General features: G+C 43.1%; 1 protein-coding gene across 2 annotated transcripts; it reads right to left on the reverse strand.

Moving 5' to 3' along the window:
* Positions 1 to 22,554: 22,554 nt before the first annotated feature.
* Positions 22,555 to 117,859, reverse strand: CNTN3 (contactin 3). Of its 2 annotated transcripts, none has more exons than XM_039695319.1 (21): positions 117,671 to 117,859; positions 94,741 to 94,877; positions 72,361 to 72,456; positions 59,626 to 59,829; positions 58,555 to 58,657; positions 57,396 to 57,580; positions 49,577 to 49,713; positions 47,324 to 47,453; positions 46,095 to 46,245; positions 38,451 to 38,578; positions 36,642 to 36,817; positions 34,847 to 34,964; positions 33,574 to 33,732; positions 33,340 to 33,489; positions 32,469 to 32,539; positions 30,987 to 31,221; positions 30,336 to 30,451; positions 29,510 to 29,696; positions 26,225 to 26,337; positions 25,029 to 25,197; positions 22,555 to 24,482 (listed from the first exon to the last, which is right to left on the reverse strand). In XM_039695319.1, exons 2-21 carry the CDS (start codon positions 94,796 to 94,798, stop codon positions 24,379 to 24,381), a joined length of 2,790 nt encoding a protein of 929 aa, XP_039551253.1. In that variant the 5' UTR covers positions 94,799 to 94,877; positions 117,671 to 117,859; the 3' UTR covers positions 22,555 to 24,378. The 2 variants fall into 2 exon arrangements, with proteins under 2 accessions (XP_039551253.1, XP_039551254.1); XM_039695320.1 differs by lacking the exon at positions 117,671 to 117,859 and adding an exon at positions 112,937 to 112,995.
* Between the last annotated feature and the right edge of the window lie 26,320 nt (positions 117,860 to 144,179).

A 144,179-nucleotide genomic window follows, 5' to 3' on the forward strand; every position in this document is an offset into this window, starting at 1 on the left:
GTGTGATTGGTGTTGAAAGCAGTGTCAGTCAAAATGGGTGGTTTCTGCAATATTGTGATCTGCTTGGAAATAACCCGCTCCTAACTCAGAATGGAGCAAAAGAAGGGACAGAAAATTGCCTTTGTGCTGGATTTAATATTTACATCTCAGGCTTTGCCAAATAGGTTTGTTATTTATAGCAGGAGCAGCAGGAATATTCATCAGTTGCCATGGACATATTAAGCTCACCAAGTACAAGAGTGAAGCACAATCTGCACTGGAGTAATTTTAAAATGCTTTCATGCCGAGAGAAATAGTTTGTATTAAATTTAAGAGTTAAATGCTGGGTTCCTCCAGTGCTGTTTCTGGGGTTTCAGATATAAAAATGGAAATGCTTTATTGGAAATTTAATGGGAAGAGCAGTGCTGTACACAGGAACCCTAAAGAACTCCCTGTCACCAGGCAGCGTTCAGGATGGCAATTTACGGGGCTTAAAAAGCAGAATATGCAATGAGGGCACCCAGAATCCCATTAACAGGGATATATTTTTGATGAGTTGAAATACTAAATGTAAAATAACATTTTGTAATTTAAATGGAAGCATATTTAGGGGCTGGGTACTGCCTTGTTGCTGTTGGCATCTGTATTTAAAATGTTTGGTGTGTCTGACCTGGGGCAGTAATCTCACATGACCAAATCCTCCTGCTCGGCTTTTGGGCAAGCAATCCTCATTTCTGAAATGCCAGGCTTCCAAAATATTGCTGGAGATGCAAGTTTCTATTTCTTGGGCTAATTTAGGGAAAGAAAAGACAGAGAAATTATCCAAGGCTTTGTAGTCAGAGCCTGTGCAAGGGGTTAAATCTCAGCAGGTATTTGCTGGTTCTGCACTGAACCTACCCTTCCCCTTCCCCAGCCCAAAGAACAAATCCAGCAGTAAAAGAACAGCTGAAAGCTGTCAGGCTTTAATACCCATAGATAAGGTCATTCCTTAGGGGAGACCTGCTCAAATGCATAATAATATAACCAGGAACTGTAAAAGACACCGAGATATATTAAAAGATAAAATAAAGCAGACTGAAGTTCAAACGTAGAGAAATCTAAGCTTTATGTGGTGAAAGGTAAAATATTCTCACAGATAAGTGGAGGCTCTTGAGAGAGGAAGTGTTTGAAAGGCCTGGGAGGCTGGAGGAATCCTTGGGGATGAGAATTTGAGGGCTTACATGATCCAGATAATGCAGGAGGCGGGTTGGGAGGGGGCCTGTGGGAGGCTGAGCCCACCTGCCACAGTGGTCAGGGGGTCTGGAAGCACAGCAGGGCCTGGAGCATCAACCTGGCCAACTGGGGAGAACACCCAGTTACAGAATAATAACCCTAAACCCCAAGAAGTGGAGCCTCACTCGTGGTGTGGCACAAGCACTGGAGGCCCAAGCTGTCTCCTGGGCTCTGGGATTTTCTTCTCCACTGTAGTCTGCAATTTTTTGTGTTAAAACTGAGAGAGTCTGAATTGGATTGTGGGTATCTGTTTTGAAGGGATTCCTTTGCTAAGCCTGTTTGGATTAATGTTGGCACTTTTTTGTTGTTGCTTTTTGTCTCTAACTTGCAGTTTTTACAAAGCAGCATCATCCTGTAAATCCTCTCAGTGGGGCTCTGGGCTGGTCTGGAAGCTCCAGCTCAGAGCACATGTTTGATGAGGTGTCAATATTCCATCTGCCCTGGAAAGGAGCCTGCTGCTCCCTGGTTTTAAACCCCTTCCCACCACACATCTGGGGGCAGCCCAGGGCTGGATTCTCCTGCCTTCAGTGCAAGGTGTGCTCTTGGACGGCATTTTCCTCCTGGTATTTGTGCAGAGACCAAGAATCTGGTCTGGGAGTGATGGATTTTGGGGGATGGTGCCTTGGGGGTGGTGAGGGGCAGTGCCAGCAGTTTGGGGGGAATCCTCCGATTTCTGAGAGAGCTGAAGGCTGCCAGGATGCCTCAGCACCAGGGTTGGGGCAGGTTATGCTTTGGGAGTGCTTCACAGGAAGGAGTCAAGGATCAGTTTTGCCAGTGAAATTACCTGCATTTGTTCCAACACTGTGGAATTTTAATAGTTCTGTGGTTGAAGGGACAAAAGTGATTATGAGCTGGACTGGGGGAAAACGAGCTTCTTGAAAGTGATATTGCAAATGGAATTGCAGAGTTGGGAGTGTTACACCTTGTTAATTAAATTTTTGGTGCTTGTTGATTAAACTTTTGGTCGTGTTAATTAAACTTTTGGTCCTGGCTAAGTGGTGCCCTTGTCTTTGCAGGGTGCAGGTTGTTCATATTCCTCTCCAAACCCTTCCCTGCTGCCAGAACAGCCTGGAACCCTCCCTAACAGGTTTCCCTTTTCTTTCTCAAACAGACCAAGACATACTGCAGACATTTTACAGTTTTAGCATGGATTGTTGTGCTCAGAATGCAGTTGTTATTTCTTTGCCAGCAATACACTGGGAGGAGCAGCCCTCCACTGCTGCTGGGTTCCTTTCCCTCCCATACAATGTGTGTGGGAGGGATTACTTCCCTGAGATAGACAAGAAATCCCACACTGAGCTCTTCAATGTGTTTTTCTTACAAAGAAAACAAATATGAAGAAGAATGTGGAAAAACAAAATCAATGTTTCAGTTGTTCAGTTTTGTATTTTCTCGGTGAGTTTTTCATCTCCCATCTTTCAAGAGTGCAAAATGAAAGTAGAGGGAGAACTGCTTAAAAAACCTACTCATAAAATTCAGCATGTCTTGATCCTTCAAACACTATTCCTCCTCCCTGAAGTGCAGGGCAAAGGGGCTGAATTAACTCTCCAGATTATTAGGAAAAAATGATAAAACACAGTGCAAATGATCCCTCCTAGGTGTGCTCACTGCATTTCCTGAGCAGCTTCTGCTGCCCTTCAGGGCCTCTTCATGCAGCAGAGAACTCCAGCAGGACCAGTTTTCCCCCCTGCATTCTGTCTTTAGCTATTCTCCCCAAATATGAGTACATTTTGTCTAGACAGCTCACTTTTGACTCTAATTTTAGAGTTCACCCGATTTCAGCTATCCTGCAATATTGAGCATTTCTTTCTGAAGGCTGGGAAATCCCAGCTGTGTGTGATTTAGTTAAAATGGCTCTTGTTTAAGCAGGAATGATCTGAATTGGAAAAAAAAATAAATTATAAGATCTCTCTGGAAGTAGGGAAGTCATCAATGAGGTTTGTGTGTGTTCACTGTTTCCGTTTTGTATTCAATAGGCTTAGCCCCAGCTACTGCAGAAAAGTTGGGGAATTACCACTTGCAGATGAATCTTGTGTCTAAATTGTACTTCTTGGTTGCTAATTTTGCTAATTAAAATATCTATCACCCATGCACGGCCTCAGACGGATTTAAGATAGGAGCATCACTGTCTGTAATTTAATGAGGAGCTGCACATGATCCTCGGGTTCTTGCCTGTGCTGGATTTTATCCCTGTGCTGAGGATGTGCTGGGTGGATTTGGACAATAATCCACATTTTTGTGGGAGGGTTTGGTGATGCCATCCCTGAGCCACAGGGAGCAGAGACAACAGGGCAAGGTTAATGGTTTTAAATGAGAAGAGGGTAGATTTAAACTGGGTTTAAGGAAGAATTGTTTTACAGTTGTGAGGCACTGGAGCAGTTCCCAGGATGGTGGTGGATGCCCCATCCCTGGAAATGTGGAAGATGAGGTTGGACAGCACAGCCTGGTCTGGCTGAAGCTGTCCCTGCCCATGGCACTGGAGTTGGACTCAATGGCCATTAAAGTTCCTTCCCAACCCAAACCAGTCTAAGGTTCTCTGGTTCTGGTTCAGCTTTGGAGCTGCCAACAGTGAAACACCAAAATGTACAGAGCTCTGCTTGCCCACAGCCTGGAGCCTCAGCAGAATGGTTTTGTGGAAGTTCTCATCAGATTCCTGTTGGCTTGTCTCCTGAGGGAGGAGGGCTGGACCCTGTGCAGGACCTGTTCATCTCAGGGACACTCTGGGACACCTATTCTCCCAGTGGGAGGAGGTAGAAAAGTGTTTTGTCTACTTTTATCTACCTTTATCTACATCTATCTATCTATCTATCTATCTATCTATCTATCTATCTATCTATCTATCTTTTTTCTACCTCCATTGTAGCTATGATATTTTATGAAAAATCCTTTTATAGGATTTTTCCCTGCTGAGGAGCCTCAGAAGAGAAATGTAAACAATAACTATCTGCTGCTGTGGAATGCAACAGGTGAATCTTCCATTGGTCCATGTGGATTGTTTTCACTTGATAACCAGTTACAACCACCTGTGTCGAGGCTGTGAGCAGTCACAGGATTTTGTTATGCATTCAATCTTTGTTCTTTCAAGCCTTCTGATAATCTTTTTCTCTCTATTCTTTTAGTATAGTTTTAATGTAGTATCTTAATATAATATATATCATGATATAATAAACCAACCTTCTAAAAACATGGAGTCAAACCTCGTGTCTCCACACTTGGGGTGTTCCCAACACTCCATGGAGGTAGAAAAGTGTTTTATCTGCTTTGTCTCCTGGACCCCCACCCTCTCACCCTCCTTGGCCTGAGGCACCAGGAAATGTTTTTGCTCTGCGTCCAAATGGGAACCAGCATTCCCTGTGCACTAATGTGCATCATCAGTCTTTCAGAGATGCTTGATTTCTGTTTGATTCTTAATTATTATAATAGTTAAGGCACTTAACATGCTTTAGTGATTTACTTCATTTAATTGGATGTAGTGATTAGAATATCTTTTATATTGCCCTCGCTGCGGTTTTAATTTAAGATTATAATCTCATGGTTCTTTTCAGCTCCTCTGGCTTTCATTTAGATACTGCTTTTCTTTTCTGATTTCATTTTGTTTATTCGTTTTTCCTGCTGATTCAGTAAACATGCTGCTAGGATGATTTCTTGGGAAACCTGAGTGTGGTTATAAATACTTTCATTCAGCACAGACATTAATTAATTAAAAAAAGATATGAAAATGATGCATGAGCCTGTGCTCAGCCTCTGGAGTTGTCTGTTGCTTTTTGCAGTAATTTGCTAGAATTAAAAAAGAAAAAAAAGAGAAAAGAAATTATTCTCTTGATGGGGCATATGAAATGAGGAGCTGGAAAGGGGTAATGTGAGACACAGACTCTGTGTGTGCCAGTGAGGATGCCCTGCCTCAGCAGGTTGTGACCCAGTGTCTGAGATTTGCTCCCCAGAGGAGGAACTGCTCTGGTGAAGGGAATTCAAATCTGAGGCTGTAGGATCAGTCACCAGTGCCCTGTGCTGAGGACACCAGCACAGGCACTGGGGAGGAGGGAGGAGAGGAGAGCAGGGAGTGCTGAACAAGCTCATTCCGTGTGATTTGAGGAGCAAACAAGCATTTCTCTGCAGGGACAGTGGCAGATTCTCCAAATTAGTCTGACACGTACAAAAGCATGTTCTTTTTTCCTCTTGGTGCTGCACAAAATCACACAGATAATCCAGTTGGTTTGTCACTGTACAAATATATAGTATCTGCATTTTTTTTTCCCTGCCCCAATGCCAGATTCCAGGAGTCCTCCATGGCTGTAGTGCTCCTGTCAGGAGGGAAGGGCCAACACAGATTCAGGCATGCACAGAAACTTGGAGACCAGCAGGAGAGGAGTGGCTGCTTTGTGAGAAATTCCCACTTGCAATTAGGCTGAGAAAGCTCAGACATCCATTTTAAGGGCTGCTCAGTGCTTGGGGCTTTGTCCAGCTGAAATCCACGGAGGTAGCAAAGTGTTTTATCTGCTTTCTCTCCTGGCAGCACAGCTACTGCAGCAGGAGCAACAGGGTTGGCTTGAATTCCAATACAGAACTAAAATTACAAAACCCCCAATCCTCATCTTTAAAATGTACCAGGGATCTTGTTCAAAGAGAATAAGGGATGGGGTGCCCTGTGCAGGGCTCCTGCTCCTGCCCAGCAGTGGCCACTCCAGGAAGGGAAGATCCTCATCCCTCATGTCCCTCTGGTCACCCAGGGCTGGGGAGCAGCTGGAAACACACAGAAAAAGGGCTCCTTTTTCTGCCAGGGCACCTGATGAGGTGAGAGGCAGTGGTGCATGCAGGGCCTGAGAAGCAGCCTTTGATGAATTAGTGATTTAGCCTGGCTCATCCCTCTCGTGTGCCCCTGCACGGAATCCCCTCCCGGGCTGTGGGACTGCCCCTTTCATCCCTGAGAGCTGAGCTTTGTTCTGGGAAGGTTCCCAGTGAAATCAATTAGGTTTTGTGCAGATCAAGGTGCACCTCAATGTGATTTCGGGTACCAGGGCCTGGCCCTGGGCTACCACAGCATCTGCTCTGACCGTGCTGGAGCATCCCAGGCACTGCCTTGCCATGAGACATCAAAGTAGCTCCAGTGCTTGGAGCTGCCAGCTGTCAGGGCTATGATACACATCCTAGAGCACTAAAAGTGTTGTTATGAGTGCAAAAATAATAACAAATCGTCGGTTATTTAAAGGGAATCATTTAGGGCTCATCTGGCTAATGAGGAAGAAAAAACAGAGCTGAGCACTTGCTCTGAGTTGTAGGGAGACGCCTGAGATCAGCTGTGGTAGGAAACTATCAGGGAGCACACCTCGTTAGCTCCCTTGTGGAAAACTCCTTATCTGCCTCTTATTAGTCTTCCATTAATTAAAGTTCCAGAATTCAGTATTTTTTGTTAGCTGTTCTCTCAGCATGAAATTCGGCTAATTCTTCTACTATTGGAAACAAAGCTCCCAGAATGAAGTTTATTCCTACAGTGTTCTTGCAGTTATTTATTTCATAGTGCTGTCATGCATGGATGAATTTATATGATGCTCTGATGACCTTTAGAAATTCTTCTGATTAAATGCTGTTCTACTTCATTATGACATTTCTGTACTTGTAGTACCCGATTTGATGTGTACAGCTTAATAACACAACTAGACATGAATGCTAATAACTTTACAATTCATTGCATTGCTATTTTTTAATGTAGATGAATTTTAAAACAAGTTTCTCTTGCTGCGGGCTTACATGAATCATATAAATTAGAAGGTAACAAAAGAACATATTAGCATTTGTTAGCCTGGATGCACAAATTTTGTAGTAACCATTTTAATATGTACTACAACTTTTTCAGCCTCAAGTTTAATATGTACTACAACTTTTCACCCTCGATTTTTCAACCAACATCATAATTGAATTGGTTTCCTTCTTGCCCAAGGATAATGATTTTACACTGATGGAATCATTATTAGATTCTAAGGATTATACTGATGATGCCTGTTTTACATAGAGCTAAAAAAAATTAAAATTATTCAACCGCAAAACACTTTTCTACACAAAGGCTACTGTAAGTTGGAGATAAATGAATTAATTATTGTGTTTAGAGTTGTTGTTAATATCCAGCATCCATAACTGCAGCTAACTCCTTGCTGCAGCTCCGTGTGGAGGACTTTTGAAAGCCTCATCCCAGGGCGTGCCCTTGAAGTGCTGCAGGTGGGAGGTGGCAGTGCTGGAGCTGCTGCTGGGCAGGCATGTGTTCATCGAGGCAGGAGAGGGCTCCTGCAGACCTGCAGGGCAGGCAGGAACTCCTCATCCACAGCAACAGCCTCCAGCAGCGGGAGGAGAAGCAGAGGAGAGATGGGAGAGGGGGAGGAGGAGGCTTTGCCGAGGTTTTTTACTGGGGGAGCTGGGTCTTGGTTCTGTTGGGGTTTGGAAGAGCTGCCCGTGCTCCACCTCAGCTTGCTGAGGGGCAAAATGGCCTGAATTGGTCCAGAGTGGGTGAGACCCAACTCAGCTGCATCCATCACTTCTCCCTGAACATCCAAGCACTGCTTCTGGGATGGAGGGAGGGGAAAACAAGCCAGGTTAAGCATAAATGATGAATTTCTGCTATCCTGAAACCCATCAACATTTCATGGGTAATTACACTTCAGGCTGCAGAAATAGCTGTTGAATTAATTGATTTTGCAGTTACATCCTGATGTGCTGAGTGGGTGTTGGTCTGCGTGGACGTGTCAAAATAACATCTTCAAAAGTCTCTGGGGTGAAAGACATTTACCTCTGTCTGTTGAGTAATCAGCAATTAGAATACAATATAAATATCTGAACATGAGGAAGAAAAGCCTTTAAATGCATGAAATATTTTTTTGCAATTTTTACCTGTCAAATATAAAAGTGCCTGGAACTGAGAGTCAGCAAGTAGTCCTCTTCCTCTGGCTTTTTAAAGCTGGAGGTTAACCTCAATTAAAAAAAATATTTTAAAATCAGGTTTTTTTAAGCATCTCTTTAAAATAATTTTCAATCACTGATAAGAGAGAAGTCAGCATAACTCCAAGGGGCTGAGCTTCTGCATGGTTTTAAAAAGCCTTTGTGCTTCATGCCTGCTGCTGGGTGTCACTGCTGAGGTCAGGGAACATGATTGCTTCCCCTCACTTCAGCTTCAGTCAGTTTTATTCACTCCAGAAACAAGAGCAAGGAGCTGCACCAGCTGTAAACTTGCACTTACTCCCCTAATTGTGTACAGAGTGATCAATATATAAATCAAATGCTATGTCCTTGCTGCATTAAAACATTATCAAAGTCCTGTTCTCCCCAGCTCCTGTAACGGGGCTCCAGGAGCAGCACGGAGCTCCTGTTGTGCCTGGTTCAATAGTTTCCCTAAGCTGAGATGTAAACTTGTCTCTAAAAGAAAAAACAAGCTGACCTACAGGTAATAGAGCTGCATTGAATTCATCTCGAGCACATGTTAAATTTTCTTGACACCATTACCCTTTTCCTTAGGAAACTTCAGAGTGGTTTTGATTAATAATGAAAATAAGGAAAAACAACCTGTAAAAGCAAACCAGGAGAACTCAGTGGCCCATCTACTTTCAACCTTTTGCTCTTTGTATTCTTAGCAAAAGAAACAAAATCTCATCAAGCTTTCTTTTCAGCATTGCACAGGGCTTTAGACTATTTCCTATGCTCAGCTCTTTGGAACAACAAAACAAAATAATTAAGGTGTTTCCAGCAATGTTAAATCAAGTCGATAACAGGAGACAAGATCTCCAGATCCCAACCCAGGCTCTGCAAAGCACTTATTGAACAACCTGGGCTAAATTGTTTAACCTATTTGTTGCTGCTCCCCTGTCTTTAAAGTGAAGGCACACAAAACTTTCCCTGCCCTGGCATCCATCACTGTGGTGTTGGTTTTTGTTTTGGGGGCTTTTGGAAGAAACATCCCTAGAAAATCCTGGGCCTATTTCTAGCTGGTTGAGGTTTTGATAGGGACCAGGTTCTGTGGCTCCAAGGCACAGGTGAGACACCCCTGAGCCTCACCTGGGGGTGATTTCACCCCTTTTAGCTCCAGAGTAAATCCCCACGTGCCTGGCTGCTGGGAGCAGAGCAGCTGGGAGGGCACAGCCCCACAGCTCTGAGTCTCTGCTCCTTCATCACCTTCATCATCAGCATCAACTTTGGGGTTTTCGTGCTCCCCAGAGCTTGAATTAGTCTAAAAATTGGCCAGATTTCTGTAGATCACTAGAGGAAGAGTAAAATCTGTTGTTGCAGTAAAGGCTCATTATAGACGTGGTGTTATGTTTCATAAGGGATCAGTTTGGGAACATCTGTCATTGCTCTGTCACAGAAGGTGAAGAGTGGAGCTGCTGAGAAGCTTCAAGTTGAGTTTGGGGGATTGGGAATGATCAGGGATTTGCTGAAAACTTGCTGTAATTAAAGGGTTGCTGTCAGAGGCCAAGGAGGCAGGAAAATGTTCCTTCCTCAGCTGCTGTGCCCTCTGCTGAGTTCATCCTGACTTCCAGCCTTTGATGGAGTGTTAAATTTGGAGGTGGAAAAGGGGATGTCTTGTCTGAGGGATGCTGTGGTGACTCGTGAGGGTGTCCAGTGTGCACAGGCATGGATGAAAGGAGCTGGCTCCCTGATCTCCCACCCAATCCCCCAGATTACCCCAAAGGCTCTGCAGGGAGTGTGCTGTACCCCAGCTGCCTGACTGGAACAACCAAATCTGCTGCACCACTAAAGAAACCTGGCCTACAGCCTTGGAGAAAACCTTTTCCTTGGCGCAGGTGATCCCAGTGGGGTCTGTATGAGGAATGCCCAAAGGCAGGAGGAGTTCCTGAGCACTTTGGGCAGAGCAGCTCCCCTGGTCTGTGTCCTCATGGAGTGACCACAGGACAGAGATCTCCTGTCCCTCTCAGACCATGCCTTGAACAATTTGGGTGCATTCTGCCGGGTTTGTGGCCTCCCTCTTTGCAAAGAATAAGATTCTGCATTTTTAGGAGAAAAGATTCATTCTTCTGTTGTTTCTTTTCCAATCATTTCCTTTGGTGCAAGTGTGAATGTTACCAAGTGTGTCTCAGAGTGAGGGAGCTCACGTTAGGCTGAGATGGTGCCTTTAATGTACAGTGCTCATAGGTTGGATGGGTGCATTAATCATATTCCTATTGCCTTTGTTATGGAAATGGCAGAAACAGGCTCTTGGGGTTTTTTTAAATTAAAAAAAAAGGAAAATGGGTTAGGTTTTTTTTTTTAAAGATGTGTTATATTTCAGCATCTAATGAAGAGGAAATAATGATGACTGTGCACTGTAATGTGTATTAGAGCACTAATTAGACTATAGCAGAACTGCTTACAGATATCTTTTAAACACCTGCTTGGTAATTTTCAGCCCCACGTGCTCCTCCATTCACCAGAGCAGGCGTGGTGGGAGGACTGAGGTAACACTGAATCATGAAACAGAGCACACAGCAGCCTCCAGTTCTGTCTTTTGTTTGCCCTGCTGTAAGAAAAGGATCAGGTGGATGGTTCTTGAGGGGCCCTTTGCATGGGCTGGATCTCTATTGCCTGTGGCAGGTTTTGGGAAAGGAGTCAGATACATTTTTTGGCTTCCTTGTGAGCATCCAAAGGCAATTGGTGTCAGGACAAAAACTCCCAGTTCAGACTCTGATCCTGCTTGTCTGTTAGACCAGAATGTTCTGCATTGTGCCTCCAACATTCACTTATCATTGATTTAGTTGTGAGTGTGTGTTTTTGAGGCCATTAAAAGCTCTAAATCTGGAAATAATGTTGGCCTTCATTTTTAAAGCTGTTTTGAAGTTGTCTTTCACTGCCATAAGAAACACAAATATTGTCACTCTGTTTCTCATTTGCTTTTACATTTCTGTCAATTATTTAAATAATTGAATTCTAAATATCAATTACAAATGAGCCCAAAATCAAGCAGACATCAGAGTTCCTAACTCAGCCATACCTGTGATTGTTGTTTCTCTCAACCCTTCCCAAAGGAAACCTTCATGACCCCATGTTCAGGTGTTGGAGGATGTGGAGCTGTTGGTGCCTGAGATCTGAGCACAGCCCAATGAGGGTGCTACAGGTGAGCAGCTCTGATTCAAAGCCTTTAAGTGTTTTTTATCTTTGCAATGAAAATTTTCAGCAGATGCACTAAATCCTGAGATGGTCACGTGTTTAAATGGAGTATGACCACGTTTGTCATGGGATAATGCATTTAAATGCAACCAGCAATATTTTCATTCATAGGTATATCAAACTTATTTTCTGTATTTTGAAACTTTTGGTAACTCCCTGCAATTTCATAAAAGCCCATTTCAGGTGGTCATTGAGAGCTACAACTGATCTCATCCCCTCTGAGGGATCAGTTCTCCCTCGCAGAGGTGCTGCTGCTTTATGTAACTTCTGCTCTGAGCCCTGAATGCAGCAGTAAAATTTGGGTAACTTAATGCAGCCCCCACAGACAGGACAGAGCTGAGGAGGAGGAGAGTTCTGGGGAGTTCAGCTGTCCTTGGTAGGACTGGAGTCCCAGAAAAGGAAAAGATAAAGGACCAGGTAAGAGGTGAATGCAAGTAGCATCAGATGCCACAGGCAGGTGTGAAGGCAGAGAGAGAAAAGGAAAATCTCCTTTCCTCTTCCTCCCTCTTCAGCAGGGCCTGTCCAGGCTATGTGGCAGAGGTACACATTCATACCTGCTGCAGTGGCACTCTGGGAGGCAGACATGTGGAATTTCTCAGATGCTTTGGGGCTGGTGGCAGAGAAAATCCCTGAGATTTCACAGTGTCCAATATCGAGTCGACTGTCCTGAAGCCCTAGGGACTGCAGTAATGGAAGTGCTGCCCTTGGGATGGGAGGTTTGCAGGCAGAAGGTAACAAAAAATTTACTCCAAAAATAAGACAAGGGACTTATTTGGATACAGCAATTAGCTAAAAATTGTTCCCAGCAATTTTTGTCATGTTCCTCACAGGGATAAGTGATGCTCTCAGCACCAGCAGTGCTTGTGGAGGCAGCAGAGCAAAGCACAAATGCATTCATGCAAGGGACCTGGGAGGCCAGGAGCCGAGTCTGGCAGAGCCCCAGGTGGCTGCTCTGCCTTGCTGAGCCAGCCTGGTGGCTCGGTGACGCCAGCTGCCTGTCCCCTGTCCCCCAGGTGTGGCACGGGTGGCACCCGGGAGCCGCGGCCGTCGGAGCCGAGCTCACCAGGGAGGAGCTGAGCAGGGACCTCCAGGGCTTCTGAGAAAGGCAAGCTCATCTCTCAAGTGATGCTGCTGGGCCTTCCCTTCAGTTCTGTGGGAAACCATCTCTCTACCAGGAGGGGAAGGTGAGGGGACTTGGAATGGGCCTTTGAAATTCCACTGAGTGCAGCTGTGCTGGGAAGTCTGAGGGGGTTTTGCCTCCACTCTCAGTGCTGGGGTGTCATTCCCTGGTCTGTGCCCACCTCTCCCTCCCTTTTGGCTTCAGAAGTGGTGTCCCCTCTCCAGAGGAGATGGAGCCATGTGCCACTTCACCAGCATGAGGTAAATGGCCAGTCCAGAAGAGCTGAAATAAAAACCCTCTGGAGGGTGTGCACTGCTGCCTGGGGTCAGATCAGTCCCTCCAGGGGCCCTTCCCTAGCAGGTCCCCAGTGCATGTCAGGTGAATCCAAGGATCTTGGCTTGTGTTGCTGTTTAATTGCTCACCTATTCTAAGACACGAGCCATACCAATCTAATCACAAACCCAAACAAAGCAGCAGTCACTCCAGTCCTTTATCTCTTGGCAGGCAACAGCAAGCCCTCATCTCTTATCCACTCTGCATACACACAATTTTTCTGCAGCCTTCATCAGCACCAGGAATTCAACAGCTGAGGCCAACATTTATCTCAGTAAATCCAGCATGTGTGTCTGCCCCTGCCCTGCCTATTCAAACACGCAGCCACATCAGAGCTGCTCGTTTGGAAGGCGATGACAAGGGTCATCATTTTATTCTTTATCTCCCGCTCCTGGATGCCAAGGCAAGGCAGGAAACAGCATCCTGGGGAGCTCGGGGGTGTGGATGACAACCCTGCCGTGCCTGGCTGTTCATCAGGGTGTCACAGGAGGATGAAGAGCAGCGGGAGGCAGAGCTGAACATCCGTGCCCGCAGCCCTGGTGCCAGCCCCTCCAGTTGCATGGGGAGAAGCCAAAGAGCAGAATTGCCATGTCAGGTAGGAAAGCTTCAGCCTGGTCCAAAATCAGCTTAATTTCTGAAGATGAGACAGGTTTAAATTGAGTTTGAATGTCTCATACTTCCCTCAGGGCTGTGTTTTTGGGAAAAATGTTTCGTTCGGCTGCTTTCCGCTCACGCGGCATTTACGTGCCTAAAAGGATTCAGCTGTCAGAGCCTGACAAGCGCTGAAAAGCTCTTGTTAAGGTCACTGGTATCAGAGAAATGTCTCTCCTACAACATCCCAGTGAATCAGGGCCACTGGCACTGGGAGACAGGGACTGCTGTCAAGGCACTGTGCTGCAGACAGGACCGTGCCCTGCTGTCCTGGCACGGCGTCTCCTCCCGAGGAGAGCCGTGCAACTCTGCTCCAGCTAAGTGCAAAAAAACCCCAGCTCTAAACATCCCTGACCTTTCAATTCAGGCTGTGGCGAACAGATCTGCTGCTAACCAAAAATCCAGGCTTGCTTTCATGTGCCTGAGCGTTAGGGGAATAGATGTAGTTTAACATGCAAATGCTGGGCTTCCTGCAGCACGCCGCTGCTTTTCAAGCTCTCTCATTTCATGCTGTTACCTCCATCCCTGCTGTGTCTGTGAAAAGAGCCTCTCTGAGGAAAAGTTTCCCACAGACACAAAACCTGACTGATGCTGTAAAAAAAACCCCAACAGCCAGTGACTTACGGTTTAATTTCTAAATGCAGTGTCCATCTGCAGCCTGGCAATCAGCAGCATCTCTGCTGCTGGTGTGTGGAGAAGCCAGCCCCTCACTCCCTCAGGTTTCTGGGTGTGTGTTTTATATATTTGTCCTCATGTTTAAGTGAAGAAGTCCTGAATTTGTGAGCTGGGAGTCCTGTCCTGCCATAGGTGCACAGGGGAAGGTTTTCTCTCTGGAGCAGTGATGCTCCAGTGCCCTTTGATCATCTGAGCATCTCTGTGTCTGAGTTCCCATGCTCACAAAATTCAGTGTTCTACACAAAGTGGGAAATAGATATCTCTTGTCCCAGGTAACGAGCCATAAGAGAGGGAAAATGGCCTCAAGTTGTGCCAGGGGAGGTTTAGATTGGATATTACGGAGAATTTCTTCCCTGAAAGGGTTGTTAAGCCCTGGAACAGACTGCCCAGGGCAGTGGTGGGGTCACCAACCCTGGAGGGATTTAACAGAGGGTAGATGTGGTGCCTGGGGATGTGGTTTAGTGGTGACCTTGGCAGTGCTGGGTTAATGGTTGGACTTGATGATCTTAAAAGTCTTTTCTTCCCTAAATGATTCTGTGGTTCTCTGTTCAAACGCTTCTTTCCTTATCACCACTGAAAAATGTCCTTTAAGCCCATGTACAGGAGCTGCTGGGCAGGTGGGGCTCACCAACAAACAATGTTTTCTTGGCACTTGAAACATCTCCCTTGAACCTCTCTTGAATCCTTAAAGCAACACATGATGCATTATTGACAGGTGAAATAGACAAAATGTTCAATATTTCTTTAATTCTCTTCTTATTCTCTTCTAACTTCAATTTTTTCCCATTCTATGCCACTACCATATAATCCAACATTTTAAGCATATTGTCCCTCATAGTGTCTTAAATTTATAAGCTTTTCTGGTTATTTTGGCCACAGGAGACATCATGAATTCCATCAGCAATTGCTCTGCTTGGGAGCTGGTCCCAGCCCTGTGCTGCCCCAGTAGGAGCAGTGAGTCAGGAGCTGCTTTGGGAATGGCAGGACTCATGTGGCTGCACCTCAGCTGGGCTGGGCCTGGAGAAAAGAGCACGTGGAATATTGGAAATTCATTGAAACTTCATAGAAATGGGGTAAAGAATGAGATTTAAACCTGATTTTCAGCAATTCAGGCTTGAAGTTGTGGCTGTGTGTAAGGGAGCCCATGAGCAGATGATCCAGGCCTAGAAATCAAACCATGGTCTCTGAAATCTGGGCTTTCATCCCAAACATGCAGCTGGGTGTTCATGCTCCCCAGGTGTGAGGGAGAATTCTGACCCACGAGGCTTCAACAAAATCGAGAGATATTTGGTTAAAAGCCCCTGAGGAGGGGCCTGAGCCCATCCCACACTTTCTAGCACAAACTCCAGTTATCAGGGAAGTGGCCCCAGCTGCAGAACCTCCTCTTGGACTCCAAGAGCAGGAGTGACTTTCTCAAGGAAAAGGAGGTGCTGGGAGCAATGCCTGGCTCTCAGGGGGGCTCTTTCTCACGGTGTTCGTGCCCACATGGCAGCACTGTGACCCCTCAGTCACCTTTTCCATCCGAGCAATCACCCAGCACATTTTTTCTCACAGTGTTTGTGCCCACATGCAGCACTGTGACCCCTCAGTCACCTTTTCCATCCGAGCAATCACCCAGCACAGATGGGCTCTGCCTCTGGCAGCTCCAGAACATCACAGGGCTCTCACCCTCTGAGCAAAGCCTTCCCCAAGTGGCTCTCATTTAAAGCATGGCCTTTCTCCTTTCTTCCCAGAGGACAGCTAATTAAGTGCAGAAGGGACAGCTCTGCTCCTCCCAGGGCAGGCACAAGTGGGTGTTTGATATCAAAACATTGATGGTTTGGTTTGGTTCCAGCACATCAGAGAGGAGAGATGATGAACTCAGTAGAATAAATATCAACAAATGTTTTGAGCTCCCCACTTTGTCTGAGTTTACCAGAGCTGGACAGAAAGAGGTGAATTCTTGAGAAATATCTTGGGGAATAAATGTCTCTAATTTTTTACTGCAGTGGCCAGCCCCAGTTCAATCTGTGTTATCTCTCATGAGTTCTATTAATAGTCTGCTGCCAAAATTGGTGGTTGCAGCTGAGGAGCTCAGTGGAGGTTGAACCAAAGCTCTTGTCTTGCTTCCCAAGCTCTGCCTGTCCCATCCAGTTGTTTCTGGCTGCCATTTCCCAGTCAGTTTCTGTGGTGGGAAGCTTTATTCTTTTTTTCTCTTGTGCATCAAAATGGCTCCAAGAGATTCTTCTCCTCCAGGCAGGAAACCCTGGAAACTCTGGATCTTTTCAATTAGCTGCATCACAAACTGATTTCTAGCCTTGTCTCCCTCCTCTTACATGAGCTATAAAATCCCTTTTCTCCTTCCCAGCTGAACTAAAAATGGCCAATTTTTTTAACCTGCTTTTTACAAGCATGTCTGCATGGTAGAAATGAGGAGTTCTGGATTATCTTGTGTTATGTAAATATTCTTGTGCTTCCCAAACAAAGTTTTTCTTTCCCTTTGATCTGGTTCTCTTGCAGCCAGTTTAACCTCCAGAAAGAGTCAGGAGATTCACAGAGATTGCCACTGGCATTAGTCCTGAGGAAAACTGGAGAGAGAAAAGAAAACTCCAAATTATGCTGTAAACAGCTCGTTTAGAAGTGGATGCTCACCAAAGGAAAAGGTTGTCTTTCAGTGTCCTTTTTAAACAATTTTTTTCCTTAAAATAGCTGGGACCAGTATAAAAATAGCATTTGCTTAGTGTGATACAAGATGAAAGTGGCTTTTCCAGGGAGGTGGCTGGGCCCCAGACTTGTCCTGCGGGCAAGATCTCAGAATTTCTGGAGTTATTTTTATCCTCCCATACTATTTGTGCCTAAATTTTTCACTGATTGCTTTGGGCTGTGCTGCCAGGGGGTGGAGCATTCCCAAAAGAAACTTTTATGGCAACTTCAACCTCCTACAAGAAGAGGCAGATTCCAGTTTCACTGATTTATTTATTATTAGAGTTATTTCACAGAGTTATCATATAGAGTTATATTTCCTAATTATAAACTTAGCACCAAAGCACCAGTACTAGAGGGAGAATAAACAGCACGTGCAGTCTGTAGATAAAAAATGATTAATTCAACTTAAAAGTTATTATACAAAAGATGTAACAGTAAAGATTTTGGCAGTATTTTGGGTAGAATGACAGCAGAAGGTGTGGCTGAACTCCTTGTTCTGTGCTAGGGGCCAGGACTACCAAAACAGTTTTCATCTGGAGAAAATACATATAAATAAATAAATGAAATCATATATTTACATAATATAATAAATTTAATATGTATTACTAATAATATATTATATAATATAGTATATAGTATATACTATATATATAATATATAATAGATAATAGATAGTAATAGATAATATATAATAATATATAATATACTATAATATATAATATAAAAATTAAAAATAATAAATAAGTAAATAAATATAAAATAAATAAAGATATAGTTATATATATCTATACACACACACACACACACACACATATATATTTATATATGGGGTTTATATAGGGCTTTCATATGCGTTTTCCTGGCTGTTTATCAGGCCTGATAGTACCTCCTTGAAGAAAAATTGCTTTTATTATAAAAACCAAGCAGCTGAAGTTGTTATTGAGGTCGTGGATGTGAAGGCAAGAGGAAGCACTGCCCTGGGAGCTCCTGGTGCCTCTCTGGAATCGCAGCCAGCAGGAAAACTTGGCAGAGCTTTGCTGTGCCTCAGCCCTGCCCGGGTTCAGCAGGGCTGATTGATCAGCCCAAGGCTGCAGAAATTGGGGTGAGGGATTCATTAGCCTGGGATCAGCCCTCAGCCCTGGATGCACTGCTTGCTTCAAAATAGGTAATTAATGGTGCTTTATTTTTCACGTTTCCAAGGCAACACAAACCCCCAGGACATTGTTTTCCAGACCATGAACTGATGCTTTTGGCTGCTGCAGAAGCTCCCCATCTCTTCTGAAGCTGCTGAAAAGGTACCAAAGCCATATTTTTTGTCATTATAGTCTATTTACATCCTATATCCAAAAAGTAATGATGATCAGATGCCGCTGCTGAAATGATCTGCTCTCACTGCAGAACTCATTCAATCAGCAGAGAGCTCTGCTATTCAAATAGATAATTAGTGTTGTGACAAGGGTGACTGTAAATGCCTCAGTTTGGTGGCAATGTTAGGAAGTGTGACAAAAATTAAATTATTTGTCTGCCTTAAGCATGGCCCTCCTTGGATTGCTAATGAGGGAAATTCTTGTTAAACACGTGTCCCGTTCAGAATCCTTTACAGGTGCTGGGAAAATGATTTATTCTTTGTATCATCAGGGGCAGGAAAGGCAGGGCTTTCCCCTGTTTTCTCTGACTCTTTTTTGTGCTTTTACCTGAGGTAAGAGATCATTGCTTGTGCTCCAGCACAAAAGAGAGATCCCCCAGGGACAGCAATCCCAATGGACACCTTTCCAGGGCCCATCTTGAGAAGGAATTGGCTCAGGGAGAGCCTTTGAGTGCTCCAGGCTCAGGGGAACAGTCCCAGCAAACAAAACCCAGCTTGTGCTGCTGGAAGTCCCATCCTCCCTTTGCAGCATCAGGAGGCTCCCAAGGCCCTGAGCAGGAGGATGCAGTGGAAGCAGGGAGCCCCTCTGGAGCTGCCCATTGTTACTCTGATTTTATAAGTTTTTCTAAGCCTTCTGGTGTTAATATTTTTGTAACGAGCTTTCTTTCACACACTTTATGTAAAGAACTTATTGTTTTTCATTCCTTTATGGAGGAGGAGAATTTTAATAGACTGTTGGTTTGTCCAGTGTCATTGGAGAGGTGGCACTTTCACCCTCCAATCCACTGCCACTTTTGGAAATCTATGAATGTTGGAGTCAGAAAATCAAAGGTCTCTTTTTTGCCTTGGGAAGAGCAGTGAGTCCACGTTGGGTTGTTTCATGTCCTGTAGTGACAGCCCATGGCTTTTGTGCAAAGGAATCACTTTTACTGTGCTTTTGAATCCATGGCCACGTGCTTTGGCAGCTGGGTTCAGGTCCCACCTTTGCCCAAGGGGATGCAAACCCTCCCTGTGTGTGGGACAGCCCAGTCCTGCACCCCTGGCTCATGATGGAGCAGATCCCTGTCCCCCCTCCTGCAGTTCTGCATCCCCAGGAGTGCAGGATTTGGGATGGTCAGGGCTGAGCAGGCAGCAAGGAGCTGGGCTCCCCCAGGAATTTCTCTTTCCTGATGGACATTTTTGGCTGTCCCACTGTCCTATGAGCTGTTTTGAGTTTAAATTGTCACAGGCTGAGGCAATGAACATCCTGAAGTTGCATCCTTTCACAGGCTCCAACGGGATGCTTTTGATTCTTCCTTTTTCAGCCTCTGCCAGTGCCTTGATGCTCTCCCCACAAGGGAATTAATCACTGGGAAGGAATGGAGAGCACAGCACAAAGAGCAGGCATGGTCCAGGCCTCGCAGGACTAATTATGCTCTTAAAGGGTAAGAAAATAATCTTGGGTACATTGGGAAGAAAGTGTCTCAGTAATGCTGCATGGGGTTACAGGCTTGTCTCCTATATTTGTGCATTTGAAAAAAAAAAAAGAGTTTCAAAGACACTTTTTGACCTCAAAAAGATCAGTGAGGAGTTCAAGAAAAGAAATTTAATTCCAAGTTGAGTTTATCATGTTTGCTTGACCCTTAAGGATGGAAAAAGCAAAGGAAGGATGCACATGAAGGTCCTGTGAAATTCTAATACTAAAACACTCTGATGCACAAACTGTGAAGTCTGAAAGCAGAGTTCAGACCCAAAGCAAGCGAGGAGCAGGGTATGAATTCCAACGAGGGCACTGCAGACACTGCAACCTGGCAGCTCAGGCTCTGCAAGAGCAGCCAAAGGAAAGGTGAGAGTGTTTATTGAAACACCAAACTTCTGGGGGCAGCTCTGGGGTGCATCTGAGAGCCAGGAGAGAGGACTGGCACCCACAGCCACTGGCACAAAAACAGGGAAATGGACCCCAAATTGGTGTAGGGTTATTTGAGAGGGACAGTGGGCTGTGTTTGTGGCACATATTTGTGCACAGACACACTGGTGCCCTCTGAGGGCACCTCCTGGGGACAGTCTCCTGCCTCTGGCACCAGCTGCCAGCACGAGAAGTGGCAGAGCTGGCACAGGACTGTCCTGGAGGGGATGCCCAGGGGTGCCAGTGGGTGTCCCACCCTCAGCCACCTCGGGAAACACTTCCAAGCCAAAGGTAAGGCTTTAATAACTGCAACAGAGCTTGCTGAGGCTGCTGAGCAGGAGTTCACAGAATTCACAGAAGGACGAGGCTGGAAGAGACCTTCAGCATCATCGAGTCAAACCCAGCCCCAACACCTCAGCTAAAAGCTGCCTGTGCTCAGCTGGGGCTGGGCTCTTTCTCCAGGCAGCACTGACAGAAACAGAGCACACAGCCTCAAGCTGCACCAAGGATATCAGGAAAAAGTTATTTACAGAAAGGGTGATAAAGTTCTGGAATGGCTGCCCAGAGAGGTGGTGCAGTCACCATCCCTGGGTGTGTTTAACAAAGCCTGGATGTGGCACTGGGGGCCAGGGTTTAGCTGAGGTGTTGGGGCTGGGCTGCACTCTATGCTTTTGAAGATCTCTTCCAACCTGGTCATTCTGTGATTCTGTGGCTCAGCCTGGAAAATGAGACACTGTCCTCTTTCCTGGGCTGCTCCCTCCTCCTCAGAGCCCCAAGCTCTGGGATTGTCAGGAAATCCTTTTCCCAGAGGACCAGGCTGCTCCCAGAGCTGCTGAAGGCTCCACATCCCCCATCCCTGGCAGCTCCCAGGCTCCAAGTGCCTCTCCCCATCCATCAGCCCTGATAAAGCTGCAGAAGGTGCACTCAGGTCTGTCTGAGCTGAACACATCCCTTTTATTGATTTGCAGTTCACAGCATTAGCATAAAACAATCAAGGTGGTTGTTTCCCCTAAGAGAGCCAGGGCCTGTTTACAAACCCATTTTATTTTCACAATTTTCCATTGTTATTTATTTCAGACAGAGCTGTCAGATGAATGCACTCCCTTATGCTGGACAGCTTGCTTTATTGCCTGTTATTAAGACATAACAGATATAACCTGACAGGCACTGCCCACATCTGCCTGCCACCACTGAAAGGCAAATTAAGTAGAAAATAGAGATCTCCAATATTTCTTTGGCCTGAAGTGATATTAGTTCTTAACTCATTTGGTATTCATAGAGGATCCTGCATGTTTGTAACATATCCCACAGTAAACTGTTCAAAGGAAAAGTTGGCTTTTAAAAAAATTCTTACTCCAAGTACCTCTGAGAAATCCAGGCTTTAGAATACAGCTCTGATGTTGGATGAGGAATTGAAAAGAATGCAATTTTTAAAACTGTGACTGAAGCCTACCATTGTTCCTTATGAGATTTCAAATATTAGATGTGACAAAGTGCTGGTTATTTGGGGAGGCCCAAGTCCAATGGAATGGCAGAACCACCATCCCCACCACCTGCAGTTCCTGCTGTATAATTCTAGTCACATTTTTTATTAGAATTTTTCTTCCTTTTACTTTTTTTTTCACCCCAGGACTGAGTTGCTAATTCAGGACGGTCACAGGAGCTGCTCTGGAAATGCCTGCAAGAGGTAGGATTATCCCGTACTGCCTCTCCACCTTCTCCTCCTGCACCTTCCCAATGCCAGCTTGTTTTTTATCAACTCACTGGAGAACCAAGACACTTCTCTTAATGCAAATAACCCTGAGCTGCATTTACATGATAGGAGGAATAAAGAGAGATCAGTTTAAAGAAAGATTAATCTGGACACTGGGGGAGGCAGAGCAAGGCAGGAGTGTCCACCTACAACCATCTGACAGGAAAAACCTGATTTATCCCAGAAAAATGACTCCACTCTTGTGTGTAAGTACACACTTGTGATTTGTTGGGATCATTATTAACCCTTACTGCAGCTGGATCAGCTCCCTATAATGCAGGTAGAACCCACACTTCAAAAGCTTAAAGTAAATAGTTGTGAAGTGCCTGTGTTCCCAAGAAAAAGGTTTTTAGTGCTGGAAAATCTCAGGTTTTATGGGAAGCTGCAGTGTGTAAGCAACAGGCAACTGCAGCAACAAACAGGAGCTGCAATTTAATGCTAAATAGTGATACACTGAATACATTATTATAAAAAACTGACTCTTCTTCAGTGTAATTACAGTGGGGTTTTTTACATTATAGGGAAGAGGAAACAGCCTGATTGGGAAATGAAGGTGGATTTTTGCTCATCCTGCTGCAAACCTGTAGGCAGAGGTGAAGCTCAGAAACTTGAGCACAAGCACTTTTAGATTTATTAAACCCCCAACATGTGCAAATATGTAATAGGAACAAGTAATAACACTTTGAGATATTCTATTATCCCTCTATGTAATAAATATTTTATTAGAGCAATAGAAAAGAATGCATACAGATAACCATAGGATACACACACACCTGGAAGTTCAAGGATAAATTTCAACCTTTTCAATATGAAACAAGGTACTGGGTACATATCTCATGGAGATATAGAACTAGAAATCAAGCAATAATACAATGTAAGTGCATGAAAAATGGGCAGTACAGGAACCTGGACTAGAATTTTCTGAAACAAGAGAAAGAGTCACCCTTTGTTGCATGAAATAGAACTATTTACTCACTAGGAACACCTGGATTTCCATGTCCCACCCACCCCCGTGTTTGCAAGTGTCTGAAAACAACACTGGTAAGCCACATGGAAAAGCAACTAATTTTAAACTCAATTGTAGCTCTCTATTTACAGTATATACAGCTCCTGCTTTCCTCAGCAGCACTTTGTCTCATCTGGAGCTCATCTGCCAGCTGAATGCATATCAAGGTATTTTTTCTACAGTGCTACCATAGTTTCATTAATCCTGGTTCTCCCTTTGTAGGTCTGCGTGTTGTAATAGAATTGTGGAATTTAAAATCCCCAGTCTTTAAGAGGAAATGATTTATCTCATGTGAACATGTGCTGGAGCAGGGATGCTGTGTCCTCTCTAAAAGTTGTCTGAAAGGCTGATTTGACTGAAGCCACAACTCCTGAAGTCAAATGGACCAGGCTGAATGTATCTTTAATTTACTGCCATGAAAGAAAGCACAGATTTCTCTTCAACAGCAAATGGTGTTGTATCATTTTTTTATATCCTAATATTGCCATGAACTTCCCAGACTCATGTGACAGCAGTGGGGTGCAGCTGAGAGCCAGAGCAGGTGGAACAGTTCAGAACTGGTTCCAGAGCAGCAGGAAGGAGAGGTCTGGCTGTAACTCTGAATTCAGGGTGTTTGCAGTGCAGTGTGGCAGAGAAATGAGCAGGAGAATTTGGGGTGCAGGTCCGGGAGCACCAGGTCACAAGGAAGGGAGGGAAGGGTGGCTGTCCCTCTTCACAAGGCCATGGTGCCCCTGCAGCTCTCCAGGGCTGCCAGCTGGGCACCTCAGCTCCTGCAACATTGGCAGCAGGGCAAGCACATCACCCTCAGGGTGGGGGAGTTTGGTTATGAACAGAGAACCTGGTTAGGAAAGGCAACGTGGGGAGATGAGGACATGAATTTCAGAATTTACTGAGAAGGTGCACGAAAACATCCTCAAATCACAGCTGGGAGATCATTTCTTAGGAGCAGCAGTGGAGGCCCTGCCTTTGCCCTGCTCCAGATGGGATTTCTTTGAAGGAGATTTCTTTTGGGATTTCTTTCCATTTAGAGCAACTCCCACAAAGGGCAGCAGGAAAATGATCCCAGCTCCTGGGTGATGGCACTGCCTCGGTGGTCGTGTCACCCCCCAGCTGGTAACAGCCACAGCTCTGATTTCATCTTTTCCACGTCAAATGTTATTTTAGCAATGCAGAACAGACCCACAACAATTCAGGGCTGCTGCAGAAATGTTGTTTCTCACTCTCCCACCTCACCCTGACCTCACAGTGCCATCCCTCCCCCTCTCTCTTAACACTGCATCTGAAGTATGTAACATGTAAACTCCTTTGGTTCAAGTATTAAGGCATTTTAGATTCCTTTTTAAAGGATTTGCTAAACTTTACATGGTATTTTTTACTTCAACTTACAGTGAAATATAAAGAATTTAAAAACACGTCAGGATAGAAGAAAAAAACCATGCATTAACCACTGCAGTTTTTTTAAAAAAAGCACTTTAGTAACCAATTTTTTTTTTCCCCAGCAAATGCAAATGTATCAGCACAACACAGAATTAAGGGTCAAGGAAAATATTGTTGCTAAGAAGCTGGAGACACTGAAGATACTCAAGACTGATGGGCCAGAACCTCTTGCATCCATACCTGTGACAAAGGAAAGAATGAATTCAGCATTAAATGAAAGCGTAAGTATGTACTGTGCCACATTATTACTCTTCCTGGATGCCAAGCAAAAATTACTGTAATTTTTTTCTTACAAGCACTACAGATTTTCTGTATAAAAATACAGGAAATATTTAAAAATTACAGAGATGCTGTGATCATGAAGGGTTTTGGTGCTCTGGTTTAGCTGACAGGGTGGTGTTTGGTCAAAGGTTGGACTCAATGATCTTGGAAGTTTTTTCCAACCTTAATGATTCTGTGAGTCTGCTTTCAAGGTAATAGTTTGGGTTTTTTTTTTAAAAAAAGGAGAAAAAGTAAAAAAGGTAACATTTTCAATACCAATTTACATGGCAATTTACCAGTTCAGCAGAATGCAGTTTGCCATGCATAAGGGCATGAAGATTTTAATTGCTTTCCTTTTATTACCTTATTACCACACAACGTCTACACATTAATTTTAGGTTTTTTCCCCCCCATGACCAAAGGAAGCACAGACAAGCTGGGACAAAGGAAAGTGGTTCAACCTACTGGCCAGCCTGGGGATGAGGATCTGCTCGCTGCTGCTGCCATCTCCCCCCTCGGTGGTGGCTCTGACCTCGATGAGATAATCGTCCTTGAGCTGCAGCCACAGCTCGGCCGTGGTGCTGGCCGTGGTCAGCACCTGCACCCCGCTCTGGCTGCTGCTCCTGTACAGCACCTGCAGCACAGCACAGCCTCAGCACTGCCCTGCCTCCAACAACAGGGCTTCAGCTCTCAAAAGGGATGGCATGAAGGAAAAGGTCGGATTTTTGGTTAATATTCCAGGGCGGAATTTTATTTAAGGCAAGAAGGGAATGTCAATCAGTGTTCTCTTTTAAACGTTGACTCAAAACGTTCAAAAACATTTTTTTGAATGTTTTTCATTCAAAAAAAGAATGAATTCTTCATTCATTTTCAAACATTTTTCACCTTTTATTCCAAATTTAATTCAAATGGCACAATGGATGCTAATACATTTCTGTATTATTTTTATTACAATACTATGAAATAATGGGGCACTGGAACAAACTGTAAACTTGTTTTGTACATCTTGCCAAATACTTCTTGCCAATACAACTTGATGGGTGATCAGATCTTCAGCCTAAACCTTTTATTCAGGATTATATCATGTGGGATCCAGCTGTACAGAGTTTAGCAGGAGCATCCTCAGCTGTTCATTTACACACACTTTACATGACATTTTTAAACACTTCTACATTTGTGCACTGATTAGATTTAGAGCAGGTGGAACAGGATAATTTGTATCAGGGAAATGAGCATGGCCCCCAGCAGGTAAGAGGAGAAAGATTTAGAAATATCAATTTAATGTGTGTGATAATATATAATAAATACACCTGGCCAGCAATGGAAGCTACATCCATCAGGCTAAATGCTTTTGATTTCTTTCAAAGTTTTATCCATTTGGGTAAGTGTTATACATTTAAAATAAGAGTTATGGATGTTTAAATGTTCTCAGATCCAGGTGTGGGTGGGATCCCAGGAGCTGAGCAATGCCAGCATGGGAAGGAAAGGGGACTGGGGGACATTAATGGTGAGACACTGTTAGAACACATATTTAAAATATTTAAAATCCCTAAAAAGGAGACCCCAGTGAAATGCTTTAGCGTGGGATTGTGCATGCTCTGACCATGCAAACAGACAAGGAAACACCAGCCCTGGGCTGTTCCCAGCTCTTCCCCACTGACCTTGTAGCCCGTGACCTCGGACTCGTTGTCCATGGCTCTGACCTCCTCCCAGCTCAGGACAACCCTGGAGTCTGTCACATTCCACACCACGTTTCCTGGAGGCTGGCTGGGTGCTTCAAACACACAACAAAAGCACGACTTTAATTTAATTGGCATTGGTGATTGATTCACCAGCTCAGGTAATTGGCTGTCATTGCATTTGGGATGCAAAGTCAGCTCCAGTGCAGGCTCCTCTCTGTGCACGTTATGGTTCAGAGGCTGAATTCCAAAAACAGAAGGAAGGAAAAAGCCAGAATGGCACGTAAACGTTGTTTCTGAAGCTGAAATATCTGTTGCTGGTCCTTCACTCAATACAGCCAGACAGAAGCATGTACCCTAGGACATGGGTGATTAATTAGAAAACTCCAATGAGATGGTATCAGACAATTCCTATGTTTAGTACAGTGCCAAGAATAAGAAAATTCTTCACAATAGATGTTTAGACAAATTTAGTCTCAGTGACTATTCAAATTTGCCCACTATATTGATTTTACTTTAAGATGTTATAGAAAATATTTGCAGGCAGATGTTTAGACAAATTTAGTCTCAGTGAATATCCATATTTACCCACTATATTGATTTACTTTAAGATGTTATAGAAAATATTTGCAGGGGGTTTTTTTGTCTCTTGGCTCTTCCAGCTCGAGCTGCGGTTCTGAACTGAGCCTGTGCCAAAAGTGGGCTTTGGCCACAGAAATCTGCTGGCATTTTTGGTTCATTAGCAACCCAAGGCTGTTATTTGCAAAGCAGCTGCATGCTTTGGGCTCTGCCCCTTTCATGTACCTTGGAGCTGCCAAGCTTTCAGGGAAGTACAAACCTCCTCAAATACCTCAGGTTGGTTTCCCAGAAAATAGGTCCTGCAGTGACACAAATCAATGATTAAAATCTTTTCTAAATGTGTTAAGGAAAACAATTTACTGTTGCTGTCACCTAGTGGAGGCAACTGCTGCTTAGGTGGGCTGAGCTGTGCTTTGAGACTGGAAGTTCCAGCTTTAAGCACTGGCAGTGGTTTTGAACACTTATATCCATGTGCTTATGGGTTTTTCCTCTTTTTATCCCCCTCCTCTTTTCAATTCTCTCACACAGGAAGTTCCCTGCCTTCTTTCCATAAGCAGTCAAATCAAAACCCACCTGATTATACTCAAAAAAACCAGAAAAAAACCCCTGAGACTTAAAAGAATTATTTCAAAGTCAACCAACCACCCACAGCTATTTTCTTTTACTATTTGTCTTGTTCTGTGTACTGAGGAAGGTTTAACCTGATGTTCTAATAATAACCACTCCTTGTAAATGTAAGAGGAGATTGTTTCACTCCTGAGAATGAAGTGTTACAGCATGTATGAATCGTTTTCACACTGAGATATTACAGCTGAATTTCAAAGGAAATGAGTCATCCTTGAAATCCACAACAAAATATTAAGATGACACGTGGAAAAAAAATGAAGAGTAATTATCTATAAAAACTGTAAGCCTCTGTCTGAGGGATTCAGAAGCTCCATTTGCTGCAGACACCAAAATCCCCAGCAACCACCAGAGTTCAGAACTTGGCTTGTGGCAGGTCCTGGTCCATCAAGTCACGTCAGGACACGCCCAAGGAGCTGCAGGGAATTCTGAGCTGCTCAGGGGCTAAGGCTGAAATCAGGCAGGAGCATTTCTCACAATTAAGAGCTGATGGACAGAATATTGGGTTTTATTTTAAGGCTTTCAAATATGAAATAACTGTCACAACTTAGGCAAGTCTTCCCCACCCACTTGGCATTTTACATAGCAGTATTTTAAACCTCCACTTGTTATTCTGGGCTGTAAACGTGCATATTTCAAATTTTAAAGCAAAGATATTTTAATTGTCAAAGGCTCACTTTCAATTTTGAAATACACACTGCCAGTAGAACTGAACTATTTGTATTCCTTGATATGGCAAAGCGTTTCTGAGATGTACCTGTCAGGTCCTGTGGGGGAATGCAAACCCTACTCAGTGAAAACCACACCAATCACAAATATTCAAATTAAATTACAAAGCAGGATTGATTAAAAATTACACATTTGAATGAAAAATCAGTTTTTACTGCAGTAGCACGGAGAATTATTTCTCTCAGCAATTCAACTAATTTATCAAAATTTTCACACTGACATGACATGGCTTTGCTCTCCTTATTCACCAGAAAGATCCAGGGACATAATGCAATTAATTTTCTTTTTTAATTATTCCAAACAGCAGCGTCTTGCCCAAGGATCCTGTCCACGCCAGTGAGATCAGGGGCTTGTCCAGTTCTCAGTCACACACCCCAAAAGCAGGGGTCACATTAAAAAAGGACTGAAAATCCCTGAGCTGACCAGCCTGGCACCACCTCTACTGAGCAGCCACAAAGATGATTAATTAGAAAAAAATTCCTTTCCCCATGTCCTGTCCAGGCTGCAGGCAGTGAGTCACTTCAGACCAGCCAGTTCATGGTAATTGTGCATATAATATATTTAAACTCTGGCAAATCTGAGTTGGTTTAGTCCTCAGTGACAGACTGACACTCATTTTTGCACAGAATAATTTCTGATAAACTAGCTTATTTCATAATATTAATGCTACAACTCTGTCTGCTCGGGGGATGTTAATGACTATTGCAGGGAATTTGACCCTTCAGACAGATTTAATTGTCTGTTCTTGTGCCTCTGACAGAAACACTTCAAGACTGATGACCCTGATTCTGAGCTGTATTACAACAGAGGAGCACACTAAAAATATTTCCACTTGTAGAAAAATTAGTGCAGCCTTTGACAATCTGTTCTCCAGCTTAATTTTGCCTTTGCAGCAGCAGAGTGGCCTCTTGTGCAATTTGTTCAAGGGGAAATAGTGGACATGAAGGATTGCTTTGCATGAACTCCAGGAGGTTCATTGCATTTCAAAACCCATGCCCCTAGAGAACTTATAAATATGTTATAGAACACTGAAAAATTCAACAAGTCTCTTTTTTTTTCCCCCTCCTAAATAACTGAGATTTTTCTTTTCAATTTCTTCCAGTCATTAACAGCATAACAGAGGTTCAGTGCAGAAATTAGAGATATTCCTTGGGCTCCTCTGGCTTCCATCCACCCTGCTGAAGAGGAGGTGGAAGCTCTGTGCTTGACTCACGTGACTACATGGAAATCCAGGTCACTCATACTGTCATTCCCAGGAATTCCACTGCTCTTCTTTCCCCTCCCCGTGCTGCCACACCATTTGTGCCCCTGCCCACCCCAAACTGAGGTACTCACGTGGCTTTTTGGTGGTGGCATTGACGGTGGCACTGAAGGGCCCTGCCCCAGCGCTGTTGTAGGCACGCACAGCTGTGTAATAAGCCAAGTTGCTCCTCAACCCTGTGATTTTTATTGATGTTTCATTCCCTGCTGCTTTTACTCTGTTGGAAGATTCTTCTTTTTGGCCTTTATTCCAGTACCTAACCTAGGAGATAAAAACCAAAACCATTTAAATCTTGCATGGAATGGGCTGTTCACCCACAGCGTTGTACTCGACTCTTTTAAGTGCTTTTTTTTTTCCCCTTCAGCTGAAAAAGGTAGAAATACATTAAAGTTTCAGAAATATGTTTACTGTGCAAAAAAACCCCAAAACTCTTATCCATCTGCTTCTCACGCTTGCTGCTCTTTTCAGTGTGACTGCAGGAAAAAGACAATTGAAATATTAGATCTTGCTTGAACTAAAGAATGACAAGAGGAAAACCATTACTTCATTAAGAAGGAGACAAGTTAAGCTCAGAAAAATGTACCTTATAAAGAAGTTTCTTTGAAAGTAAATGGAATTCTGAAAAAATGTTAGCTTGGAGTTATGTCAGACACATGACTATCTATCAGCACAAGAAGCCAAACACAACTTCACTCTGTGGGGTTTTTTAACAAAGATAGAAAAAATTATCTTTCTTCTGGATGTAGGTGGGGCAGGAAGAGCAAGATTTGGGGTCAGTCTGTGTGGCTGTACCGCAGCCTGCACGACCCTTCTGGCCCATGGCCCTTTACAAAGAGGAGTGCATTTTATTTAATAAAGAGGGTTGATTCATTGAAGTATTTTTTATTTCCACAGACTCACCTCATAGCCCAGCAGCCTCCCATTGCTCATCTTCCAGGGAATGGCTGTCCAGGACACCTGGATGGCTGAGGAGGACAGGCTGGTGGCAGACACTCCTGAGGGGGCTGTGCTGGGCTCTGTGTTGGGAAACCAACATGGGAGAGGTGACTGGGAATAAACCTGGGAATAAATAAATAAATCCTCATCCCAACCCACCTCACTGCCCCGAGCTGCTGCTGGAACTGATGCCTTAAGTTTAGCTTTTGTATTTTTTAGATTCTGTACTGCAGTGGTACATAACTCTGAATTTCATATGAAGTGTCAGCAGCTCTCCTCACAGCCCAGAACCAAGGACACCGCTGCAGCTTCAGCCCAAAAAGTGCAAATAACATGGAATGCAGGAGAGCAACCTGGGCGGGTGGGACTGCACCACCTGGAGCTGGAACTGGACAATGAACCCCAAAATGGAAATGGACCAAAACTTTTAAAAGTGTGAGAACTCATGACCCAGAGCCCACCTTGGGTGGAGCCGCGGCCTGGCTCTTGCACTGCCCAAGGAATCCTGTGAAGGCCTTTTAATAAACCCCTACTTTATTCCTTTAACTCTGCTCCAGGCAGCCCCTGCAGGCACCAGAGCAGCCCTGAGGGGTGTGGGGCAGCCCAGGGCTGTACCTTCCTCAGCTGAGAACACCGTGGCCACGGCGCTGAAGGGCCCCTCGCCCTTGTTGTTGTAGACGCCGACTTTGACCTCGTAGGGCGAGAAGGGCAGGATGCTCTCGTTCCTGAAGACGTATCTGGGGGTGTCAGGGGAGGTCACCACCGTCTGGATCCACGTCGTGGTGCCCGAGGGGCGGAAGGCCACCACGTACCCGAACCCTTCCCCGTTCTGCAGCTCCTCAGGGACGGGCTGGGACAGAACGACACCCGTGAGGCCTCTGGGGAGGCTGGGCAGGAGGAACTCAGGGCATGGTGCAGCTGTGGCACTGCACTCAGCATCAAGCCCCCAGCCAATTAACTCTGGTACAGAACTGCAAAACGTGCTCCCTACAACCTCTTTTAAGGTTTGCATTTCAAGAAGAGAACGACTTTTGTTGCCACAACTTTTGTTGCCACATTTCTCTTCACAGAGAAATGCAAGGCACAATTCATCCCAAGAATATTTCTGGGTTTCACATTCTCTGAACATCAGAGAAAGAAAACACACTTCTTATCTCACTTGCTGTGCCTGTGTTGTGCCAAAGTAAAATGGAATATGGAGATTGTTTACCCAAAGTGAGGATGTTTTGTTTCTTGGCCTATTAGGGGCAAGAATGTGTGTGTGTGTCAGAATTGTCACGAGACAGTCATGAGAGTGTCATGAGATGACTGCAGATCTGTGCAGTTCTGTGCAGAGTGAGTGCATGGCAGATTCACTCTAGATCTATGTAATATAGTATAAAAAAGTAATTAATTAGCCTTCTAATAAGATGGAGTCAGATGCATCATTCCCTCCCCTTTGTCAGAGTCGCCTTTGATTAGTAATAAACTTTCAGGTATAATCTCTGGTTTTCACTAAGTATTCTGCTTCAAGATGCTCTTCAGTAAATGCAGCTTTTCTTTCATAAATCCACAGTTCATAAAAAATGAATGATTGCTTGGTCAGCTGTTAGAGAATCCAATAGTATCATGGAGTGGCTGAAACCTTCTTCTGATATCATTATGATTAGATAACCACACAGAGTAGTCAATGCTAGGAAGAGAATATTAACAGTTCCTTAAATCATTAAAAAAGTGATACATAATATAAATGGAAATTGGTTAGCATGTGCATCCAGATTTAATGGTGGGAAAGCAAGAACTGCAAATCTGCACTGCAAAGCCCAATTCTTTGACTTAGCCCTCTTGCCCTGTCCTCTTGCCTCCTTTTTAGCATCAACATTTGTTTGAGAACAGAAGCAATCCCAGCCAAGCTGAATTCCCTGGGGATTTCCACCCAGCCCAGGGACACATGAGAGTTAAAGAACAAAGGCCAGTGTGCAGGGCTCACATCACACAGGGCCCAGAGCACATGCACATCCCAAAGGAGAAGCTGCTGCAGCCAGGGCAATTCAGAGAGAGGGGAAAGAAAAGAAAGGAAGAAGCTCTGTGAAGAGAACTTCTCCCCAGCAAACTTACATCCCACGTTATGACCAGCTCAGACCTGCTGCCTCCTCCCCCACTGACCTCAGAGGGGGGAATTTCAGGAACTGTGGGAAGGAAATGCAGAGGTGTCAGCACAGAGTAGAGGCAGGAGAACACACCACATCACCCTCATGCTCTGAGTTTAACCCATGTTCAAACTCCTTTTGCAACCAGGGGCAATGGTTTTGGGGTAGGAAATACTGGAGAGCCCCTGGAGAACATCAGCAGCTCACAGATTATTTAATTATTCATTAACCACTGCTGCTGTGTTTAGGAAATTCCAAAAACTGGAGACAAGCTTAATTTTCCCAGAGCTAACTCTTCCTGGGTTGGAAGAGGCCCCAAAGATCATCTTGTTCCAGGACACCTTCCAGTGGACCATGTTGCTCAGAATTCCCTGAACATCCTTGAACACTTCCGGGGATGTTATGGAGATAAACTGGGAAACAGCCCCATTCCAAGTGAACTTGGGTTGTAATTGATGAGTTCTTCTGAGCCACATGCTTGTTACATGGAAAGGTTTCACTGACCAAACACCAGGAATGAAAAATCCCCATCAAAATGAACCTCTTTGTATCCAGTAATACCTTCTGTCTCTGCAGCACTGCCTGAACTGGCAGATTTTGCTACAGTAAATGCAGTTTAAATGGATTTAAATGTTATTATTCTGTGGTGTTCAGTAATGCAACACAAACTGTCCCACAGCTAAATGGAAAAATATGAACAAACTTGTTACAGGCTTTTATATCCAACAGCAATTCCAAGCTTGTTTGCAAAGAGCCAAGAAGATAAAGATATGAACACTCCTTTTCTTTGTTAACATTCAAGATTCTTGAATTAAAAACAAATAGAAGGACCCACTAACCTGCCTCTTCAGTTCTTACTTTTTCTGAGGGCAAACTAGGCTCTCCACCTCCTATTTTGTTACTGGCAACTACACGAAACTCATATTCAACCCAAGGATTTAAATCCACTACTGTGCTTGTGAAGGTTTTCCCGTCGATCACATCCGGAACTGGGGAAGAAAAAGGGAAAAAGGAGCTCAGGAGCAGGGTGCCAGAGCCATTCCCACAGAGCCTGGGCTGGGAACTGTGCTCACCTGTGGTGGCTCGCTGCCAGCCCACGGAGAAGGGAGTCCTGGCCTGGATGGTGTAGGTGGTCACGGGGCTGTGGTTGTCCGTGCCCTCCTGCCAGGAGATCTGGGCAGTGGTGTCCGTGACCTCGTCCACCCTCACGTGCTCAGGGGGCCCAGGGGAGCCTGGAGTGGGGTGGGAAACCAGGCAGAGTTCGGTGGAGCCCTGGGAATCACTTCCAGCAGGATGGATTCCCATTTTTTTCCTTCCTCAGGGATGAGGAAAATTATTCAGACTGGAATCAGAACACTCGTAATTATGGTTTTACACTCATTAACTCTGGTAATTTCAACCTGAAATACTCTCAAGGGCAGAACTGATGACTGGGTTTTGGCTTTTTTACCAAGAACCTTGGTTCAACACATCCCTCTGTCCTTCCAATGTGCTTTCCTTTAGTCCTGAATGTCCTCTTTAATCTACAGACAAATCTCTGTAGTCTGGAAATTTTCTACCTACAAATTCTTTACTGTACAAGGCGCTGGAACAGATTTTCAGCACATGTGACCAGCACCCCAAGCAGCAATTCAGTCAGACAAACTTCCTGCTGCCTTCTGGAAAATCCTCATTCTGGGCATTTCCTGCCCAAAATGCTGGGTTTTGTCTCACCTGCACCAGCAAAGGGGGTTGAAATGAGTAACAGTGAGAAAATATCTGAAATATTTTAAAATATATTGAGCAAGTGCTGATCACATAATGTGCTTTTCTAGATCAAAGCTTTTACCTTGCAATAAATGTAGCTGTAACATCAGCAAAGAGAGCCACAGTTCTGGCTCAACTGTGAACATTCCAGCTAGGAAAGAAAAGGAATAATCCTGCATTACAGGCTTTAAACCCTAGGAAAAAGCCTCTCCTGGGCTCTGGCAGAATTGCCCATTTCACAGGAAGGATTCTGGAGTCCCCAACACTTCAGTCTGCAGAGGCTGCAACTCCAGCTGCCTCAGAGCTGCCAGTGAATTCCCTCTTGGCAGTGACCTGAAGGACTGGCAGTGAAAAGAGATGTGAAGTCACTATTACAACCTCCAGCTCCTCATTCCTCTAGGAAAAAAACAGGCTTCACCCAAAACCTGAGCTGTAATCCTCCCTAGCTGCAGGTCAGAATGACATAATTCAACTCACAGCCATTCATCACCCCATTCAAGCCATGCATTGGTTCTGTGACCTCTCCCATCAGTTATTTCTGTAGCCCGTGATTTAAAAAAAAGGTGGAAAGCACGATGCTGGGGCTGGGCTGGGACGCACCTCGCACGATGAGGTCGGCAGCAGAGGCCACGCTGTCCACCTCTGTCTTCACCATGCACACGTACTTCCCACTGTGCTTCAGCTGGATGTTCCTGATCATTAAATCCCCCGACGCACTCTGGGGAGCACAGAACATTCATTAATGCCAGCACTCCCCCCTCCATGTTTAGTGTGTTCTTTGAAAAGGGGAAAGAAATCCACCAAAAATTTTGTTGGATTTGGGGTAGGAAGTACTGAGGTTGCTCAAAAGCTGCACTGCAGGACAGCAAATTCCTGCCCATCAGCAGCTCCAGGCTTGTTGTCCAGGAGCATCTTCCCAAAACACATGAGGTGATGTCCCTTTTTTGGGAGAAATGAGCTCCAACATGGGGAACTCACACTGGGAGGGCATCTCCTGCCCGGAACCCCCAGTAACCTCAGTGCCCTGTGACCATTTGTCTCAAAGCCCTAAAAAGAGAAAAACATGTTTTCTGTGGCCATTACCAGTTTGATTTCTACACAGAATTCATGGAGGTTTTATCTGGAACTTGTAAGTCAAGTCATGACAGATTTTTAAGGCGTTCAAATGTGTAAAAAACAAAGATTAATTCAGTCCGTTCTCCAGGTTATTGTGAGCACTTTCATTTAAAGGTTGCACATTCCAGGCTGAATTTCCCATTTTACAAGCCCAAGTTCTACTCTTTGCTGTTCACTGAGTATTTAATCTTTACTCTTTTTTCCCCATTGCTCTCTCTCAGATCACAGCATGTGGTTATTTCTTGGATCATGGGAAAAGAAATAAAACCTGAATGAAACTGTAACTTCCTATCCTGTTAGGGCTCCTTGTGCAGTTTGTTTTCTACACCACTGAACAGAGAACTTGATATTAAACCTCTGCTAAACAGTGTCCCTTAAAAAAAAAAAAATCTCTGCTTTGTGTCAGCTCAGTTACTTAACTCAGTTCCAGTTGAATTTTCCAGGTGAAAAATGCCTCAGTCAGATTTTAATTTTTAAATTACAATTTTTCTGGACAAGCAGCATTTTCTTCAAGGACAGAACCCTAATTTGTGGGTATTTTCAGCTACTTTGGCCACTGATCCATTGGCAAACAGTAGTTTGGGAGAAAGGCAAAGCCATGACTTTGAGGTTTATTTTAGTCTTGGAAAAAACCATGAACCTTTCAAAACATTTGATTATTTTCCTTTGTTTCAGCATTACAATGTCTCAATTCTTTATTCAACACAAGCTGAAGCCAATTCTGCCTGATTCCCTTCCATGTGTGTGCCTGGTCTTCTGTGAAAGCACAGATGGAAGTTGTTTGCAGGACAATTCAGTGCTGATTGCTTACAATAAATTAAAAGTTGAGTCAAAAGCAATCTAAAATCCATCTCCTTGATTGGAAGTGGGTATTCAGGGAATGCCCAACACCAGCAGAGAATGCAAGCAAATCACGTCCTACACAAATTCCAGCAAACTCAACTTGAGACATCTCACCAAAGGGGAGGGGGGCTTCAAACAGAAGAGATTTACTTGAAATAAACCTCAGCAAAACGTTAACTCTAAATTTCAGTTATTTGTGGGGGGTTGGGAAGAGTCTCAGGGGACTGGGGGAGCAGAAGGAAGCTCCACTGTGTTGTAGTAAAGCAGATGAGACTCAGTTTCTTTGTGGAGGAAAAGCCAATTCTTTTGGGACTGGGGAGGGGAGAGGAAGAAGAGGGAAAAAGAGGAGAGGAGAGGAGAGGAGAGGAGAGGAGAGGAGAGAAGAGAAGAGAAGAGAAGAGAAGAGAAGAGAAGAGAAGAGAAGAGATCAGCTCACCCCTCCAACCTTCTCCAAGTGGGAGGCATCCCTCTGGAAGTCTGTGAGGCTCCCGTTGAAGTACCAGGTGAAGCTGATGTCCAGCAGGGGATCGTGCTGCACCTGGCAGGGCAGCACCACGCTCTCCCCAACGGTGACATCCATGTTGGAAGGAGCCAGGGTGATCCTGGTGGGCTCTGCAGGGAGCACAGGCATTGGTTATTGGATTTTTCTGCAATGCTGAGCTTTGCCTGACACCGATATCCCCCCATTCCTCAGCTGGGATCAGTGACAGCCACTTGTTGCAACAGGACACGAAATAAAATTACATGCATGCTGGAACTCCAAGGTAAGGAGAAGGGAAGTTTATTTTCTGACTCCAATATTTACAGACTTTCAAAAGTGACAGTGGATTGGAGGATGAAATTGCCACCTCTCCAATGACACTGGACAAACCAATAGGCCATCAAATTTCTCCTCCTCCAGAAAGGAATGCAAAATAATAATTATTTATATAAAAGTGTGTGAGAACTCCATTACAAAAATGTAAACATCGGAAGGCTTAGAAGAACTTAGAAGAACAGGGCAACAGGCACTTCCAGAGGTGCAGCTGGAATGGGAATGCTGCCTGGAGCTGTGTCAGGCAACAGCCACTTCCAGAGGTGCAGCTGGAATGGGAATGCTGCCTGGAGCTGTGTCCTGGCATTTCCAGCAGGAGCTGCTGGGCACTGGAAGGTGAATTTAAGCCTGCTGAATCCACAGGCAGGAATTACTATGGGAGGCTCTCAGCAACCCCACTGGGCTTTGAAGCAGCAGCAGGCACTGGACAGGTGAAGAGGTGGGAGTAAGGGAAGAACCTAATAAACCCCAGAAACTGCAGGAAATCCACTTAAGGAGGAGCACACTGGATATCTGGGTCCATACATCACACAGAACATAAATACTGTCATTAAGAACAGCTGTTTGTTATCCCAGAATCAGATTAACGGAGAAAAATTTCAGCTACTGTAAATACTGTAGCAGTAAAATTTAATTCTAGGAATTCTCTGTATATAATTTTATTATTTGTATATAAAGGGATATGAATCATTTAGGAGCACAGGCTGAAAACATGAAGCTGTTAATTCACTGAACAAAATAATTCTGTTTGGACCTATGAGATTTATAGGATATGTAATGCAGTGGGATATTAGATAATTCCGAGATTGGGAAATCTTTCAGATATTAAAATCTTTGAAAAAGAACACTATGAGAGAAGACATTTTTCAGATAAACTTCACAAACTCTTGGCTCTTTTCATCCAGTATCTCAACCAGCAGCCAGGAATGGATGACTTGGAGGAAGGATCCCTCTGAACAACAATTCTGTATAAAATTTACTTTTCAAAGACTGTGTTCTACTGCCCATGGAGTCCCTGAATGATCCCCTGCAGCTGGAGTTTCCACCACATCTTTTTCCATAAGCAAACAGCATTTAAACCTCTTTTGGGCAAAAGATTTTCGACTGGAATACAAAATTACCTCAAAGATTTTTTTTTGATTGACATGTTTTTTTCATAACAAATTAAAAACCCCCACGAACTTAAAAGCATAATTGCACTATTTAGTGTTTAGAGCAGTGAGAGGAGGGAGGGAAGTGTTCAGAACTCCCTCACATGTGAGAAATATCTCTGTCAAAGACAGAAAAAAATCCCTCAGTGTCTTTTACACTCATAAAAGAGCTGTAACAGCTATCCTTTTATCTTGATACATTAAATAAATAACTTCTCATACCCTTCACATTCTGCCACACCACTGCAGGCTCCCGAGGCTGCAATTGCAGCTCACCCACCTGTAACTATCAGGCTGGTGGAGCCCCTGGCTGTTCCAAACTGGTTTGTGGCCAGGCAGGTGTAGCTGCCAGCATCCCCCTTGGTCACGTTGGCTATCCTCAGCCCTCCATCCTGCAGCAGACTGATCCTGAAAAAATACGAGGAGATTTTGAAAGTCGTAGCATTTGTAGACAAAATGTTTTCATGCTTTACTGTTATCTCAGACATATTAAACTCTGTCAACAATTAGGAAGAAAATGAGCTCCATGCCAGCTGAAACCTGGGCAATTACCAGCCTGGGGTTTGAAAATAAGAAATTTGAACCCAACCATGTATTACTTGGGACATATCACTGTGAACCCAACCAGTAGAACCAGTTTTTTAAGAGATGTGGGCACACGTATGGGCGAGAAAGAGAGAAATCCCAAGTGAGTTCTGTCTTTTTTAGCTGCACCAATTGAAACTGGAATAATTTTCAGCTCTTTTGTTGTTTACCTCAAGCAGCCTTGCACAGCAACTTTGAAATAACTGTGATTACCATGACAACTCCATAGGGCTGTTCAGGAACTTCCTTTGTAGAAAGGACTTGCAGGACAGAAAATTCCCTTCACCCCACACAGTGAGAGCATGGAAAAGCAGGAATGTGCTTAGAGAAGATGTGGACTGAAGAAAACCCACAGAGGGACAGAGGACAGGAATGTCCCCACAGCAGAGGTGACATCCCAGACAGCAGCACTGCTGAAGCACAGGTAAGGCTGATTTGAGTCCTATTTTCCCTATTTTCTTGTCTTCCCATCTGTTCTACCCACAGCTCCAAGGACTTCTACCCTAAGACAACCTGCAAGCACCAAAAAACCTGAATATATAAAAAAATGTCCACAGTATTAACAAATTCAAAAAAATACCAATTTTCCTGATATGCCCAAGTCAAAAGGGCTTCAGAACTTTTCTCTCACAGCCCATCAACCCATCTGAGAGGCACCAAACTGGAGCACAGCACCTTGGCTGGGTGGTGATTTGGAAATTTGGGAACTGAGCTGCAGAATGAACAAACAAACCCTCTCCAGGCAAAGCTCTGCCTGCATTAGCTGAGTCCTGCTCCCTTTTAGGGGAAGTGCCAGCTGAAAAGGCAGAAAATGTCACCAAACTTGACACTGCCACCTTCCCTCCCTCAGAAGAGCTGGGGGGGTTCTGCCTGCTCACTTCCACCTGCTGCTTCACTCGGCACAAAAGGAATTAATTCATCCCACACCTTTTATTTTCAACACTCTGCAGGTAAAATGATGTCAGTAAATCCCCACCACTCGTCCCAGCTGAGTTCTGTGGCTGAATTCTGCTGTGTTGGGATCAGCTCTCCACCAGGCTGCAGTGAGGGCTGGCTCAGTCTCCTCCCGGGTGACAAGTGACAAGGAATGGCCAGGGAGGCTTACACTGGATTTTGGGGGAAATTTCTTCATGCAAGGGTGTTCAGTGATCTTATCCTGCACTCTTAACTCCTCTGACCCAAACCCACGTGCCCTAAAGGCAAATCCCAGCAGTGGGAGAACTCCAGGGCTCTGGAATTCCACTGCCCCACTCCGCCAGCAGCAAATCCTCCTCATCCTCCAAGCCTCTGAAAGCAGCAGTGAGCACTCTGCCACTGCTGCACTGCTCTGTACAAGGAAAACAAAGAGTTTTTGGAATTACAACACAGAAATATACACCACTTTTCAAGGCTTTTCCCTTAATTAGTGCAAATTGCATTTGGTATTTCCCTAAAAAGGGTGTTTCAGCTCTCAGTGCTGGAGCTGAGCTACTCTTCCTCTGGGCAGAGGTGGTGCAATAATGAAATTAGCAGATGCAAATTACCAGAGATAACAAGGCACCCTGTTAGAACAACAGACAAAAGCATCTTATTGGGGTGAGAAAGAGAGCTATAAATAGGCAGTTTAATCCATTTATAACCACGAAGCATCCTGAGGTACCTCAGCTGATGTGGTGGCATTTGAGGTGTTTTTTCAAGGGAGGATGTGCCTCACCAGTGACTTCCCTGGGGTTCATTAACTTGTTTTGGAAAATTCCTCAGTCATATTTGGCTGCACTTCATGTTAGATGGAACATTTAAAATTAATTAAACCGTGCCATATGGTTTATAGGTATTTTAAATGTGTTAAAGACATGAGTAATACATTTTATAGGTAATTAGAATGACATCAAAAAAAGGTGTTAAAATATATCAATTATGGTTACAAGCAAATGCTGTTGCACTTTCTAGCTCAGGCTTCATCTGCTTTGATGCAATTTTCCAACAGAAAAAAATACAAAACTAAAGAAACCCCAAGTGTTGACAAAGCCTAAGATCAAACAAAGGAAAAAGTGGGATCAGGGAATAAACCTGAAAATGTCTATTGTTTAATTAAAATGAATCACTTTTAGAGTGCTCTGAGCTACCTGCAAGCCTAGCTTGCCTGAAATAATTAAAAAGAAAGCTTATTAAAACCCTGATATAATTAAGAATAATTTTTTTCTAGAATTAAAAACAAAAAGCAAACAATACATGAAAAAATTAGAGAAAAATAATATAGTTGAAATAAAATCTTTCCTGGTAAATTAGAAAAAGAGCAATGTTCCACTTTTTCCAATTACAAAACAGTAAATGCAGCTCAGAGGAAACTCCAAAACCAGCTCTGCCCCTCCTGCTGAAACAGGAGACAAACCACAGCTTTCAGTTAAATTTGAATTATTCAATATTCACACCCAGTGCTGGAACACTGCCAGGGAGAGACCCAGACCTGTGACACACACAAATAACAATCCAGCCTTTGGCATTCCTGTATCCACAGGTGTTTTCCCAAAACTGTTTGCTTAAAGCCAGCAATTTTCCATGGAAATTCCATTTTCCACATCCAGCATCCTACTTGTACCCTGGCAAATGGCACAAAACCTTCAGGGACCACGGGGGGAGTGATGGTCCTGAATCCACCTCCATTCCAGCTGGAGATGGATTTAGGACCTGTTGGGTCATCAGATCACAGCATCACTGATAAACTCATCATCTCTCACTAATACCTGAGCATAATTAGGGGAAATGGATGTTTGGGGAGATTCTTTTTCTCCACAGTCAAGTAAAACCCCCTTAACTTACCCTTACACACTGAGGTCAGCAGGATGGGGAGAAGGATTAAACAACTTCAGGACTTTGGGGTTCCCAATTTGAGAGAGATTATACCTCTTTATACACTTATTAAAAATTATACCTCTTTATATATTGATATTTAGAGAGAGAAGACAGTGTGCCTCCACTGAAACCTGGTGTCATTAATGCAGCTGTTGATGACTGCAAACCTGTTCATCTTCCCAAGGCAATGGTTTATTTCTGAACTACCAAACACCATCAAACTCAGGAATCACTGCCTGTTTCATTTCTCAGATTATTCAGAAAAAAACCCAACTATTTTAGATCCTTATTGATATGGTAATAAACACAAACACGTTCCTTTCCAGCTCATAACACCTCAGTGCAAAGGAAGGGTGGAAAAGTGGGTCAAAGCTGTCTTTTAATGTATCAATCAAATTCCAACTAAATTAAAGCAGATTAATTAACAGGCAAGTCAGCAAAATAAAATCCTATGCAAGTACTGGTAAGTAAATGCATTACTTTTCACATCACAGCACTTCAAACTGCAACACAAAATGAATAAAAATATTGAATTCAAATTGCAAGGAAGCTAAAACCATTAACTAATACTTCTAAGTATAGTGCAATATTTTATCTGGAATTATTTCTTTCCCCCTTTAATTTGCCATCACTTGGCCACAATGAAAGCTGCTAAAACTGGAATTTTCCTAGGGGAATTCCACTGGGAAGTCTTTTAGTGAAGTTTTTGCAGCATATTCTCATCTTTTTCTAGTCTGGTAAATGTAGAAATACTAGGAATAAATGTGAGTTTGTTTAAAGGGGAATTATTTTTAAATGCTGCTCTGCATTTTCACAAAATCCTGGTTTTTAACCCTCTTCCAGTCAGGTATTTGAGCCAGGAGTTCAGACCCACTACAGCCCACAGGCACTGACTGTCAAGCAAAAATTGAAAATTACAAGTCATGTACATACATAAAACATTAAGGAAATCTTGGAAGGGGTTATGTCTGGACAACAGCTATTTTAGTATTTATTCTGGTTTTGGTGAGTTAAACCAGCATCAGGAGCATTTAACCTTCGTTAAACCTCTAATCCTCCTTTTCTGGAGGATAAAAAGACAACAAAAATTCATCCATGCAGAGGTGGAGGTGTCTCAGGCATCCAAAAAATTTAATTCCCATTTTCTGTCTTTCCTTCTGCATGTTATCCTATGCTTTCACTGCTCTCTGCACTCCACTGCTCTTTAATGTTTAGCTCTCTTTATTAAAGATATTCTAGAAAAAAAAATCACGTACTTCGCAAAATTAACAAGAAACAAGATTGCTTTCTTCAATGCTGAGCGATTTCTCAGCCCACAGCTCATGAATCCATTTTGAATTATATTTTCTCCCCTCCACAAGACACACTATATTCAGCTCATTTAATTAAAATTTACTGAGTCATTATCCCAATCTTCTACATACGGAAAAAGCAGCGCCATTTAAAAATAAATTAAGAACACGAGCAACAGTGCCGTCAAAATGAAACTCTCTCAGGCTTTACTAAAGCACTGTGGTCAGTACCTCAGTGAAACCCAAGTCCTCTGATGACAAGAAATTCAAGAGTTTGTGCTTTATCTTTATTATTCAAATAGGAGTTTTCTTAAGACATGTTTCTGAAGTTTTCTTAGCCATGCTGCTGCAAATGTAATTAAAATTCAGCTCCTTTTGCCTCCCCACCTCTCCCAGGTGCTGCCCATGCTGGACCTCCCTTGTGGCAGGACCTCAATCCTCCTGCTTGCTGCAATTAAAGAAGAGGAAACCCTCCCCAGCAGACTTCTCCACTGGAAATGGAGTTCAGGGCTGAAAAATGTACTGCTAATTTGAAACCCTTTCCTGAATTGCAGGAATTTGTACAACTGCATGAAATTCACGAATTGCAATTATTCACAGCAGACAGTAATGAACTCCAGGGTTTTCTGCAAAGAACCTCTCTCTGCTCTTCTCCAAAGGCAAGTTTATTTCATTTAGATTAATTCAGGATTACTGCCTTGTTATTGTGCTTCCTCTGGAAGCCATTTACAGTATGTTGTCAAAAATGCAAGCTCTGGGTCATATTTTGGAATTACCTGCACTTGGCAGAAATAACAGCTGTAATTTATGTTCATAAACCTAAAGCAGGCAGCATCATGTTCAATTCATTTCTGCAAACTGAGTGTTGATTTCTTCAGCCTGGTACTATCACAGCAAATGAAACTGATACCGTTCTACTTTTTATGGAAATGGAATGGGGACAAAAGCTGGGAATTTTCCTGAATATACAAAATGAGGTGCTGTGTGGTTTTTGCACACACTTCACAAAAGCAGTCATAAAAATAAAACTGAGATCCATCAAAAGGCAACAAGTTTCACATAAATTTTAGAGGTCATTGTTTAATTTAATACATTAATATTTTTTAATTAAAGGCTAGAAGTAGTGCTATTTTGAAAGGGATTTTGCTGGCTCTCTTGCAGGCAGGCAGCCAGTGAGGCTGTGGCACCATGTCCAGCTCTGCAGCAACAGATGCCCCAACTTCTGCCAAATTGTCACATTTGACAACACTTAACACCAGAACTCATGAAAACTCTTGAGGCCCCTGTGAACAAAGAGCCAGGGCAAAGATGGCAGTGCCCAAAGCTTCTGGGCACAAGGAGACAGCTCCAGCCACAAAATAAATGGCACAAATAAAGGTGGCACAAATGGCACAAAGATGGCACAAATAAAGCTCTCCACTGAAATCTCTCCAAGTTTTATCTATCTGGGAGCAACTTCTGTGTTTACAAACTGCAGAAGAAAAGCAGAACGAGGTGTTTTACAGGAGCAGGACCAGAAAAATTTTGTCTAATTTAGAAGCAGGTTCCTGATGCCAGGCTAAGCTTTGCACAAATCAACACCCAGTCCGAGAGGAGCAGGGACACACTCCTTAAATCACACCACAGTGCCATGGCAATCCTCCTTCAAACCCTCATGTTTGCTTTCCTCAGTGCCTTGCCTGGCCTTGTGGACCCTCTCTGTCCATGAATGATCCTGCCAAGCACAGTGACACCAGAGAACAGGCACAGCCAGTCTGTCCCCACTGCTCCCAGCACACACTGTGACCTTCCAGAGCTGCTGGCACTGCAGCCTGTGTCCAGCTCGGGCAGAAAGGCTGAGCTGGCCCAGACTGAGCTCCCAAAAACCAATTCTGGCTCCTCTGAGCGTGCACAGCCTGCCCTGAGCACTGAAGTAAGTGCCCAAAGTGCCACACTGACTGTGCCCATGCCAAATCACACCTGTAACCATCTCAGCCACACCTGCAAGGAGCTCCTGTGCTGCCCCAGCTCCTTCCCTGGAACTCCCAGCCTGTGCAAATACTGAAATGGAGAACAGAAAGGCAGGGAAGTCAGCAATGCCCACTGTGGGAGCGTTGCATCCACATTCTCTGAAAAATCCCCTCACCCAGGATTTTTCTCCTGGGAAGCTGAGAAGCCTCAGAGAAAAGGAAAACAATCCTAATCTCATTTGCTTCTCCTGTGTTTTGCTCCCTTAGAATGTGTTTGGAGATTGTTTCATTGGATTCTGCTGTGAGTTGTTTTCATTCTTTGGCCAATCCGTGCCAAGCTGTGCTGGGACTCTGGAAACAGTCACCGAGTTTTCATTATTATCTTTTTAGCATTCTGTATCCTTTCTGTAATCTTTAGTTTAGTATAGTATTCTTTAATATAATATAGTATCATAAAATAATAAATTAGCCTTCTGAGAACATGGAGTCAGAACTATCATTCCTTCCTTCCTCAGGGGACCCTGCAAATACAAGATGGGAGAGCCCTGTGTTGTCTTTTTATACAATTTAACCAGCACACCTGTGCTGTTTCAGTTTATGACTAATTCAATAATGCTTTAATGGGTATTGCTGGAAAAAACCATTTATATGTTGCTGGAAATCAATAGCTGGGGGTGTGGGTGAATTCCAAACTCTCCCCTGAGAATTACAATCCCAAAGCACAGCCACTATCACCCTAACCCTCACAAATGAACATGAACAATGATGGCATCTGTTATCCCTGGTAGGATCATGGCTGCTTGGAAAGAACCTGGAAGTGCATTTTCTTTTTCTTTTCATGTTTTCATCTGCTACTCTTGACCTCCAAATTAACTTTTCTCTCTTTTCTCAGCTGTATCATCCCCATGGCTGCAACACATCTCAACTGCCCCTTTGCCAACATTTTCAGAGCATTTTGTAGAAGCCTTTTAGTATTTCTGTACACACTTTGCATTCCCAGTTTTCTATCAGTACCTGGCTCTCTCTATATCAGGCCCTACATTAAACTGAAAACAAAATCTGACCCCTGACCTTAGAGAAAGCAGCACACTTGCCCCCTCAGTGCTCTCATACCAGCACAACAAAAAAACAAGCAAAAAACCCCAGGCCAGCCAGACTTCAGAGAGACTTTACAAGTGTTTGGATCTACAGCTGACACTACTGCATAAAAGGACACAGAAAAGCTTCTTGTAAGATTAAAACAAATAAACCAATGTAACATGATACCTTCCATTTTCCTGTAGCTTCTCACCTCCCTTCTTCCAGGAACATTTGGCCTTAGGGAAAGCTTTGGGTTTGCACTCAAAATCAACTGTGCTGCCTATCTGAACCTGGATCAGTTTCTTCATCGGACTCTTGGAAAAATCTGGAGCAGAAGCTAAAACAGAAGGGGTAGTAGCAGTGAAATAAAGCACTTTTAATGACATTAATGATACTACTAGTTAGCACTTACACGAGCACTTCTCACATTCCAAACGTAATTAACACCATTAATTAGTTCAGACAGATCTTCTATTGGGCAATTAGGCATTTTGTCCTCCTTTTCTGTACCTCATCCTGCTACCAAAGGTCTCAGCTTGCCAACAAGGCAAGCACAGAAGATCACAGCCAACAAAGCTCAAGGAACCCAGTTTCATGTTCAGCACCCGCCCAGGTGAATGCTCTGCTGAAGGGAGCAGATTTCTCTAATTAATATCACACCAGGAGTCTGACTGAACCTCAGGGAACTGGAATGTTCCCAGTTCCATGTGCCACTGGGTGTCAGATGTCAGGAAATGACAGCGCAGCTCATCCTGGGTGAGGTTTCCATGAATTAAGTTTGGAGAAGGCTCGTGGCCTCCTCTCCCTATGTAACACTGAACTTGGAAAGGAAATTCAGTGTTTGAGGAGAGCGAGGCTGAAGGAGCCTGGCGTGCTCATCCACACCACAAAGGGAACCACCAGTGTCCCCAAAGCACAGCTACAGCTCAGTCTGGACTGTGGCACAGGTGTGTCAGTCCCCAGCTGTGCTCCCTCCAACCAACAGCTGTGACTACTCCAGCCCCAAGCACAGGCAGCCTGGGGGTGGCTCAGTGCCACTGCCTGTCCCTGGCTCCTGAAGGGCTGCACACAGAGGTTTTTAACCCCACGGTGTCCCTGAGCCCCCCACAGGAGTGAGAGCAGCTGATGGAGCCAGCAGCTCCTCCACAGCACACCAGGGGTTTAATCCCAAACCCCCATCCCTGCTCTTCCCCTGTGAATAATTTATCCTGTTCTGTTTTAAATCAATGATTGGCCTGAAAATCCTCTGGCAGCAGATGACTCAACTCCTCAGCTCTGCAGATAAAGACATCAGGTTGACAAAAATGTTTTATTTCAGTGACAGCAGCTGAGTGAGTTAAATCTGAGGTGCAATCTGAGGGGGTGTGGAGAGGGATAATGAGGTTTGTGTTTTAGTGAAAAAAGGAACATCTTACCTACAACCCTGAGCTCTGCACTCGAAGAGATGACACCATGTTTATTTTCAGCTATGCACTGGTATCTGCCAGAATCTGTCAGATTTAGATTTGATATTGTAAGTGCACCATTTTCAATTTGGATCCTTCCCTGAATATTAAGAAAAATATCTTTATTGATGATATATTTCCTGTGAAAATTTTAAAATAAGTAAGGAACAGGAATAGAACAGCATAAATACAATGGATGGGGTAAATGCAAAAGCATAATCATGAGAACAGTTCTAAAAGAAGTGACAGGACTGCAGCACGGTACAGCAATGGTGATCAGATATGGAGATTGATGCAGTGTATGAAGTAATTCTTCAAATTTTCCCACTTGCAGTGAGGACTGGCAATCTCAAATGCCCTTTTATTTCTCCAGAAATACTGACAGAATCCTACCAGCCCCCTCAGACAGACCAGAGTATCCAAACTGTGCAGATGGCCCTGGCATTTCACACTGTTTAAGAGATTTCACATGTGCCACTTGCTAATGAGCTCCCTGTAACACTGCAGAAAAAATGCCAGCAGCCATTAAGCCAAAGACACAAACTGAAGTGCTTGGAGCCAGCACAGCTACTCAAGAACCTGGGACTCCTCACCTTGCTTATTTTGGAAAGCTCAATTACAGCAGCAAGTGGCTGATCTGAGAGGCAGAACTGGCGACAAAAGGAACCAGTGAGAAAGGCAAAACCAAAGGAGCAGCAGCTTTGAGGGAAACCAGAGACACAGGAATGCACAAACCCCAAACTGCCTGCCCAGAAGTGTTTTCTAAAGGCTGCTTTTGGATCTGGCCCAATCCAGGACAGCTCAGCTCCTTCCCTGACAGCTCCTGAGCCTGGGGAACAGCCTTTGGGGAACCAGAGACACAGGAATGCACAAAACCCCAAACTGCCTGCCCAGAAGTGTTTTCTAAAGGCTGCTTTTGGATCTGGCCCAATCCAGGACAGCTCAGCTCCTTCCCTGACAGCTCCTGAGCGCAAGGGGCTCATCCAGACAGACAGACAGACAGACAAGAACCTCAAAGGGGAAAAAGCTGAGTGTCCACGTCTTGATGTCCTCTGTAGCATCCCAAGCTGCTGCTCCTAGGGAAGATTTGTTCATGGGGAAGAGAAGAGCTGAGTGGAACAACCCCAGAGGTCTTTGTGAAGGAGACCAGCACACATCAAGGGGCAGAGGACACCTGATCAGTGCACACAGAACTCCTGTGGTCCCTGCCAGTGCTGGTTCCCAGAGCTCCCTCACTCTTTCCAAGGGAAGTCACAGCCAAAAGGCTGCACAGCAACACTCCAAATGGGAGAAACAGGAGACTGAGTGATTCCAAGGTGTTTTTGTACCTCCTGAGGTAAAAAAAGCCCATTGCCTCAGTGACTCTGGATGACACAGCAACAATGCTCTTAAATCACCCAGAGGAGATTTTGTGCTCCCTCATTTAACCTGTCCACAAAACACCACCACTCCTTTTAGCCAGCATGGATCTCAGAAATGCTTTCCAGTGCTCTGCTGATTTTTCAGAGCCATCCAGTGAATTCACCTGAGCAGGCCCTTTCTGCCCCAAAATCCAGCGCTGAGCACAAGGCACAGGCCAAGGGCAGAAGTGCCTGGAGTTCATATTCCTGATAACCTGAATGGGGCTGCTTTCCAACAGAGCATTGAGACTTAAAATCCATAAATAAGGGGTATCAGATCCTGTTCTGCATTTCTGACCTTTCCCCTTCTAACTTCAACCTCTCTTCCCTGTTACCAAATGCATTAATTTCAATTAATTTATTATGACACCTGCATTAAAGCAAATATCTATGTTATGTTGCTGTTTGTATTCCATTCTTTGCAACAAGTAGTGGTAAACTCTTGAATTTTGTCAAGAAGTTGGAAAATATTTTCTTACTACCTTTAATGAAACGCCAGCTGCAAATATAGTAAAATAATTCAAGCTCTCCATCTCTTATTTATAGTTCTTTATTTATAACTTTATTAAACTTCCTTCTCCAGTCATTCCTTACATGTTTCTTTCTGTGATTCTATTGTTTTTGAATCTGCTTTTAGCTGGAATATTTCTGTACAATATAATTTGTCTTTGCAGCCTTTGAGGCTTCATCAGGATACTCTCAAAAACTACAAGCCCTATATCAAAACTTCTCTTGACTAATACACCAGGGAACTCTGGATTCTCTTATTTGCATGGATATTGCTAATTTTACACAGCACCACTTCTTCCCAACAGAATGTTACCTCTATTGCCAGCTGCTCTCCATTCTTCAGCCACCTGTAGGATGGTTTGGGCTTCCCACTCGCCCTGCAGTCCCAGTACAAAGTGTCCTCCACAGCAACTTCCACGTCCTTTATGCTCTGGATCCAGTGAGGCTTTGCTGCAGGTAAAGCACACAACAAAGACCCCCACAAGTTACTGCTCCTGAAGACAATCAAAGGGTTAATGGGCACAGAACTCATCCATTTTCTGCACAGACTCATCTGCACCAACAGAGCTTCCCACTGCTTCTGCTCCAAGCCCCCTGATGAAACAAATCACTTATTATTCCTCTTACACATCTTTATTATGAGCACTAAACCCGAAGAAAACTGAGAGTACAGATCACTAAAGCTGGACTAGTGAAACCAATATTAAAATCACTAATGATTAAACAACATCACTTTGCAATTGAGGCAAATGTAAGAGAAAGACATTAATGGCAAGACTGAAATTAAATAAGTGATGTGGCTAAATCATCAAATTAATGCTGAAGAGAATCCTTTAAGTCTTAAAAAAATAATGGTATGTCAGCCTTAGTGCTAAATACCATTTAAATTGCTTTCTAATGCAAGGCAGCACTTAACTGCATGAAAACATGGATATATGAGATTGTTTTTGAAAGCAGAAGTCTTGGCACAGAATTTGAGTAATGCAAACCAGTAGAATAAAGTCCATAAAAATCACTGTTTTTTTAAGACAAAATTTGAAGCAATAATACCAGACATCCTTCAGAATTACCCAAAATACAGTTAAAACTGTAAAGATATTTAAAACATCCATTACAGCCTTCACAGGAAGGAGAAAGCTCACTTGGCATATAAACATCAGTGCATGAAAGACAACAGTAATTTATTTTTATTCCTTTAGTGCTGTTTCACACATCAGTTCAACACTGTGTTACAGATAATTTTTGAATTTTCTTTGAATTTATTTAATTCACTAGAAAGTTTATAATCTCAGCCTATGCTATTTCTCCAAGAAAAAATAAATTCTGGACAGCGTGTATGGAAAAAACCAGATGAAAGAGCAGGGTGAAACTTGGCTGCTATAGGCAAAGAATTTTCCAGAGTCAATTTGCTTCTCTTAAGTCACTAATTTAGGAAAATCTCCATGTGAAGACACACATGTGAAAACAGCAGGGAGAAAACAAGTCCTTGGTGATGCAGAAAACATTATTTACTACATGAGTTCAGGAAGGACAGAAGGTCAGATTAATTCCCATTGAACCTCCCACTACACTGGAGTTCAGCGGCAATTAACTCAGGCCAGGGAAATTAATGATTTGCCCATGGGCACGAGGGAGGTGGGCACAGCTGAGAGCTGAACCTTTCCACTGCCACAGCACCAGCCAAGCCAGGCCTGGGTCAGGGCTGGCACTAATTCCATTTTAAAACAGTCCTTCTTTCCTAGCATGGAAATTTCCTCTCAATCCCAGGCTCTGCAATGCAGTGAAAAGACCTCAACACGACCATGCCCAGCACCAGGCTTTTATGATAATGATTATTAATCTAGTTATGATTTATGTATCCATATTTAGGGTTAACTCCTTACAGAAGAACTTCTTAAAATGTATTCACTGAGGTTTTAACTACTAATAAATACTGGAATTCAACCAATATTTGCTGACAGTGAAACCCTCTGAATATTACTTTTTTTTCACATCCCTATGAGGATTAACACCTTTCACAGATTTGGGGATAATTTATTTTTTTCACCCTCTTTATCAAGGTCAGCTGCAAAATACAGGATGACCTGATCTTTCTGTCACATGGATGTACAATTTCACTGGTATTAACTGGGATTAATACCAGTTACAATAACTCCAAAGTCCAAGTTACAACACTGGAGTTCAAGCCAGCCCTTGCTTCATCCCACATTGTCACTGGGAGAATTTGTCCCACATGTGTCAAGGGAATGAAAGCTCAGGGCTCCATGTAATGAGAACTTTGCACACCTAAACATTCATGCAACATTCAGCAGTGCTTGAATTACTGATGCATCCATACATGTGGAATATTTAACATCTGCTGCCCATCTCCACTTGAAAGTAGGTTAAATATAATCTATTTTCAAGTCTAAAGCTCTTGGATTCAATTCTACCAATTAAAAATCATTGTCTATCTGATCTTGTTTCAGGACTGTGTCAGGCAGTCTCCACAGGAGGCTTTCCCAAGTTCCCACACAACACAGTAAAGCAGAAATGCACAGAACAGCTTCCCAAGGCCAGGGTGAGGAATTCCTGCTGCTTGTCCGTGCACAAGAGAGTGCTGATGGAGACTTCAGTGATTTCCTGGAAGAAGGCTCTTTTTCTCTTCCAATTCCTGATGGAGGAGTTGAGCAGGAAGAAAAGCACCATTTTCAATCTGCCTTTGAAAGAGAACAATTCCCCCAACCAGATCAAAATTGAAAAGGGGCAGTTCCAGCTGGGAATACTCTGAGTCCTGGCCAGGATAAAGGTGCTTCATGTGCAGAAAGCAAGTCAGAAAATCAGAAAGGAGCTCTGATACTGCTCTGGTGCTCTGACACCCTCCCAAAACAGGAGCAGGACTTGCCAAGCTCAGCACTGCCCATTTTTATTGAGCTCTGCCTGAGGACACCTGAAGGACTCTGAATAAACAGCTTTATTCCCCTCAAGGTTTAGTCACTGCCAGGCAGATTTTAGCCCAAAAGATCTGATCCCACCATCACTGCCACATCTGTGCTCCTGAAGGAAGACTTGGTAACAAAGCCTCATTTTCTCCTGGAACTGCTGCAGAGTAATTGTGAAACCTGGATCTTCCTGAGGAGAGAAAAGGAGTCACTTCTTCCTAAAGCAAGGAATAAGCAGGCAGCACATCCTTGCTGAGATTTAAAAAAAAAAAAGATATTGTCCTATAAGCCAAGAGGTTGGAAGTTAATTTTAAAGGAGTTCACAGTGCAGGGTTGGAGGCTGTGACAGGAATCTGTATTTTGGGGCAATATTAAGAATTCTTGGGAACTTGCTGTGCAATCTTCATGAAAGATTCATCTGGAGCTCCCCCAGGATGAAATGCTTGTAGGTAAGTGATTTTCTGAAGCAGGTTAGCCGTCAGCTCCATGGCCAGTCACTTGGAAAAGCACCAGCCTGGATTTTGCTTCAGTTGTTTCAGCCTAAAATATTACTCGCAGTGCTCGTGGTCCCAGAGGCAAGGAGAGAACAAGTGTGTAACTTCATAAAAAGCATCCCAGGGAGAGGCCTCTCTCATCTTTCCTGCTGGTTATGATGACCCTGCTCTCCCAGCCAGTTAAGCCTGCAGGAAACAACTGTTGCTTCATTACACTCCAGGCCCTCCCTGTAGGCCAAAAGGGAAGGAAGAACCATTTTTTCAGGTTTTACAAAATCCTTTGTCATGTCCTGGGGGTTGATGTGAAGGAAGACCAACTGCAGGGATGCTTCTGGCTGAAGAAGTGACATTTTCCAGAGGCTTTCCAGTGCTGGGATTTGTGAGTTATTTGTGGGCTAACCATGCACAGTGCATCAAAACACGTGTTTTTTATGTATTATTTCCTTCAGAGTGAGAGAATCCAAAAATCTGTTTTTAATTCTACAGGCCAAGGGAATGGAGGGAAGGGAAGGCAGAACTTCAGGGCCATGACTCCTGCAGGGAGTTCTGTGCTCTGCTGGGAACCAAAGCCCCTGGGGAGCTCCTCCAGAACAAAGACTCACACAAGATGTTCCCTTTTCACTCTTGCACTTCGACATTTCACCATGAAAGCTGGGCTGGAAATCTCTGAAACACCTCTGGGGAGCTCAGCAGTTGGGCAAGAAAATCAGAGCAGAAAGAACTTTGCAGAGCAGAAGAGAGGAAGTTGTGAAGCAAATGGGGGAAAAACCCACCCCAAAAGTGTAACCTGCAGTTCTCCTGCCTCAAAGACAGGCTCTGACACTCCCACTGATGAATCCTTACTTCATCTCAAAACTCCAAGGACTTCAAGCACAAATCACTTTTGTTCTGCTGAGCCAGCTGGGCCTGGAGAAGCAGCTGACACATCTCTGAAAATGTCCATTTTCTGGCTCCCACTGGAAAATAAGAGTGCACTCAAGCAACAGGTAATTCCAAATCACTGGGAAAAGCTTTAGTATGTAAAAGAAGAAAACCTGTTTGTCTGGGCAGCAAGAAAATGACATTATTAGACAGCATTAACAATTAAACTCTAGGTGATCAAACTCAGCAACTCACTGATATTATTCAGTCATTTGTAACTCTGCTGTTGATGTTTTGAAGACATGCCAAGCACAAGACTATCAGATAAAACCCTTGAACGGAGATATTCTTCCACATACACAAACAACAGTTTCAGTTTAGTTTTGCTGGTAGATTATTTTTAAAAAACCCCAAAATATACCAGTATTTTTAACACAGTAAAAAAAATAGGTAGATCCTACTAATTCCTCGGGGACTTTGTTATCACAGACAAGCACTGCAAAGCAAAAGGAGAAGAGCAGCAGAATTTCTTTCTCCCTGTCAAACATTTACCTTGGTACTGCCAAGCAGGACTTCTGGTATGTCAGCATGGGCTAATTAAGAATATATTTCCTTCAATTATACTTTAAATTAATTGCTTTACATATCTTTACCGTGCTTCATGTTTAATTGCATCCTAAAACACAAAAATACAATTGTTTCATCTCCTCTCATTTTTCTCTGCCATGAAACATCTCCCTGGATTCTTTTTTTTCTGTTATCTCTTTGTGGGAAGCTAAAAGTGATGACAAACGAACACGCTAATAAAGGGAAAGCAAATTATTTAAATCTTCAGGTTCTACATTCAATCAAAGTTGGATAATCTTCTCCTATTTTTAGCACAATCTGAACTCTCCTGAGTAGAAAACTGGCATTTAACAAATGTTGGAACTGTAAAAAGGACAAAAACCAGAACATTTGATGTCAGGCTTTTCTTGATAAAATCCTTCAGGAGAGAAAAGGAAGATTAATAGTCTGTGAGTATTGCAGTGAACCCAGAATATCTGGTTTAGAATATCTATTTTAATTACCAATGCCAACTATAGGTTAAGAGCTATATTTAAAACACACCATAATTATAATAAAACAGACTCATTTCATTTCTTTCAGGAGTCACAGATGTGACAGATTTATGGGAATTCTTGGGAAACTGACTATGGACAGGACTGAAGCTGAGCCTATGCTCAGGGCTTTGTGGCTTCAAGGCTCATAATAATTCATCCAATAATTCATTACTGGATGAAAAAGGAAGGCTTTTAACCAAACTATTTATGAACTGGAAAACCTGATTTTCAGATTTCAAACTTTGCAGTTTCAGCTCATAAAACAAATCAGAACAGGAGTGTTTCACTTTGTACCAGAACAATGAATGTTTTAAGCTTTGGTTTAGGACCAGCTTTATGTAACATTTACAAAGAATCCTTAAAGTTTGCAAAGAAAGAAAAATCTATTTTTCAGGCACATCAACGATTTTTATCAATATTTTTTCTGCCTAAAGATTTCTTCTTCATATTATTTCACCATGACAACTTGCAAAACATTAACCCAAATCCTTCTCATACTGGGTTTTTTTTTGGGTCAGGCAGAAATGTGCTTTGTTCTGCCCAGAGGAAAATTAACGTTGTCACTATTGAAATAAAAAGATGTTTGTACTTTTGTAATGTTTATCTTTTTCTATGTTTGATAAGCGGACATGCCTTAAATGTCCACCAGTGAAGTGTTCTAACACCAGCCACCATTCCCTAAAAACAGATTTGTGGATTTTTGACAGCATTGGTACTTTCTGGCAGATGGGTGATTTTTTACTCTATGTCTCCAGTTTATTGCATTAGTTTCCCCCAAATCCTCATCTGCTTTTAGAATAACTTCCTTAAATATTGATCTTTTATTGGAAGGCTGAGTGGGATGTGGTTAGATTTCTTCCCCAGACAGATTTCTGGGCTTTGGCACCAGATGAGGTGGCAAACCATCAGAAGATATTATCTTCAGTTATAAAACTTCAAATTATCAAAGGAAGTTATAAATGCTCTTATCCCAAATCCAGGCTTGTTGGAATTCTAACTGCAACAACAAAGCAAAATAAGAAAGATTACTTAAATCTATTTAATTCTGCAGAATGGGTTCCATGAAGCAGAACAAATGAAATGAAACAGTTGGAGTGCCATTACTGCCATTACTGCTCTCATTATTCTTCTCAAGATAAACATTCAGACCAGGGATGACTCCTGACATGGGCAGCCATTCCTACTGGAGAAGGAACTCCGTTTGAGGGCTCAAATCCCTGTCTAGATTTGCACTGAAAATGTTCACGATGATTCCTGCAGTGGGGTTGCTTTTGTTCATTAGCAGCATCCTTTATTTCAGCTCTGTGGCCTTTTAATGAGCAAAGAAGAATTTGGGCAGCAGGGCAAGAACCCCAGGAATGGCCACTGCTGGAATTACAAGGACTGATGAACAAATCCACTCTATTTTATATCTAATTTCTCTATCCATTTTTTATCTACTCTAATTTATATCTGATTTACAGTGATGTATCTCACAACTGCCCTGATTTAACACTGCCATAGGAATGTTGAGCCAAAATGATGCACAAACCCCAACTCTGGAACTCCCACGCAAAAGTGACCTTTTCTAAATTAAGGTCACTTAATAAAAACTTGTAAATTTTATTTAAAAATAAAATGGACAGTGCCAAGTTTGTCATGGCAGAGGACACTGGCAGGTGAAGCAGCTTGGATTTATTGCCCTATGTCAATCATTGGATTTCTCAAAAAGTCATAATTACAATCAGTGCCTGGGAAATTTGTGCTGCTTCAAGTCCCCTGCCCAACCTGACCCTGAAAATTTCCAACAAAGGAACCTTCATTCAGTGTAAAGATTAATTTGGAAGTTGGTAGGGAGAAGAATTTTCCTTCCTCCTCATAAAATCTATTGTGCCTTAAACTAAAATCTTCAAGGAGCAAAGTCTGTGTGTTCTACCAGCCAGCAGCTCCCCATGGAGAGGCAGTAAAGAACTTGCTCCCAGCTGCAGAGGAGCTGTGCTCTGTGCCTTACCCAACTCAAAACCCATCTCCTTGCTCAAATATTCCTCCATGAGGGAAACATTCCAAGGCAGAGTCAGAATCACTGTTTAAATTGCCATTGAAGTAAAGAAAATTATATTTGCTGAGATCTGGCTTTAACAAAAATTGTCAATTACCACTTTGTTGCAAATCACTCTCGCTTTACACCACCACCAGTGTGCTTTGCTGATACTCATTTCACTCTATAGCCTTAAATGCACAAGAGACTGCTTTTTTCCCAGCTATAAAATTTCATATTATTTCATTTCCTATACTGGATTATATCCTCCCATTTATTTACTCATTTTAAAATAAAATTGGCTGTTTTGAAAGCACAGGATTGAGAATATCCATCAGTAATCTTTTCAGAAAGCAAGACAAAATTTGTACTTCCCATAAATGGGAGGTCTAAATGATCCCCCAAATAAATCCAATTGACTGAAAATTGCAGGTTTCACCAATGGACCAAGAAGAAATGTTGTAAAAAAAAATAAATGTCTTTCCATCAGAGAAAAAACCAAGCCCAAGCACACTCTGCTCTACTCTCAGCAATCCTTGTGAGCTTTTAAGCCATTTCTTAGAGACCTTACCAAGAAACTGATGCAGAAGTTCTCATTTTCTGGAAGGACTTAAATACCATGGATTTTTAATGGTTCCAAATGGAACTGCAGAAAGTGGAAATCCCAGAGTAGCCCAGAGCAGTTTGTGTTTCATGAGTAAAGAAAGGTGGGAGAGACAGAACAGAGGTGTCCTACCATAGTAAGTGAGACGTCCTCTTGCAATGTTTTTGCCCCTGGAGTTTTCAGTAATGCATTCATAGAGCCCTGCATCCTCCTGCTGGAAATTAGGGATTTCAATCATGCCATTGGATTTCCTCAGCTTTATTTTACTTGGAAATGGCAGCCCGTCAGTTCTTCTCCAGTTAATCTGAGGCACAGGGCTAAAGAGAGAGTAATGAGATTTTAAACAGTTTTGCTTAAAGCCCTTGATTGTCATAATGAGATACTTAAAGCAAACTAAATTCAGCAGTGACTTGCAGGCTGTGTTAAAAGCAGTAACCACACTGTACATGACAGATGGTCAGACACTCAGGCACCTGATTTGCATTCCCTGCTGATTCCTACGCTGCATTTGTGGTCCCAAATTTGTCAGGAATAACTCTGTGAACGCCCAATAACTGCAACATTTCTTGTAAATCAGCACTGGCCTCCCCAGAGGATGGGTGAGATTTACCAGTGGCTTCTTCTATGGAGGGAGAATCCAGGCAAGGATTGGAATTACCATCCTCCAGCAGCCTTTAATTCTCTGATTTGCAAAGTTTGCCTCCCCTCTGCAGGGAGCCAAAGCAACAGTGTGTGATCAAGTTATCAATCTGATATGGGCACCTGACAAACTGCCTGCAAACAAAGCCCACACTGGTAAATAAATACATTTACAGAAACACAAATGCATTCTCAGATCATCTGTGAAAGAGAAAAGATATCAGCTGCGAGTGAAGCATCATTCAGAGGAGAAATGCATTTCAATCTTTATTTTAGCTATAAAGAAAGAACAATATTATGAAAGCATCAAGTACATTTAAGGGGAAAATTCAGACAACATTCTCACAGACTTCAGCACCATTTCCTTGAACAAAGAAAGGAGACTTAGCTCAAAGGTCATATGCAAAACCACACTGGAGTTAATTTGAAATGAAATGTAAATTCCTGTGCTGCCAACATACACATCTTAATTCTAAACAAAATCAAAACACACTCCAAGAGTCTTTGCCCTCTCCTTTCAAGGCAGGAGCTGTGATGACCAAAATCAGGGAAACATCAGAACCCCCAGCCCTTGTGCAGGTGAGCCCAAAGGTGCTTCAGCTTCCAGTGAAGATGAACTTCAGCTTCAGCTTCCAGTGAGATGAACACTTACTTTCCCAGTGCAAAGCACTCCAGCTTCACAGTGGAGCCTTTGGCTGCTGCCAGCGTCTCAGGGAACTGAACTTCTATTTTGGGCTCGTATTCCCCCATCACACCTGTGGCAGACAATTGAGAAGGTCAGATTTTGAAGGTGATTTTCAAAGGGTTTTCTTTCTCTCTCTTGCAATTCAAGATTATTTATCTGACAATCTGCTTATAAAGGGAAGCACAGTGAGATCAGAGACAGAGTTAGGATGCAACAAAGCTTATCTTATAAGAAAGTTTGACTGCGGGAATTGGAAAAACAGAAACTTCCACAGACACTGAAGGATTTGATCTGCAGCATTGAGAGAAGCTTGGATTGATGTAAAAATACAATACACAGACATTAAGCAGGAAAATAATAAACTTCTGTTTCTATAGATGTAGGTGAGACTATCCCTTAAGTGAGAAACTGTATTGATAAAATGGTGAAGGGTTTATAATCTAAATGTGGGGTTGAATGGAATAAGTAACAGAAATATAGAAGTTACAGAATAGAAATTAATAGAAATAGAAGTTAGAGAACAGAAATTATAGAAACAGAAGTTACAATAGAAATAAGGAATAAATAACAGAAATACAGAAATAGAAGTTACAGATTAGAAATTATAGAAATAGAAGTTAGAGAACAGAAATTATAGAAACAGAAGTTACAATAGAAATATATGTGTGTACATGTGATAACAGCCCATTGGATAAAAGTATCCACAGTGCAGCAGAAGTAAGTAAAAGTGAAAGGTTAGATAACCAAAATAAACCCTGTGGAAAGTGTCCATCGGTTTAGAAAGTTCTATACTGCCTTGTGTCAAAGAATTTGTGACTACTCTGAGCTATGACCAAGTTCTTGCTCGTCCAAAACCTCACAGACTCTACGCCTGATGTTCATCTGAGAAACAGATCAATCTCAGCCCCACAATGGCCCCACCCCTTCATTACAAAGGTGACAATGACAGCACAACACATGAGATTTTATGGTTCAAGAGCCAATAACTCCGGGAAGCCAGCGATGCTGGGAACGCCCCAGGCCCCCTGGCAGCCGTACCGTCGGTGCGCAGCACCAGGGGCGTGGGGGAGCCCAGCACGGGGCTCCTGCTGGCCCTGCTGGTCACCACGCAGCTGTAGTTGCCCACGTCGGAGGGCTCCACCTTGGCTATGTACAGGTGCCCTGTCTCCTGGGACACGAAGCGCCGGCTGTCCTCCTGCACGAACGACGGGTACTCGTTGAAGATCCAGGCAAAGGACAAGTCTGGGTGGGGAAAGCACACAAGCAAAGGTGTTTGATAGGATTTTTCCATCTTTTTTTCCTTCAAAGATCACTTTATTGCTGTATTTGACAGCACTGCTGTGGCATTCACATTTCCAAAAAAATCCCTTCACACAGGATTTTTCTCTTGGGAAGCTGAGAAGCTTCAGCGAAAAAGGAAAACAATCCTCATCTCATTTGCTTCTCCTGTGTTTTGCTGCTTTGGAATGTGTTTGGAGATTGTTTACCCACAGGTGATTGTTTCATTGGATTCTGGTGAGAATTATTTTGACTCAATGGCCAATCAGTGCCAAGCTGTGTCAGGACTCTGGAGAGAGTCACGAGTTTCATTATTATCTTTTTAGCATTCTGTAAGTATCCTTTCTGTATTCTTTAGTATAGTTTAGTATAGCATTCTTTAATATAATAGAGTATCATAAAGTAATAAATTAGCCTTCTGAGAACATGGAGTCAGATTCATCATTCCTTCCTGCCACGGGGATCCCTGCAAATACAGTACACTGCATCATTTACAGTACTTTACTGCGTAACAAACAGGGCCAGTGACTGAGAAAAATACAGTTTAAAAAGTACCAGAAAGTTGCAAAAACCCCACATTTTTTCTTCACCATCTCCTCCAGCATAAGAAAAAAAAAAAAAGCAAAAGAAATCCAGAATATTGAGCAGGCATGTTTAAATCTCCTTTTCTTTTTTTCTTTTTTTTTTTTTTTTTTTTTAATTTAACATGCACGGAAATAGGAGCAGACAGAAAAAAAGAGAGCAAACTTTGCTAAAATGGAAAGATTATTCATTCAGTAGCTACTTAACTCCTCAGCCAGATGATTAGCAGGTAGAAACAGGACAGCAGTATCCACGTGATAAGGATGTCAGAAGAAGCCTAAATTCCCAGTAGGGCTCATCACACAGCAAAATTATTTTTTTCATACAAAAATCCATAAAAACTCCATTAAAAGCATTTCTGTGTGATGTGGCAAAGTAGCACTCACACTATTCATTATGATTATTTGAAAGGGAAAAAAAACAAACCCACAGTTCGAAAGAGAAAACAAGAGATTTGGCAAAAAAAATCCACTGAATTTGTTTTGTTTCCTGAGCATCCTCTGAGCCTTGTGTGGCCAATTTAAATTGGCAAAAGCCCCTTCCTGTGCCAGGCCACGTGTTTGTCTCATTCATTTCCTGCAGGATCAAAGGAAAATAAATTTTTAATGGTGTTCTAGGCAAGGAATAATTTTTTTCACCCACGTGGCACTTATACAAAGATTACAGCTTCTGGAAGTGCTAATTAGCAATGATTACAGCTTGATTGACCTCTGTTGTGGCGCAGTGTCTGCAGCACTGGCACTGCCCCCACGAAATGGAGATCAGCCCTTCCTGCACAGGTTTAATTTCAGGGGGCACAAGTTTGGGTGCAGCATGAAATGAAAAGGTGACACATCCTGAACCCTCAACCCCTCCCCAGGCTGCCAAAGCCAACAGGACAATTCAACACAAGGTGGGACTCTGCAGGTGAAAAAAACCCACTCAATAAATGAAATTATTAAGATATTTATAGGTTGGCTAATGCAAAAAAGGCATCAAATGAAATGGCTGATAATTAACCTGCATTTAATTTTCTTCTATCAATATTTAAACCCCTTCCATTATGATAATTTTGCAGCAGTGGCCTGTGCCAACCATTAACAGGCTCAGGAGTTAAACTTCTGTCATAGTTAGAAATACTAGAAATAAATAAAAATAAATGAGTATCTAAATAAATAAATAAATATTATAAATAAATAAGTAAATGTTAGAAACATTTAATGCCAAAATCAGAACCATAAGGAGGAAAAGACCTGCAAGACCATCACCCCTGTGGACCTGCAGCATCTCCTCAGGAGCACCAATGGCTCTCACCACAATTCCCTCCTCCAGAACTCAGAGGTGCAATTCATTTATGGAAAGGAAGGCAGCAAGGATTTCTCAGGAAACAGTGGGGGAATTAGTGCAGAGGGAAGCACTAAATTATTTCAAAAATAAAGAAAAAAGAGCACAGCTGAGGAGTTTGAAGGGGATTACATGGTCTGAGGGAGCAAGGAATGGGGGGTGCTTCTAAATGGGAAAGGCAGAATACTGAGTAGAACAATTTCTGCAAGAGCTGGGTGGACACAGTGATCTCAGGGCTGAGGGAGGGGCTGCACACCAAATCAGGGACCAAAAAACCACAATTTTCACCTCCACACCAAACTCAGACACCCACAAGGCAGCCGTGGGTGACACCAGGCTTTAGTGCTTCTGGTATTTATTGAACCACCTGTGTTTCCTTGCTCAAAATATTATTTCATGCTTAAAATTTAGGAGAAAATAAAAAGAAAAAAGATGTTCAGAACAGTGTGGAGATCTGGAGATGCAGCAGGAAAAGAAGCAGCTTCATTTCATTGCTAGGATATTGGGTTAAGAAAGTCAAGAGTGAACCCAGTGAAATCAGTCACCGGGATTATGGCAGCCATGCAAAGTGGATTCCAGTTTAATTGGGTCCTTCAACCCATGAATAAACACTCCTGGAAACCTAATTCCCCATTCAACACTTATTTTCACTGACTCCCTTAAAAAAAGGCTGGGGTATTTCTATCCCTGTGCCCCACCACCTCATTTTATATTTATTGTCCTTTACAAAATTGCACTCTTATTTTCCAAAATAAAAAAAAAATCATATTAAACAACTTGTGGTGTGATTTATTATGTTTACACCATTTGCCTGTTGCTGATCTTAGGGCACCTCCAGGGACACAAACTCACTCCCTTTCTGTCAATTACAAGTTTTCAGTTGATTTTCTGTTATAAATGGAAGTAATATGTCTCTCCTGGGCTTCCTCTGAGTTCTAAGCCTTTGCTTTCCAATGCATTTTTTCCTTATTTGGCGACCATACATGGATAAGGTATTGGAAATTACAGTTATTACTCAATTTTTATTTGTTTACTGCGTCTTGGTTGGCGGCTTCTCTTTATTTTGCATTATTTGATTATTATTTACTGTGCAGTTTCCAACACACTCAGCATGTTCACACTGTTCCAGCCCTTTTGTGCACCTAAGTGCTCAATTAAAAAAATGTTTATAAAATTACCTGTCATTTTTAAACCTGAATTCTTTATGAAATTCAACAATTAAATCACCATGGCCTTTGGGTTTTACCAGGGTCATTTCCTGCTATTTATGAACCTTAAAAAACCCCAAATTACTGTTGCTAAAGGAACACAATGGGGTAAAAGCCACACATTTATTGGTTTTTAACTATGTTAAAAGTCAAGGCTTAAGTTTATGCACATCCTTTTGAAAATATGGTTTCAAATTAAGTTTAAAGTATTTTATAACTACAGAATTTAAAGAAATGACACATTTCCTCTAAGTGAGACTGAAACACTTCACTGGAAGATCATTTACAGAACCAGGGTGATTTTACTTCTTGTAGACAGAATTTCAGTGACAACAGCAGTGCTGGAAATCCCAAACTGTAATTAAATTCAGGAAGTTGGAAAAGCAGAAGTTTAAGGGGGGAAAAAGGCACACAGACCTATGATGAAAAGGAGAAGGACAATTCACAAAGTTAATTTTATTCACTTTTTGCATAAATAATGTCAGCTTTTGTTCCTTCTGGGCCATCACTTCTTTATGCCTGCTTAATACCTACCTGCCAGCCCCGTAATTCACACCTAAATGAGACTTCTAAAACAGCCACAAGTAAGTGATGTGAACAATGTTCTTCTGAACCAGATTTAAAATGTTCCAAAATGACTGGATTTGATTTAGCCAAGTGGGTGTTTCCAAAAATAAAGCTGGTAAGAAATGAAAATTTTGATTTTAGGGAGCATGGAGCTGACTGAACAAGACCTCAAGGTGAAGAAAAACCCCAAAAAATCCAGAAACCCAAACTAACAGAAACAACCAACCACCAAACCATAAAGAGGTTTCATGTCAGTCATTGATGAACAAATCCCAATTATTTAATGGACTTCTCCAGCTCTGATTTTACAATATCCTGTAGCAGAGACACAAGGAGAAGCTGAAATATCCTGGAATTTTGTGTCTCCCAATGGCTGTCTGCCTATCCCACAGGATGGCACGTGGCTCCTGGAAAACTGTTTCCAAGGAGGTAATCAGACAGAATTTAGCAATGACAGAAACTGCAATTAAAAGCATGGAAACAGCTATTTTGAATGATCTACCTTAGGTTAAAAGTGATGGAAAAGTAACACTGATTTTGAGAGGATAATAACAGACTCCCTAATTAAGACAGAAACCAATTAGTTCATCATTTGGCCCAATTTCAGCTGCAAGTGTGACGAAATGGCAGGAAAGGGAGCAGAGTTTGGGGATGAGCATCCCTCAGGAGGGAGGAGCTCTGAGAGCTCGCACTGAGCATTCAGGCTGGGTTTTGTGGGACAAACACCCACCAAAATGTCCATTTGTCACCACTGCTGCAGCCCTGGCTGCACAGGAACCTCTGGGAAAGGGCAGACAAATTAGCTAAAAGCAGGAAATTAATTAATGAGGTAAAAGTGCATCAAGGTCCCAGAGGATGCTCTGGGGTGCAAGCTGTCCTCACCTCCCCGCAGGCAAATCCTTGGATTACACTGCTGTGGGACTGGGATTCTGGAATGCCAGTGCTCCCAGGGGTATAACTGCTTTTATTTTACATAAATTACTTCAAGCTTCTCCTTAATACTTCTTCTTTCTCACTTGGGCCAATTTTCCTGCACTTAGCTCAGCACCTCGAGCACCCCATCCTCCCCCAGCTGCTCTTGGTGCTGCCTTCCCTGTGCCATAAACCAAGTAACATCTCCCTCATTTCTTCTGGCAAACGTTAAAGGCTGCTTTCCAAATAAAACCCTTCTGCTCTGGAGGCGCAGGGCAAGGTGTTTGTGTGCTCCCATAACATATCTGTAAACTGGAGCTTAAAATGTCACGAGGTGCCTCTGTCAGAAATCAGCATCTTGGCAATGGAAAACCAGTTTAGAATATTATCTGAGATAAACTGTACATCACTTCAAGGGTTTGGGGTGTATTCCTGCAAATATTCAATGCTCAGGAATTAAAAACTATCCTAGGTGTGTGCAGCTGGGAAAAACAAACCAAACCAGGGCTCAGACTGCATTTCCAAGGGGAGCCTGGGCTGTTGGCATTCAAGTAGTTCTATCACTGATAATGAAAAAGTCTTTAGCTGCAGTCACACTTCAGAGAACAAACGGGGCTGGTATTTACTTTTTGTTCATGTTCTCTATATAAAAATAATGACAATTACAAAACCTCTGTAGCAGGGCTTGACCCGTGGCCTGCAGGAGTGACGTGAGACAGTGAGATCTGCTCAAAATAGGTGCAGTGTTTGCCCAGACACTGGGATTTCACCTGAACTCTGCAGAAGAACATTTCTGGCTGAATTTTTGTCTATACCAAATGTAAACTGCCTGATGGGAATGCAAGTCCAGCTACAAAAAGTGAAAAACGCATCCCCAGAAATTAATTTCATATTCCAGAGTATAATGGCAACACTAATTTGAAACTAATGTACAACATTAATTGTTTTGGCATAAAAGGTGAATTATTTTATAGCTAAAATATACCAGATCAATTTTCAGCCTGCTGTGCAGGTAATCAGGCATGCAACTTGTGTGTATGGAACAGCCCAGAACAATGAGAGCAGTGAGACACAAACACACACAATATCTTGCAATTCCAATCTACTCATTAAATGAGAATATTGAAATGTTTCAGCTGAAGCTGCAAGGCTCCTACTTCAGGCTAAAACCTGATTTCCATTTTTAAACGAAACAGGGTAAGAGTCCACTTGTTATTTTGATTTTGGAATGAGCTTTAGTTTGATGCAAAAACAGATGTAATTCTTCAAAAATACTGAGTTGTACTTTTTTCTGCTGTCCCACAGCCCAGAGCACAGCCACAGAAGTGGCCAAGAGGTAACTGCACACCATGATCTGTCACCTGAGCTCAGCTGCCACAGGGATGTCACACAGCCACTGGAGGTACCACAATAAAATTCCTGGATAATAATAATTCTAAATCATCCCAAGCAGTGTCACCACTGTAATTAAAGCACCAACGTTTCCCTGCTCATCCTTGGGAAACAGATGTTCCAGACTGGCAGCTGATGTCTTCATTAACTCCAACCCCCTCCTGGTCAGTGCCACCCCAAAGATTCCTGTCACCATCACATTTTCCATAAAATCCCTTTGCCACAATTTCTTCTCCTGGGAAGCTGAGAAGCCTCAGAGAAAAATGAAAACAATATTCTCTCATTTGCTTCTCCTGTGTTTCGCTGCTTTGAAATGTGGTTTGGAGATGGTTTCTCCAACAGCTGGTTGTTTTATTGGTTTCATGTGAATTGTTTTAACTTCATGGCCAATCACAGCCAGGCTGTGTTGGGACTCTGGAAGGAGTCACGAGTTTTCATTATCATTCTTTGTAACCTTCTGTTTGTATTCTTTCTCTATTCTTTAATATAGTTTAGTATAGCATTCTGAATAGAACAGAATAAGAATATAGAATAGAATAATAAATTAGCCTTCTAAGAACATGGAGTCAGATTCTCATTTCCTCCTTTGTCTGGGGAACCCTGAAAATACCAGAGACTCCCTGGAGAGGGGCTCAGCACGTGGCCCTGCTGGCCAGGGACCATTAGCCATCCCAATTTTCCATCCCAAACTGCTCCTGAGCTGGCAGTGACACCCCTGGGTGCTCCCAGGCAGCCCAGATGTTACTGAGAGCCCAACAGAACAGCTCTGCTCCACTGAGCATCCAGGGCTGATCAAAAACCCCCATTCTGCTTCCCCTGGAGCTGTGAGGAGACGGATTGGTTCCTCCTCATCACATTTCTGCACTAATTGCTCCAGACTGGCTGGGTCATTCCCAGAGCCCTGGCTCTGAGCACGCTGCTCCCACCCTCTGGAAGCAGGCAGAGAAGTTGGAAAGTGCTTTAGGAAGCAATATGTAAATACATCCCCATTAGCCACATCCATTCCAAGTGACAAATTGTTCTTTTAATCACCTCCCCAGAACTTTACATTTAATTGCTGAGAGCATTTTCCAGAACTCTGTTGTGCTTTTTCAATAGCTGGAAGTATTTTTAAATTGCCTCCTGCCTATAATAATTTTGAGGATAAAAAAGGCGATAGTTTAGTTTATTGCTGAACTAAAATAAATCTGATTTCTTGTGAATGTTAAATATTAGGGACATAAACCAAGGGAAACTAATGGAAATAACCCAGGAGTCAATTTTCAAAGTAAAGCACCAATATTTATACATGGAAGCAGTACTTAGTGACACTTTCATTCGATACTCTTGCACTCTTTTAGGAGAAGGCACTTGATAAAACCCTTGTGATAAACAAAAATTCCTTTCAGCACTCTTGTTCTGAGTGCTGGGACTGCAGCCACCTCCCTCCTGCCTCCTCCTAATCAATTATCCTGTTTGCAAAGAAAAACCCAAATATTTTAGCAGAGAAGATAATAAAGAGCTGGAGGAGAAATACCCCACAGTCACAATTTAGGGATAAAAATAAACTAGGTGGAGAGCCAAATGCAGTTATTGTCTCCAGTTTTCTTCTTTTTCCCCCAAGGCAGAACTCATATACCTGGGACTGGGAAAGTAAAAAGGTTCAACCTGAATTTTTTTCTTGCAATTTGGTTTTTCCTAATCAACTTCTCCCTTTTTCTTTCCATCCCCACATTCTTCCAAGAGATACTGCACAATGGAACGTAGAGTTCAAGAGTTCTCTAAGATTTTGGGGTAAGAAACTGCACAAAGCTTCTCAGGTAATTTATCCTCCTCCCTGTCAGCTTAAAAACATGCACTATAAAGTGACTGAAGATGGTGCACAAATATATAAATATATAAAAAATAATTATAAGATTTATAAGAATAATAAATCTATAAAAAGATATATTAATTATAATTTATAAGTAAGATGTACTAATTTCAGCCTGGATTACCTCAGCCTGGAAAACAGGTTTATCAAAAGGAGAAAGTGCTTCAGAATGACTGCATTTGACCAAGTGTACAGCAGAGTGTCCCTGCAGCAGTGGTTTGGTACTGGTGGTGAAAACAATGCTCTGGCAGACAGAAATCCCTGGAAGATCCAGCTGTGAACATGTATTATTTCCCCTCACATGGACAAACATAAGTGTCTCTCAGGTACCATTTGATTTCAAACTGTCAGCTGAAATTTGTGCAGATGATGATGATGACACCAGCAGGACTATTGAAAAATATGTTTTTAAATAAAAATGCCACTTCTCCTTGGCAGACTGAAACAGCACAGGAACACTATGGAGCCATTTCTAAGGCCAGTGCTCTTACAACATTCAAGGTGCCACTCTCCTTAAAGTACATTTTTGTGCAAGAAGCCCTGCACGTGTGATTTATTGCTGATGCCCCGACGCGTGTCATCCACAGCCTGCAATGACAGCAGGAAGCAAAGGTGAAAACCAGGATGGGAAAAGGGGAGTTTAGATGGGATATTGGGAATTCCTCCCTAGCAGACTGTTTCAATCACAGGGTGCCCACAGCAGCTGGGGCTGCCCCTGGATCCCTGGAATGTCCAAGGCCAGGCTGGACACTGGGGCTTGGGAGCAGCCTGGGACAGGGGAAGGTGTCCCTGCCCATGGGATGAAATCAGATCTTTAAGGTCTCTCCCAACCCAAAACACTGCTGTACAACAGCACAGAACTCCTATTCTGGAGCTGCACCTGTTTAACTTTGCTTTGTTTTAAAGGTATAAAACATTTCCAAAGCCAAATATGTACAATTAATTCAACTTCCATTTCCCCGAAAAAAAATAGCATGTTGCTATTCAAGAGCTGCAGAAGAGAAGCAATCAGAGCATCCAAATATTTCTGGCATCTGAGACTCTTTCCATGCCATGTTATTCATGAAGCAGAGCCCTGCTGGAACTTGCAGGTCTCCAAATGGCAATACAAGAGACACGAGCAAAAATCTGCAAGTCTAAACACCCATTTGGAACAGACATGACATTATTCAGTGAAGGATTTGTCACAGCAAACACTGAGCAATAAATTGGGATCTATTTTTCCATGATCTAATATTATTTCCTATCAGCATGTCACAACTCTGACACAATATGCTGTGAGCTGAATTGATCCCTGCCCTTCAAATCCTGCCTCATTGATGGATTAAACCTACATTTATCAGGGACTTATATGAAGAGGGAGGACAAATCCTTGCTGCTTTATCCATGTAGGAACATCCCTGCCATACTGCATCAAACAGGAACACAGAGCACACAAGGCTAATTAGGAATAAAGCAGAATTTCCTTGCAATTTCCAAGTAACAGCTCATCAGCTCCACAAAATTCTTGTTATTTATTTAAGTTCTCCTGGGTTATGGTCACATTCCCATAGGAATAATGCAGCAGGAAGTACACCAATCTAAAACTAATGTCGTGCTTTTCCAGGCAAACTAATATTTGTTGAAATGTTCAAGTAACCATCAAGCAAATCGTCACTTCTACCATTAAAAATCATCTTTTTCTCTGTGTATAAAGCAGTTTTAAACCACCCCAGACAACACAAAAGGACCATGCCTCATTGCCTGCTCCTCTCTTGAAGAGCAGAAACACCTCATAAATTCAAAATCAATGTCAGCTGAGGAAAACTGACTGTACTAAACAAATATAAATCACAATATATAGGAACAGAAATAACAGCTGAAGACGAGCTACACAATAACCACAATACAGTACAGTGGTAACAGGAGGTAAAACCCTACAGGAACTCAGATTTGCTTTACTGAAGGCTTTGTCACTCGTTAGATACCAATTTTGGAACAAAATCAGTAGCAGAGAAAAATCATTTTTAGATCTCCATATGTCTAGCTTTTCTCATTCTTGGCAGAATGGGCAAAAATTAGCATCACATGAATGTTTTTTAACCAGCTGCACATTAATTGTGTCCAACATTGAGTTGAGGATATTGAGATGTTTGTTGATCGACAGCCCTTTAAAACCATTAAAGACATCACAGTAATGCAGTAAAAAGTCAAAATAGCTGTAGAGATTTCAGTGAAATCTAAAGGTCGTAACAACTGGAAAAGTATCGGGAGAGCTGCATAAATCCATTTTTGATGTTATTTTACCTTTTGAGTATATGGGTGAGATGATTTACTGATTTTTGGTGGCAAAAAGGGGGTATTTTAACAGGTTCCCTGCAACAGAATTCAAAGATCCAGAAGTATGGCCATGCAGAACGATGACAGATGACCATCTTAATTATCCAAACATCACTGCTCAATTATGAGACAACTTAGGGTATTTAACATAAAACCAGCCTGGACCAGAAAAATATTTGGGGAAAAAATGTCTTCACACTCAAATCCAGTCATTTACCAAATCTTCCACGCTAACAAGACTGGTAAAAAAAGTGAATTTTATTTAATTTCCAGAAAGGGGAAATATGGTAACTCTAAAGAAAGTATTGGAGTGGTTTGTGATTTGTAAATGGAGTTTCATTGCTGGTTTAATGCTGGATGCCCACAGCCCAGAGGAGCTGGAACTGCACACTCAAAAGGACAAAGCCACTGCTCACTGCAGGAATAATTTGCTCCCCATTGAAAAGGGACATTCATATGATTTATGTAAATATCTGTGTCTAAGATAAGCAAGGAAAAAATATGATAAATTGCAGAAGGGAAGCAATTTTCTTTTTCCATACTATGAGCTGGCATTTCTTTAGGGATGAGCATTGGTTTCTATTGTAACCGGGATGCTGTGCATGGAGGAATAATCACTATTTAATCAAGTCTCTTCTTGCAAACTCTTTGCAGAGAATGCAAGAAATAAGTGCAATTAAGTTAGCAAGATCTTAGAAACTGCAGAACACACCAGAAAACAAAAGCAGAGTATTTTGGGGGCTACAGAGGGAGAGGAAACAAGCTGGTGGAGCACGTTTTTAGAATTAGTATTGTCTGGAATTATTTGATAGCTCAGCGCAATAAATACAGACTCCAAGTTAAAAAAAAAAAAAAAAAAAAAAAAAAGAGTCAGATCACTGATCTGGAAAGGGCTGAACATCCCTCAGGCCAGGTCAGCTGGTCCTAAACCATCCCTGATCTTCCTAACAAACCACTTCTGCTTCCTGGCTGGACGTTTTATCCCAGACTTCCTGCCCTGCATCCCATCCTGTGTGTTTTGTGTCACCTTGCTACAGCTTTATTTCAGTGAAAAATGGAGAGGGGCTTTTTCTACCTTGCTCCACATCTCCTGGAAACTTCAACAGTTAATCCTCCAACTCTCAGACAGACTCAAGGATTTGAAATATTTCTGGTACCAGTTCTCAATCCCATTTGGTAACTCTGGGAGCTCAGCTCTGTTTTTGCATAGCACAATTAGTGTGGGGGTGTCAATCATCTCCCATCTGCTGACTGCAGGAGGAATTCTCACCTCTTCCAGCCACTGTTCCCAGCACCATGAGCACGTCTGGCATCACCTCCTGTTCCACACCTCAAACTTAAACCTTGCCAGAGTCAGGCAGTGCTGCCTCAGCTTGGCCATCACCTCTGGGTGCAAACCCACACACAGCCACAGCTGTAGGAACAGCTGGGGCAGTTCAGGCCTTGGGCTGCATCTAGAAGGAAAATTTAATCATTCTAATTCTTATAGATAGCTGGGGGAATGACCCATTTCCTCAGCTGCTGAAAGACAAAGCTGTTGCAAGGCTATAAAGATGATTTAAGAGTATGTATCAGTTTAGAGGGGAAAAAATTCTGCAAGCTCAGACAGTTGTAAAATTGCCACTTTATGGCTGTGTCTGCTTGGACTCTGCCAAATTTATGAGGCCGCAACACCTATATTATTGAATATAATGTCTAGCTTTTATTACCTTGTCTTTGCAATCAGATCTAATGTTTAACATCACAGCCCTTCAATAAGGACACTCCGTATCAATTAAAAACAATAAAACCAGTTCCTTTTGGGTATTACTTCAGACTCAATAGCAATTAGTCAGACTGAAGATGCAGAATGAGGGAAGAAATGTACTCACAACTTTTGGACCACCAAGAATCCATACATCCCCTTTTCTCACCCCCTGAGTGCAGCAGTGGTTTAAATTACACAGAACCATTCCATCCCACCACAGAATGTCTTGATTGCAAGAACACAGGCAGACACCAGCACTGTTCAAGACAACCTGCAATTCTCTGCTCACAGGGAAAACTGGATTCACTGAGGCTCAGCAATTGTGAAATTGGGCAGAATGCAACTGTAGAAGATACTCCATTAATTACAGGAAACCCCATAAAAATCAGACACATTAAGTGCACAGAAATTACTAGGAACGAGAAAGGCATTTCGAGATAAAAGTAAATCCTCCTAAACACTTCCCTCCCCAGCCCTTTGTGTTTGGTTTCTTTCTCCCTGCTTTTACTCAGAACTCATATATCGTTATAATTCTGCTTTTTAGCCTTTCCAGGGAAGCTGCCCAGCCCCACCACCCCGAGGGAGCCCCTTACCTCCAGCCCGGGGCGGGGTCCCGCAGAGCAGCACGACGCCCTGGCCCTCGCGCACCGACACCGCGCTCCTCATCTTCATCCTGGAGCTCTCCACGTCTGCAGGGGAACAGCAGCGAGCAGGGCATCAGCAACACCACAGACAGGACAGCGACACTCTGAAACCCTGACACTCTGAAAGCCTGACTCTGAAATCCTGGCATTCTGAAACCCTGATGTTCTCAAACCCTGACCTCCCATCTCCTGCAGCTGAACCCGGCAGACCCAGCGCAGCCCGGGCAGAAGAAAAGGCTGCCTGGCACGAGGGGGGATGACAGAATTAGGGCTGAAGGGACCTAATCTGCAGTGAGATAATTCAACAGATCCTGTGGCTAATTCTGCTCTTATGCCTGGCTTCTGCTACAGGACTTTGATAACCAAAAAGGAGCCAATAACTTAAAAATAGGTCCTTAAGCCGCTGTTTCTTTGGAGATGTTTCTTCTTCTTTCAAGGCTGAACACAGCATCAAGCTCCCATGTCCAATGTAAAATAACATTAATAATAGCTATTCAGAAAACAGACATGGATCTTTCCCAAGAGCAAGGAACCTCCTGGACCATATTCCTGCAGGAGAATCCCCTGGAGCATCACTAAGCCAGAGCCCTGCAGCTCGGTGTGCTGACCCAGTGCTCTGCTCTGACTGGCCTCGGCTCTCTGAGATTATTTTAAGCTGTGTAAGGATCACGGGGCACCCTGAGGTGGAAGGGATCCACAAGGATTATTGAGTCCATCTCCTGGCCTTGCACAGGACACCCCAAAAATCACACACAGCATCGTCCGGCACTTCTTGGGGGGAAGCAAAAACTTCAGTTTCCATAAATATAAATATTTTATCATACATTTATACTGGTTTTCCCTCTAACTGGTGAGTCAAGACCCAAGAAATTTGGTCCTCATTATACCCTTAAAATAAGCAAAATACAACATGTAATATAAGCCAAGATTAAAGTCCTACACTTACAAAGGCTTTTCCATAAATAACCCCTAAAAGACATTTAAAAAAAAGTTTATAACTTTGCATAGGATACTAAACTAACACAGTGTTTAAATAAGGCTTTCTTTATAACCAAGCCTAATAGGAGCAGTGAGTTGACCAACAGCAGCTATTTCCCCAAAATACAGCATTTTTTATTACTGCAAAGCAACAGCTGTTACAGTGAAACACTGAATAAAAGCGATCAGAATTTCAATGCTTCCTTTAGAAAATGCTGCAGTAAGAGAGCGTTGTACAGTCCTTTGTTAGTGCACATCAAGTTCACAGGAATGTTTCCTAGGCAGTTTTCGGCTTTCCAAGTGAATTCCCATGCAGGTATCCTCAGAATAAACTCAGATCCTTTTGCTGGATGTGATGGAGAAGTCACATAAAACCCCAGCCAAAGTGATTTCACTCAGGGATCAAAACAGCACAGCCTTAAATTATTGTTTCAGGCCTTTCCAGCACCTTGCTCTTTCTGCCATAACACTGTACATTCATCAGCTGCCCCAAGACCATTCCTCAGAGCCATGCAAGGAAAAACCAGGAGCTGACAGCACCTCAGAGAACACACACTGCTCTGTTCCAGGATGAATCACACCCAAAGAATTAATATTTTACATAAAAATTCATTTAGACTACATGTTGCCCTCTTACATCACAACCATCAGAAGTCATACATCTTAAATAATACAATTTCCATAACTGAAATGAGTTTTTAAGCCCATGTGCTCATTTTATTGCAACTACAGACCTTCAGAACCTTCCTTGTCTTTGTGTTGTCCAACAAATGGCAGGATGGGATTGGGTGGGAGCACCTTGGGAAGGGATGTGGGATGTGCTGGAGGATTGGGAAGGCAATCAGCCCAGAGGTAACCAGAGAGGACCCACCACAGCCCTGCAGTTTGAGCTGCTGCAATATTGTGAAAATTGGAATTATTAGACACTGATTACAGGTGAAGACTGCTGTCACAGAAAAGCAGTTTTTGGGGAAACAAGCAGCAATGCATATCCATCCAAAAATGGAGAATACGACCATGCTACAATAAAAGAATAATTTCCCACAAATTAGCAGGAAGCTCCCCATCCCACCTTCCAGAGCAGCTCAACCACCACACTCATCAGACTGCTGCCAAAATACCAGCACTGAATTTCTCTACAAACTTCTGCATTCTCTTGTCCGGCATGGCTTTGATAATGAAAAATCAGCATGCAAAACAGGAGCAGGGCTCTTTATTAGCATTACACAGTGAAGTCCCAATCTCTGACCTTGGAGAGCACTGGCTGCTCCTGAACATGATGCTGGTCTGATTTTCAGGTGTTCCTGCAGCAGATTCAGAGGAATGAAGGTCAAATTCATTGTTTGGAAGTGTATCAAGAGTGACTGTTTATCCTTGAGCTTCTTTGTTAGGGTTTTGTTTGATTTTTAATAAAGCCACTATCCAAGGCACAATAACACCAGGGAGGAGAGCTGTGTCTTCTAACAAAACTTATTATTACATGAACTCATTGGGAAGGGACATGAAGTCCTCAGGGTAAATAAAATCCCTTAAAAGGTGGACTAATAATGGCAAAGCTTGTTTGCTTTTACAGATTGAACTGTATCCCTGTGAAATCAGAGGCTGTCATCCTGCTGGAACGTCTCAATAGATAAAATATAACTGCAAACAAAGACCAGAGATCAGGACAGAAGATGGTTCTGAGGAGTGGTGAGTCAGAACAGGATTCCCTTTTCAGCACCCATGGGATGACAATATCCCATTGATCAGCGAAACAAAAGGCCAGAAACACACAAAGTATTTCTGCATTTTATCTGCTGGACTAAAGACTTGTTTATTAATCAGCAGATCTTTAAAACTCTCTCAAACTGGTCACTAAACTGAAGTGCTTTCATTAGTTTCTCTTGCCTTAATCTTTTCACTTCCTCCTTGCATTTATTACACCTCACTTCTAATCTCCTTTCATCTGAAAAGCAACTGTTAATGGACAAAATTAACAATTTACTTAACCCTACCAGGCAAAGGCTTGAATCCTGCCACTGAAAATATTTTGGTAAAAATATTACAAAAATCCTGACCACAAGAGAAGAAAATCCAACATAAAAACCAAGCTAGAACTGTAATTTGCAAATTAAATGCTTTTATTGCCTGTTTATAGTTTGCCATATAGAAGGAAGTTTAAAATTAGCAACTGAGGCTTTCTGTCTCCTGAAACAGCATTTTCTTCTCCCTTGCCCTGCTAATACATGTATTTGCCTCATTGCTTTAGTACCAAGTCCATAAAGTTGCATCAACTGAAATATACACACCACTGCAGTAAAATGGAGGAAAAAACACAATTCAGCTTTCTTGAAAAGTCTTTGATTCTGCCCAAAGTGAGAACAACAGAACGAGTCCCTACCCATACAAAAAAGGGTGTGAAAACTGCACACTCCAGTGGGTTCCCTCCTTTTGGTCAAGCCAAGTTTTCAGTCTCAAGCACTGAGACTTCAAGTGGCTGAGACAGATTCCAAAATGTGGAGTGACAGCAATGTGAGCACCAAACCTGTAACAGCTGCACTGGAACACTCCTGTGATACTCAGGACAATTAGAAGATAAAATAAAAATCTGTGGATTCAGGAGGGGAAAACACGACCTGGAGCATCTCTGTAAGCTAAATGAGACTGAGAACAGCGACATTTTAATAAAAGAATAAATCAGAACCCATCTCAGAGCCTGCTGACCACATTCACTGCAAGGTTTCTGTTTTGTGATCTTGTGTAATTGATAAAGGACGGGTCAAGATCACATCAAACAGCACAGCCATGCTCTGGAGAGACACAGAACATGGTGCTATGAAAAATTCAGAGCATTCCTGATGACAAAGCTGCTCCACACACACAGCTGCTGGCGTGTGGCAATGCTGAGTTATGTGGTGTTTTATCAAGAAACCTGTGTGATATTTCACCCCCAGACACCAGTTCTGTACACAGAACTTTGTAAGATTTGCAGGCACTGCTAGAACTTGCACCAAATCCTGTTTATTTTTTTAAGTAATGCACAGAACACATTCACTGTGAGAGGAGCAGGATTCAATTTTCCAACTTTTTTTTTTAAATTCATGTTTCCAACTCCAAATCCAGCAACACCCAAGCATCTGATCACACTTGTATCAATTGCTCTTTATTGTCAACATGTTTGTTAGCAATTCTACCATGTTTTGAAAACTGCAGAACAAGGATTCAAGCACTACAAACATAATTGTCCCTTAACAGCCATGAAAATATGTATTGTACTGCTGCATCAGACCCACTGTTATTCAAAGCAGCAGAACTTGTTAAATATACTTTAGGTGTAATTCTGTATTGGTAGGATGTTCAAGTGCCTAAATGAGTCAGACAACCAAATCTAAGCTGTTTTCTTGAGTGGGTAATTCTGAAGTGGGGACTCTGTTTGATGTCAGCCCATAATGAAGCACTAATTCACAGCCCACTCGCCCTGGTAAAAGTCACATTATTAAAAAGAACGGAAATCCCACTCTCTCAGCTCTTGAGGGCAAATAACAGCCTCAGCACATTGTAATAGCTATGTTGGTAATGAGAACTGCTGGAGAAAACAGAGTAACACCAATTTGTTTCTTTAAAAAGAAAAAACAAACACAAGCAACAACAAAACCCAGCAACCTTCACACCACCATCCCCTAAAACTCACCTGTGTGCATGAACAAACCTTCTTTCCCACTCCCTTAAACCCCAAAATTTGCTATACCCATGCACTGCTGTAATCATGAAGTTGGTATTTCTTTAGAGAGACACCCAAAACTAAATGTGCACTCTGCATAATTAATTTCCATCAGGATATTTACGATATACAGCCTGTTAAACAGAGAAACACCCCACCAGGGCTGCATGTGAGCCAGTGAAAAACCTTCTGCTGCCTTCCCAGGGCCTGGATGGAGCCTGGCAGAGTCACACTGAGACCAAAAATTATCTCTGTAGTCATTTCTGCTGGGCAGAGAGAGAGAGGACACAAAAATACCACCAGTGCAGGAGTGAACATCACACAAAGCAGGCAGGGAAGGGGTGATTTGTCACTTGAGGGGAGATGCAGAAGCTGCTGGGGAAGCATCTCCAGGGTTTCACTTGGTCAGGATGGTGCTACAGGGCAATCACAGAATTCCACACCAACAAAATCCCTTTTTTCCGTGCCATGTGGCTGAACTTGCATTTTACACCCTGAAAGCTCCACGACACAGCAAGCAGAACAACCTCCCACCCTTCAAGGCTTATTTTACACCCAAAATGCCACCCAGACACTTCTGCATTTGAAATATTGTCCCCACCTCTGCTCACGTCGGTCTCACCAGCAGAGCCCATCTGAGTGTCCACAGAACACCACAGAAAACCACCGAGTTGGAAATACAGAAATATACTGAAATATTGCCAATAGAATGCAGCAGACCTCAGTGCAGAACAGACCTTGCAGGTGGCTCCCATCCCATGAAATGCTGAATATTTCACAGGTGAGTCCTGCTGGGATGAACAGGCTGCTGGAGCCAGGTGCAGTGAACAACCAGCCAAAAACAGCAAAAAAAATCCTACAAATCTTTGAAACTCTTCCCCTTCCCTTGAATCAATTCGAGGTGCAGGAAAATATGAAACAGGAGACATTTAAATGCTCTCACACCAATTAAAGGAGAGAATTCAAAAGTCTGTGTCATATAAACACAAAGCTAAAAATTAAATTGGCACAGATGTATCAGAGTGTGGTGAACAGGAGATGCCAGCATGGGAACAGGCAGAAGAGTTTGTAATAAATGAGGGGAAAGAAAGGGATGAGATGATTTGAGGGCTCTGTGGGACTGAAGGAAAGGACCAAAGACAGCAGAGATTAAAAAAAAAGGCAGTAAAAGAATATTAATACCATAATAGTTGAGTCAACATCTGATAAACAGGGAGTATTTTTTAAAACATGTTTTGCACTGGCAAAAATGCACTGAAAGAACTGGAAAAAACCAAACCAAGCCCTAAGAGCGTTACTAGGGAAATGCATGTTTTGAAAGAAAAATGTTCTCCAACAGGTTTTTCCAAAAATATGCCTTTCATAAATTCGTATTATCTGGGAATTACCACTCAACTCCAGGCAAACACAGCACTGAACAAAGCAATTCAAGCAATTTGAGAAATATCTCAGGAGGCAAGGATGTTTGCTCAAGGAAATTATCCTACAGTCGACTTCTCAGATGCAACACAGATTTCTTTTTTCCCTCTAACACTTTCCCAAAACAAGCCCTAAGAACATCCTGGCAGTCTACTGAGCACCAGCCCTGGTAAGCACAAAGCAGGTTTAGTCCTGAAGAACACCAGGCTATTCAGATTTTAATAGTTAAACAGATGGCCAAAGCCCTGCCAGAGCTAGCTGTAATTATCTGAAGGTTTGTTTATTTATTAAATATGCAGCAATGTTCCCAAAAAGCCTTTCCTCAATAAATAAATCAATGAAAACCATCCTACAGCAGCTCAGTTTTAAAGCACTGGGAACATGCTGATGACAGTGGGATGTATTTTTTTTCCTGCCACTGACTTCAGCCCTTTATGTTTCCAGGGATGGCACCTTCCACACAGAGAAATGCACAGATTCTGCCCCAAACATCAGCAGAAAGGATTCCTGGATAAGCAGGATCTGTCATCTCCTCCTTCACAAGGTGTGGAGCGCCTGGCACAGATCCCAGCTCTGACACGTGGGCAGCACAGATGTGACAGTGACAGAGAACAGACACAGCAGATGGAGAAGTGTCCTGCCCACAGATGTCCCATCCCGGCTGCTCTCCACACTCCAAACCACCAACTTGAGTCAGCAGAAAAATCCCATGTTCACAGCCATTCCAGACAGCTGTGTTCTCATCCAAATGTGCAAAATAATATGAAATATTTTGTTGTATGTGCAATGAAACACATCATCTCCCCATCCTCCAACAGTGGAATAACATTATTTAATTTACACTATATAAAAATAAATATATTATGCAATGTATATATCATATATGTGATCTATTAAATGATATTATTGTACAATATACATATGTTATTACTATTAATATATAACAGTGGAATAATAATTATTTCACAACAGTGAAATAATAAGCCAAGAATACGACATCCAACCTTAACCCATTACTCACCCTGCCAGAACCACCTGTGCCATTTTCTGTTCCAAAATCATCTGGGTTTTATTTCCAGGCCCAGCTGCTGTTCAGTATTTTTAACTGGACATGTTAAACACTAATGGACTTTTATTTTTTGTATTTATTTTAATAATCCTCCTCTTTACTGGTTCTCAACCTCAGGTATGTTATGCCTCAACTCTTTAATAAAAGAAATACAAAGGAACCTGGAGAAGGTGATTATTTCTACAAAACTGAATTCAATATCCCACTTGAAGTAAGCTGTAGAGAGGACAAGGTGCAAGGATTGATTCATACCGTAACAAAAATAATATTTACAGAGGAATTTAGGAGGAATTTAAACTTTTAGTTCTATCACTGAAGATGAAAAAGAGGCAGAAATAAAAGTAATGTGTTTTCAGAGCACATTTGCCTGGCTCATGCAGAGGAAGAACAGTTATTTCACTTATTAACTTTTCACATCACAACTTGAAGGAAGAGGCGGGCGAATTTCCACGTTTGACAAATAAAGCACCTCAGACCCAGCATCCTGAGCACAGCACTTGGGACTGGCATTAACTGCCCCTGTGAAGTTCAAACCCACCATTTCTGAATCAGGGATGGAACGTGCTCCTCCCTGGACTCCTCTCCAACCCCAGCAGGATCCGAGCGAGCACCAAGATGTCACCACAGCACAAAACAGGTTCTGCAAAATTGCCGCAACCATTTCTGGCTGTAAATCTCCGGGCTTGCTCCCTGGGATTAGACTACATTAACAGGCTCAGAAGGACAGCAGAGATAAGAAAAATGATCTATTTCTATCCAGCAACACTGAAGTTGTAGCTTAATGGATGTTCAGGAGCACATCAAAGCAGAGCAGGAGAGATTTTGTTCCCTTCCTTCACAGCAGCAAAAAGTGGCTAAAGCAGACAGTCTGCAGTTATTTCCTTACAGACTTCAGGGAACAGGAATGCAGGGGAAGGCATTTCTTACCCTGATGTCATTTACAGCTGACAAGCAACACAGGTATTTTCTGTGGCAGATAAGGCAGAAAAATGGAAAGAAACCCCACATTACTGTGATGTGGACAGTGGAGATGTTTAAAACAATAATAATTTGCCAGGTTCACAAAAAAATGCAAAAATGAAAATTAGAACTTTATCTGCAGGAGACAGACCATGGAAGAGTCCATGAGGCAAAATAATTTCTCCAGTGCTGAAGATGAAAGCCAAAAGGTGAAGCTTCCCAATGAAGTCATGTCTCCAACCTGCGCACAAGCATGAGCTGTTAATTAATTATTTAATGAAAAGCAGAAGAAAACCACTGCATAACCTAATTCAGTATTGTGCAAACTTATTGCTCTCTAGTCCCTAATAAAATTAAAAGAACACACTGAGGCTGCAAACTCGATTATTCGGAGGTAGAAAATCCCAGAATTAAGGTTGCCTGAGACCACAAACATTGGCAGGGGAACAAAGCCACAGCCCCATCAGCGAGATTCCAGCTGATGGTTCACACCAGGGCTTCCTGCTATTAAAGCAGCCACTTTCCTGCCTTACCTGGAAACCTCTGAAGTGCTGCTGAGTGTGTTTAATTAGTTTTCAAGAGCTCGAGTGCTCAGTGGAAAGCGTGAGGTTATTGTGCACCCAGGCTCTGAGCTCTGGCTCCGTGATTCTGGTGGGATGTTTGGGGGGACCAGAGGAGCAGTGGCCACTTGTAGCTGCTCCAGCACGCAGAGCTGGACCCGTGGATGGTGTTCCACTGATGTGGAGCTGTGTAAACAACTTTCCCACATTTGTACCTGCCATCAGCAGCTCCCAGCAGGCAGCACAGGCTCCGTGGTGCGGGGTGAAGGGATTCAGGAGCAGCTCCAGGAGATGCCCAGAGGGGCTCTCTGCAGGATGCTCCCACCACAAGGTCACAGCACTGGATCCTGGTGGCATTTCTGAGGCAGGACAGACCCAAAGGCTGCAGCCAGACAAACCCAGGCCAGAATGACAACCCCAGGTCAGTCCCTGCCAAGAAGGGAAGGGCTAACACCGGGGTCAGGCAGTAAAACCCCGTTGTGATACCTGTGAGACCAGCACAGACCTCTCAAAGCTCCTCCTGACCTCTCGTCACAGGGAGACACTAATAACCTCTGAACAGCTTATTTCCTCCAGTCTAAGCACTGTAAGCACTGCCTTTCATCCCATGCTCCTGCCAGACAAGCCCAGGCTGATCAGCCCAACCAGGGTAACAAACTGCTTTGTCACCAAGCCCAAATTCCCCCTGCTCTGCCACACATCCACTTGTGCCCCTCACAGCCAGTCTAAAATCAGAGCAGCCTTTCCAGGACACGTGCTAGAGCTTCAGCCTGGTTACAAAAGCTCTCTTTCAATATTAATCACTGCTCTGACCCAGATGTAACAGAGGCACTTTGAAAACCCAATCAGTGTAATCCCCACGCAGATAACAAATCCCAGGTTTTGCTTTCTGCAGGATAATCGTTACACAATTAAACAAAGGGGTAAATAGATGACAAAACTCCATCTGGCCTGGCTCAGACTGAACTGGGATCTGCACTGTCTGCAGCAAGAGCAGGAGACCCTTGCAAGCGTGACTTGGAATAAATGAAATTCATTACACAAAGCTTTTGTGGTGAGAACTCAGCACCCTGACCCACTGGGTGACCTTGCACAGAGGCAGATCAATGGTCCCAGGGCACACGAGGAGCTGGCTGTGCCCAGAGCCAGGCTCTCAGCTGGGAGCACAGCAGCCCTTTGCCAGCCTCTCCAGACACTGGCATGAGACAAACCAACGCCACCCTGCCACAGAGTCAGTAAATACCACAGTCTGCAAGGATGTTCAGCTCCCACAACTTCAGATACAAAGCTCAGACCTGCAATCACAAGACAAGTTCATTTTTAAATTTTTTTTCCCCCCACTAAAGAAGGATTTATTATGTGGCAACAAGGTTTCTTGAAGAAGTAAGACAGTAATTCCACTGAATCCTCACCAGGAAAGGTAGGAGAAAAATAAGGGATGGATAACATGCAATTGGCTTAAAGAGGTGCTAAAGTTACTTTTAAACAGAAGCAAAAAAGAGATACATAAAAAGATGAAAGAGTAAGTTAGAGCAGCATGTGTTATTAAGCAGTGAAGTTATGAAATACTAAGGAGAAAAAATGATACATTTTTCTAACCAAAGCAGCATAAAAATTCGTCTGAAAAGAATCTGAAATAAAATCTGGAAGACAGATGTAGTAAGAAATCAGAGGTTCAAAACCAGCTGAATGCAAAGGAGTGTTAACAACAGATAAGGAAATGCAAAATACCACTGTTAATATCAGATTATTAAAAATCAGAAGCATCATATCACATACTCATACACTCATTTGATACCCAGGGAAGCCTCTGGCAAATCACACACGAGAGTTCAGCCAGCAGATGAGAGGCTGTGGCAGTGCAGAACCAGCCCCTACACCCAACAAATCACTGGCTCATTTGATTTTTTTAACTTTAATTAGTGGATAAAAGAGCAGTGTGTACAGTAGAGGCAATCAATGCCATTCCAAGTCATTAGATGTGACAATGACAGTAAGTTCATCCAGGGAACCTGCACTCAGGGACAGGATTCCTGCTGGGGCTGGCTCCTTCCTGGCCTCTCATTCCTCTCACAGCTCTCATTCCCAAAATCAGGAATCACCGTGACCCCAGGCACAGAACTGCCTGACATTCCCTGCAGGCTCAGGGTTTTCTGCAATGGTACCACTGGTAAGTGACAAATGGCTGTGGACAAAACACTGCTTCAACTTCAGCCTGAAGTGATCCTCACACATCATTAATATTTCAACCTGGCTTAGCTTGTTTTGGGTAAAGAGGTTTTGACTCAGTTACTTCCATTTCAGGAGAACATCTGTACAACAGTTTTGTAAAAAGCTGTGGAAATAAAAAGCGCTAGGAAAACAAATGAAGGCATTTGAAACACAAGTGGTAAAGAGAGCTTCTACCCAGCTGGTGAGTTCATCTTCCCAGTCTGCTCCATCCCCCAAAAGCCAGTCCAAACAGATTATCCAGGAGCACTGTTTTTTTGCTCTTCTTGCAGCAAGAGAGCAAAAAGAAAAGGCAGGGATCATCTGAGCACATTAACCTCCCTGGAAGAGAAGGGAATGAGACAAGATCTTTAGAGAATTGCATTCTGTCTGCCTCCACAGTAATGGCATTACACTTGAATGAAAGCAAAATTATGTGGAAGACTGTTAGTTTACTAAGGGGTCAAAGAGATGACAGCTGTGGCAGGAGGAGGCAAACCTTTAATATGCCATGATGGACCAATGTGCACATCCCTCAGTGGATGAATAAATGTGGCTGAACAAGGGATTACACCTGAGCAAGCAACAGCATAGATTAATAAATTCAGCATCAGACCATTCAACAACAGAGGCTGGAGTGGAAGAAAAAAAAACAACTCCTGAGAAATAGCTGAGTTCTGCTACTCCATTTAGTGAAACAAACACAATCCCAGTACTGCTGAGGAGAGTTTAATAGACTGAGACATGTAATTAAGGAGAAAACCCCCAAAAGACAGGGGGACCTCAAATCTTTCTGCTGGTATCTGAGCAGAATTGTTCTGTGGCAGATGCTCCATGTGCAGCCTGATCCCCAGCCTAAGCCACTCTGCTCCTTGCAGGGTGATGTAATCCTCACAAATATATCCTTAACTACAACTGAATAAAAAGTCATGGGCTGAAAAAATACAGTTCCATAAAAAAATAGAGAGAAGATGTCTCGCTGCACAGGGCTGAGAGAAGCAATAACAGGAAAATAAAATCAGGTACTGCATCTCTTCTCCTAAGTACAGAGAATTTCCTTGGTTATTAAATGAGGCTCCCCACAAGTCCCAGCCTGTGCTCTCTGTAACTACTCAGTGCCACACTGGATGAAAAACAAGACATAAATACATAATCAATACCAGAACAGAGACACAAGCAAGGCAGTGTAATAGGAGCAGCTCTCTAACTTCCACTGCTTCAGTTTTAAGATGCCTGCTTTGCTTTGCAATGAACATCAGAAACCAAAATACACAGGCTGGCAGCAAACTGCAGCTCTGAAAAAGTATCTTTAAAGTAAGGTGATACCCAGTGAAGGCACTGAAATTGTTATTTGCAATCTGTCCACATTTACTGGGCTGCAGCCAGGGGTTAATTCAGTCAAACTTTGCTGTGTATTTCTTATAAATTCACTGAGTGCCAGAGTAATTCTGTACAGCACAAGATACTGTGCTTGTTATGGAATGACAGCATCATTTAGGCTGGAAAAGATCTCCAAGATCCTCGAGTCCCCAGCACTGCCAAGTCCCACCAAACCACAGCCCTAAATCCCCCTCTGCACATCTTCCAAGTGACCTCAAAAGAAAAGGACATCTGCTCTATCTTCTTGCAGGTGTTCTTCAAATAATGTAATGTTGTCTAAAACCGTGCCATGGCACTCCACATCTCAAAAGAAAAACCAGAAAAACAAACCCTACATCCACTAATGATAAAGTCAAATTCTCTCAGCCACCCAGCCAAGCTTTCCCTTATTTCAGCTCCTCATCCAAAGCCTTTTAGCAACACCCTTTTTTCTGTATCAGCTTGGTGCTGTCAAACACATTCCAAATTGATATTCTAAATCTTTATTTCAGTTTGAGGAGGCTCCAAATCCAATAGCTTTATGAGCCATGAAGGGTGGGGTAGGACACAGCAGAGTCGTGTTTCTGTTGACTGGAACAATTTTCATGTTTGATGTTTTTCTAACTTGCAAAAGCTACAGTTGAGAGATCAAAGCATCCAGTTCCTACTGAACATTCCTATTAACTTCAATGGGCTTTAGATCAGGCCCTTAATGGGGTATTAATGTAATGTAAACATTTTTTAAGTATTATCTTAATATTATCAGGAGCATGTTAAATGGGCTAACAAGACTCCATTAGGGTAATTCTGACACACAAATCAAAAGGTGAAATAGTTTCCTTAGCAAGGACTTACTTCGGTTTTTTAGTGAATATATGCTGTGTTTTGCCAAATAATAAATATTTTAGAATTTTAAGAACAGCTCTGCAGTGCAAAAAGTCCTAATGAACATCACTACTTTTCAAAGAAACCAAGCACACACACAAAAGAATTAAAGTATTTTTGATTTAAAGCTTTACCAGGTAAGGGGAGCTGTGCAGGAAATGCCAAAATTTTCTGTCATTTATAAATATTTTTTTACAGAAATGAAGCCAGCATTTCAAAAGACTCCTGTCAGAAAAGATCCCAGAATTTAGGCATAAAGTCAAACAATATAAAATCACATTGGTGTCCATTGGCTCCCTTGCACTTCAGACACATCTTGTATTAAGCAAGTCCAATTAAGGGAAGTATTTATTAAGAGAAAAAGATGTAGGGAAGACAAAGCTGCATTTTCCAACTTCATTTAATGCCTGAAGCCTTCCCTGGCTGAGGATGTGCAGCCTTTTGGACGAGCAGGGTTGGTGCTGTGACCTGGAGCCTCCTCCCTGGCACTCTGAGGGTTCTCCCAGGGCTGGACACAAGGCTGGGGCTCCTGCCCAAAACTCAACCTTCTCCTAAGAGATTCCACGTGGACAAAAATCATGGCAAGGCAAGATTTACCTTTGCTCAGAGTAGCACTTGTCCCAAGTTATAGAAACCATAATGTTAGAACAGAGCATTAAATCTCTATTTCTGGCTGAGCACGTGGGCTGGCCTAAACTGGAGGAGTTAAGCTCACACAACATCCTAAAACAGCCCCAAAGCTTTAGCTTTCATGAAAAAACTACATGGGAAAATGATGTAATAAATAGCTTTGGGAGGAAAAAAGTGTTTTTCAAGCTCTCTTATTTTTTGCTCCAAAATATTCTTTCCTTTATTTTCTATGCCAGAAAGTCTCTGCTCTCTCCTTGCCACACTCCTCTCCTTCACAAGCTATTCATGCACAAGCTTTGAAAGATAGTAAGAGACAAGCAGATTTACATCAAAAAAATAAAGAGAGATAAGGTTGCTATGGGAATAAGAAGACAAAAACTGTTACTTAATCCAACATAAAAAGGATGAGAACTGGAGAGAACTCAGATGGAATTGAAACTGTCACCCCAACCAACAAGGTTATGATCTGAAACAACTGCTTTTTCTCCCTCATTTCCTCTATGCTTTTATGTAATTTCATTTGCTCGTCAGAATCTCTTTACAGAATACAATATTTCACGTTAAGATTCAAAAAACTTTAAAAAATGAATTAGAAGTAATATTTCCCAATATGTTGCTCACTTATGTCACTCACTAGGCAAACTCTTGCAAAAGCTGAAATATGTCCCCTCTGCAGCAATGCTATGGATGCAGATGTGAAATTGGAGATGAATCTTTAGACTTATATATAAATTATGTATAAAAAAATAGATTCAGCCATGTAGTTGTCTCACTTTTAACTACAGCCTGTGGTCTACAATAAAGTTTTACAGAGGCTAGCAAGCAAATTCAGATTTAGGGTTTTTCTACAGCTGCAATCAAAGGCAATTCTTCTGAACTCTGAAGGCAGAAGGAACTGTCACACATCCCCTCTCCCCAAAAAGCCAAAGCACCATTACTGTCAGTAGTTTATCTCAGAGAACAGCCTCTTATCAGTGCTTGCTGGAATCATCTCCCAGCCAGCACAAAACATCGTGGCAAGGAATGAATCTGTCCTATTTTCAAGTTGTTGATACAGGATAAATGTCTCTTCTCATTTTGAGGAGCGTAGGGAAAATGTCTTTCCTTCCATTCCACACCCCCAGAGCTGCCCTGACTCGATAAATCCAGGGCAGTGTGATCTCCCTACACAGCAAACCTTAAAAATGAGAAATGGGATGAAACCTTAAAATACCCGATTCATAAAGTCTCTACCAGGGGATGATCTCTGGCAACATAAAGCCTGGAAATAACCTGGAATAATCAAGATAAAAACTTTTCCAGGACATGCAGCGGAGATTTGGAAGAGGAACTTATTTGCACCTTATCCCTCCCAAGGTATGCCATCATCTCCAGAATCAAAATTTGCCACTCAGGTGTTTACCAACAGTGAGATCTTGATGTGCCACCCCTGAGCTACAGGAGAATCCTCAACTGAATCAAACATCAAACTACCTGAGGATTTTCTTTATTGCCTTCAGAGTTATAAATAGCTGCAGGAGGATAAAATACACACTGATTACCCTTGTCTATGCAAACGAAGCTATTTTTAATTCAGGTTTAAATAATTTTCAAGTTCTCATTGCACAACAACTGCCAAAGGCAAGGGAATGCCACGCTTCCCTTTGCAGTCCTTGGCTCCTTGCTGCATGCAGAGCACCTCGAGTTGCCCCAAATTATTTTGCAAAGCAGGTGCAAGGTGTGATTTTGCAGCTCACAGTCTGTGAGGGTGGAGTGGCAGCAATGCAAAGTTTTCTGATTATTTCAAACAGGACCCTGATACACTCTGCTGTGTCTGCTGGATAAAAGTGATGCTCACTCCTCACATGGCACTTTTTAACAAAATGACACTTCAGAGATGGGAACCAACCCTGATGTGTATTTAGGATAAAGTGACAAGTCTCAGCTTTGGGACTCTTCACCCAGACCCTTGGGACCACACAAAAACTTCCAAAGTGTCACTGGGCTTTTTCCTGGCAATTTAAATGGAAACCTGAGTCACCTGCACAAGCTCACAGCCACCACAACCAAACCCAGGTCTCCCCAAAACTCCTTTATTGTGCTATTATTCCATGTTTCTGTGTCCCTGCCTGTGAAACGAGGTGGAACTGGATGATCTTTAAGGTCTCTTCCAACCCAAACCATCCTGTCATTCTCATTTTACACCACAGGGAAACACCCAGCTGGCTTCAGGATGGAATTCCTTCATTTACACAAAGTCCCTCTGATCTCCCCTCTTCACTAAGGTTTTCTGGACCCATCTATTGAGCAAAATACTACAAATACTTGTAATGGCTGCTTCAAAAAAAGTGCTTTCTACATTCAAATGCTCCTGAACATCTGACCCCCAACTATGCAGAAATCAAGGACAGCCAAGCACAAACATATTTACCTACACATCACCTTTTCCACTTGCCTGGAAAAAGTTCTGCTTCCGTGCCCAAAGGCCTGGCTTTGAAATGCCTTTGATTTTCTTAAAAGACCCCTAAAAAGTCACCAAGAAGTCATAACTCCATGTTCCATCCAAGGAGGGGAAAAGCATCATGCTCTGCTAGTCAACTGTATTTTAATATTCTGTTTATAGTTATGGAAATTTGGCTCGTTTTAGCATCAATAAGTTCTGATTGTGCTAATCAGACAGGAATATAAATGAGCTTTTATTCGCTTAGGTTTTCAAACACGTTTAGTAAATATGGTTGAGGTTAAGCTTTAAACTCTACAATGTTGGGTTATTTTGTTACTGAAAAAACAGTGTGTAAATTGTGTTTTAATCCCTGATAAATACTGATCCCTGAAATCTCCCTGCTGATATGTACATCCTGTATTGGAGGAGCTAAAGGCTACTATTAACACATTTGTTATTACACAAAAAAACTGAGAGGTTAATTATGGCACAAATGAAGCTTTTGTCCAAGGCACTGGCAGCCACATATTTAAAATCACCAAAAATTAAAAACCTAAAGCATTCATTTTGAACATCATCATTAAGAACAACAAGAAAAATCAGAACAGTTTCTACTGAAGAGCTTTTTTTAAATACAAACGGAATTATTCTCAGTTCTGCTGTTTTTGCTGAACATCTGCAAAATTATTCAGCTTTAGATTTCAACCCAGTGTACCTCCCCTGTTTTTCAACTGTCACTCACAGCCTCTTTAACCTGATTTTTTTAACTCCACAGCATCCTGAGCTTCCCAAGTAAAGGATGGGAATGGATGGAAGCAAAGAGCCTTCCAACAACTTTCAGGACCTCACTTCTTCTGAAACTCTGACTCTGTTATTCCACATTAAAACTCAAAAAACACCCATGGAGAGGCTCCTGTGCTGTCCTTATCACAAGGCAGGCAAGCTGGGAATCGTCAAAATCACTTTTTCCAAGGTGTCTGGGCAAAAAAGGCTGAAGTCACACAGTAAACAAACAGCCATAAACAAAATACCAAGCAATGATCTTTCTACCAAAAAATTCAGCAAACATAAGTCCTAAAGCACTGGGATTTACCACAATTGCTATTAAATCAATATTTATTTGTGGATTTGAGTAAGTATTCCAGTAGGGATTACTATTCAATGTGCCCAAGCTTCATAACCTTTTACATGAAATATATTGGAATTATTTTCTCTGTTGTACTTAACTTCAAACTGCAGCAGGCAGAACTGTAGAAGTACAAATGTGCAGCCTTCATGCTCAGTAATATTTGCAGTAACAGAATTTTATTGCAAGATAAACCACTTGAAAATTCCTTCTTGGCAATTTATGTGAAAATCAGAATTGCCACTAGCCAAAATTTCTCCATTCAAATGTCATCAAATCTGCAATGAGCTTAATTAATGAAGATAAAAACAGCATTTGTCTCCTTAAAATGAGGCATTAATTGTCTGAAGGTGAGGATTCAGCTTTAAGGTTAGACAGTACCTGCAGAACGAGGGAGCTCCTTTTCTAGAGGAGGATTTCCTCAGCTTGAAAGATAAAGCAGAGACCAAGGAGACTCTTCAAAAGCTATTAAAGGTCTCCCTTCAAAAAGAATTTAAATATAACAGCGTTTTCTGCACTTGTGGAATTCAGTATTATAATTTTCCCACCGAGGAAACCCAGACTCCTGGAAATGAATCTGCTTGGAGAAAGGCTGGGATGTCAACAAAGGTATTTTCATGGGCTTTGGGCTTAAATTTAGATCCAGCTCCAAGTTTACATTCAGCTGACCAGAAAACACAGATCCTCGTGAAGGAGACTCTTTTTTCACCTCACCTAATTCCAGGTGAATGGATCAAATGTGGTCACCTCACCCAGGAGTGCCCAAGGCTGCTACAGGAGGAATAAAGGAATTGCAGAGGAAGGTGAGATTCACCCTGGGCCACAGCAAGGGCTGAAGGCCCTGCAAGAATCAAAACTGCAAGAAGTTACCTGGAATTAATTCATGACTTGACCACAGCTTAGTTTGGCACTTTCACTGTTCATGTTGTTCTGCATGTTTTACTCATTTTTATCTTTGAAGTTGATCTTTACAGTAATTTAAAAATAATAATGCTAAAGTGTGTTTTGAAATTTTGAACAAGGCAGACATTTGAAAAAAAAAAATAAAATGCTCACTATTCATCTTTTTGCTCCCTGAACACTTCAGAAAAAAGCAAAACTCTCAAGACCAGTTTCTCATTTTGTAACTAACTGAAGCCAAACTTTCTGGCAGTGCAGTGAATGCTGGTAGTGCTGCACAAGCCATCCCAGCTAAACAGTTCTGACAGTCTCTACTGGCATAGCTGCACTTGAACATGATGGCTGGACACGTAAAATGCACAAAAAGGAGATTACTATTAATATGCAAAAGCATTATGCATCAAAAGCCAGGCTGGCTCTGTCTGAAGGCTGTAACGCCTAATGAAAACTGAATTTGAACAAGAGTACTAAATGATATTATTTTTTTTTCCCCCTTACAAATGGACTTTTACCCATAAAGAAACTCCCCACCAAAGACTAAATCTGAAGGGGATATTTCTGCTCTCCTTGTGGCATGATTTAATCCCAGCATCAGAGCAGTAAGAACATGGAAGGTTTGCTCTCCTGCTCTTTGGAAAATAAAGAAAGAATCATACTTTCCAATTTCATAAGTCTCCTAAACTTGATACTCAAAAAGGGAACTGTGAATCTGATACATGACATTGCTGGGCCTGAGGGCTTAACAGTTTATTTCTGTATTAGACTGAGAAAAGAAAATGAAAAAATGAAAATGAAAGCAATAAAAACACCTGAATTGACATGAAGAAATACATAGAATATGATCTAGTTTTAAACTCAAATGGACTGCCGAATAAGGAATTAGAAGAAAAATCTATACTGAAATTTGCCAGTAGGCAAAGTGACAGAACATGAGCCAGGCTTCAGTGTCCAAATAATTTCTATATATTACAGTAGTGCATTGGCTGGGTTTTTGTTTGTGGTTTTGTTTGGATGGGGTTTTTTTTGCCAAGGCTTGCAAATGAAGAAAAAAATATAATAATTATTTTTTGTTTTCTCTATTTAAATAAAGTGCAGCAAAGCCAGTGTTAGGATACACTGTTTGTGATGGCAAGGAGTCAGAATTTTAGGACAGAAAGCTAATCCAAGTGGCGTCTCCAGTCTCACCCTGGACACGATGTTTGAAATGTGCGCCTTCATCTCCTGAAGGGGAAAAATTTTATGTATTTACACACAGAGTCCTCCTTGTTTCGTTTCTTTGAACTCTCTCTTTATTCACAGCTTTCCTTCCCCTTCAACCGCCCTTCAGAAGTTGTTTTTCCTGTCAAAGCTCAGGAGGAGCTTTAGGAAGATCCCTTTCAGGGGAGGAGAGAACAGCTGCTTCCAGCAGGAGAGAACAGCAGAGCTCTGAGAGGCAGGGAAGAAAGCAGAGCCTGTGCTCTGCAGGGCTGGAGCAGCCCAGGCACTGCCTCTGTGCCTTGTCCTGCTCTCCAGGAGCAGGAAAACGAAGCCAAAATGCACAAAAGTGCTCAGAAAGTGCCTCACAAACTGCAGGGAAGTTTTTACACACTCATGAGATGGGGGTTCACAGTTTCATCAAATGGCTCATCAAATTCCTCCTCACATATTCCAGACAGGAATTCTACCCCAGTTCCCCAAAGACCAAGGGCAATCAGCACATTCAGGAGGGGTGAAAGCCCTACAAGAATCAGAAATTGCAGGAAGTTACACCTGGAATTAATTCATCACTTCACCACAGCTTAGTTTGGTACTTTCACAGTTGATGTTGTTCTGCATGTTTTACTCATGTTTATCTTTGAAGTCGGTCTTCAGAGTAATTTAAAGATAAGAATGCTGAAGTGTGTGTTTTGAAATTCCGCTCCTAACAAGGCAGACATTTGGAAACCCCACATATATACATATATATTTAACACTCAGTAATCACCTTTTTGCTCCCCAAGGTAAATGGACAAAAAGACCATGGCACCATTAGTCATACAGATATAATCACACTTCAATAAACAAAAACCCAAGGGCCACTGTTTTTTTAATTAGATCCTCTCACATTCTCCTCTTTGATGAACTATGAAGATTCACAACAGATAAAGGAAAAGCAATTCAATATAGGGCACTGCAATAAGGGGCATGGTTTGAAACACATTATCTGCAAAGACAGACAATGTCAGGGTTCATAAGCCAAGATCAGCATCATCTCCTTTTCTGCAGCTGTGATGTTATGAAATAACACTGAACTGCACACAGCTCCTTCAAGAACTGTCTTTTTGCTTATAGGCAAAGCAGAAGAAAAATGGTTTTCTATGGGCAGGCAGAATACCTGCTCATCTGTCTTAATAAGAGTTTAAAACAAAATTCTCCAAACTGTTAGACAGCTTGTTCCCACATTTACAGCCTGTTCTTACTAAAACCTGTTTGGAAATCAATTCAGCCCCAGGATTTCCAAGTGGATTTGAGCAGCCTGCTGCTCCAAAGTTCCACGGAAGAGATTCATGCAGTTGAAGCAAACAGGTCATGTTAGCATGAACACATGCCCAAATAAGAGGTTTTTATGTCAGGATTGAGCCCTTCTGCAGAGTTTTGAGGGAGATGGGTCAGGCAGCTGGAAACTGGAAATTTCTCAAACTGCATCTGGCTCAACTCCTGTCTGCAAGTGCTGACAGGGACTGCACACAACCGGCAGCTGGAAATTGGAAATTCCTCAGACTGCACCTGGCTCAACTCCTGTCTCTGCAAGTGCTGACAGGGACTGCACACAACCTCCTCAGTGACAGCAATCCAACATTAAATCTGGGATGTACATCCTGGATGGGTGCTCCAGGCTCCCAAGTGCACCAGATGGCTTTTGGAAATGGGAAAATCAGCTTTTCACTGGACTTCTTGCTGGTTCTCCAATCTACCAACTCCCCACTAAACTGACACCTGGCAAGTACCCAGCTGCAGGGAGCGACTGGAATAGGTGCAGAGAAGGGCTGGGAGGATGGACACTGGTTTAACAATGTCACTTCCCCTTCTTTAAAGTTCCTGACTAAGCCAAAACCCAATCCTGGCCTTCTGAGCCTCCAGGAGAAGCTGAATCCATCTACCCTGGAGCTGTGCACAGGACTCCAACCCTCTGAGAACAGCCAGGACACAAACACTGCTCAGGGGAGGAAGGGGATGGAAGGAGAGACTGGCACAGGAGGAGATCCCAGCCAGGGCACTGCCCAGGGCAGCCACAGCATTTCCCTTCATTCCCCCTTGGAGTTTCCTGGAACACAAACTCATCCATCCACAGCAGAGCTTGGGGATAAACCACTCCATTTTCACGCTCCATGAAGGGCAGGCACTGCCCTGCTCCCCAGAGCTGTGCTGGCCATCCTGAAGAGAATACAGGGGCATCTGGGCACTGCCCTGCTCTTGGCAGGGCTGGCAAAGCCAGGGGGCACAGAATTCACCAGGGCAGGAGCTGCTCCTCTCCCCTCACACCCTCAGCATCACTGGGGAAGCTGGAGCAGGAGAAGCTGAGCAGAGAGGACCAGGGTGAGCCCTGTGCTGCTGGGAGTGAGCACTGAGCTCCACAAGGGAAGGGAATGTGACTCTGCAGGGCTGGTGTGGCAGCAGAGAGGAGACCTCAGCAGCAGCACCAGCTCCAAACTCCCAGAGCTGTCTGGCACAGCAAGAAAAGCAAATCTCTGCACCAACTCCAGGGCTGCTCCTCAGCAATAAACCCCTTTCCAAAGCAGAGTTTTTAGAAAAGCTGCAGCATCAGCCTTAGCAAGAATGTGGAGTGTCCAGTTAAAGACAAACACACACTGCAGCTCTTAAATCAGCACACCTACCAACAGCATCCTTAATGCATCCCAGTGTCTTCTGCCTGCTTGGAAAGCACAGCCCCACGTAGCAAAGGCTCTTTTCATTCACTCACTTTTCATGTTTTGCATTATTTAACATGTCTGTTGCATGCCTGGTTTCTAAACTCTACACAGCTTGTGCATTTCAAAGCCTCTGGGTGCTCCTCCTCCTCCTCAAGTGCAGCTGAAACCTTGAATCTGGGAACTCATGCACAGTTCTACAAGAGAAGTTAGAGATTATTGTTACCTGCAAGGCAGCCAACAAACGACGCCAGGAACAGCTGCTCCCACAGCAGCAGCAGCATCTTCAGCCTCCTGAATTCAGTAATTCTGGCTGTCTCACAGGAACTGTGTGCTTGAGTCTTTCAGGCGGCCAGGTTTAACCTGTTAAAAGAACAGACATAAAACGGAATGCCTTGGTGGTCCTTAAGAACTGGCTTCCTTGATAATGCACTTTAAATAAATACAAAGTTGGCATATCCTTTAATGTTCCGTTTTTTCCAGGAGTTAATCCCCCAACAGAAGGGTGCATCCATATTTCACATTTTTTCATGCACATGAGGTGCTGGAAGTTTTACTCTCCAGCAGGAGCAGAGCTGACAGCAAAGTTGATTTTGCAGCTCCCACCAAGCTCCAGCACTGATTTATTTGTGAAATACAGTGGGTTTAAAGGAAGGGAGGAGATGAGGTGCAACCACACACAGTTCAGCAGCTGAACACATCTGGGAGCAGCAGCTTGTGCTGCACTTGCCTTGTGCCAGCCATGCTGGCAGCAACACAAACCTGTGACTGATTTAATTAAAGCCGTGTCCAACCCATCCTTTTTTTTGATGTACTGGAGTGTGATGTGTCACTGATGGCTTTTTTAGTTTTTAATTCCTCTTTGGACTTCTGCACCAGGTGCAATGAGCCAATTTACTGAAATTTCTACCTCTGTCACTGGCCAGATGATAAATCCTGTGCCCAGCCTTACCAACCTGTGACATTATTTCACTTGGGTTTTTTTTTCCTGAAGAAGCTTTACAGTAATTTTTTTTAGTTCCAGGACAACTCTGGCCTTTGTATTTTCTGCATGTCACTTCCATAGCATCCTCTTTCTTCAGAGGAGGGGAGACAGGCAGGACACAGCCCAGACTAAATGATTCCTTCTGCAATTGGCCTACAGACCCTTCATGGCCATATGAAGGTTAAGAAAGCAACTACTAACTCTGAGGAGCCACATCTGAGATGCCTGAACTTGATGTTTCCATGTGAACTACCTTTTTTTTTTTTTGGTTATTGTTGGTTTTTTTAACATTAGAATTAAGGGTTTAATACTGCTGTAGAACAAGTGTTTGAATTTGTAGCTAAGCTCCCCAGAAAAAGAATTCAAACAGAGGGTCCTGTCTGATACATCCCAGCCTGTGATTAGCTATGAGAATTTTCTCTCCTCCAAACACATCACCCTTTGCCACAAGGAGAGCATTTTTTCCTCATCCTGCCACCCCTGGCTCCTCGGATCCACACAGAGCTGGCAGTGGCATCCTCCATCCAGTGTTGAAGTTCTTGCTTTCTCATTTCTCCCACGTGCTTCTAAACCAGAAAATCAGCAAATCCAAGCCCTCACATCTCTATCAAATATCAGGTATTGATCCCTCAGCAAAGCTGGCACAGAGGAAGGCTCACAGCAGAGATGCAGCAACTCCCAGGCACCTCAGATGGGAATATCCCACCCCAGGGCAGCTCCTGGGTACAATTTTAGGAGCCTCACCCAAGTTCTCACAGATCTCAGATTGAAAAATGTTGGTGACACACAACTAAAATGCTATTGGTTTCCAAAAGGAGTGGTGGGAGTACAATAAATTCTATTCGTTTTCCATGGTAAAAATCTCAGAACAGTGCTTTGGCAACAGGTTAGTTCTTCACAGAACATCCTGGGTTGGAAGGGACCCACAAAGATCCTAAATCCAGCTCTTAGCCCTGCACAGGACACACCCTGTGCCTCAGAGCATTGTCCACACTTGAGCCAAATAAAAACCGAGGTCACAAAGAAACCTGTTCTGTGGCAGATCTGCAGTTCAAGGCTTTACTTTTCTCCTTTGCTGTTTGGTTTTTGGTTTTGCTTTTTGCTTTCCATAGCAAAGCAAATCCACAAGAAAACCCCAAACAAACAGAATCAAAATAACACAAAACCCCACAAAAAGAAGGGCAAACAAACAACAAAAAATAAACTTAACAACATAAAAAACTTCTTGTTGAAGCTGTAGGCTTGGAATTGGCCATTCCTCACCCTGTGTTTCCAAGGGCACCCACAAAGCCTTGCCAAGGGAATGTTACCCATGGGTGACATTCATCACCACCCCAGCCCCTGGAACCCAGGAATTCCACAGCTGCCCAGAGCAGAAGGGCAGGCAGGGGAGGAGGTGAAGCATCAATATTAAAGTAGGTCACTCTTGTGTGTCAGCTTCCTTGCAGTCTTGCAAGGAAAAAAAAGAAAAATATGGAGAAGCTAAATTGATTTGGTTTTGTTCTCTAAGTGCTCTGGGCAAAGCAGAACGTGATAGATCCATTTCAGGCCAGAAAAAAAATGCTTTGGTAGAAGCTGAAGAAAAAAATTAAAAATTGAAAGCTTTGTATGTGAGTATAAAATCATAAAAATACATTTCAACCTCTGGCTGCATTTTATTTTAATAAATTTTAATATCTAAAGTGAGAATAGTAGCTACCAGCCAACACTGTAAGACTTAAATGACTTTAAACACTTCATTTTGCCTGTGTTCTGTGAGGTTTTGCTAATCTAGGATCTACTCCTGAATACCCCTGCTTCATTTTAAAAGCAGCACACTTAGGAGTGCTGAGATTTCCAGCTCTAAGCCAGACAAATACATCCTTGTGCTCAATAATATCTTCTTTACAAAGATGCAAACCCAGATGTACACCCAAAGCATGAATTTATTGAAGTTCCTCCCCAGCTCATCGCTTTCCCCTAAAGAAAAGGAGCCCAAAGAAGTTTTTCTCTGCAGAGGGGTACAGAAGGGTTAGAAAGCAGAGCTGACCCTGGTCAAGGCAGTGGGATCAGGCTGCTTACAGAGCCCTGGTCAATGCCTGGCACTGGAGAAAGCTTCTGCCTTGGACATTGCTCCAAAAAGAAAAAAAAAATCAAATTCTGAACATCACAGCTCAGCCTCACTGCAACCCTTTCATTCTTACCCCAGTGATCTAAAGATGAAGATGGTAAAATCCCTAAATATTGTATTAGAAAGGCTGCAGTGAGTTGTTTTTTGTAATACACACATTCCAATTTTTTTTTCTGAGATAGAAACAGCCTGCATCAAAGAAATCCACTGCCAGTGCAAGGATCCAAAATCCAAGGACAACACTGAGCATCCCTGTCACCTTCACAGCTCCTCCGCAGCCCCAGCTGCTTCTCAGGTCCCAGCCCCTTGCCTCTGGATTTTGTGTTCAAAATGTCCCATTGTAATATTGCATTAAAATTGAATTAGTAAAATATCCATATTAAAATATTAATATTATTAAAGTACCAATTATTATAAAATTACTCTTAATATTAAGAGTAATTTCATGTCTCCCTTCACAGAAGCAAAGGGGCAGAGCCACAACATCTGGGTGGTTTTGGAAATAAGACTTAAACTGGCTCCCCCAAAATTCAGCACTTTGTACGTAAAGGCCAGGAAGAATAAAGACAAACAGCACCTGATGTGGTTGGAAAAGATTGTAAAGAAACAAAGTAATAGCCACAGAATATGCAAAAGGAAATGGAACTTTATTTTTAAATCAGAGAGCTTCCTATTATTAGGTAGTGCTCTGCTTTCAGAAGCCAAAGTATTTCAAGGCAGTAAAAAAGCAAAGCTGTGAAGTGGTGAGAAAAACACCAGGAAAAATTAACAGATTCCATTTCTTTCTTATGAATTTCTTCAACTTTCAGAGAAAAGTCAATTTTCATTAGTTGCTCCAACCATTTTCTTGATGGAAACAACTGGTTTTCCAGAAAAAAAACCCCAAAAACAAAACCAAAAAAGAAAAACAAACTACCAGCCAAACAAATTAAGTAGGATGGGAGCACACACATATAAAAAAATTCAGCTTCATTTTGTTTCCTATAAAATTAACCTTCCAGACCTCTGAACTTTCAGATCATATAATATGGCAAGCGATACACATGAACATCTGAAAGAAATAAAAAGTTTGGGAAAGGTTCAAGAGTCAGTAATTTTATTCAGTGACCTTAATTTTTACTATACAGAGTCAAACATAAAACAAAGTAGTTCCCTAAAGGTGGAATTTTTATTTCTATATATATAGAACTGGAACTTGTCAGAGCTGGCTGGCAAGTTCATTTTAAACTTGGAGTTTGAGCAGAAGGAATTTGTAGAGTCATGGAGTCTAATTTAATCAGAATTTCCTGGAGCTCAGGAGAGCTGTGGAGACCCAGAACTTATTTTTCTGTATTGATCACAAAGCCCAGCACAGAAAACCAAGTGATGTCCTGACACTAGAGGTCAGCAGACCTTTACTAAGGCAGGGAATTATTAAAATCTCATAAAATCATGGAATTATTTGGGTTGGAAAGCATCTTAAAGATCATTTCACTCCCACCTTGCCATGGCAGGGACACCTTGCACTGTCCCAGGCTGCTCCAAGCCCCAGTGTCCAACCTGGCCTTGGACATTCCAGGGATCCAGGGGCAGCCACAGCTGCTCTGGGCACCCTGTGCCAGGGACTCGCCTGGATGAAATAGGATATTTACCCTCCAGTTAATGCTGAAGTCATCTCCACAGCACCCATGAAAAGATGAGGTGTTGAATGCTCCACAACGAGCTCAAGTAGCTCATTTTATTTATTTTTTGGGGAGGGAGTGCTATCCATTTGTGATTACCCTCAGGATGAAATCAGCAGTTACGAGAAGTGACCCAATCCACCAGATTTCCATCAGGAAACAGCTGAGCTGGGAATTTCCTCTCCACCGAGTCAAACCTCTGCCTCCCACGTCCCTGTCCAAGCCTGAAGGCACCAGTGCCATGATGGAAATATTCCAGTTTTGCACGGCAATGCCACACTTACCTCTCCACGGTCAACAAAAAATAATTAGAAAAATTCTACAGTCACAGGATTTTGAACACCCCAAGGAAGGAGAACTAAACCCCTGTGGTAGGTCCTATCTGGACCTGATTTATCCAGCTAATCTTTCTCTAATACCAGGGAATCCCCAGACTGTGCTTCGATACCAACACAGCCAGTTCACTTGGACCTGTGTGGAGATGAATCCAACTCAAAAGCGCTAAAGGTTATCTGCAAATATCCAGGCAAGGTTAGACTGTGCAATGCCACAGCTGACCACTAATTATTTACTAAAATCCAACTGGAACCTGTCATTTGTTGCACTGAAGTAGAGATAGTACCAGTTTGAGAATTTAGAGGGATTTTTGTCAGCTGAAGGAAAGAGTTAATTCAATTTGATACCATCCACCAGGCAGATCTGGAGAGTAAGATATCAGAGTAAATTCATGTGAGAGATTGGAGAGGCTTCAGAAAACAAAACACAGAGGCAATGCTGGCCAGCACAGAGCCAGCAGTGGCAGCACGCTTCTGAAAGAAACACAAATGCACCCACTACACCTGCAAGGCTGCAAATAAAAAAATTATTGACCAGTTAAAAGCCAGGGCAGCAAGACAAAGCACAGAGTACACCAAAACCTGCTGAGCAACGCTGTGCCCTGCTCCTGAGATAAGTTTCAAATGGTGCTCCAAGGATAAATGGGATTGCTCCAACTCCTTTGGGGTCTCATTAGATCCCGGTTCCAGGGCAGCAGCACTCATTAGGAGCTGCTGGCCAGGTGGCCCCGTGAGCTGCCCCTGGCTCTTCCTCAGCCTCCTGTCCCTGCAGGGACACTGGCAGCAGCCAAACCCCCCTGACCAAGCTGCAAGCACAAAAACCAGCCAGGAACTTCCACAGAAACTCCTCCGTTTCCCGAGCACTGAGCAGGATTAAAGCTCTCTCCAGTGTGCCATTAGCAGAGGCCTAGTTAAAAGCATCAATTTATACAAAATTAATTTACAACAGCTTAATGTGGAAGAAGCAGCAACTGTTCTGTGGAGAGTTTTATTACAGCTTCTCCTGTCTGGCTGCATTTACGGACTCTGAGGCACGGTCCCCTGCCTGCCCAGCACATCCATCCTCTGCATTTGATCCAAACCTCCCTGGAGCTCGGCTCACACAGGTGGCTCTGCTGCAGAACACCCTCCCTGGCCCTGGGATTGATTCCAGCCCCTCCTGCTCCCAGGGCAGCAAGGGACATTTGCAGTGATGGAATGGCCGCTCTGCCCGCAGCGAGTGCCACGGAGCATTTCTGCTTTTTCTCTCTCATTCCTCAGGACAGCCCGGCCCCTGCACACACCAGCAGGGTTTGCTGAGCTCCCTGCTGCAGTTCTGCCACCACTGAAACACCTTCAGCTCAGCTCAGCCTTTACCACACGAGCTATTCCACCTCGACAAAAGCAGCACAGCAGCAAAAAGAAAATAATTAAGGAGAGATATTTATCTTAAACTCCTCAGGAATCCTGCTCTAAGACCATCAGCCTCGTCACATCCTCCCAGAGGTGTTTTACTCTTCAGCACCTGTGGAGACAGCTCAGCCCATCAACCCTGGCACACCCATGGGAACACCTCACCAAAGAACCAGCCATGCATTCTTCACAAAGTTTTCCAGGAAATGCTCACCAGACTCTCTTTAAACTCTTGCCACTTTATCAGTTATGAGCTACAATTTAAAATTAGTAAGTCTGAAGCAACAGCAACTCAAAACCCAGCAAACACTGAAGACCAATTCCCACCACAGTGATGCAAATCTCATGCCACGTGTAGGTCCTGGAAACTATTTTTAGTGTTGGTGCACTGAAGGTGTTACACTGCTAGAGCAGATTAATTTTTCATGCAGCTATTAAATTAAATCAGAATTATATTGCCCCTTTCTGCATTACTTAGTGAGACATCCACACACTGAACTGCTGTGGAAATCTGCTTTATCTCATCTGCACACAGACTTTGTGTTTAACACCAAACTCACTCCCAGGCTCCAACCAAAAACTTCCTTCAGTGACAAAATTGTATTTCCCAAACACACAGGAAAGAAGATTGTTAAAAAACAAATACTTGCAGGAAGAATTCTTTACCTGGGGTAACCCAGAATTTTGCATATTTAGCACAAAGAGAAGTTTGAGATTCTGCACAAGTGTTAATAAAATTGAAAAGCAGATAATCATATTCACCACTCAGTGCCAAAAGCCAACTTCAGCTGCTACTTTAAATATTTCCATTTATTACTCTGTACAGATACATCTCTATACTTCAGTGATTATTAAATGCCTTCCCAACCAGTGACAGCACAAACCTGTGCATTTAAAGCCATGCTGATGAACACAAAAATGGCAAACCTGTAATGCACCCTTGATGACATGACCCATGCTCTGCCCATTAATTCTTCCTTTCTTAGAATAACAGTACTTTAAACCAATAATCAACTTGAAAAATTCTTTTTTTTTTCCAGAAGAATGACCTGTCAAAAATCAAGTATTTCCTCTGCTATTTTCAGGCCCCTGTTGTTGTAATTTTTATGCCTGAGGCTTCACCCCTGTGACCTACCAATTCCAGACCCCCTTTTAATAACATTTATGGGTCAACACCTTCAACCAGTCATCCCAAGGCAGGTACTTCCAGAGGTCAGGAATTCTGCGAACCCACATGACAGCATGTCACAAATCACTTCAAAATAATGCAGGGCTGGAGAATTATGATAAATAAATCAGAGCTGTTGGAATTAAAAAAAAAATCAAATATGAAGTTGGGTGAACTCTGGCTTGTGCAGCTGCATTGGGGGGAAAGGGTGAGACTTGATTTTTATTTCCGTAAGAGGAATGACTCCCGTGTCTGCATTTGTGTTCCAAACTATCCAGGGCTGCCAGGAGCACAGGGGAGATTCTGCTGCTGGCTCAATTCTTAGTCCCTGAAAAGAAGGGTGACCATTGGAATCAGAATGGTTTGGGTGGAAAGGGACATTAAAGAACACATTTCACCTCCCTGCCATGGCAGGGACACCTTCCACTGTCCCAGGCTGCTCCAAGCCCCAGTGTCCAGCCTGGCCTTGGGCACTGCCAGGGATCCAGGGGCAGCCCCAGCTGCTCTGGGCACCCTGTGCCAGGGCCTGCCCATTCTACAGGGAAGGATTTATTCCCAATATCCCATCTAAACCCACTCTCTGTCAGTTTGAAGACATTCCCCCTTGTCCCATCACTCCATCCCCTGTCAATTGTCTCTCTCCATGTTCCCTGTGGCTCAAAAATCAGCATTTCCCTGCAAGCACCTTCAGTGCCATCCACTACAAATCACAGCTTCAAAAGCCTCTTTCATCCTGCACGGCTGCCCCAATAAAAACTCATCACTTTCCCCTGCATACATAATTCCACTTTGATATTCCTCGGCCAGAACAACGTTGCTCTGTGCCTCTCTGGTGTCCAGCTGGAATTAACACCCACATCCCACACGGATCCCCAGGAATGCTGATCCATGCTGGCTGCCCTGGCTCCAAGGGTCACCTGCAGCAATTTGTCAACAGTTCCCTCCTCATCAAAAATTTACAGGCTGATGAATTTCCAATCATGCTACACCCCATGGTAAAACAGTCTTCCTCAAATATGTTTTTTAACAGAATGAGCTGTTCTCCCTCATGCCTCTACTCAAAATCACAGGATAGGACAAGATCCTACACCTGAGCAAGTGCCAGGAAATAAAATTTAAGCAGATCCTGAACTGAGGCATCCAGGGAGCAAAGTGACAACAGGCCAGCAAGACCCTGAATAAACAGAACAAAAAATGTGACACAAACCTGAAGCCTGTCCCCAACTCCCTCCCAACAAAAAGACTGGAAACAAATTAAAAATGAGACAATGAAAACCAACTATAGACAGCCCATTAAACACCACAAAACAGCAACACTGACACTCCACTTAAAAACTGCTGACAATATTACTGATCAACTTAAAAGAATGTAAAACTCAACGCAAAGATACTTTCAACATCCATATGTACCCAAACTGACATCAGCAGGGCAGTGTTTAACTTCTCCTAAGGTTACTTTGATTTTCAGAGCTCCCTATTGCTGCTCTTGGTGCCAAAAACCCTCATCAAAATGAGCACGAGGCTCAAACTCCATCTGAGCAGGCAGAAACATTTCCAACCCACTGAACTTCCCTTACACTGACAACTTAAACTGCAACACATCAGGAAATCATTCTGTGTTGAGTGCCTTTAGAGCTGACAAATTAAACAGTCAGACACTTTGGGACTGAAAAACTCCAGAGACTTTTTAGGGTAAACAGTAAAATGTGTAGCTACCTACACAGACACACTCATGTATATACAAATATATATATCAGTTTCATGTGTACTAAAGAGAGAATGGCACAAAAACCTCTTCCTTCTCACCCTCTCTTTCCTCCTCCCAAGTCTCATTAATGCTCAAGCGCCAACAAGAAAATTTATTCCATTTAAATGGCATTTCTGTCATATGATCAACACAACACAGGAAGAGATACCTCCCATACACCACCACATCTTTAAAACACCCAATCCAACCTTAAAACATAATCTGTACATTGTATTAGCCAGGAATTTTCCACAAAAAGCAGTATAGTCACTTCTCTTTCCCCAAGAGAAATTAAAAGGAATTCCTAACAGATGTGAAAATGAGAACCTGCACCTCTCCCACCCAAATGCCACCATGGAATTGGGGCTTCCCACAAAGCCCTGGCCTCACCTTGGCTTTTAAATGGAAAATGCCTCCAAGACAGCAGATTTTAAACTCTTAAATAATGAATTTTAATGCAGACTTTTCTGGCCAATTTACTCAGAGCAAGACAGGACAGCCTTTTCCCACTGCCCTGCAGATGATGGCTGATGGCTGGGCTGGTTTTATTTGGGGTTTTTAACATTAGGGAGTCTAATCCATCAAAAACTCAAAGAAATAAATTTACTACATGACACAAAGGCTGATGATTGTCCTCTAAATGGATCCTACACATGCTGTGAATTTGATATTTTATTATTATTTCACATTTGTTTCTTCCTAACCAACATCAGTGAAACTCCCCAGACCAAAGCTGACATAAAATTGATGCTCCAGCATCCCATCTGTTTACAGCCCAAGATGCAACAGGTAAGGAGATGTTTTGTCTGTGTTTAATCAGAAAAGAACAATTCATTCCCAAGAAGTAATAAAGTAAGAGAGAAAAATGGGATAGATGCTTTCAGCATGGAAGCAAACAAGAGGAATAAAGAAAAAAAATGAAATTTACATTTATATACAGCTTTGGCTGCTTCTTCTTATTCTTTTCAAATATATATATACAGAGAGAGAGTGGGAATGGAGGAGCTTGATAGAAATATTCACCAATTTCAGCAAGGAACTGAGCTTTGGGAGATATGGCCACAGGTACCCTTAATCTATCCTGTCTGTGATTATCTCCCTCCAAGTCACATGCAGGAAAATAATCCCCTGCAGCACAGAGCACTGATGTGAAAGGAGAGAAAAGCTCAAAGTCACAGCTGAATGGTTAGAGCTGAACCCAATTCTGCACTTTTTTTCCCTCCCCCTTCTACTTCTTGAGACCAAGGCAGCTTAATCTGCATTGATGTCTATGAAGTTTCACTTGAAAAGTTCTTCAGTCTGAGAGTTTCCTCTCTTATGAATAGGAATAAAATGCTCAAATGTTTTTGTGAAAAAGTTGCTTTTCTTTTTAACAAAGGAAACTATGAGACATTGCCTGAGAACTTGAATACTGCATTTCAGCCAAATTTCAAACCGGTAGCAGAGATATTAATCAAAAAGTGAGATTGTAAGAGAAGAAACACCCAACCAGGAGGCAGAACAAAACCCACAGGGGACCATGAGAATCCCACTAGAGATGTTCAGAGGATGAGTGTGGCTGATTTGTGTGCTCTCACACAGGAAAGCAAGGGAATCAAACCATTTTATGGTTATTATTAATAACCCAGAATATGTTTTTTTTCAGTTATTATTTTCATTTTAACGAACACTTCACCACCTCCTCCCAGTCCTCACTTTCTCTGTGTGTTGCTGCCCACATCCCTGCTCCCCTTCATTAATCCACTTCATTCCAGCATTAGTTTAGAGACACATTTGCTTCATTAACTCACTGCTGGAGGAGGCCAGTATCCTGAGATGGAAAGGAAGCTCATCTCAGTTTTGTACAATCTGGATATTACAGTTATTATCTGGGTATCTTTGTTCCTTGTTTCTTCAGGAAAATGAGTCTCAGCATAAGACCATGATTTGGAAAAAGGAGAAATTAGAGGTTAAATTCCACTGAGTTGTCTTCTACTGACACTTAAAGATGAATGTTACAGCCCATCCCGAGATTAATGCATACAAATGTGGCTGATCCACCAAAACCAGCAAAGAAAACCAGCATTTTTAGCCAAACAACTGTGGAACACCTCTTTTAGCCTTCCCATGTAATGAGGCCTCACTTTCAGGGAGAAAAAAAAAACCCAAACAACCAAGTATTTAAATTACTTAACAAGATATCTTTAAATATCAGTACAAGGTTAGATGTGATAAAGACTCCACTGGCTTTGCTGGACAAGTTTGACAGCTTTGGTTTAAAAAAAAAACCACCAAAAACCCAAACAAAACTGGAAGGAGCAGAGAGCTACACCGAGATAATGTTCAGTGGTGATGAACCTAAGAGCAACTAAAGAGCTGAAAAAATCAATTTCTTGACTTAGGAACTAAATTCAAATTAGGAAATCTCTGTCTGACAAAGGTCTGAAACACATGGAAGGAAAAAAAGATGGGGAGAGAGGTTAATTGGTTTGTAAAGTACTGAAAATACCAGGATACAAAATGCCCTGGCATTCTGCCCTGGCAGGAAAACAAATCTGCAGAAGGGTGATGCAGAGAGAGCCCATGCAGAGGGATGGAGAAACAAGCACAAATTTAAATTCTGAGGTTCAGGAGCTTCATTTCATAATGATGATGTTGATACTGTTGTGAGGTTAATTATGGCACCAAAGTGAGTATGAGGTACAGCTCCAGAAAAGTTACACTGGGAGCTTTACTAACCAAAAAGCTCCACTTCCCAAATATCACTTTCCTTCATAGAGCAACAATTCTTTTGCACCATGTCTAACAGGAACACAGCAGCAAGCCCCAGGCCTGAGGAGATGCTGTTTTTCTTTCAGATCTCCAAGGTTCACTTCATGTCTTAATGCACTTGGCGTTGCTCTCACCATTAATCGTGTACTGCAGACCAAGAGAAAGTGCTTTTCCAGAAATGACCTCAAACTAAATTCATAATTCTTTAAAAACCAATAAACCCACTGAACCAGAGAGCTCAGCCCTTGTGCACTGAGCCCACAGGCACACAAAGCTGCTTTATTCCCTTCAGCAAGATCCACTCGCACCTTGATTTAAAGCACAGAGTGGAAACTGTTTATATGGTTTAACAGCAGCCCTGTCTTTTGAGCCAGCAGTTTTGAGCCAGCAAAGGAAGACACCAGAGGTCCCTTAGAAACAGAGACTAGAGATGTGCAACATAAGTTCAATCCACCACTAAATCTGCATTTTTCTGTGCTAAAACACAGTCTTACCCAATACTTCTTCCCAAACCTCTCAGATCTAGGAGCAGCATCCCTGAATTCCTTCCAGATGTGTTCCCAGAGAACTCCAGATCTTCTGCATTTCATTTTTACCATCATCAGGAGGAAAGATCCTCTCTGAAGAATGGATATTTGTGCGTGTCACGTATATTGGATGGGTTCTCATCTTCCTCACAGGGAGAAGATACTCCAAGCTGAATACGGAATTTGAGGAGTCACATCTTTTTCACATGGCCTGAAAGAGGCTGCAGCTGCTGAAATATTTGGGACATCTCTGCATCCCTCACTGTACAGGAGAGAAGGTAAAAATCAGAGCCTTGAAGAACACACTGTGTTAATGGCACCACTGCAAGCCAGGCACAAGAACAAAGTATAAACTCATCAACAAAAAAACCCTGCACAAGAGTACTTGAAGCTGTGCCTGCAACGCGGGTTTTAACTCATAAAAAAGAATTTTAATTCTACAAAGGCTTTAGGAGCCTTTAGCTTTTTTCTTTTTTTTTTTTTTTAAGCAGACCATTAAATTCACCTGACCACAATGAATCAAAGAAGAAGGATTTTTCAAAGCCTAGTATTAGAGGAGACTTTCAAGACTTCTTTCACTTTCCTATAATATTAATTGGATCTCCATATATTTGGCTTCATGGAGAGGAAGAACACAATCACAGAGCTTTGCCAATTGATGATAAAGCCTAGGAGTACCAACCCATTTTTGTCAGGAAAGTTTCAGGTACATAAAACATATCCCAGTGAAACAAAAGGCTGGATTTTTTTAGAAATCCTCCACATAATGCAAAGAGAACTCATGGAATGTATCAGAACAATGCATCCCTCAGGAGGGTTTGCAAGGAACCAGATAAATAACAAATAACAAGTGTGCCCAGAACTGCAGTTTCCTTCGTCTGGACAGAGGCACAGGGTGCCCAGAGCAGCTGTGGCTGCCCCTGCATCCCTGGCAGTGCCCAAGACCAGGCTGGGCAGGGCTTGGAGCAGCCTGGGACAGTGGAAGGTGTCCCATGGATGGGAGGGGAATGGCCTTTAAGGTCCCTTCCAACCCAAACCATTCTGAGATTCTCTCTAAGTTCACTGTGCGTTAAACATTACAAAAGGAAAGAGTAAATGGGTTTTCCATCAGTGCAACATTAACATTTCTTTTGTGACAGTAAGAAAATCACATCAGCTCTCTGCTGCCATCCCTGCTTGTATCTCAACCCCTTTGCACAGGTGCCAGTTAACCAGTTCAAATCACTTTGCATAGGAATAAATCAATCTGAGAATGGAATGGCCATTACCATCTTTAATTAGGCTTACTGGACAAGCTGCTAAGCCTTTTGGAAAAGAAAAATGTGGATCTTTACCAATCTAGAATTAAAAGAAATTTGCATTAGAATTACAGGCACTTAACTGTCTGCAGCACTTATTCTGGGGAATAATGCACTTCAAATTTTCCTGAAAATACAGAGGAACTGCTGATTCCTCTCTGCCTGCTGCAGGGAGCCAAGGGCTGGCAGAAGATGGCCCTTGTTACAATATTGTGAAGGGGCATCAGGACAGAGGAGACTTTTTCTTCTGCTCATTTTGCTAGGTTGACTGCAGGGGGAAAAAAAGAGTAATTTTTATGTTCAGGGTGTTGTTATATGCTCCAAATAAAAATTCCAAGCCCGGTTCTCTTTAAAAATCACTCTGGACTATTTTCTGCTGGACAGAGAACATCCTTAGACACTAGAAGTAATTATGTCTATGTCATTAGGGATTTACAGGTTTGAGGCATACAATTTTTCAGGCTGGAAACACCTACTGTGACAATGCCCAAGGTTCTCAAAAAGGCAGCAGGGACCAGGTGAGGAATTAAAGGGATTCAATGACTCAGATCAGAACTGATGCCTATTCTGCATGAAGTAATCAAGAGCCCATCTCAGAAGGAGAACAGACTGGAGAAAACTCCAGAATTAATCCCAAACCACAGCACAGTTTTCTATCAGTTTCACACATTTTACTGTTATGTTTTCATTCTGTATCTACAGCTGCACAAAGGTCTGGGAGCTTTCTGTTCTTTCAGGAGGACGTAACGGAGCAGGTTATCAACATCTGCACCATCAGGATGTTCAGATGCTTGTGGAAGAGAGGAGTGTGTTAAAACAGATCCACAGGAGAAGCACGAGGTGGTGAAGCTTTGCAACCTCCTTAAGCTGCTTAGCTCCAGATAAGGAGCTTATGCAACTTTCTTAACTCTGGAGCACATCCAGCAAGTGATGGCAAGCAGTGCTCAGGTTAAGTTACACTTGGGACAGATATCTCAGGAGTCATCCTGCCCTCTGACCAAGGAAAGAAGCAAAAAATCCAAGTCCCCTCCGAAAAAAATGTGTCCAGGAAAAGTCAGGTACAGTTTAGTAGAGGAGTTCCATGTTTGTTTTCCTTGATGTTTCCCTTGCAAGACTTGGGAAATGGCACACTAAGCCCAGCTTCTGAGCCAGAGATCATTTCACATTTCTAAGAGGAGCCTGACTATGAAGAAGCTGCTTTGTGGTGGTACTTCTGAAAGCAGAAGAGCTTTAGAAAGGAGTTTAAACTCTGCAGCCATTCCAGTCACCAAACACAACTACTGAGGGCTGTTCAGACTCTTCATCTGGAAATAAACCTGGAAATAAACCCATCAACCCACAATGGGGCTCAGCAAGGGTATTTATGAGACAGGATAGGGATGAGGTCAAAGCCCTAAGGACTTACTACAGGCTTGATTAAGTTCCATCCAATGAACTGAATGAGTAACAAACAGGAGAGAGACACTCCAGTCCTCCTTGGCAGGTGTTGAAGAAAGTAGGAAAAAACTTGGAAAAGTCCTTTCCTTCACCTCAGTGCCTTCTGGAGAGGCACCAAGTGCCACCACCACCACTTCCAGGGGTGTCACTCTGGCCAGGGGCCTTTCCTCATCAAGGTCCAGCTTATTTCAGCTGTTTTGTGGGAGGACAGATCTGCAGAGTAACTTTGCAGTCTCCAAGTGCACCTGATCTGTGGCAGGGAAGAACCTGCTGCAGAAAAAAGTGCCAAGCAAAATCCACAATCTCTTATTCCAGGAGCAGAGGGCATGAAACTTGACTTATCCTTCATTTAACAGCAGCAGAAGAACAGCACTGTTAGATGTAACACCACTTCTGTTTGCATTTTAAGCTTATTGAGGAAAAGAGATGCTCAAAGAGACTATAAACCACAGCTTTTAAAGGATTAGAAACACTGCTCTTCACCAGGGCCATAGCAATTTTTATTTTCTTCAGCAATACAGTAGCAAAAATAGTCAATGTGAAATTCAAAATCAAATAGCTACAAAAATTATAGTGAGAAATTGAAAAACTGCAAGATCTATAACCAGATTAAGCTCCACAACTAAAAGGAAAACTACCACGTGTATGCAACCACTCCAAGAACTGCATTTGATTCTACAAACAGCTCTCTGTAAGGCTTCACTGCTTTCTCCACTATAATTTCAACAGGATTTTTAGACCAGGAAAGATGTGACAATCAATGAGAGGAATAGTGCTGTGTGAGAGTGCAGCCCCTCAAAAGTGGGGGGGAGAGGAAAATAACTCTGGTTTACATTAATTTAGCTCCTTCTAGGAGGAAAGCTAACCCTTGCTTAGTCAAGAGTAGAAAAGAAGTCAATGCCCAAGAATGGCAAAGGGTTACACACGAGCAGCTGCTGCCCAGAAGGATAAAAACCCATTTCAGTGCATTTCCCCTGCAGGCAGGCAGGGATGGCACACAGCTCCTGCGGGCTGTGAATGCAGCCCTGGGCTAACACAGGTCCAGGTAAGCTGCAATTCCACTCCAACACACAAAACTCAAGTTTCCAGCATGAATTTAGCCAGCCAACTTCTACCACTTTTAGCAGGAAGGCCTTACAGCAGGTAAATCAAGGTAATCTTCCTTTTCTTAGGATCAATGATGAGATCTTGAGTCTAAAACAACAAAACATTTTCTGAGGGGTGGAAAGCTCAGTGTGCAAACAGGTGCTTTTCATACACCACTGACTCACACACAAACACAACAGCTCTGCAGCATCAATAAATCTTTATCCAAAGGTGGTGCACACCGCTAAAAACATGCTCTTAAATGCTCAAGTGATGCACTTGAAGGACTGCAAACCATAGAAACCCGGGGTCTTCTGCTGATCCTAACAATGGAAATGAAAGCACTCATATCATGCTAGATGCTAATGGTTCTTCATCCTCCTTCTTTAGAGCATTTGTTTTTTAAAAGTGAAAAAAAAGGTCAGTTATTATTTAATTGTCCTGCAGCCTGTGCTTGAGCACACAAACTTCAGAGGTAAAGAGGTGCTGGTGGTCAAGCAGTGACCTGGCAGAAATGTTCCCAATTACACTGGGCTTTATAAATTACCCTGGCAGAGCAAACATGCATATACAGCCTTTTCTTTTTATTGTCATTTACAACCTACACCAACACACTGGGCTGAGATGTTAAATTACCCAGGGTGCTGCAGAGAGCTCTCCTCCCACTCTGCTTTGCCCACACAACAAGCTGCACCCCACTTGCAGCAGCAGGCACCAAAGATTTCCTATTAAACAAAGAAAAAGTCATCGCAGGAACGCTGATATTTTAGTCATGAGCTTTCGATGTGAAAACTGCACCACCCAGGACCACACCAAGGGATATTACCTGCTCCAGCATCTCACAAAAATCAAGTATCTCCCCCAGTCTGGCAAAAACAAACCCTCTTTCCGTGGGTTTACAGTCCAACTCTCCTCAAGCAGCAGGACAGATGGACAGGTGGGACAGACACATCCGGGTGACTGCGCCGAGCTTTAAGAAGGCAGGATAAAATCAAAATATTTTGCAATATCCAGCCGAATAAACAGAGGTTTCTGCAACAATCATACCAGCTGAATTTGCTGGTTTCTCCCTGTAGAATACTCCACAGTAATACGTCATTAGAACAGTGTTTTTCATCTTGCACATTTCACCAGGAATGCTAAGAGATGCCAACTTCAACAAATGGAATGTCTTCAAATGCAGAGATGCGTGATCCTTCTGCAAATGAACTATGAAAATCTGTATGCTTGCAAGCTAAACAGAATTTATCATTTACTGATCCACCCTGGATTGGATTAGACAGGAATTGCTCCTGATGTAGTCAAGTACTGCAGCACACTGGAAATTACTGTCCTGACCTCAGCACAAGCAAAAGGGATGCTGGACATGCTTCACATTAAGCCAGACTGTGGAAAACCAGTTGATTTTCCCCCCTAGTTTACTCCAATGAGAGGTTTACAGCTACAAACAGCTGTAATTTATTATATTTTACATTTCACAAAAGGCCTGAACATGTTGAGCAGTAATACTCTTCAGAATTGTCAAGGCCTATTGAAGTGAAATATGCTTCCCACATCAGGAACATGGCACTGTGATTTCAGCAGTGCTAGAAAAGCAGTAGGATTTTTTTTTTTATTTTTTTTCAAAGAGTCAGTGACAAAAACCAGGAATAGTGAGAGGAGAGTTTTTAAGAATAGTTAATACCAGGGTAGCTCATTACCACTTGTAATGTTGGTGGAGAAGGAATCTGGATTTAACCATAATGCTTCAACAAGGTTCAAACCACTTTTTCAAAGCTACAGTAAAATTCATGATTTCTCACTTCCCTGCTAAAATTGAATGTACATGTGGGTTTTTCCTCAACCATATATCTCAAAAGGGAAAAGGATATAGGAATAGATCTGTAGGAACAGATCTACAGGAATGGTAGGAGACCTGCCCTTACCTGGTGCCTCCTGCAGTGCTGTGTCCATCACCCCTCACTCAGCCAGAACAGCTCTGCACTCTACAGCTTCCTTTGTGCACTACACAAGGGACTTACTAGAGTTAAAAACAGCTTTATTTAGTTTACTTCATTTAAACCCAGTGTGGAGGATGAATCTGGAACAGCTGAATGAGTTTAGCAGTTCTGGACTCATTCTGCAAATAAGCTGGGCTCAGGAAAGCAGAGACAGCTGCTCACACACCTGGTGAGGGCCTGCAGGAACCCTGCTCCATCCTGGAATTGCAGAATATCAGGGAGCACAAGGGTCCCCAGGGTCTCAGGGAGGTCTCTGTCTCTGTCTTTAAGTCAGATTTCCCCAGCACAAAGATTTTTTTCAGCGCTTTCCTGCTCACACCTATTCACCCCTTGCCATCACAGGCAGTGTTCCCCCTCAAATGCATTATTTGTATTTGCCAGCAACCAAGAACTGCCTGACAAAAAGAACCCCCCAGACAAGTCTGGTCACCCTGCTTTTCTCCTCCTATCACCACTCACTCCAAAGCCTTTCACAGCCCACAGCTCATTTTCTGGGAGCCCCCAGCCTGGCAGCTCTGCAGCCCAGATTTTAAGCATTTCATGATTCAGTCAAACACAGATAAAGTTCCTCCTGTGTGTAATCAGGATTAAGAAAACACTAAAATACATGTCCAGGTTTCAAATCCCGGCTGTTCCCATTAAATGGGTTTCTCCAGAAGAGAATGAGATGCAGGTGGGATTGTCCAGGGCTGAGCACAACTTCAGCAGCTCCCACTGCTGCCTCCCCTAGGTGGAAGTGCAACACCTCTGACAGTTAATTAATTATTCTTTACATTAATTAACAGATAAATTTTTCAAGAGAAAAATACCTGGATGTTATCATCTGGGAAAAATTCCTACATCAGCTGTGCCAAAGGAAAGTATTACTTTTTTAAAATAATATTATTATACTTTATTACACTCAGAAAGTGAAACTTCAGGGGTATAAAACTAACTACTCTTTAAAAATAAAGCCAATGCTATGGCCTGCATTTCAACTGACCAAATTTCAACATGCAGATTTTAACTTTACAGTAATAAAATACCACCTAACTCCTTTATTTCACCAGCTGCCCACCACCTTCACTCAATCAAGACTGAGAATCCATAAGATTTTTGAACTCCTGCCACTTCCCCTCACTCTGTATGAAGTCTTTTCTTTGTATTAGACAGTACACTAAAAAAAAAAATAAATCAATATACAGTAAATTTCAGTTGACTGTAGTCAAAGCTCAAAGGTTTTTTCCCCCCTTCCCACCCTTGTTACCCCAGCAGTGCTCTCCTGGGTACACTTCTGTTTAAAAGGCCATCAGCTCTGATCTGGTTTTCATCTGTCTCAGTGGACCAGAGAACTGTGTGGCTTTTTGAGCTCTGAATGAGGAAAGCACTTCTCAGCTGATGCAAACCTGCAGCCTTTACCTAATCCTCTCCTGGTTAAGGCACATCACAAGGTATCACTGATAATGATTTAATTTTTTTCCTGCAATTCATTTTCCTACACCACGTCCTACAAAATGTGGACTATCAAATCTCCACTGAAAAGTCTGGGTTACAATTCTAAACAGCTTCACTAAATCAAAGGTGGAGATGTTGGCACAGGAGGGAACTACAGCTCTTCCAATTTCATTTTTCTGCATTCCAGTTGTTTTTCAGTGGGCTAATCACTGACTGAACTCCCCCTGGTTTGGCTGAGAGAGGGAAACTTCAGCTTGAGAGCTGCAAAACCAACCAACCAACCAACAATACCTGAAATAAGAATTGCTGTCACTGCAGATATATTTTAAAGACAGCAGCAGTAGAGCACCAAGGCAAGTCCATTTCCAGAGCCAGTTTCTGTGGCACATTCAGTTTTGAAGAACCAAAACATTAGGTTCCTAAGCTTCTCCAAACAAAGGTTAATTTCACAGTATCCTGCCATTTAACCCATCTTGACAACACCCATACACAACAGGAGCTTAAGCAAGGCTTGCATCACACAGGTCCCTTCAAAAAGTCATTTCTCATCACTTCTATCTTCAGTAGTGCTCAACTTCAATGCATGCCAGGGGACTCCAATCCACTGTTCCCTGGTTTCCCAGCATGAACTGGCAGATTATGGATCTGACAGCACAACAACACAGACCTAGCTCCAAGCTGAGCACCAAAGAGGATTAAAATTTACTTTACAAATGAACAAACTTCCCACTTTCCTTGATTTTCTAGTAAACCAAGACCACTTATATTTTTATATATTTATTATTATAATTATTTCTCAAGTCATCCAAAGTCAGGAGGGATGCTCACCTCCAGCCCCAGTCACTCCTCATCACTGACCACTTCCCTGTCCCTTCAGGCTTGGTGAATTCCTCACACCACTGTGAATACACACAAAAAATCTTGTTTGCAGACTGCATTAATCTGTGTCTTCTGGTATCAGAGTAAATCCTGATGATCACTTCCATACATATAAAACCACTGGATTATGTCACTTTTAAGACTCAGCCTCTTCCAGGAAGAACAGTAAAAAGATTGAATCTATTTGCAGAAACCTCCTGTTGCTGTATCACAACAACATTAAGATGTTCTTGTGGTATTGCAATGGGAAAATTCCCACAAGAACATAAACATAAACAACATCAAAGACAGCAAAGCTAGCTCAGAAAAAAACAAACAACCAAAACCACCGCCCCTGCAGAAGTGGTTGGAAGCATTTGTGGGTGGAAACTTCAGAAGCATTATAGAAAACTGACAGGAAAATATGGCACTGCTCCTTAGCCACGGTGACGTGATCTTTAGGAATTTAAAGAACAAGTTGTTTAGGCAGGTCCATATTTCACATCCAGCTCAAGGGTTTGCAGGGTGTGCATGCTCAAATTTCCAGACAAGACCCCAACTTAGGTGAGCAACACTGGAGCTGAGTGAGTGACAGAGCCACAGGAGTCACCACCAGAGCCTGCCACCACCCCATAGCAAATCCCCCAAACCCAGTGGTTTAACTTCCTCAACACAGAAAAAACCAAGCTGCAGATCAGCTAGACATCCCCTACCTGTTCTATTCATGGAGGTGACATCCACAAAACCCACTCTGGAAAAACCCCACAGCCACTGGCAGCCCACAGATCCTGTGCTCCGAGCAGCACCTCCCACTGCTTTATTCCAGAAAACAGCACAGCTTCCAGCAGCGCTTCCATCCAGCCCCGGCTGTGCAAGGGAGTGAGAGACAGGAGCAGAAGCAGCACGGATTTTTGGGAGCGCTGGGAAGAGCCAGCGTGGCAGGACAGAGCTCACAGCACCTTCAGCCACAGCCCCAACACCAAGTCAGCAGCGTTTTGGCAAGAGTTAAGCACCTTCACCAATCATCCCCCTCAAATGCATTTGCCAGATTACTATGGGAAGTCTCCTGCATGACAAACAACTTTCTGGAACAATTCCACATGGGTACTAACACACTTTCAGCGCTTACAAGTTCAGTATTTCCATTCCTGATTTTAGTTTTGTTCGTAATTCCCCATATACATTTCAAAAATACATCACTGAACAAGCCTGGCATGCAGCTTAAGCTGGAGTTCAAGTTTCTCTTGCAAAATACAGCAGTCAATACTTTGGAGAGTTTCTTGTCCTTCATAAGCTCCTGGTTTTGATTTTTGCACTCAACAGAAATACTGACACTCTTCCCCCCGTGTAAAACACGACAGCTAAAAATCAGTATTGATTCTGTGCGTGTGTCAGTGGCACCAGTAAGGTACACCTAACTAGCCCTTCCCACCCCAGGCTATCGCTGGATCATTCCCCAGCAGGAACGGGCTGATCTCCCTCCGACGCATCCCACAAAATGGTGCTTGGATCTGGGTTAACCCCAGCAGGCTGGGCTGGCAACAAGGCGACACAACACGATGCTGGGGACACCAGCAGCTCGCACCCAGGCTGGTACGAGCCATGAAGTTGCCCGAGAAGGCAGACCAGCGGCCAGGGAAGGAGCGGAGGCGGCGGGCGCTGCAGGGGCTCTGCGGGGAGCGCGGCAGCGGCTGAGCCCAGCCGCGGCTGGAACTCGGGGCCGGCTCGCCCCGCTCTGCCCGCCCGACGGCAAAGTTCCGCCTGGCCACGACTCACCCGAGCCCGCACGGCCGCGAGGGACGTGCAGAAAGAGCGAAATTCTCATTCGAGAGCGAAAGGAACAAGCTTTTGAACGAGCCTTCACTGGCGAGGTGCGGGGGATGTTTGAGCCCAACACGGCAGAGCCCCGCCGACACCAGAGCTGGGGGCGAGCTCCGTGCGCGTCTTCTCGCATTCGAGACAATTAGCATTTAATTAAAAGCAGAGCCAGAGCCGCCCAGCTTTAGAACTTGAGCAACTCCAGACTCAGAGCAATTTTACAGGGGGAAAAAGCCCAAACCCCGCGCACACGCTCAGACCGCCGGCAGCCGCACGCCGGTACCCGGAGCGCATCCCCAGCCCCGGGGGAGCCCCGGCCCCGGGACAGGCGGACTGGGGGGACAGCAGCTCCCTGCAGGTGGGCTCGGAGCCTCGCAAATGCACCTGCCAGCACCACCCAAGCGGACAGCGGCACGTACCGAGCGCCCGTGCCCGGCGCTGCATCCCCGGAGCGGTGTCCGTGTCCCCGGTGCCGCTTCCCCGCTCCATCCCCCCGGAGGGATGCGGGGGGCTCTACGCTCCCCAACTTTGTTCCCCGAAGTTGCCCACCTGCAGCCGAGCCGTTCCAGCCGCCGCAGCGCTGTCGTTCCCCCGGAGCCAGCGCCGTAATCCTGCGGCTCCCGCGGCTCCGGCGCCTCTTCTGGAGCGGCGCTGGCCGCGCTCCCGGCGGCGGGGCGGGCCCGGCGCGATCTCCCGCCCACCGCTCCTCACGGCTCTCACCGCCCCGGGCCCGCACAGCCCGGCCCGGTACAGCCCAGCCTGGTACAGCCCAGCCCAGCCCGGCACAGCCCCTCCGGGCACTGCCGGGCCCGCCGGCGCCGGGGATGCTCCGCTGGCGGCGGCCGCGGTTCCCCCGGGAGCCCCGCTGGACCCACCCGCTCAGGGTGGATGCGCTGCCGGGGAAAGTTGAGGCGTTATGGCTTAAATGAAAACTGCATCTCGTTTCTGGGCTGCAAGCCCAGGGAAGGAGTCAGGTTCACGTAGGTCGCTGTGCGGGAGCCGGATGGAGGTTTTATTGGCTCTGGCTCCAGCTGATCGCAGCATTAGAGCTGTGTGGTGTAATTAAGGCTGAGCAGAATTCCTTTAAGTCCTTTTTTTTTTTTTTTTTTTTTCTTTGCAGGTAATACTAAATTTCCTTCCCCCTGTATTATCTTTCAGCATCCCAAAGCACAGTGAAGCGTGTGTTAAAATAAAGTGTGCATTAGCTCCCTGTGCCTCAGTTTAAGTCAAATTTTTCCAGAGACGACTTTGTGTCAGAGCCACAGTGAGGTGTCGATGTAGGAGAGTCAATCATAGCACCACAGAATGGTTTGGGTGGAAAGGGACCTTGAAGATCATCACATCTATGCCATGGCAGGGACACCTCCCACTGTCCCCGGCTGCTCCAGCCCCAGTGCCCAGCCTGGCCTTGGGCACTGCCAGGGATCCAGGGGCAGCCCCAGCTGCTCTGGGCACCCTGTGCCAGGGCTGCCCACCCTACAGGGAAGGATTTATTCCCAATATCCCATCTAAACCCACTCTCTGTCAGTTTGAAGCCATTCCCCCTTGTCCCATCACTTTATCCCCTGTCAATTGTCTCTCTCCATGTTCCCTGGGGCTCCTTCAGGCCCTGCAAGGCCACCCTGAGCTCAGCCCAAAGCTTCTCCTGTGCAGGTGAACAATGCCAGCTGTGCCAGCCTTTCCTGCCAGCAGAGCTGCTCCATCCCCTGATCCCCTGGAGCCTCCTCTGGGCTCTGCAGCAGCTCCAGCTCCTCCCTGTGCTGGGATCTTCCCAGAAGGGAGAAAGGACTTAATGGCTGTGGTTTTGTACACAGAGGAATTCTGGACAGGGTGGTGATGCTCTGCTGTCATGGCATAAGGAGGAAAGATGTGAGGAAAACAATTTGCTTCTTCAGCAAGTAAGATTTAAGTCAGTGCCACCTCCGTTTCCCTTCCTGTCCAGTTGTGTCATGAATTATTGAAATGTGCTGGCTGAGAAACAATGACATCTCCTCTGGGGAAAGTAGAGACTTGACACAGCATCTGTTGACCCAGACTTGGTGCAGGAGCCCTGACCTGAAGAGATGTCCTTACTTTTCCATTAATGTGCAGGTTTATAATTAAGAAATGTCCAGCACAGAAGTGCAGCCACTTCTGTAATGAAATGTGGCACTGGTCTGAGGAAGGGATGTCAAAAAAATAAATTATCTCAGGAAAACAAGATGCATTTTTAATTGGCAAAGTGTGATCAAATAGGACTCGTAGAGATGATAGAATTACAGGGATTTAATGAGCTACCATGAGCTGAGCACAGAGGTTTTTAGCAGCAAGGTCCAGCTCAGCCCTGGCATGGAGCAGGAGGGTGCTCCCAGCCTGTTTGGGCTCCTGTAGCACAGTCTGATCACTCCAGCACATCTCTGAAACTGCACTTTGGGCTTTTGCTTGCAAGATAATACTAACTACAGGCTATTATTGCACTAATCTTAGCTAGGACTGGGGTCAAGCCTTAGTTCCCCTGCAAGCTCAGGTAGGGCTGTCACCTCCTGTGCGGGGCAGTGGCTGAGCACAGGGCAGGAGCCAACCCCAAATGCAGATTTGGCTCCCTCAGAGCTGTGCTGCTCACATACTCACAACACCCCAGTCTTATGAGAGCTGACAAGGTCGGGGACCTGTGGCACAGCTCTGCACATGGAAATAGCAGCTTTAGCTGGGAAGGCCAACGTGAGAAGGATAGCCTGTGTTTTTATGCTTGACCAACCACAGAGGCTGTTCAAATTTTAAAAATGCATCCTGCAGCTTGCCTTGCCTGGTGTCCTTTGTCACCTCCAGCGCAGTCCCATCTTGGGACTCCTTTGGCCAACTAATATATTTTTTCAATTTCAGTTAAGTCAATGACTTCAAATTCCTATCATAGGTATCAAGTTCAGCCGCATAAAAGATACTTTTAAGTTTGTCAAAAAGGCACTCCAAGAGATTGTGAGGTTGAAAAGATGACTCTAATCTTTAGGATGACAAGTTAAAAAGGACAAAACCCACTCTTCCCCCCACTTATTTTCCAGCAACCCAGGCATGCAGAAATAGTGGGTTTGTAAGTGCTTTTCCTGTATTCATTTCAGAAAACACAGCAAAGGTGCAGTATCACCATATACTTACTGAAGGGAAGCAATTTGCCGACAGTGAATTCTCTGAGGTTACCTGGAATGTTTCCACACAGCCCCTGAGCCTGGGCTGCCCTTCTGCCACCTGGGGCTTCTGAACCCACTGCAATATTCACCTTCAATAATAACAACTGAATTACCAGTCTCACGCTCCTTCCAGCTAATGATTTTTATTTTTTTTCCATTTCCACTTGTCATTCAGACATCACTGTCAACAGCTCTCTGAAATTAAATGTGAAGAACAGCAATGCTTTGACTCTAGTGTTGTCTAATTAAAGCTTCCTAAGAATCAAAGTGGGAAAAAACACCCTGCACAGGTGTAAGCAGGTACATGAAGATCATATTTAAACTTCCCAATTAATAATTTGTTTTGAAGACCTGGCTTAACCCTGTCCATCCTGATGGCAGCTGTAGACCTAAAATATCAATTGAGCTTTTTTTCTTATTAACTACACCCTCTGACTGTTCTCTGCTTTAGTTGCTGTGTCCTTTTCCCAGCAGTTTTTCCCTGTTCATGTTTTCACCACATGGATTGCCCACATAACTTTTGTGTCCTGCTTTGACAAACCTTGTCTTTTTCAAATTTGAGATGGGAATTTAACCACTAGTAACAAGGAGACTCAGATACACCATAAATTCCTCCAGAAAAACAAACAAACAAAAAGAATAAATCAGTGTTCTTTTCCCAGCTGCTTTAGCTTTTGAAGAGTTTCTCTTACCACTGGCAGAAATACCAAGGAACTCTCCTCAAGCTTAAGCAGAACCTGGTTTGTAAAACATCTCTAGGACATTACCAAAGTGGGATTTTGCCAATGGGGCTCAATGAAAGACCATTAGTCTGACCTTACCACTGACAATCACCATCAGTCTCAATTAACTGAAACAGCCTAGAAAGTAGAATATTAGAAATAAATTTAAAACCTGTTGAAAATTTAGTTTTCAGTCCTTCTAGGCATAAAGGTTAGAGTAGCTCACCTTTTCCAATCACACTTTCAGACATAATTGTGTCAATGGCAAAAATATATGGTCACAATATAGGATCTTTTGGATGCAGATAAATGAGTAGAAAATCTACTCTTTCCTGTAATACTTATGGGATTCTTATTTACAGAGTGCTTAATGTCAATTTAATCTTCCTGATTTTTAAGTGACAATTCTCTCCTTAAGCTGACACTGATACCAACTAATCTGAGGCCTTGATCTGCAGGCCCAGTTAAGGGATTGTGCATTTATTTCAACATTGAGGTCAGCTGTAACAACTGGGGGTTTGTCTGTTTTGTTTTTTTAATCTGTATCAAAAGCCCAAGGGAGATTCCTTGGCGTGGTGGTGCCACAGGAGAAGCTGAATTCACTCCCTTGCCTGGTCCATGGTCACCGACACTGACCCCAACAATAGCCATGCTCCTCGTGTCCATGGCCAGCTGGATTTTGGACAATCCTGCTCCCCACAGGCCTGGGAGGTGTTATCTTAAAATAATTTTGTTCTCAGCACAGCTCTGGTCCAATTTCACTGAATTCAATGGTAACACTTCTTTTGGCATCGAACCCAATTGATTAAATCACCAAGCATCTTAAAATTCCCATTTCATTGCCTCCATGAGCTGCTGCTCGTGCTAATAAATGGAGAGTGCAACTGGTGTTGGGAGCAGCAGGAGGGAAGGGCCAGAAGGGGAGGCTTAATAAGTGGCTCTGGCTGTATGAAGGAAATTAATTCTGTGGCTGGATTAAAGAGCAGCACTGGAAGCCTCCCTTTGCCCTGACAGAATCTGCCTTTCAGGGTTTACACCTCTGTAATAACCCCAGTGGTGTTCTGGGGATGGAAATGTCCTTCATGCAGGCAGGACCTGCAGCAGGCCACAGTGACTATCCCAAAAGCCATCAAAGAAAGTGGATTATGTGCAATTGTGCTGGAGAGCATCTCACAGAAAGAAAATGATAATAGGAAGGTTAAGTGCCCAGCAAGTGCAAACTGATATACAATATCTTGAAATCACAGAGAAAGAAAATTAAAATGGAGAAATGATTTCACATGTAGGTAGATGGAGGCATAAAAGCAATCTATGAACTCTGGGAGGGAGAGCAATGAGAGTGGTGCTGTCAGATGTGCAGCCTCTTGACCATTAGAAAGAAGTGATGGAAGGCTAATTCCAATAAACAGGCAATTTTAGTTTTGACATTATTTCAGGCTTGGGTTTTTTGACTCTGCTTTTGTGTGTCGTTGAAATATTTGTGTATTAATAGCTACAGATTTTAATAGCATTACAGTAATTTGAACATCTGCAGCTACCAGGCATTAAAATACCATCACTCCCCTGTATTTCAAGTTATTTTTTGCTGTACTTCTGCCTGATTTTGTGAAACCCATTAAAATGCAAGGGATCAGTTCTTATCATTACCCATTAACTGGCAACCTTGAGCTGAAGTGTTCAGCAGGAACCAGGCTGATGCCTGGAGGCCTGGCCAGCAGTTCAGTGGAAGGCAAAGATATTTTATGGCTGTCCTGGAAGCTGAGTGATGGGCTGTGTAACTTTCCTAATCAAATCCAATTAAACACAAAATTGTATTCCCACCACCCCTGCCATCCTTTGTTCCAAACAAATTGCCTGATGTACTATTCAAGTTTGCTAAATTTGGAACATTTTATTAATGAGAGGTTTTAATTCCACCAAAAGCTCAGCTTAGTTTATTAAAGAAATGAGATATTTTGTTTAGAGGGCTGAGGAGCTCTCACAGGGCAGGAGGTTCTCTCTGGAGGGGAAATTACTCCTTTCCTGGGCTCAAACTGACTTTTGAGGAGGGGAGCCCACAGAGGATAAATGAATCCAAAAAATGACTCTGAATTTGCTGTTCAGGAGGTGAAGACAGAAACCAAAGCACAGGAAGGCATTGCCAATGAAATGTGGTTAGGAAGTACTTGGCCAGCAAAGAAATACTCCTGAAAAGTGCTCTGAAATGTGATCACTGGCACTGTGAGGAGAGGAGGAACAGCAGCTCCTCCTCCTTCTCTTCTTAGCCTCACAGGGATTTTTCATTCTACTCCAAAGAACTTTACTCATATTTTTAATGTGATTTCTGTAATGGGACAATATTTGCTTGCAAATGTGATGCCAGATTTTAGTTTTTTTCCAAAACTTTCCCTCCTAGCTGGGGAATTCATGGCAGCCAAACACCAGGGGCTGTCTTCATCCCTTCAGCCATTTCTTCCACAGCACCTTCCATGCAGCCAAGGAATAATTCTGTAGAACTTTAAAATCATCTGACACTTTAAATGTTAATATAATAAAGTAGGTTCAGGCTTCAGCATTATGCACTTTCATTCATGAGTTAGCTCAGGCATCCCAAACATGTCTGAGGGAAAGAGAAGGTAAATGCATTGAATCCTTTGCCAGCAGGATCAGATGCAGCCAGATAAAACAAGGAGCATAAATAACAGTGACCTGGAAAGGAACAAAATGAAAACCAGGCTACCTGAGAGATAAATAAGGCAAAAAAAGGGCCCCAGGAGCTTGGATTTGGTGAAGTATTTCAGCCACTATTTACATTTGTCTCCATGAAAACACACACCTTAATGCCTGTCCAGGTTAAGAATACTTCCCTAAATCAAATATTAATAATTTTGAGATCTATAAATACCCTGATGGGAAAACTCTGCATTAGTAATGAATACAAATGACCCTGTGCAAATGTCTTTAAGCAGGAAAAATAAGGAAAACAGCATGTCAGTGACCTCCAGCCAGAATGTTCCTGCAGCTCAGAGTGAGGGCGCTTGGGAACCTTAACACACTGAAAGTAGACTTTAAAATACTTGGAGAATGTTAAAATAAAAGGAAGATTCTAAGAGAATTCAGGTTGATAATATATTTTTTCCCAGTCCTTGCTGTTGATTCTTCTTGTGCCCCTCTCCCAAACACCAATTCCATCCGTGGCTGGCAATTTTCCACGTTCTTCAATAATTCTGTCAAACTTTCCTTGACAGCAGAGTGCTGGCTGGCTGGAAGATAACATCTCTAATTTCAGCATTTGAATCAATCCAATATCAGGTTTTCTACTCACTGAAACCCTGCTCAGAGCTGGCTCCAAAAATTTAGAGATGCTGGCCAGAAAGTGCAAGAAAACAAGTTACTAGGTTTTTTTTCCTGTGTTTTATTAAACTTTGTCCCACTGGATGCTCTTTCTGTTAATTAATTTTTCCTTTACAATTCCAGGTAAGCTATTAATCTATTGACTTGAGGATTTTTCAAAGCCTTTCCAGAAATAAACTCTGGGATGAAAGGATCCTAAGCTATGCATGAAAAGTAGAACTGCTGTTTTGTCATTTTCAAGCCCATGGTTTATCCCAAGCCTCTCTAATTCCCTTTACATGGATGTCAGGTGGAATAATACAATGAAAAATTACCCCAAGGTTTTGTTTCCCATTGCAGAGGTGATTTGTACAGAAAGTTTACCAAGTTTTTATATAAAATTTGATTAAAAAGTCACAAACATTCCAACTCCTATTATTTAAAAGCAGCAAATTAATGGGGTTTGGGTTTAAATTAATACTGCTTTTATTCTATACGTGCAATTCCATCTCATTATCTTTTGTTCCCTTAATCCCATTGCCCAAAAATTTGCTTTCTGATAGTGAACTCAACAAAAACACTCAAACACTTGCAGTTGTGGAATGCAAAATCATTTAAATAACATTCTTTTTGCTATTAGCAGTTTCTGGATAATACAGGAAAATGCCACCAAATTTTCATTATTGGAAATAGATGGGGTTTTTTTCCTATGAATTTTTAAACTGCCTCTATTATGTCCCACTGTGTGTGAAATAAATGTGATTTAAACAGTTGTGCCCTCTACTGGCATAAAGAAAGTCATGAAGAAAGAGAAAGAAATCCCTTGTTTCCAGATGTTGTACCAAAACACTGTGCTCAAATGGACTTTTTCTTGTTCCTTGGGGTTTTTTGAATTATGCTTTAGTCACATTTGAATACTGGATTATTTTCATCATTAAATCTTAGCACATTAAATGCTTACAGATATTATTTTTTAAATAAAAATCTGTTTGCACTGTTAAGAGAGTATAAAAAGGCTTTGCTATAGAAGAATATGATGGTGAGGAAGAGTGTGTTTACACAGCTAAGAATAACTTCATTTTTATGAGACTTTCAAGAGCTGTGCTATCAGAGACCATGAGAACAAAGCTGTGGGACAAAGTCCTTCATGAAGTTCAGAGCAACTTTGGAGAATTCATTTTAAAGTAAATCTGGAGCATTCATTTTAAAGGAAATCTGTAGGGTTTGATGCATAATGTGAATTTGAATATAGAATTTCATGTGATACAGGACGAGCAAGACCTCACCCTCTGCTGAAACCCTTCTAATCAACCCTTCACCTCCCATTTAAAAGAAAACTCGATTTTCTGTCCTATCCCCCACTGCTGCAGTTGTCAGCTGGCACTAAAATGGAATAATGAAGAAACAAAACCATCCCCTTTGGAGAGGAACTCGCATGCTGCAACTTCCCAGCATGGGCAGGATTAGTCAGGGATGCTAATTGCAATCCTAATTGACAGATTTATGCCACAATGTGGAAGCCATTCAGCACAGTGGCAATAATGTTCATATCTGAACGAGCTGTGGGGAGCAGCCCCGTGCTGGGAGCCAGCTCCACACTTTTATCCAGCCTGTAGGAACACATCAGATCCCTCATTTTTCACCTTCTGTAAAATGTAGTTACAGTCCGCAGATTAAATGGATACCAGACCACACGGATCAGAGAAGAAAAAAAATAATTACATCCCAGAAAACTTAATAGTCAGCAGATGAAGGGGCCAGTGTACTCTTGCCCCTTTCTTTGGCTCCAGCATTGTCCCTCTGCAGTGGAAGGAGTTTGTTTACCAGCAGAATCCAAATCATTAATCACAGAATTAAGTTATCATGTCCCCTCTAAGTGGCTTTATTCATAAGGACCTGTATCTGGAGATGAGGTGGGTACAAATAGCACGGGGTCAGCCTTCAGAAATCTCAGGCTGCTATTAAGGGCTTCATTGCCAGAGAAAACGACACTGCCCAAATGAGCTGTAATCACACAGGAAAGCAGAGGATGGACTTGTGCTTACAACAAAATTCTTCCTGCCAACTTCTCTGTGCTGAGTTCTGTCACAGTAGGAGTAAATATTCGTGTCTCAGGTATCACTGTGGCTTTGAACTGCTGTGTGTTTCAAATATGTTTAGCTTTATGGCAGAGCCTTTTTCTGGACCAAAAAAAAAAAAATCCCTTAATATTCTAAGTTAGGAATCTACTGTGTGTCTTTGGTGAATCAGCGAAAGGCAAAATATTTTTTTATGTATCACAAGACTATCTCAGAGAAGAAAACCAATTATTTTGCCATGATCTCCACCCCTCAGCCTGGTAACCAAACTCTCCACCTTCAGGCAGTGTTGCAGACAAGTTCATTCCTTGCTCTTGCAAAGAGCTGCATGGGGCAGTTTGGCTTCACTAAGTGGACTCCCAGCTTATTAATTGGTCACAGCAATTAGTCAGAGTGCCCAGGGCTTGATGGCTCTTGGTTACATGTGGTTCAATCAGGATCTCGTGGATATTCATTCCACTTTATCCACACACCAGAGCTGCTGCCCCATTCCTCTGCCCAGCTCCTTGTCTCTGGCACAATCCCAGCCCTCTGTGAAGAGAGAGTGGAAAGATTTTCCCTTCCTTCCACATTTTATTGAAATCAGGCATTTTCTGTGGCTATAACTCCCGTGGTGGGAATGCAGGTAAAGGACATCTGAGAGGGAAGTGCTAAAGTGGCCTGGCCCTGAGAGGGAGAGAGGGATCGAGCTGGATCCTTCCCTGAAATTCCTTGGTGTAATAAATGAATCACGGTGCTTTGCTCTTCTGACTTCACCACAGGCTCAGAGAGAACAGGCTCACCCCACAGAGCCACCTGAGAGGGGACTTTTCTATTCCCTTCACAGCATTCCTGTGATTTGAGCTCGTCCTGTGGTGAGGCTGCAGCTGGACCAGCTCCAGTCCCAGTGCCAGTCTGACAAACCCCTCAAGGCACCTCAGATAAGCCCAAACCTACAATCAAACCTAGATCCCACATTCTGTGCCCAGCCAGACCTCAGGATGACTGTGGAAAGCAGTGCTGTGATCACCTGAGCAGCTGGGGCAGGTTGAGCTTCGAAGCTCCTGGGAGAGCACCTGGGGATGGCAAATCCTGGCACACTGGCCCCTTCATCTGCTGACTATTAAGTTTTCTGGGATGTAATTATTTTTTTTCTTCTCTGATCCGTGTGGTCTGGTATCCATTTAATCTGCGGACTGTAACTACATTTTACAGAAGGTGAAAAATGAGGGATCTGATGTGTTCCTACAGTTTGTTTTCCACCTCAGATAAGCCCAAACCTACAATCAAACCTAGATCCCACATTCTGTGCCCAGCCAGACCTCAGGATGACTGTGGAAAGCAGTGCTGTGATCACCTGAGCAGCTGGGGCAGGTTGAGCTTCGAGGCTCCTGGGAGAGCACCTGGGGATGGCAAATCCTGGGATGTGTCACAGCATCTTCGGGCACAGTGTCACCTGTGACTGGTAAAACTTGATCTCTAAGAGCTTAATTCAGCTGCTCACCTCTCTGCAGCTTGCTTTCTCCTCTTTAGTCTGGCCCTTGGTTTATAATTCTTTCCCTTTCTGCTGTGATTTTGCTGTTGTGGGAACTTTGCAGAAGAGGAAAACAAACAGATCAGTGTTTGATGTTGCGCTTTCTGTTGAGAAGTTTGTTTTCCTTTCTTCTTCCATTGCATCAATATTAACGTGTTGATTCGTAAGCCAAATAAATAAAGGCTATAAATACATTCTTTCTATTTTGTTTTTTAAATTGTGAAACCTCAAAGTTACAATTCCCACAGCAACTGCACAATGTGCACATACATTAAAGGCAGGGATATTGCCACCCAAGGCAGCAATCAAATATGCATGAGGGACTTATTTACAGATGAGGACCGTGCAAGTTTGAAATCCCAGAATCAAGAAGCACCTTGGATCTATCCCTGATGCTCTGTTGGCAAGAAAAATCCAAACATGTTGGTCCTTGTGGGCACAGGGGAACTCGAACTTGCCCTGTGCAGAAATGCTGATGGATAATGGGATAGTGGTGTCTTTACCAGAGCTAAAGATGCTGTGGTAAAGCAATTACTGTAATTAGCTGAAATCCACAGCCAGAAGGTGTCATAACAACCAAAGCATTACGAACAGAAATCATTGTTCACAGTCCTGACGATCCTTAAATGCTGTGCAAGGATTTCTCCCAGTTTGAGCAGGAGTGAAGAGTGCTCTGTGTGTTGGAGAAGTCCATGCTGTCCAAATTCTGTATCTTTTGCCATCCGTTTGAGCAGGAGTGAAGAGTGCTCCGTGTGTTGGAGAAGTCCATGCTGTCCAAATTCTGTATGCCATCCGTGAGTTGATTTAATCCTGGTTTCTGGTCCTCCACCAACTTCTGCTTAATCAAAATTTCTTTTTTAGGTCATGAATTCAGCATTTCAGCCCCTTACCCTTGCCCAGTACTGGGATTCAGTTTGCACCTGATGTTCTTCTCTGGGCCTTGCCATTTTAAACCCAGGTTTTCCAACAGTGCTGGCATTGCACCCCAAGGCAGGAATTTGGGCATCTCCCTCAGCAAGTGCAGTGTTGCTTGGTAATCCAACAAGTGCCTCCTGCTAATGAGGAACAGCCCAGAGAGCCCAGTTCTCTGAGAGGTGCCCCGAGAGGAGAGAGAATTCAGATTTAAAAATGTAACACTATAGATTATCTTCTTTTCCATGATCTATTATCACGAATATTGCAGGCTGTAGGCATCAGATTTCAGTGATAAAAAGAGAAGTAGTATCTCATCGAGTGACTGAATTCTTGGTACCACTAATCTCTTATAATCTAGTAATTAAAAGGAAATGGAGAATTCCAGAATTTGAAAGGAAGAGCCATTAGCATGTTTAACTATGAGCAGCTGGATATTTTATAAGGCAAAAATGGCTGTGTTGATGAATTTTTAGACTTTGCAGCCCATCTCAGCTGCTGTGGCAGTTCTCCTCCAGAACACAAACCAGAGAGAGGATTTATGGCCCAGAGGAGAGCACTGTCCTCAAGTGTCACCTTGAACCTGCTCATGTGGATGTGCCTCTGCATTATCATCCACATCCCTTACCTCAGCACCAACATGTGCCACGTTCTGGGAGGGTACAAGGGCCTGGTGTGTGTTTCTGTAGAGAATGCATCCGATTTGTTTTGACAGAAATAAGAGTGATTAGCATAAATTTACCTTACCACAGGGACGGCATTTGAAAGCAGTTGTATCAAAGCACCATCATTTCTGTGGAGCAAGTTTGTGCTGCACTGTGAAAGATGCCTTTTAAAATGCTTTTATTTCTCTGAAAAGCAGCAGGATTTGCCAGGCAGATAATTTTTCAAAAATGTTCCAGGATTTCTTATGGATATTAATTTCTGTTTAAGCCTCTCCAAACTTTGGCAGGAAGACAAGTTTCATTTTTCTCTTACAATTCCTTTAGTCCTGCAGATGTTGTAGCCAGATTGGCAATAAATTTTGCTGGAACAGTTAACTCAACTTAGGGAAAGGTGCCGTTATTTAATATTCTGTTTCTGTCTCACCTTTTGAACCTTAATTTATAGGTGGTGTCTTTTATAGCTACCATTCCATATAAGTCTGCAAAACTTATTAGATTATTATGTTCACTGCCAACGAGAATCTGATTGGTTTTCTAAATAAATATCTTCAGAAGCATGAGCATTAAACATGGTGTAAAGGGAAAAGTCCATTTTATGTCCCATTTCCAAATGGATACACGTGTTTTGATTACACCTCTCTAATTTCCACCAGTCTGTTTCTGTCTCCCCTTTATTGGCCTGATTAAAAGCTTACTGGAATGAGTGGGAAATCAAACCTCTCATTGACTTAAGTGGCTTTGAAGCAATTTTCAAATAGTTGCTTCACATTTGTTCCTTATTACACTTGAGAGAAGCTCTCTTTTCCTCCATTCTCCATTTTGCCTTGCCTGAAGATCAGGAATTTATCTTTGCTCTTTCATAACCCCAGACATCTGCACTAGTAACCATCCATGAAGTGCAACAGTTCACTCTCAGCTCAGAAAAAGACCTGACTGCCAAACATGTTTGATATTCCTGTGAAATGGAGTGTGCCCTTCACCCTGGGCAGCAGCCTGGCTCTGCAGGGTCACTTCTGGCTCTTTTGGGAGCACTGCACAGGATTTGCCTTTTTTTTTTCCTCCTCCCCCTACTCAGCAGAAAATCTAATCAGAGATTTTGGTCCTGTGTTCCACTGACTGCCAGGGGTTTGTGCGTGACTTCTCAAAGCAGTCAAGGAAACCAAACCTGCTCCCAGTCAGTCCCAGTTCCCTGTCCTGGGCTCTGCACCCTGACTGGGATGTATTCAGGAGCCCCAGAGATGCCCAAAGCTCTGTCCTGGCTGTGCTGTTCCTGCCTGGCCCTGCAGCAGCATTTCCTTGGCATTTCCCCTCGGCTGGTGCCCAGCTGATGGAGTGATGGTATTTAAGCTGCCAGTTTTGGCAGCTGTTTTCTGTAACTCAGTGACAGGCTCTGAGTTTGGGGTTACAGGTGTTTGACCAACAGCAATTCAAGCTGACAGGAGATGGCTGGAATTGTACCATAATGCCCATGACAACTAACATTTTCAAACAGACAGCAGAACCTCACCTGCAAAATGTGCTCAGCTTCAGTGGCTGGGTTTGCTGCAGCACCTGGGCTTGCCAGGAGCTCAGGGAATTTTGTTTTGCTTCAGTACTTCAGGAGGTACAGAATCCATTCCAAACATAGAGAGGCAGGCAAAACAATCCCTTTGCATCCCAGACCAATCTCAGCGGGCTTAGGAAATCCCTGGGAATTTTCCTGTCATGTGAAGGATGCAGAGTGAGGATCATGCTGGAGGTTACACACAACCAGGTGTTACAGCCTGGCTGACAACCCTACAAGAGCTGTCCCTGCCTCACTCCTTGCTTTCCTGGGTGGCTACTTCATTTGATCCATCTGGGGAGCTTTTTCTCCCTTCCCTTCCCTTCCCTTCCCTTCCCTTAGACCTGGGCCAGCTCTGTGATCCCCAGGTGCTCTGTAGATGACTCCTCCATGATAGACTGTCCATTACAGTCCAGCTTTAACTGTTCTAAACATCTCTTTTTGCTGCAGCTCTGCTCCTTCCTGCCAGGCTGTTGGACATCCCAGGTGACAGCCCCAGAGCACAGTGGTCAGTTGAAATTCAACCCAATTTTACCTGAAGGTTAGGTGTATCCAATGCTCAGGATATTAAGTTTGTGAGCATTCTTGAGAAGAATATGGTTAGGAGTGAATTTGGAGGTTTATATTCAGAATTGCCAGCAAAAGCTGACTCAAGGAGAAAGAGCACACACCAAGAAGTGTAAACAAACAAATTCCAGCCCTTCAAAATGAGGGGAAAAAAGAGCCTCAGTCCTGGTGCATCCCCAGCAAACATGACTTCTGAGGCTCAAAAAATAGCAGTTTCTCACTTGAAATACTCCTTTGTTCTTGCAGGGATTTAGGGAAGCTTCCATGCAGATTCTGCACTGGAGCCACCGTTCATCCTTGCAAATTTTGTAAAGTCCTTTTAAAAAAGCCAAGAGAGGAACAGGGCAAGATTTCTTCTGTGGGCAGATCACTTTCTGTTGCACTGCAGTGAAATGGTTGGCACTCAGCTGGAGCTAAATTAATAAACTTCTTTATGATGGCTCGAAGTTACAGCTGCTGTATTGTGGAGCAAGCAGATAATTGGAGTGGTCAGAGTTGTATCTGCACTGCTGGGAAATTGATGTAATAATTCTGGACCAGAAATTGTCTAAATAGAGAAGAAAGCATGAGCATATGTATAATATATCTTCTAGAATTCTGCCAAGACCCCTAGTGAATTGGATTTGGAGTTAATAAACTGTTAAATAAAATGCCCATGACAAGAAAAAAAAAATTCATTAACTAGGCCTATTGACAGCTTCCCTGATAAGGTAAACAACAGTCTATAATCATTAACAGCTCGTGCAGGGATCTGCATGGGCTTGCTGATACGAGTTCTAATAGAGCCATTGAGAAGGAATTACAAACACAGGCAGAAAGGACAGCGTTCTCATGTGTCACTTTTTATGGTGTTGATTTGTATTTTGATTCCTTTCACAGTGAAGGTTGCTAAGAGTTATAGCTGTCTGAGGGTCAACAAATTTCACAAGGAGCTGGTCCCCTCCATCGGCCTGAAACAATCCCAGAACCTTGAGCTCTGAAATTCATGACACCCACATGGAAGAGTATCATTTGCTGTGATTTATTCTGGCAGGTACATTATTGGGTGCATGTTAACCAGGACAGATGGCTGTGCAGGAAGGAGCACAAGGAGCTCCAAATCACACTTTTGGAAACTTCTCTTGGCGTGGTGTATCAGGAGCACAGAAGAGCAGAGCCTTTCGTGGGGTGAGGTACACCAGCCAACGTGAATCCATCACTGCTGGCTGTCCCAGCAGAGCATGGCCAACAGCCTCTGCCAAACCTGCCTGCCAGGCTCTCCATCTGGCTCCTAAAGGCCTTAACAACATAATAAGTGTGAGTGCACAGAGAGCAGAAATACCAAATATTAATGTGGTGTCACTGCAGCCTCTTCTCTTTCACTACTTTGCCCTGTGAGTCTGCTGTGTAATCTGGCAGCAACACAACCCAGTGCTCTACATTTCCTCCCAGTGAAACATCCCTTGATGTCAAATTTGGTTTGCAGACTTGCACTTGTGGAGCAATTCCTCTCAGCCAGAGAAGCAGCAGCAGCAGAGTGTGAGGTTGTTGGCGTGTCTCCAGTACCATTGTTAACAATTATGACATGACTGTCAAACCTGATTATCAGCTTTTTGGGATCTCTGTGAGACCCTGTAAGCACAGCTGCTTGGCCTTTCCCTCAAACACTGCTCTTGGAAGGCAAGAGAAGAGGGAATGGGCTTGGCCTTTAGGAGGAATCATTGGGTGCTTGCAGGAAGCCGTGGCAATCAGGATTTTTTGGGATCCTCTCTACCTGTGCTTATGTGGAGGTTTGACAGGTTCATCTCCAAGAGCTTGGTTGTCTTCAGAGTCCTCGGGGAGATATTTTAGCAAGTGGCCATAGCTGCAAGTCAAGGAAGGATGCTGCCCCAACTGAAATGCCTGAATTGGAAAAGAGAAGGTATGGAAAAGGGGGAGAGGCTTGGAAAAGGGCAGTGCAGTGTTATGGTGACCTATTCTATGTTTGCGCCTGGCTCTGTAAGCCAGGACCTCCCTTCTGCACTCACCAAACTGAATCCCCCATCCCATCCATCACTTCCCATCGTGGCCAGCTCTCACATCGCACCAGTTGGTTTCTCTCAGGTGAAAATAAACTGGAAAATGTCCCCACAGGAGCACAACCAATACACACCTTCAGGAAATTCATCCCAGGGGAGGAGTTAAAAGTCCCAGCACCAGCTCCCCACATCAGTGGATCTACCCCACAATACCTGTGTGCTTGGCATGGCACAAGACAGACCATCATGGTGAAAGAATTAGAAACTAGTGATCCTGGTGTTAAATGGTGAAGGGAAATCATCCATTGTCTGTTATTTTACCTAGTGAGGGTTTTTTGTTGCATTTTACCCAAAGGAAGCTCTGACAGGGGGTACCAAAGGCTGCAAGGAAGAAGCAGCTGAGGTACCTGCTTAGGTGGGCAAGCAAATGCCTGCAGACATCCCTGGAAGATGGAGAATCATTATCCCATGCAGGTGTAAACTCTGCTTATTTGCTTTGCATCACCACCCCTAATCTGCCACAGGAGACAGAGGCTGGGGTTTTGAGCTAAGATGTTCAGCAGGCTTCTGTCTCAAACCCTAATGGCACAAAAAATAACAGATATTACATTTCAAATGCTATTTCTTCGAGTCTGGAACATCCCTCTCCTGTTGGCCTTATCAAAACTCCCATTGTAATTGGCAAGTTTTCATTTCAGTGGGAATCTTGGACGGGGGATGTTGGAGGGAGGTCATTGATTTCTCACAACCAATTCAATCTTTTTATATGCCTGACTGCCCTAAATCACTACAAGTAGGAAACTATTTTCAAAATTTCTCAAGAGCCCTGAATGTATTGATTGAGTCTAACTTTGACTTCAGACATTAAATTCTCTCTTTTCCTTGAGAAAAACAACCCCTAACCTTCTATAAGGCCACTTGGTTTTAGTTGTCTCTCTGTTCTTGCTCCATTTATTTATGCTCCTCTCAATGGCAGTCAGATTAAGCCTTTGACAGTTTGTTCAAAATTTCCTTATTATCGTTTTCCCCTTTTCCAATGAAAGTTAATTTTATTTGAATTTTCTCCCATTGTGTTGGTTCAATTACTAGCCCCAAACAAACAGTTGTTGTATTTTGTGCTTAATAGCAGCATATTGCCTGTGTAGTCATGTTTATAATTATTTCTCCTAAATTCCACTATCTCCAATTAAACTGCAAGAACTTTGAAACTTAGAAGTTGGTTAATGGGGAAAAAACCCTTCACTGTTGGATAAATCTTTTTGCTAATATCCTCCCTTGCCTTTATAAATATACCCTGAGATTTAATGCAGTTAGCACGAAGATTACTGATAAAGTTTTACCTCATTTCCCCCAATCTATTACAGTGTGCAGCTCAATTAGAATTTTTAGAGGTGGTCCATCATGTTAAGGGCTTCCAGTCTGGGTTTTAAGTCATGCAAGAGCTCAGCACACAGCAGGATCGTTGTGTCTGACCAACATGTGAAGACAGTAACTAACACTTTATAAGGAGTTCAGTTATACACCAAAGCAGTACAGGATTTGGAAAAAATACAAAAGCTGAAATGCCAAGGCATCACTGGTGGCAGCAGCAGTCCTGTGTGTGACATTCCCTGTCGCAGTCATCTTTTCTGGAAAAATCCCTTTGCCCAGAATTCTTCTCCTGGGAAGCTGAGAAGCCTCAGAGAAAAGGAAAACAATTCTTATCTCATTTGCTTCTCCTGTGTTTTGCTGCTTTGGAATGTGGTTGGACACTGTTTACCAATGAAACAATCATTGGTTTCATGTGAATTGTTTTGACTCAATGGCCAATCAGGGTCAAGGCTCTGGGAAGAGTAATGAGTTTTCATTATTATCTTTTAGCCTTCTGTCTGCATCCTTCTGTATTCCTTAGTATTGTATAGTATAGAATTCTTTAGTAAAATATAGTATCATAAAATAATAAACTAGCCTTCTGAGGAGATGGAGTGAGATTCATCATTCCTCCCTGCCACGAGGGACCCCGCTAACACAAAAATCCCCACACGCCGCGGCCTGGCCGCCACTGCGGCCTCGGTGGCATTTGAGCCCTGTCTCCCTGTGACAGCCGCTCCCTCTTCAGCTCGGGGATGTCACTCCTGCTCCTGGGCACCGCTGACAGCTCGTGATCAGAGCTGGGGATGCAATAAAGCTGTCCTGTGGATAATGGCACCGAGGGGCAGCTGAAATCCAGGCAGCAATCACGGCCCGGGCCCTCTGCGCAGGGATCTGAAAGGGAGATTCCTCACTGTGCCTCGCTCCAGCTTTGATAGGCCTCGAGCTTGCACAGGAAAATTAAAGCTGTGAGATGTGATCTATCACATCCAAAATTAGAGATGTGACAGCAACTTTTGTAGGACAGGTGTTTTAAACAACTCTGCGGAGCTCAGACGTGGAGCAGAAGTTCCTGAAGAGGAAGGAAGAAGCAGAGCAAAGATTTGGCTTTCTTCCTTTCCCCTGCATAATCACATTTGATTTTTGATTTTATTTTTGGATGGACGTCATTTGAGCAATGAGATTTTTATACTGCCTGTGTTTTGGGTTCAGGTTCCTTTTTGTGTGTTTGGTTTGTTTGTTTTAAATAGGTTATTAGGCTGGGAGGTTTCATCAGGAAGGAAGCAAACAACGAGGACTGCAGTATTGGTATTGTCCAGGGACTCTTGTCTAGGCTGCAAAGGGACATTTCACAAGGGCTTGAAGAGATAGGACAAGCAGAAATGGCCTTAAGCTGAGGGTGGGAGGGATTAGATTGGATATTAGGAAGAAATTCCTCCCTGTGAGGGTGGGCAGGCCATGGCACAGGGTGCCCAGAGCAGATTTGTCTACCCCTGGATCCCTGGAATGTCCAAGGCCAGGCTGGACAGGGCTTGGAGCAGCCTGGGACAGTGGAAGGTGTCCCTGCCATGGTTGCACATTGCATTCCTTTGTCCTTAGACGATGAGGAGCTGGAGAGGCCAGGGCATATTTTATGGCATTGGAAAAAATCTAAAACACTTCCAAGCTCCTCCATACAGAAACAGATTTTGGAGAACATTCTTCCAGTCTGCATATCTGTGCATCCAGCTGTAGACAGTGTTCAGGTGTAATCCCAAAGGCTTGCAGGTGCCTTTATATGCAAATAAAAAAAAATTTTAAAAAAGAGCACACACTGCAGTTTCCAGTGCTTGGATTATGGTTAGGCTTTAAACACACAGAGAAATCTTTGCAAAAACCTGGTCCCAGTGGGAAGCAATCCTTGGGAGCACTGATACACAGTGACAGAACATCACTGAAAGGAGCTGCAGCCTCAAATCATTCTGGTAACTTTGATGCAGCAACATAAAGCCTGTAAGAAACTGCACTTCATAAAAACAGGCACTTCCACACACCCAAACTGTAATTCCCTATGAAAGTTAATCTTTTCTATTACTCTTATTCCATTTGTAAATGGAATGCTGCTTTGAATTATGGCCTGGTGCAGCACTCCTTTTATGCTTCAGTAGTCATGGCTTTGGTATTTCAGGTATTTATTGTAGAATCTTGTCTACTCCCATTCATCAAACACCTGCACACCAGTCCTGCCCAAGGAGAGCTCAGATCCACAGCAGACTTGCTGAGGATATTGCAAGTCAGCATTTCTGCTGCCTCTCTGCGATACATTAATTACAAAACAAATAATCAACAAGCACTTCAGCAGGTGTTCCAGCCAGCAGCATTTCTTATGAGCTTAAATCATAAAATCAGAGAGTCATTCAGGTTGGAAAAGACCTTTAAGGTCATCAAGTCCAACCATCAACCCAGCACCACCATTAAACCATGTCCTCGAGTGCCAAATGTAAGTTCTCTTTGTGCTGTTAGCTGAACCCTGACACAGCCATAAAATCCACTACACAAAATTGAATTTTGCCTTACATATATGATAACATTGATACTATTTTTTCGAGCTGTCATCTGCATGAAAATACAGCTTCCTTTTCATGCAGAGAGCTCTTTATTCCATGGGTGCTGTGGAGAATCTTGAAAAGACTCCTGCGAGCTGCCAGCCACTGGTAGCAAATCGATGTAATCTGCATTACAATACTTGCATCATGACTTTGAAGAGGGACCGAACTTGCCTGGCTGGCTGTGCATCCAGAATCACTTCAAAGATCCCATTTCTGACATTCAGGGATGTCTCTGGATTTGTTCCAATTCACTGCCTTGTAAACTGAATTCAGAGGAGAAGCAGCCCCTCCGTTCATATCCGCGGAATGTGCAGCAGCACAGACCCTGTCCGTGGGCTGGGCTGACAATCCAAGGATTTTGGCTTTGTAGGGGGCAGGCAGGGTGACAGCAGCGCCACTTATTGTGTCACATGTGTGCCCAAAGGCTTGCTGACCCCACAGGAAAAACTCTGCAGGAGTGACTGGGAAAGAATCCAATTCATCCCCCTTTTTTAGAGGCTGGTGATGAACTGTTCACTGTAGCAACAGAAGATAATGCTGTCACATCTTGCAGATATTGATATCCGCCCTCAAACCCTGGAAAAAGGTATAAATGTACTTTCATGCACATTCTGTAGTTCACATCATCTGAACACCCACAAAATAATGTCTGCACTGTTCCACTGAGAGCAAACCACAGAAATCACATAATATCCTGGGTGGGAAGGGACCCAGAAGCTCAGTGAAGTCCAGGCTCTGCAGAGGACACCCCAAGGACCACAACGTGTCCCAAGAGCATTGTCCAGGCACAAAAACTGTAAGAAAAAGCACTTTCTCCTCTGAGTTCCAGCAAGCTGGCCAAATCATCATCATCATCATCATCATCATCATCATCATCATCATCATCATCATCATCAATCATTATTCTGTAAGCAAGCTGTAAAACCCCAGAGCTCTCACACTTCTCCCCAAAATTCTTCATCACACCCAAAGGTCCCCAGACCCCAACCCCTTCCAGCTCTTCTCCCATCATTTTGCATTGCTGAGGTTGCTGCTCACACTCCTCTCTCTCATCCAACCTCTGTACCACAGACTGGACATCCCAGCAAGTCATTTCTCCACTTTCTGCTGCTGGACGATCTTCCTGAGGGGAATTCCTACTTGGAAGCAGGCAGGATTGAGTGCCACATGAACAAAAACAATGAGACAGCAACAACCAGAAAGGATCAAATGTGTACAAGCCATTCTTTGCTGGAAAACCCTTTTTTCTAGGAAACCTCCTTCTGAGAGCTTCAGATTTCTCCTGGCAATGCTTTATTGATTCTGTGTGAGTAGATCCTTTTCTTCAAACATTTATTATCTTAATATCTCAGCAGCTTCTCAAGATGACACGTGGAAAGCAGAGCCATTAGCCAAATTCTACGCTGGAGATTTCAAATTGCAGGAAAATGTGGCATCAGCCTTGCTTTTGAAAGGGTTGATACTTCTGCTGGCAGTTTATATAAAAGATTTCACCTGAATTAATATGGTTAGGAAGTATTTGAGTAGAATAAAATGTGGTAAGGGAAGCTGTCCCTGCAAAACAAAATAAACCTGCAGATTTCTTTGGTAACCTAATCCTGGCCTTTCTAGCACAGATCAGCTATAGCTTTCATGACGACAATGGGATAGAATAATTTTTTATGAACTTTTTACATATATTAAAGTGGATTTACTGAGGCTGAAAACCTTCTGTTGTCTCTTGGTGGACAAGTCAAATGTATTAAAATGGTAATTCTTTCCCATACTTTTAATCCTCTGAACATGTTTCCCTCACACATAAAATATGAACCAAAGATAGCAGGATTTAGCAGAACATTTGCAAATTTTATTTTGGCAGATTGCGTAATGCAGGTTCAAGGTAATGGAATAAATTACAGATCCCTGAAGGAAAGGGAACATTGTCATTTCTGAAACTCAGCTGTAATAATTGGGCATCCCAATTATGTATAATCCTGTGTGAATTAGTAACTACAATGGTTCCACTGAATAGGTCACAACCACTGCAAAGAAGCAGAATTCTGCTTGGCACTAATTTATCACTGCTTTTAATGAACCCACTGTGAATAAATCTGGTCCATTATTTATGGGGTTACCTACCTGCCCATACTTTTCTTTTAATCACAATTTTCAAATTACTCTGTCCTCCCATCTTTTCCTCTCTCTCTCTCTCATGTGGCAACCTTTTCCATAAGGCAAAATGATTGATTCGTATTTTCTTGGTGTTTAGATTTACCAGCATCACTTTATGGGGTCTTTCTCTTTGAAAAACAAAGCAGCAAATTTCGTGCAGCACAGTAAAATTTTGATATGGATGAAGGACGATACCTGCTCCTAAAGCACTATAAATTTTTTATTAGTCAATGAAAGAATACAGAGTAGCAAACTTTAATTTTTCAATGCAAAGTCTTTGGGAAGCCCCTTCTTCTCTAATAATTGATATTTTCTTTGGTCTGGATCTATATGAACATGCCTGAATTGATGCCACATTCAAAAGGCGATCTCAGAACTAGATGAGCCAACATGAGGCTGAGTGGTTTAAAACCTAAATTTTGCCTCCTGAATAGCATTTCCATTGGCAGATTTACTCACTGCAATGTTCAGCCATGTTGTAGAGGTAATTTTTCCCTGATTTTAATGGTGTAGAGCATCCTGCCTTCATTAGGAAACATCAAGCACATTCCTAGTAGGAAGGGCAAGAAAGTAAATATTTTTAATTAGATTATCAAACTAAGCCTAAATTAGATAAGGATGTCCTTGCCAATAGCACAGTTTAGCAACTTTTGCTAAATATAAGAATCCAAGGTGGTGGCCCACGGGACTTCCGGGGCTCAGGCTGCTGCTGGAAATCCAAATTCTCTGTAGATGCTGCAGAGTGCTGCCCTGAAGTGCTTTTTGTGCCTTGGCATAGGGATACTGCCAGTAACACAAGAAAATTCTTGTTAAGAGCTTTTCCTCCAACCCCTTCTCATATGGTGGCCCTCCCCTGCCTTCTGCACTTCCCTGGGTTCAACTGGTGCTGCTGAATTTACGAGGAACAAAACGCCCTAAGCTGTTCCATTCATGTTTTATTCATGTTCCCAACCTCTCATCTTATTTACCTGGTGTGCTGCCTGCCAGAAGTAGTTTTTGGCAGGCAGCAGATAATTTATTTTGTGGACATCTGCTCCAAATGTTTTGTGAATAATTAGAGAAGTCTGTAGGGTCTATTCAGTGGGATTGAGCTCTGACAACATCAAGGGATTTCTGATCCTGTGCTCCTCCTCTTCATAAAATAAAGAATTTTATTTTTTTTGTATGTGAAAAGAACATTTCCTCAGTAATTAAGGTTTTTGTGGAGCAAAAGAGCTTCTGTTAGGACTTGTTGGGCTCCAGTCACCTCAGTGACATATTTCATTGCCTCCACTCTGATGGTGAAAGACAAAATAACTGAAGGATCAGCTTCATAAAAAAGGAGAGGGGTGGACAAGAGCTTCTGTGTGAAGATGGTGCCACACTTTAATTTAAAAAATGCAAAGTTCTAAGTAAGGGATGAATCTGTCTTATCAGATTCATCATTTAGCCACCAAAATAAGCCAATGAAAGTTTCTCGAAGTGAATTTGTTCTTGCCTATCAGTGCAGCTGTTCATGATCATCAGGTTAGGGCTGGCCAGAAACATCTGGTGTAATTTAGATATTTGAGCCATTTTTGCTCCTATCCAGATGCAGCTTTGAGTTGCTTCCTATTCCTTCCTCCCTTCATGCTTTTGAATTCTCCACATAATTATCTTTAAATGTAGTTCGTTTTTTTCTTATATATTTACTTGCTTATTTTTTACAAATGCTGTAAAAGGGAGAAATAAATATGTGGCCTGGGAGAGTGACACCTGAATGTCACTGGGTATCTTGCTTTTGTAGATATTGCAAATCTTCAGTGTTTATACCATTAATATTTAAGATTTATTGCAAGGTAATAGATATCATAGAGAAGAGAACACTGGAAATGGCATAGCTGTGATCATTTATATGTGGGATGCTCTTTTTGGACTGCATTTCTACATTTCTTAGCTGAGTAAATGAGGTTTGTGGGTTTCTCTCCTTGGTTAACTCGTGAAAAAATTCCCAAAAAGCAGCTTCAACCCCAGGAAATTGCACACACCAGGAGCTTTAAGCACTACAGCCCTGGTGGTGCTGGGCAATGTCCACTAACACAGATTGCCAGCAGATTTTAAGCACAAGTGAGACTTAGAGAGGACAGATTACACCCTTTTAATTGTACTGGAAATCTCTGGCTTGAATCAAAGGAGACATGGCTAGTCCTCTCTGCAGCTCGAGGAGAACCCCTCCAGATCATGGACACACCAGGGGTGTGCCCATGTTTATCCTGATGGACACAGCCGTGGGCACAGCTCTCAGGTGCCCAGATGGACCCAAGGGCTCAGCAGGGTGAGGTGGAGCTGTATTTATTTTGTGGGTAATTATCTCCATTTCATAAAGGACTCCGAGCATCCATCGAGGGGCTCAGAGATATTCTTGTGGGCATTGTTGCCTCAGGCTAATTACAGAAAAGCAGAGTAGTCAAGAGGGTTTCCAGGGAGGGTTTTTCCCATTCCCAGTGGGCATTGCAGGCATGCCAGTCAAAGGAAACTGGAATAATAAGACACCATTACTAAGGATTTACTGTAATGTCAAAAGAACTTTAATTAAAGTTGGCTCCAGGACTCCATCCCTGTAATTGTGCATCGGAGCTTTTCAGCCACTGCTCATCAGCAATATATTCAGCAAGAAATAGATCTGATATCTCACTTTCCTCCTTCATGCCATGAATTATCTGGAGCTGGTGGAAAGTTTTGGCTTTGGCTTGCCTGCCTCATGGAAAGTTCAGGATGAAAGGGAAGAATATATCTTTTCTTTTCCCCTTGCCCAGCTGCATTCAGGGACCTTTCCTCAGGGCTGTCTGGGACCTTTCAGCTCTGCAGCAAAGTTCACATTCCTGTGAGGAGGATTCTCCTGGAATATTAAACTGCAGGGGTGGAGACAGGCCAGCAGCAAGCAATGTGATCAGCAGCTCAGCCCTCCAGGGCCAGCGTGCACCTCTGAAACAGTGAACAGCTTTTCCTGGCAGTGTTGGGATCAGTGCAGACTGGCATGGGGCAGCAGCGTTTCATAAGCTGTGCCTGCCAAGGTGGCAGGGGACCAAGTTTAGCTCAATGCACAAGGTTCCTTCCAGGCTGTGTTTTTCAAGGGAATTGACGCCAAGAACAAAAATAAATAACTCGCAGCCATTTCCTGGGGTGGAATTGGCAGAGCTCTGTCACCGTGCGAAGGCAGAGGTGACATCCCTGGCTGAGGAAGTGGAGCAGCAGCTGGTGAGGCAGTCAAGGAGCCACGTGAACTGCCCATGGCACTGGAACAGCCTGGCCATCCCTCATCCAGCCCCTGCCCCACAGACTGGAACACAGCTACCTGGAATGCAAAGTGCAGCTCCTGCCTGGAAAGCTGCAGATGGTGGAGTGAAGACAAGGAGGAAGAGTCCAATCAACACCAAACTGAAACCTGACACGGGAATTTCAAATAGACAGAATGCAATTACCCAGATTGGGCCTTGGCTGGGGCTCCAGGCAACTAAGAGGGTTTTATGTGTGGTTTGGGAGTTTTATGGGCTTACACAGCCATGGCATGTGAATAGCAAGGACAAGAGAATGGCTGTGCTGAGAGAGCTGCTCAGGCTGTGCTGGCACATCCAGGGCTGGAAGCTCACTGTCTAAAACTGCAGCCACCCCAGAGATTGAAGCATTCAATGCTGTTGGTGATCAGAACCCACAGAAACAAAACCAAAACCCCAGCAAACAATAACTGAATGCACCAAGAGTCCACACTCCAGGCTAAGGCTGCTCTGCATCACTTGGTGGTGAACAGTCACTTTTGACACAAACACCAACTGAATTGCTGATTTGACTCCTATCAAAAAACAAAAGTTAAAAAAAAAAAATCCTTAGAGGTCTCGTAAAAATAGAAACACACAGATGTGATTCAAACACACTTTTTAAACTCAAACAAGTGTATAATGCAAGATAGCACAGGCAAAGAGCTGCATTTTGTCATTGCAGTTGTGTTTCTCCTCCTTGCAGTGCTCCCCAGCATCCCTGGCATCCTGCAAGGGCTGCATTTGAAGGCAGGAACAGCAGCCTGGTGCTGTCACATTTTGGCACTGACACAGAGGGATTTAACCGTCTGCATGGGAGGAGTTTAGTTACGAAGAGACACAATTCCCAGGCTTTTCCAATAGAGTTGTCTGAATGATTAGCTCCTGTTTTGTGTCTTCATTTAGAGAAAAATGCACTTAAAAAGAAGTTATTTTTGTTGTGGTCTGCTTGACTCACTGCCTTCATGAGTGAGGTTGCCTCACCTGTCTAAAATTTCAAGTCTCTAAGTACATAACTGAATTTTCATTATGCAGCAGTTTCTCTATCAGTTCAGAAAACTAATCCTGATTTAAAGTAATCCTGCAGAGATATCAGCTCTCACAGCCTCAGGTGCTAATTCCAGTTCTGACACAAGCTAAGCTCTGTCCAGTTTCTCTTCAGCTCTTCCCTTGTTCCCAGCAGTGTTGCCACACTGGGGTTTGTGTTCCCTCCACTGCAGCTCC

This window comes from Passer montanus, unplaced genomic scaffold, assembly GCF_014805655.1.
Source record: "Passer montanus isolate IOZ18808 unplaced genomic scaffold, ASM1480565v1 scaffold9, whole genome shotgun sequence".
Taxonomy (NCBI): Eukaryota; Metazoa; Chordata; class Aves; order Passeriformes; family Passeridae; genus Passer; species Passer montanus.

What these genes read in the sequence shown, in the direction of transcription:
- CNTN3 (XM_039695319.1), bottom strand. Translation starts at nt 94,798, where the DNA reads ATGCTGCTGCTGCTGTGGGAGCAGCTGTTCCTGGCGTCGTTTGTTGGC. An exon ending in AAGCTACAGGAAAATGGAAG is followed by an intron (nt 38,579 to 46,094) that starts GTATCATGTTAC and finishes GTATTTTTTCAG; the next exon opens with GATCAGTCTGCTGCAGGATG. An exon ending in CACCAGCCTGATAGTTACAG is followed by an intron (nt 36,818 to 38,450) that starts GTGGGTGAGCTG and finishes TGCTCCCTGCAG; the next exon opens with AGCCCACCAGGATCACCCTG.